The sequence below is a fragment of the Chroicocephalus ridibundus genome, chromosome 1 (assembly GCF_963924245.1).
Source record: "Chroicocephalus ridibundus chromosome 1, bChrRid1.1, whole genome shotgun sequence".
NCBI classification, from domain to species: Eukaryota; Metazoa; Chordata; class Aves; order Charadriiformes; family Laridae; genus Chroicocephalus; species Chroicocephalus ridibundus.
The window spans coordinates 155,962,863-156,107,041 of NC_086284.1; the positions used below are offsets into that span (position 1 = coordinate 155,962,863).

The 144,179-nt window shown below is 41.8% G+C and overlaps 3 protein-coding genes across 6 annotated transcripts; 1 reads left to right on the top strand and 2 right to left on the bottom strand.

Moving 5' to 3' along the window:
• The first annotated feature begins 2,820 nt into the window (after positions 1-2,820).
• STMP1 (short transmembrane mitochondrial protein 1) lies at positions 2,821-9,453 on the top strand. The gene is made up of 3 exons (XM_063319596.1): positions 2,821-2,973; positions 6,576-6,629; positions 8,980-9,453. Exons 1-3 carry the CDS (start codon positions 2,959-2,961, stop codon positions 9,058-9,060), a joined length of 150 nt encoding a protein of 49 aa, XP_063175666.1. The 5' UTR covers positions 2,821-2,958; the 3' UTR covers positions 9,061-9,453.
• A 7,817-nt stretch (positions 9,454-17,270) lies between these two features.
• Positions 17,271-45,083, bottom strand: SLC13A4 (solute carrier family 13 member 4). 3 transcript variants are annotated; one of them, XM_063319609.1, is made up of 16 exons: positions 44,150-45,083; positions 37,976-38,104; positions 35,241-35,377; positions 34,519-34,700; positions 33,710-33,764; positions 32,011-32,050; positions 31,287-31,364; positions 29,611-29,801; positions 28,194-28,313; positions 25,686-25,787; positions 24,442-24,543; positions 23,289-23,386; positions 22,027-22,157; positions 21,043-21,204; positions 19,376-19,513; positions 17,271-18,743 (listed from the first exon to the last, which is right to left on the bottom strand). In XM_063319609.1, exons 1-16 carry the CDS (start codon positions 44,246-44,248, stop codon positions 18,606-18,608), a joined length of 1,902 nt encoding a protein of 633 aa, XP_063175679.1. In that variant the 5' UTR covers positions 44,249-45,083; the 3' UTR covers positions 17,271-18,605. The 3 variants fall into 3 exon arrangements, with proteins under 3 accessions (XP_063175679.1, XP_063175688.1, XP_063175698.1); XM_063319618.1 differs by lacking the exon at positions 28,194-28,313; XM_063319628.1 differs by lacking the exon at positions 19,376-19,513.
• A 1,381-nt stretch (positions 45,084-46,464) lies between these two features.
• FAM180A (family with sequence similarity 180 member A) lies at positions 46,465-87,838 on the bottom strand. 2 transcript variants are annotated; one of them, XM_063323316.1, is made up of 3 exons: positions 87,753-87,838; positions 50,378-50,478; positions 46,465-49,373 (listed from the first exon to the last, which is right to left on the bottom strand). In XM_063323316.1, the coding sequence occupies exons 1-3, from the start codon at positions 87,763-87,765 to the stop codon at positions 49,032-49,034; spliced, it is 456 nt and encodes a 151-aa protein (XP_063179386.1). In that variant the 5' UTR covers positions 87,766-87,838; the 3' UTR covers positions 46,465-49,031. The 2 variants fall into 2 exon arrangements, with proteins under 2 accessions (XP_063179386.1, XP_063179376.1); XM_063323306.1 differs by lacking the exon at positions 87,753-87,838 and adding an exon at positions 76,603-76,853.
• Between the last annotated feature and the right edge of the window lie 56,341 nt (positions 87,839-144,179).

The window sequence follows — 144,179 nt, forward strand, 5'->3', positions numbered from 1 at the left end:
TTCTCCTTTACACTGCAGATATTCGTACTCCTGGATTCAGACCTGTTGTTTTCCCACACGAAAGACTCCGTTTCCCAAAACATGCGTGTGTGATGGCAAGGTGGAAGGAGCTAAAGCAAAGATGCTGTACATCAGTTGTCAGTCTCACTGAGACCAAGTTTTCCTGGGGCAGTCAGCCGAGTGCATACAGCTCAGTACCACACAATGTCAATGCACACCCATTTGGGCTACTGCTCCTCATCCCATCCTTATTCTCCACACACTGTTACCAATCTCTATGGTAACAGCTAGTAGCTACAAGAGAAGAAGCTGCAAGAGCTACCTGAAACAAGACCCAGACAGCCTTGAGCCCCTGGTCTGTGAAGGATTATGACTTGTATCATCCTCTGGCAGGACAAGCAGGGAATGAAAACAGCAAAGCAAAGGAAAAACAGGCCGTGTAACAGACTCATCCCCTAGCAGGCAAAACAAAACTGGTGCCATGTAGCACAAGGGACTCCTTCCACCCCCTGAACATTGCCCAGAGTACCATGAGTGGTGGTGGAGACAGGGAGTCTTGTGTGCCTCTTCCTGGTTCCTTCTCTTCTTCAAGATCAAATAAATGCACTTCAACCGACTTACAGCCAAAACCCAGGCTGGAGTAAGTGCTGCCTGCTTATGAGGCATATCTGGGGGAGCTCAAAAAAAGAATGGTTGTTTCTTTTTTCTTTTTTTTTTTTTTCCCCAGCTATAAAAACACGATTGTTGCATTTGTAGCTGTCATGTATAGCTCTTCTTTCCAATAACAAATGCCATCCACCATACCCACCCTCTACAGTCTCTAACTCAAAATGATTCAGCGTTGGCTGATGTAAATGGAATGGATTTACTTTAAATGAAAAAATTATTTTTGGCTGCCCATTAAATGTCACAGAGGAAATTCATGGCATGTAGGAAAACAACTGCATGCAGTACTGTTGAGTCAAGACTGTCTAACAGATGTTGTACTCATTATAGTCTAAGCATAATAACAACATTTTCAATGAGCAGAAAACAGGAAAAGCCGTATCTCCTTGTGGTGATACTGTGGAGGCATTATTATTACCAAAAGCCTTGTTTCCTCCTTATGATTTCTGATGTGCTCACACTGGAGTCTAATATTATCTCAGTACTCTGATCCTGCACACGTATTGAAGGCCTCAGCATTAGGAAAACACCAGATGTTTTCTTCCTGTTTTCAGAACCAAGCTCATTTCCAAGATTCCTGGGAACGCCAGATGGCAAGGAATGCCAACACTATCTCTAGTGCCACATCCATCCAAACCTTTGCGTGCCATTTCCTCTGGCCCAGGGAGGGAAGCACAATACAGCAGCTTTGGGACAGCCTGAAATTCAGGAGAAAGTTATCTCAAGCCCAGCTCCTCACTACAGCATCACCAGGATCAGAACTGAAGTCACTTAGTATCTTTCTGTGCTTCCCTTCCTAAAACAGGTAAAAGATACTTCCTTACTTCACCAAGGTACCTGCTCCACAAAGGCAGGGAGTTACATGTTTTCTATTAGATGGAGCATCTGATCTTTCTGGGAACAGGGGCTTAGTTTGAGTTAACTTGGTTTCAGGGTAGAGTTGCCTAATAGTTTCACAATAGCCACATGTTTTGTTTTAATCTGAAATGGTATGTGAAAAAGAGATTTGTAATATACTGCAATAAAGTCTCCAATCTCTTACTCATTGTCTGCAGGAGAAATCTCCCCAGCTGATATCTACTGCCCAATTCTCAATTAGTTAAGTGTAGCCATGAAAAGAAACTAAACTCAGTGTTTCACGAATGACAACTACTCTTCATTTTCTAATCATGGTAGTAAAAGAAAAAAAAAGAAAAAAAGAAAAAAGGGAATACAGGTTTTCTGAAAGCTCTTGTGAGACCATAGGATGATTCAGGTGTGAGGGGGACTTAGAAAGTCCCTAGTCCAATCTCCTACTGAGGGCAGGGGCAGCTCTGAGCTTAGAACGGGTTGCTCAGGGTTTAACCCAGCTGGGTCTTGAAAACCTCCAAAGGTGGAGATGGCACACTCTCTGTGAGCAATCTGCGCCAACTGTCTCCCAAAAGTGACAAAACACTCTGCCCTTAAATCCATCCCAGACCTCTCATTTCATCCTCTCCCTGCTGTCTCCCATCCTCTCATCGTGCACAGTTATGAAGAGGCTGGCTCCACCTGACCAGTACCCCCCGGTAGGCCTTGGAGGGTTGCCGGTAGGTCCCCCCGCACGGCTGAACAAGTCTTGCTCCTCCAGCCTCTCCTCCCAGGGAGGTCTGCAGCCCTGATCGGCTCTAGGCCCTCTGCTCAGCTTCCTCCGGTTTACCTAAGTCTTTCCTACGCTGGGGATCCAAACCAGGCCATGGGCACCCTAGATGAGCACTGAGTGGAGAAGGCTGGGAAACAAAAGAAGGAAAACTTTTCCTTCAGCCTTCTCCGATACGGGAGGCTGAGATTTCCCAAGCACTGAGGCAGGGGACACACCCAAATCACACAGGATTTTGCCCACATCTAGGTGTCTGCTTCCCCTGACCCTTCCTTGAAGGCCCCGGCTTGAAGCTACTCCTTCTGTAAAAACCCAAACTCTCATTTAACATTTCGGGAACCCTGCGCAGCCCCTCGGGAGCAGCAGGCTCGACTGCTGTCACCAGACGCCTCGCTATGCGGAGGGAGGGAGGCATTCGGAGATGGCCCGTTGCCCTCTTAGCGCGGTTCCTCATCCCAGAGAGCGGGCGGGAGCGGCCGCCCCAAGCGTGTCCCTCCGGCGGGTTTGGCGGGGCACAGTCCGCGGGGCCGCCCAAGGGGGCGCGGGCGGGCGGTGCTGGGCGCACCCCTCCCCGCGGGGGCGGCAGCGAGGGCGGGCCAGCACCCGGAAGAGGAGCCGCCGCCGCCCGCCTGACTTCCCTGGCGGGCAGGGAAGCAAGGAAGCAGGCGGGCGCCATGCTGCAGTTCTTGGTAAGGCTCCGCGGGGCGCCGGCGGCGCCGCCATTTCGCGGCGGGGTGGGGCGGAGCGAGGCGGGCGGGGACCGCTCCTCGGCGAAGGGCGGAAAGCGGCTGTGTGCCGTCCCCGCCCGCACCCGCGCCCCGCCGGCGGCTCTGGGGGGGCCCGGCGGGCGGGCGGGCGGGCGGCCAGCCTTCCCCTACCTGAGGAGCTGGCGGCGGCCTCCCCCCTCAGCCCCCCGCTGGGTGCCCCCGCCCGGTGGCGTGACTCGCCCTCCCCTGGCCTCGAAGCTGCTTAAACGGGGTGACTGCGCCCAGTTTTGGCTCTCCGGCAGCGCAGCATCCTGGTGGGTGCGGCGCCAGGCCCGCTCCCTTCGTCGGCTTCCCTCAGACCCACCCCGGGCCTTTGAGTCGCTTCGGGGCTTCTCCAGCCCGGTGTGCGGCCGGGTTTGTCCCTGCTCCCCCAGGAGATGGGGCCTTAAAACTGCTCTGAAGTTCCCGCAGGTTTTGTTGTGGGGTTTTTTTTTCTCGTTTTTTTTTTTTTTTTTCTTCCTCCCAAGTCTTGCCCTTAATTTGCCTTGGAGGTTCAGCAGATTTCGCTTGCTCATGGTGATGCCCTCCTGCTGTCCACATTTGTGTTAGCCTATGTACCTCCCTCCTCCTGTGAGAGCAGAGGTCTTCGGTCCTTGCCGGTTTGCTCGCCTTTAGAAACCCCCCATCTGCAGCCATAGATTTTTATATATAGAAGTTAAGGCAAGGGGTCATGTTTCACTACTGCCTTTCGTTATATCCCCTTAACAGCAGCTGAATTAATAGACTAAACGTTTTTGCACCTTTCTCGTTTTAATATTCCTTTCTGCATGTTCCCCGAAACTCTTCTGGGTGTCTGAAGTTAAGCGCCTGGCTACCCTTCATTAAAGGCTTAATGGACGCTGGTATTTTTACTGCCAAGTACAGAAATAAATTGCCTGACCAAAAAAGATGTTAGTTTCGGCTGTAGCAAAGCATAGAAACAGTTGCCCCATTTTTCATTCTAGTGATGTGAAGGCTACTCTAGGGTTTTAGCTGTGTTCAGATATGTCCCTGTAAGTACAAACAGTAAGTGATATTCTTTCATCTTTTATTTAGCTGGCTAATCAGCTTCATACCAAGTGTTGATACAGAGCAAGAAGAGATAGCCTGTTATAAGTTGGGAGAGTCTTGCGTGTTTTTATGAAATGAATAAATGAAGCCTGTTTCTTATCTCAGCTTCAAAATAAAATGCAATAACAAGTATGAAAGCTTCAGTCATTTCTGTAGCTGTCTTTTGTTGTCTCTGTCCACTCCACTGAAAACATTCAGTAAATACTCTTAGCCACTCTCAAAGTTTCTGTGTTTATCAACTCTCCTGCTTGCTGCTAATGTTTTCCATTTCAGTTGCTAAATGAAAACCTCTTATGATTTCTTGATTAGCCCCTGAAAGTTAGAAAAAAGATATGCTAATTCTGGGTTTCTTCCCTTTTTGGGTGTAGTTTGTGTATTTGACTCTTGCGTTCCCTTCTTAGGGCTGTAACAAGGAGATAAAGGGATAATCTTGCAAACCATGTATTTTTGCTATCCAGAGTTAAGCATAAAATAAACACTTGTTTAAAATGCAACTTGAAATGCTGGGTACATATTGGAAGACCCTGAACTCTCATCAGCTCTGTTGTCCTTAGTCAACATGCACATTTTAATTTGCTATATGTTTTGATAGCCACATAATCAAAGTCTAAATAGTGAAATGTTTCCTGCTGCTTTAATTGTCAACCATAAAAGTAAATGTAACTGAGTGGATTGCTATTGAATGTGGTGCTAGACCTTTCAATAAAGGAGTACACTTAAAGGGAGTACTGATGTCAGTACTGTCTGTACCGAATAAGTCTTATCACACAGCAGAATATGATAGTTGTCCCATCTTTGGAAACGTTCTATGATAAAGCCTAGAAAACTGCTAATAAACAAGGACCAGGCTTGTGCTTTCAAGTTAGTTCTCAGACAGTGCGAAAGATACAGGAAATTTTCCTCTGCTAGAACGATGCTCCGCATTAAAAGGAATCACAAGTCTCGTTTACATCCGTGCAATATTTGTTAATATCTCCCAGAGTACTTCTGTAACTGATAGTTGAAACTACAAGAGCAAATGATAACCTGTGCAGTACTCACAAAAAGAACTCTACTTTTTCTTATATTGTTAAAGTTCCTTAAAAAGTAATAATGAACAAAGACTAAGACCAAAAATCTCTTTAAGAAAATACTGAAGTAACTTGCAGTCACGGTTCATTTGACAGTTTTAAACCAGTTTTAGTTTTCTATAACTAGCTTTTCACCAGTGATGCTTAGGGAGTCTGAATCACTGGAAAGATGAGCTGTACTGTATCCTGCTTTGGGCATGGAAAAGATGTCTAGTCAGTGGGATGGCAAAGTTGTTATTGTGGACAGTGGTTTTATTTTTCTTAAAATATTCTTATTTTAACAGCAGTGACCATAAGCAATAACAAATTTCTTAAATAGAACTGGCATCAGCTGTCATATAGAGGGATTGTCTACTGACAATGATTGAAGGCACAATGTTAGTCGTGTCCCCTACCAAAATAGTCAAATCAGCCTTCATAATATAGGTTGTACCTATTATGAAATGTAACAATACAAATAAAATCTCTGATCTTGGGGAGCTGCCGAATTAAAATCTCATCACCTGTCTTTGAAGAGAGGAATTTCCTTCACTCCAGAAATGTTGTTATGCTTGAGGATTTTCCTCAGCTGGCAAACAGGGTCTGGGCCAGGAACTGCGCTTCTGTTTTGCTCTCGCTCCCCTTCTCGGGTGCGTTTTCACAGACACCCTTCAGCAATTACAAGTTTGCACAGTTGTCAAAAGAGGTAGTGCCCTGCTTCCAACCAACAGTGCTTTCCTGCCTTAGAGGAACCCCTAGGTCAGAGTGGATTTGGCTGAAAACTGGTCTCTTGAGGTCAAAGGGGTCTGGAAAGTGCACAGTTGTTAGCTGTTGCGGAAGAGAAGTAGGAGGTTTACATCAGTTTAAGTTGATGGAGGAGCTCTACTCTTAAACCTTTTAAGGTGAGACTGGGATCTTTTTGCAGTCAGAGTCTCTCTTCTGACTTTCAAGCTTGTGAACTTTTTTTTTACTGTATATTACTGTGTTATTTCTTCGTATATCTGCATCCCTCTCCAGCATTGAGCACCGTTTTAGTGGGATGTTGCTTTAGGCTTTCCTGGCTTGGACCAAGAGCTCTGTGATGTGTAGGTCCCTGCTGCTCACTCCCTTGTTTTTATAGGAGTTATTGCCTTTGTGGGTGCGCAAGGAATTTTGCAAAGATGATCATAGACTGATCCAATTAGTCTTGGAGATATGTATTGAAAACACAACTGTGCTGTATTTTGGAAATCATGGTAAGGTTTTTCTGGTAAGGAAGATGGGTAAAATTACACCTGTCTGGAAGAAAGGTGAGAAATTAAGTAGGAATGGAATTGAAACTCTTTAGTCTTCACATGACTGCAAAATTCCTTTTTTTAAATTTTAACCAATCTGCTTTTGATGGAAGAATGTTAACTGTTCTTTTCTCCCTTTCTTCTTCTTTAGCTTGGTTTTACTCTTGGCAATGTGGTTGGGATGTATCTGGCTCAGAACTATGATGTGAGTATTCTTGTATTCTCAGAGTTAAACCTATTCTGAAATGAAAATAAAAGGCTGTTTTCCCTCAATCAGAACTGATTCAGTCTTTATTTTGATGGTTTATTTTATTTAAACAGAATACAGATCATTCTGACTTTAGTGCGGATGAACTAGAATGTAAATGGAACCAAAACATCTAGCTCTTTGACATCTTCTCTCTAATGAGAGTAATGCTTAGAGCCTTAACTGGTGTTGGGGCCCTAGAGCACAGGCATGGTAAACAGGCATCTACATAGATCGAGACAGGAGAAACAGAAAAAGTTTAGCAGCTGCTCACAGATTGTACTGGCGCTAAAACACTGCTTTCCTGACTCTGATAGTCTGCCTGCTTACAGCGTTCTTCATTCAGTACACAAACAGTACACTGTTTGTTACTTAAAAAAACCTTCCGGGCATCTGAAAGGTCTGTCTTCTGTACCAGTAATGAAAATAAGTTTTGCCAGCTTTTTTTTTTGAAAATTCAGCACCTACTACTACTTCAGTCTTCTTTCCTTCTTTTCTGATAGCAAGAAGAGAAAGTGAACTTTCTCTCCTTGTGTCTCGCAGTGAACAGAGATTTCTTTTCACTGTAAGAGTTAAAGTAGAAGAAGATTTAGAGCTGAGTCTTCAATACAAGCTTTTTTAATTTCTGTAGTCAGCAGAATCCTTTGTAAGAGCAGTGCCACTTAGCTGTTTACAGGCTAGAGTCATCAATGAAATTTAACATAATTTTTTTTCCTTTCTTATGCAATCTATATTAGCCTAGTTTAAAAAAAAAAAAAAAGCTGTTGATGCTCAAATCTCTAGTGACATTTATGTTTTGCTTTCCTCTCATCTTCAGTATGGAAGTCATCTTGCTTGAAGAATTCTTATTTTTTGCTCCTTGCTCATGTGCAGACTTTTGTGATGCTTCCTGTCCAGTCACTCCAGTAAGAGTACTAATAAAAGGCAGATTTTTCTTTCCAATATATGTTTTGCCTTGTTATGAAAATGCAGTCAAAAGAACATACTTGGGTGTATCAATATGTATTGTAAGCATGGTGTAGTGTTTGTCTGGCAGCACTAATGAAGTATTGCCACAAGAGGGGGACTTATGCTTTTGATTTGCTGGAAATAGTTCCCTGGGAATGTAATAATACTGCCTTGCAGGATAACATGGTAATTTTATTGCTGGTATCAAAGATGATTTGTTTTAGATGGCACCTAAGAAAAACTTGCTGTAATGAGGTCCTAATTCCACAGCTGTGGAATCTATGTGCTTAGTTATAACTACATGGAGGGTTCTGCTGACAACAGCAGACTTCTCTTGTTTTAGCTTAAATTTCGGGTGCATTACAGGCCGGGCTTTCGATTTTGTTTGCTCAAACAGAGCTTAACTTTGAAAGGGAAGGTAAGAGAGAAACTTATGATATTACCTGTACTATCAGCCTCAAACCATCCAATAAGAGAACTGCAGTCTGTTTGGATTAACTTTCCTTCTGCTCTGTGGTCAGGTTAAATATGAAGTAAAAGCCCATGATTCTTTTCACAACTGATCATGGGAACTTTGCTTTCATTTCATTTTAATCAGTTAGCTTGTAAAATCTTATGTCGTCAATTCCAAGTTTTAGCTGGAGTCATAAGACAATCTATTCCCTGCCCTTAAAAGTTGCTGCTTATTTTTTTTTTTTAAAGAAGTTAAAATTTACTGTTGGATTGCTTTCTCTAAATACTTTTGTTTGCTAGAGAAAGCTGAAGTTCTGAAGTTCACAAGCGGTAAATTGAATTTTCATTCAAGTGTGAAACCGCAAAAGGTTGCCAATTTGCAATGCTGTAGAAGTCCCTTGTTGGGAATTTTGGTTCCCGCAAGATGGGATTTCTTCATAAATTTCTTGAACCTATTTGCTGCTTTGAACATCTTTTTTCTCCGTGTTTGTGACCAGTATAGTGCAATCTAATTTCCACTCCCAAAGTCATTATTAAAGTCTGTGCATCAGTGTTTAAATCGGCTTATTCTTTGTCAGTTTGCCAGACTGGTCTTACTAAATTTCCTGTAAAATGATCTTTTTTCCTCCCTCCTGTTCCCATCACCACTGGCTGACTTAACAATCTAAAATGTTTCCTGAAGCCTCATGTGAGGTGCTTTCATCTGCTGTTTGCTTGATGTTACTTTGATTTTAACCTCTGTGCAAGGTAACAGATCCTGGAAGAACTATCTTTTAGAAATCGGTTTAAACTTCATAGAATTTCTTGCTGTGTTTATGGTATTGTCTTTCCTGCCGAGGCTCATGTAGCTTGGGATTTTTTGTTCATTTATGTGGTTTTTGTTTGTTTTTCGGTTTTGTCTTTAAAGATTCCTAACATTGCAAAGAAGCTCGAAGATTTTAAGAAGGATGTGGAAGCTAAGAAGAAACCTCCCAGCGACAAGTCCTAAGAAAGCAATGTTACCCAGGTCACCTCTGTGCGTGCGTCAAGGATGCAATTTATCTTTGAGGCAACAAAGATCAAGTAGAGGGTTGGCGTGGGAGGTTCCTCCATTTTTAGTCTCCTAGAAATGGAATGTCCTTCTTTTGAAAGAGCAGCCGTGAACTTTCCTGGGACTGATTTTCAAGGATCTAAGGATTTGAATTTGCAGCTGATATGTGACTGGATAAGATTGTTTGTATTTTTCGTTACTGCTTTTCCTAATATTTTGTAACCCATTTTTACCTGATCCAACTGGAGCCCTGTTAGTCCTGTTACTATGCGTACCTCACACTCTGTAATACCCTAGTACTTAGAACGTTACAAAAGACATTAAATGCATCAAGAAGTAACTTTCTTGTCATTTGTTGTGAGCAGCGGTACTTCACTGTCCTTAAGATCTGCATTCCATTATTGGAGGTGGGAAAGTTCATTTGTCAAACTATGAACCTGGGGGGAAGCGGGGAGCTCCTGCTTTTTCCGTTATGTTAAATGATCGCTTCCAGCAGTGCAGAATTTGCACAAATATGGCTGATTTCTAAAAGTGTAAAAGGCCATCAACTTTAACCTACACTTCAAATTCATTTTTTCTTCTATTATTGTCTCTTCCTCTTCTTTCCCTTCTGCTTGGTTGCTTGAGGATGTCTCTGGAGTGATGGGGAGGATGGGAGAGAGAAGAGTTATCTTCCACAAGTAGTAATAGGGGCATATGGAGGTCAGCAGTTACGTTGTGAATCCAAACCATTTGCTTTATCTACTTAATGCTTCAGTTTGTGTAATTGTTCTAAATATGCTTTTTTACTGTCTCTTGGTGTGGAACAAGGACTAGAGCTCAGTATTTCTGTCAAATATGTCTATCAAAGAGCTTGGTTAGCAGGTCAAAGGAGGTTATCCTCCCTCTCTGCCCTTCTGAGGCCGCATCTAAAGTACTGTGTCACAGAATCACACAGAATCACAGAATGGTTCAGGTTGGAAGGGAAGTTACAGATCATCTAGTTCCAACCCCCCTGCCATGGGCAGGGACACCTCCCACTAGACCAGGCTGCTCAAAGCCCCATCCAGCCTGGCCTTGAACACTACCAGGGATGGGGCATTGACAGCTTCCCTGGGCAACCTGTTCCAGTGCCTCACCACCCTTACCGTAAATAATTTCTTCCTGATATCCCATCTAAATCAACCCTCTTTCAGTTTGAGGCTGTTACCCTGTGTCCTATCACGGGGGCCGTTACCCCCATGCCCAGTTCTGGGCTCCCCAGTTAAGGAAAGACAAGGAACTACTGGAGAGGCCAGCGGAGGGCTATGAAGATGATCAAGGGACTGGAGCACCTCTCTTGTGAGAAACCGGGGTCTGTTTAGCCTGGAGAAGAAAAGGCTGAGAGGGGTTCTCACCAATGCTTATAGATACCTAAAGGGTGGGTGTCAAGAGGATGGGGCCAGACTCTTTTCAGTGGTGCCCAGCAACAGGACAAGAAGCAATGGGTACAAACTGGAACACAGGAAATTATATTTGAACATAAGGAAAAACTTGTTTACTTTGAGGGTGGCAGAGCACTGGAACAGGCTGCCCAGAGAGGTGGTAGAGTCTCCTTCTCTGGAGATATTCAAAACCCGCCTGTATGTGTTCCTGTGCAACCTGGTGTAGGTGAACCTTCTTTTGCAGTGGGGTTGGACTAGATGATCTCCAGAGGTCCCTTCCAACCCCTACGGTTCTGTGGTATTCCCAGTAGTTTCTCATTCCTGTGCGTGGTCTTCAGTCCAGTGCCTTTGCATTTGGTTCAGTTGTCTACCATGTATTTTTTTAGGATTAGAACCAGTTGTCTGCTGTCCCTCCTTTTGTTTGTCCAGTAAGTATATTCACCCATTGTTGCCACTAAAAACCCTGGTATATGAGAGAATACACATCATGTTGTAGCACTGTCCACTTCTGTTTGAATGGAAAGCAAATTCTGCATTTAGAAACCATAGTTTTACAAAAGTTCTGTTGTAAATTCTGAAGAAAGTATTGCAGTAATTTGAAGAGATGTAAGTTTTATTAATTCAACAATCTGTCAAATAAAAATTATTTAGATTTTTTCTGTAAAATAGAAGAGTCCTATCAACTCTGTAAGGTGCTTGGTGAAGGGAATTCACAAATAAAGTACAGCCGTGTTTAGTTATTACTGGAGTAATAGTTTGGCTTTCACAGACTTCAAACGAAAGCAACTGTCTTCCAGACAAAATTTTTTCCATAGAGCAAGACAGCACTGCACAGCTGTTTTAATGCTTTCACGAATGTGATGAACTTAGTTTCCCCCAGCTTCCCTTTGTTGTCCCCCTACCCCCCCGTTCTCTTTCCTATTTTTGAGCAGAGTATTGAAAAATACTGGCTCTAACCCATTCATATGTCTTTGCTTGTCATATAAAATTATGCTAGTGTTTAAGTTTGGATTATTTCTTTCCTCAAACATGCTTTATGTTCTTCCCTTTCTTTATACGGAGATGAGAGGGGAAATAATATTCAAAATCTCTGTTGCCAAACAGGCCTGTGTTACTCTAAAACTGTAATTTGGAGCTGACAGTTTCAGCTGAGCATTCCAAGTAGATGTTAGGGTTTTTTTCCTATCAGATTATGAAGTGATCCAGCTACAGCTGTAGTGCTGTAGAAACAATATATGCTCATTAATATGAAAGACATGACTTCTTAAGTGTTTCTCACTGTTTGAAACACTTTCCATTTTAGCTCAAGCTGTCTCTTTTTTTTTTGTCGCAGGTAGTAAACTGGAGGGCTGGATAACATTGTAACACACTTCTTGTCAAATTTGCAACTATTGTGTAACACATTTTACCTAACTGATTCACTCTGAAGCTATCCTAGATGATACTAAAAGTTAACCTTGTATTTCAGAGGGCAGAAAGTACACATAGGTGATGACTGCTTGATGGATGTCTTGCTTTTGAGGTCCCAGGGCGCTGTGGATGCAGTGGTGTCATAGCAGATTGCAAAGGATGGATGCACCTTCAAGATACCTACGAGCAAGTTTCCCCCTTAACATGCATACTGTGAATTTCTGCATGTTCAAAATGCCTATGTGGATAACGGGTTGCCAGATAAAACATGCAGTTTTCCTTCCTTTGGTAAAAGCTCTTAGGATAAATGCAGTTGTATCCATTTTCATGTATTAATTCTTTTGAGACATGTCCTAGGAGCTGAAGGTTCAAGGCAAAAAGGGAGGAAAGGAATTTATGAGCTACTAACAAACTTCTAAAATATTTACTGTGGATGGAGACTGTTATCTTGTGATGGAAAATGCTGCCCTAATGTTCTTGACTACCTTCCATTGAATACAGTAAAGAGTTAATACTGAAAACATATGAAATGCCACATAGGAAAGGTAATTATTAGCTTACTGGGCACCAGAGTTCAAATAAAGACAGTGGATTTAGTCACGGGACTTCACTAACATGAAAGCTCAGCGTTGCCATTTTATGTCAGAGAACTACAGCCCCGTGTCTCATGATATGTGCTCCATCCCTTGATCTTCTTGGCCCTTGAGTAGGACTTGTGCCGGTACGCCCATGTGCTTTTTGTACTGGGCAGCCCAGAACTGGACATGGAATTTCAGATGTGTTTCACTAGGGCTAAGAAGAAAGGAAGGGTCACCTCCTCCTTCAACCTGTGGAGGATGCTCTGCCTAATGCAGCTCATGTTCAGCGTGCTTACCAGGACCCCTGGGTCCTTTTCTACAAGCTGCTTTCCAGCTAGTTGGCTCCAGTTTGTACTAGTGTGTGGGATTATTCCTCCCCAAATACGGGACTTTGCATCTCCCTTTGTTGATATGTTCATGAGATACATGTTGGTCTGTTTCCCTGGCCTGTGAAGGTCCTTCTGAATGACAACAGAGTCATCTTGTGCATCAGCCATTCCTCCCAATTTTGTGTTGTCTACAAACTTGCCAAGGGTGCACTCTGTTCTGTTGTCCAGGCCATTAATAACTACGCCAGCGTTCAATAATTCAGTATTGGCCATGGTGTTTTCCCCTGGGGTGTACCACTCGAGACTGGCCTTCAGGTGGACTTTGTGATGCCAACAACAACTCTTTAAGCCTAGCACTTCACCCAGTTTTTGATCCACCTTACTGTTCACTTACCTAGTCCGTGCTTCCTCAATTTGTCTCTGAGGTTGTTGTGGAAGGCCATGTCAAAAGCCTTGCCAAACAACATGCGTTGCTCTCCCCTCATCCACCAAGCTAGTCATTTTGTTGTACAAGTGTCAGACTGGTCAGGCATCATTTCCCCTTCATTAACTGATGCTTATTAGTCCAAATCATTTTCTTTTCCTTCATATATTTCTTCTATGTCCTTCATAACAGCTCCCAGGAGGGTTTGCTACATCACCTTCCCAAGGATTGATGTGTGACTGACCAGCCTGTAGTTCCCCAAATCTTCCTCCTTGAAGACAGGAGTGACATTTACTTTCTTCCAGTCCTCAGAGGCCTCTCTGGATCACCATAAACTTTCAAAGACCCTAGAGAGTGGCCTCATAATGCCTTTGTCCAGCTCCCTCAGCATTTCTTTGGATTTCCTTTTGTGTCTGGTGTGCCTGTTGAGGCCCTTGGCTCCCAATTTTGTAGCGAGAGGGGCCTCTATAGGCCTCCCAGGTGAGCCTAGCCAGGGTCCTGGCATTGGCTTTCCTAACCCCATCTGAGCCAGTTAAATCACCAGTACCTCCAGCCGCCTTCTGTAAAAATGAGTTATAATGCAGAGGAATTACTCAGTGACAGGGAAAGTTTAATGAAGCCAACTCTTTTTCTTCTTGGTTTTACATTAGGTAGCATCATCTACATCAGAAAAATTTATTATGAATTCAGGTAAAGATACTCCTGTGAATGTAGAGCATCACTCTTCACAGTGACTTCTGGTGAGCAAAGTAACGTAGTGGTGATCTGGCAGCACAGGACATTTCTCAGTGGTGATACTGCAGGGAGTTATAGTATCACTCAAAAATATTATTGCCTTCGTGAAAGCAGAAATTTTCCACTGTGGTTCTCCGTGGTTCTCCTTTGTCCTGTGGTGCTAGCAGCTGTGTGCACTGACAGCTGTTACAACTCCTCTATGTGTGTTTTCTTGGAGAGATTTGTTATACGTGCCGAGCATCTGGATACGTGCTCTGAAGGGCCCAGACTACTGTCAGCCCAAATTACAGATGGCCCTCAGATTACTGGTGAAATTGAAGTGTTGCAAAGGAAGAAATTAGAATTTATGAGTATTTTTATATAAAAACCAATATCCATTGTATGTGATGCAGAATTCTTTTCAATATTAGGAAGTCATGGTAGGTGTTGGAGTGCCTACGTTACTGGTAAACTCCATAGAGAAATTTCCTGGACAGCTCTTTTTATTTTTACCTCAGAGGAATAAAAAAGAGATACTTAGTTCTGTTTGTTATATTTCTCGGTGGTATATGCTAACCTTTACTTTACAAAGTCCTCAGCCAAGGTCATTTTTGTTGAATTTGTACTGAGATAAAATAGCTGTGGAGGTTATTTTCTTTTTCACCTGAAACATACATTAATCACAGATGGTCAAATTTACTCTCTTGAAAAACAAAACAAATTTCATAAATTACCTTCAGAATAGATGTTCCCACCAAAATCGACTCTGACTTTAGTCTTTAATACACCTGGAAAATATCTAAATACTCCATTCCTGTAAACCACAGACTCAAACCATAACTACACAAGTAACTTTCCTACCCTGTGAGCCCAAATGCTGGAGTGGAACATACTGTTGGTTTTCTGTGTGAAAACAGGGATTCTGCAACCTTTTATCACACTGATTAGAGCCCTTCTTTGTCAGCTGCACCTTTGGGTCCAAAGGTGCAACCCAAGTAGTAAGATACTAATCAGTGTATGAAAAAAAATTATTAAGGGCCTGTTTTAAATTATGTTACTCAAATTTTCTGCTTATCAGAGAGAACTGAACAACCCTTGTGTAAGTATTAAGTACATCTATCATGCTCTGTTTTTTTTTCTTGAGAAATAAAACATTACTGTCAGCTACAGAATGAAAAATTGCTCAGTATAAATCACTCAGTTTACTTCAGTGAAATTATTCAGGTTTTATATCACTGTGAAAAGAAATATATGTAGCCTTAGTAGGATTCTAGTATAAGGTAATATAAAACTGTAAGATAAAATAGTATACTGCTACTAGTGAATATGGTTATACTTTTTGGATAGGAATCTTAAATTCTGGTCTGAAAGTAAAACTTTTGGTTTTAGGACTTGATATATGTGCTAAATATTCAAAGCATCTAGAAATCACTTAATTTAAAATCAGGCTTATCTCCCCTCTGAAGAAAAGACTTCAGCTTTGGTTATTGGTAGAGTCAAATCTGAAGTTGAGTGGCAGTAAATTAGCAGTGAAAATTTCACACTTTTCTGTCTCTCTTTGCCATTTATTTTCATTAAAAAAAAAAAAAGAGGAGTAATCAGCACTCATTGTTGTCACCCTGTGAGCCATGCAGCTTCCCAGCCCTAATCCTGTAGTTCATTTGCTGCAATTTTCCTTTGTGATATTCAGATTCTGCTACTACATACTTTTTCATGTACTTTCTTATGACTTCAGTGAAACGAAGGATAACATGTGTGTATTTCTAAGGGCAGAATCTGGCTGCGGTGCATGCACTGTCTGATCTGATATGGAAAAAGGGCCAGTACAGCATGTTGCCTTCCTGAAAATGCCTGGTGGGACAAGGCAGTGACAAGTGCCAGCAGCTGTGTCCTGAGAGCACTGAAGCAGAAAGGAAGGCTGCTGGGGAAGCTCCTTGCCCAAAACTCCAATTTTCTCTGCACTAATCTTGTGTGATATAAACTCTGCCAGAGAAGTACTGATGGAAATGTTCCTGAAGAAATATTGCTTGAGATGTACAACACAGCATCAGGCAATTTCCATTTACCTAGTGCTGTTGGTGGCCACCCTGTTTGATTTGTGAGTAATTCTAGATCTCCTTAAAGTTGATTGGCGTGCCAGCTGCTTGTCTCTCTTGCAAATGAGACTATCCTGGGTTCATATCCCCTGGGAAAGGTGTGGGATAGCAAGGCCTGATGGGAGCTGAGCTGAGAAATAAGTATTAGGAGGGTAGATTTGCTGCTGAGCAGCTAGGCAATTTGAAGGTGGTGATGATGGTGGTGCATGAAGTGTGAAGCAAAAAGGTTTAGAAGATGAGTGCTCAGTAAAAGGCACAGCATGGCTAAAGCCTTGGGAAGAGAGCAAGCCAGAAAGAGAGCTTCTTGGCAGTGGGAGAATGGTTGAAACTAACTTTGAGGGCTGTAAAGAAAGAGATGTCCTGCTTGATGTGCAGGGGGACAGGACCCTTGGTACTGCAGATACCACCACCCACTGAAGTGCTTGTTCCTGGAGAAAGTTGCCCATGGTGGACGGGTGTTGCAGCCCCTCTCTCCTGCTTCAGCGGCTTCGGTGCTGGGTGCAGCTTGCTGGGGGACTGCAGCTCATGCCGGGCAGGAGGCCGGGGCACCTCTGCTTTGAGCACCATGTCAGGATCTGTGCCCAGCAGCAGCCGCTTGCTGGGGAGCAGGAAGAGACCCAGGGAGGGGAGCTGGAGTGGTGTGGAGGATCTGGATCCCAGAGGCAGCTGTGAGGTTTTATGCTGGGGTGCCGCAGAGCAGCAAGCTATGACAGGGGGCACACAGGAACTGGGGAGGTGAGAAAAGTTGAAAAAATGAGGCTGAGGTCGTGTTTCGTGGATTAGGAGGGCATGGGGATGCACTGAGCCATTGGTTCACAGGAACATTTCATTTTTCAAAACCAAATTTACAGGAACAACTATGAATATGAATTGTTTTGCTAAAGGATGCTGCCTTCTGCTTTTGGTACAAGGGCTAAGACATGCTTTTGTGATTTTCCCATTTTGCTCGCCCTCTGCAAACCTATGACCTCTTACTGTATCTGTTTATTTCCAAAACAAGTCTGTGGGATCCCTCTGTTTTGACAGAAGCAGTAAACCGACACCTCCTACTGTCTCAACACTACTTCTCTAAGGGCTTGGTGGGTTATGAGGTGAAATAAATCCTATTTATATTCTCATAGAGCACCAGAATATGCAGTAGTGAATAATTTATTTTATTGACATTTTATTTTTGCAGAATAGACATTCACACTAACAGCTAGGGAGTCTAGATTATAAATGGAAAGCATAAAAATTCATTAAAGTATATATATAAAGAGTGTGATTACATGAGATCCAATCATCCTAATGTACAGCTTAAATGCATTGACGTTAAAGAAATGATTAAAAACAGGACATAATACAAGAGAAGGTTTACTGAGTACCGCAGGGATCCAGTCAGAAAAACAGGGCATTCACTTTGCAGGTGATAAAGAGATTGGCCTTTTGGTTTGGTAGTTATCTGCTGTATGTCACAGTTTCCTAAATTTGAAGTTCCTGTTCTCTGGGCTGCTAGAGAGCAGGTGGGTGTGATGTTCAAGTGAACGCACGTGATGAGGAGATACACCAGCACCACTCCACTTCAGCCCTCTCCCTTCTTACTCATGGAGCAGCACTGAGTGCCATCTTGTACTTTCTCTCTCAGGGGAATCGTAACTGTGTAACTATCTAAACAGCAGCCAAAGAGAGAGGAGAGCAATGGGTCTGTCGACCTGGTAAGGTTTTGCTGGTCACAGCTTCCCCTGTTGAAAAAACTCCCACTGCAGGACAATGATAAGGAAAGAAGGCATTGAACAAAACTTTCTGTCTGTTTCTGAACTTCTTCCTTCCAAAGTAGAGATCGCAAGTATTGCAATACTGGAAATTTTATACTAGTGCTGTGGGGGAAAAAAAATATTCTTCTTCCCAGGAGACTTCTTCCTATCTGTTTGGTGGTTTCTATTATCCCTTTGAAGTGCTGTAGCTGGTAGCTGTATTTCTGTCCAGGCCATATGGGTTAGGTGGGAAAGTGTTTTTTTCCAATACAGTGATGGGTGACCTCAAAAGAGGAATAATAATTTGCCTTTAAAAGTAGTAGGCTTGTAAAGCTCTGGGTTTGGGAATTAGACTCACCCTTCATTCATTCTAGGAGTCAATGCTAGGACTGGATATCCTACTACGGAGTACGCCGGTGTATGTATACTTGTCTTCTGTCACTGGAGTCCTATATCGCCTATTTTACAAGTCTTACATAATTGTTCCAGGGCATGAAAGAGCCATAGGCAGAGAATTTGGAGGAGAGGGTTTTTTTCAGAGTTATGATATCCCAGGAAATGAAACAACAGAGCAAAGCTAATCTCGCCTTTTAACTCATGCTGATTTTCACAACTGAAGAGCTTACATGGAAGACCTCCCTGTGGATTTTCTTCATGGTTTTGCTATGGATCCTGGTTCTATGTATACACAAGTTTTCTCCTTTCTTTCATATGTGCAATGTAAGTTTAATATTTTGTCCCAACTCGCTTTGGTCTTGCACTTTTTTCTTTTTTCTTTTTTTTTCTTTTTTTTCTTTTTTTTTTTTTCATTAGAGATTATGTTTGGCTAGTGATGTTGCCAACTGCTGCCCATTCTGGAAAAGTATTCAGCTGGAAAAGTCTAATTCCCCAAGTGTTGATTGCCACCATGACAACAGCCAGGCCAATCAGGTTTACGCCCAGGCCAGCTTTCACCTACAAAAGCAAAATGCATCAGGGTATGATCCATGACAATTTGATCAAAAACAGTTAACATGGAAAACAGAAGGCAGTAGGATGTAAGTATGTACGTATACTGACATATATAGTGATAAATTATGTATACGGATTTCTAGAGCCAAAAAAAGCACAATGAGTGTTATCTATTAGAGCATACATTGTAGGAGTATTCAGGAGTGATGCAGCTCATTGGAAAACTGCTCAGTTTATCACTTGAACTTCTCAATCATGTAGTCAGATTGGGGTGTTATACCACACATAGCAGGGTGATAACTACATGGCTTAGTGGGGAGCTACGTGATAAATCTAATTTCTCATACTCTCCTGGGCTTGTCTTAACAGGTCAGTGCAAAGGATTGTATACTCCTGTTCTTTGATACCTCTTTAGACCATTGCATTCATAAAAAATAAAGATGAGAAATGTGCGTATCCTACAGCAGATATGTGGATGTTCTTAACCTGACAGCTCGGTTGCTTAACAGCAGTACAGATCAATATGACTTTATATTACACCACCATCATCATTATTATTATTGGCTGCTGGATGTGGGGACAAGGTGTCGAAGTTGCATGAAGCATGGGAGGATATACCCAATCTCAAGACTCACCATATCTTTAATCTGGCAGTGCCCATAGCTGAAGACAATGGCATTCGGAGGATTACCCACTGGTAGCATCACCGCAAATGAGATACACATGGTGACAGGAATCAGGGTGTATAAAGGGTTGATAAGCAGCGTTTCTGACTGGAAGGAGAGAGGTGTTTCACTTAACCAATAAAAGCCACTGCTCACAATTAGGATTAAAAGACCCTGTCTGCTTTATGTGAAATCTCCTTGGTTTCTAAACTTAATTGTGGAAGTGTTTTTTGGTTTTTGGTGTTTTGTTTGTTGTTTTTTTTTTGTTTTGAGTAGTGCTATAATTTGGAGCTGGTCATGCTTGAGGGATTTCTCTTGAGATATTTCACACTGAGGGAGGGTGGAGATTGCTACTATTAGGCCTCCTTTGCTCTTTCTCCCACTTGTTCTCTGTGTCATTCTGTGTTGTGTCTTCTGGATCTTAACACTGACTGCCACTTCAGACTTCATCCAATAGAAGTCACAACAGGTTGACGTGAAGAACTGACTTCTTTCAGTTGCTGAAGCTACTGAGAGCCTTAAATAAAGTCCTCCTGAACAGTGGTTAAGAAAACTAATTGTTCATGGTCCAAACTCGTATGGCGAGAAGACAGTGATGATGGAATATTCTTTACAGTGGTCTAAAGAATTGTTCTTCCACTGCAGCCTTCAGTGGTGGTGAAATTTTGCATTTTCATTTACATTTCTATGGCCTAGTTTTATGTCAGAGGGAAAGGGAAAGGCTACAAGACTAACTTCATTATGGAGAGAGAAGTGTCTACAAGTTACTTTTACAGTCAAAAAAGAGAGACTACCTTAAGATGGCAGTTCAGACTACTAAAAATGGATTACTGCTCTAAATTTCTCTTTAGGAGAGCCTCTCTGCATGGAGCAGAGGTAAATCTGAACTCATAACCATACTAACATAATTAACTTATTCTCATCTGACCATATCTTCATATTACCTCAGAGCTCATCACAAAATGTACTTTGGGACAATCCCATAAAGTTGATATAAGAGGGAAACTCGATTAATGACTTGCATTCTTGGTAAGAAAAGCTTCACATTACATAAAAGAAAAGAAATAAGACAGTTTTCTGTAACTGCTGTTCCAATGTAGAATGAAATTTGTATCTCTTTTCTCTGCCTTTGTCACCAATCTCCTAATTTTTTTCTAGCCATTACAAATATCTCTGCTTTCCATGCTGGATGATAGTATGCTTACCAAATGACCCCCTTGAACACATTTAAATCTGATATAAAATTAACTGCTACAGTCTTTTTTTACAAGTAGTGAGCAGGTGACTACTAACTAATGAACAGCACATGTGAAATAACAATGATAAGAGTATCTCAAGCTTTATGTGGACCTCACCTATCTTGTTGATTGCATCGTTACCTTTTCTTGTCCTTAGACTGTGAGTCCTCCAGTGCAGGAGCAATGTTTTCACTTTGTCTGAGAGGTGCTAAAATATACTTTTAGCTGCCTGAGTTTGTTGTTTTTCCTGAATCCAAGACTGCAGATCTGCTACAGACAGTAGCTTGGGAAACAAGGCTGGGTTTCATGCAGTCAGAGTACCAATACCCTGACATCCTGAAGCATTCCCACGAGCCTGTCAGGAAACAACGGACTGAAAATGTCATTGGTTTTACTCACCATGCTGCATAAAATAGGCAGAAAGATGGTTATGGTTGCTGGATTACTAACAAACTCTGTTACCAGGGACACCAAAATGCAGGCCAGCAGAGTTACAGCCCAGTAGGGAAGGCTGCTCAGGGAGAGCATTTGGCGTCCAATCCATGTAGAGAGGCCAGAGGTCTGGGGAAAGGACAGAAGCACAAGAATAACTAAATGCTTAGTAGGCTTGTAAAGCAGATTCTTCTCTTTGAGGCAGTTTGCGTCAGAGAATCCCACCAGCAAATAAACAAAGTTTAGGTCAATGCTTTCTGCATTTCCTTTTGTTCAGTAAACTGGATTTCACTGCAGTGCCTAATTAATAGCTGTCCATAGTAACAAAGAGATACATTTGGCAGTTAATAACATTTAAAATGCACCAAGGCTGATCCCTCTTTCTTCAGCATGTGAACTAGAGTATTGCAAATTGGTGATGAAGGATTGCACAGTCTGGGTAGAATTCATTCTGAGATTAAAATACACAAATTTAATCTTCTACACGTAGGAGTCTATAGGAGACCTAGATGTGTATTGACGAATTATACTGAGTGTAGATATAGTCAGCAGAGCCTAGAGTATGATTTGTCTAGTCAGCACTAGGAGCTTGACTCAGTTGCCAAAAGAGGAGCATCCAGTGGCAGCTGAGAAGTTCCCCCTCTGTCTGGTTAACTGTTAGTTGAGAAAGTGTGAGGTTTTCCTCTGATCCTGTGTTGTGTCTGCCAGCCTTGAAGGAATATCTAGATATTCTAAAGCATCAGAAATGGCGGATGCTTACACAATTGACTTGAGCCCTAACCATCTTTTTATTCTCTAGAAAGCTCTCAATTGAGTGCAGGGAGCAGGGACTAGCTTATATACAAACTTGAAAGTATCCACATTGTATATCCAAAGTGGGGAGCATACAAAGGGATAAAAGTCCAGGTTTATAATTTTTTTTAAGAAAGGAGGATAAATCTCAATCAGTACCTTGCATCCAGCTGCTAAGGCATAACCTCCTCCAACCAATACTACAATCTCCCAAGGCATGGTCTTCTGGAAGTCCTTCCAGGTAATGATGGGATCCAATGCATTAATGTCTGCTGACTTTTCACCATCTCCTATATCAAAATAAAGCAAATGTGTGACCACTATTATGTTGGCCTTTTTGCAAAAATCTTCACATTTTTCACACTCGTAGGAATAATATAATATCCATGGGAGTTATCTTGAGAAGTATGTGTGAAAGAGGTGAAGAACCTATTTCTCTGGTTAGCTTGGCCTCAGAAAATGCAGCATAATAATTCCAAATGTCCTGACTTCCCCTTGGCTGCTCTGTTGATGTGAATAGTTATAAACCCCTGTGTTTCATTCTGTAGCTTTTTGAGGGACTGTACTCTGTTGCGTATACACGTGTGCAAATCATCTGTAGACTAGAAAGATGGAGTTACGACGTGATTATTTTCTCAAAGAAGGACATTTTCTCTCTCTGGTAGGCCATGAAGCTTCATAAAGTGCATTTATGTCCCTAGTTTTTATCTTAGGACATTATTTTTTTAGATGCCTGAGTATTTTCTTGAAGTAGGAGTTAGAGAGTGTTATTTTTCCTAAATGCTGCATATATGTCAGTAAGAAAAATAAACATATCTATGTACATTTGTAATCTCTAAATATGAAAATCTCTGTTTTCATACGTGACTGCTGAAAGCCTGTCACAGCAAACTAATCAATATCTCTGAGTGCTACCCAAACCAGAATGTGAAATAACAATCATTATTATTATCAAGAAGACCGTGAGAGAAGCATTGCCCAAACTTGGAACTTTGTCTGACATTTACTGACCTCTTTCATGTTTACTCGATCAATGATTTCTGATGTATAAGTGATGACAAAGTTATTTACTAGAGCTTATCTTCAGCCGATTTTGCAAACATCTGCATTATAGTTCTCCATATGGAACTTCATCCCAACCTTTCCTAAAACTCAGTCCTAAATTTTGATAACTCTGTAAACACAGAAGAGATGGTGGCCTCAGGTACAAGGTCTGTTTGTAATCTGCTGGATGAGACAATATGAACTAAAGCAACAAAATCCCAGGGGTTTGGTGTAAAAATGGCTGGTATCAGAGAAGAAACTGAACCCTGACCTTCCACAATGAAAATCTCTTTTGGGAAAGTTTTACAGAGAACAGAAAAGTATCATTAAAGCATTGGAAAATATGCCAGGTCTCTTTCTTCCTACATCCTCCTTACCTTTTTCCCTTTTTCCAAAACATGGCTTTTTTGCTGGAATGAGGAAAAGGAGAAAACCAAGAAATACAGACACAGTGGCATCAGTCCGGTAACCTTTCCTAGGAAAGGAACAGTGGAGTTATTACAAGAACACGTAAACAGAAACATTTCCAAAGAAGCTGCATGGCTCCAGGCACGTTGTTGTAGGTGAAGTTCTATTTCCACATCTGAAACCTTACTAACAATCCACTAGAAAATTATGTCTGCATATCAAGGGTACAGATTTGATTTTTTTTCCCATTTATTAAACTGACTCCAATAGCCAACTTCAATCACTGCTCAGCAATTTTTAACAATACAGTGGAAAAAAAAGAAATTCCTTTTGGTTTACAAATCTATTAACTCAGAAGTACGGAAAAGCAGTGTGTTTATCAGAAGTGAGAAACAGTAAACACATTCTGGGGAAAGTCAAACCCAAGTGATCCTTCAGAAATTAACTGTAGATTGATCTTAAATAAAATGTTTAAAACTCAGACTGAAAAAGTATTTTGAGGAGCGCTGAATTCAAGATCCTCAGGAAATCCCAGTATTAGAAATTGGTTTTCTGTCAAAATCAGGCTGAAAAAAAATTTATGCAGCAGAAACTTCAAGAAAATTTAAGTTTAAATCACTTATTCTTTGATATACATTGTGGTTTATGGTTTCTTTTAATATAATTTGTTTCAAAATTATTAAAAATAAAAGAAAAATTATTTGCTTCAGCCACCATTCTGAGTAGTATTTAATTGAAATGATCATTTTCTTGACAAAATTTATCTTCAAAATAAAATTGAAAATAACCCTTAAGTTTTAATTTGAATTGTAGTTGCCATCTGTTCCAGTGGTAGCTTCTCTATGACTGCACTAAAATGTTTTAATTTCAGAATCTGACCCTCCTATTTTTTACATTTGGAATGTTTATTTTACTTTCTCTAGTTAACTCACTCTGCTTACTGAGAAAGAATACAATTTGCCACCCTGTGAACAGATGTAGTTTTAAAAGCAAAAAATCCTAATTCATTTTTCACCACCTTGTTAAAAGCAGATGATGATGTTTTATGGCCAAAAATTATTGCAGAAAGTCAGAGGATGCAAGGCCATATTCATGTGCAGTTGTTTAGGGAATTTCACTTACTTCTCAAAAAAAGATGACCATCCTGGTACAAAGCCAGGCTCACGAGTAAACCAAAGCAAGGTCATCAGAACGAAGAAAAATCCAGTCACCATCTCAGGATAGCTAGAAATAAAAACAAACAAAAAAGCTAGGAATTCCATCCAACATCGGTCTGAAAACCTGAGAGCAAATGCCAGAAGAAGTAAGAAAGTAGAAACTGGTTTCAACAAAAAGGGTAAAAAACGTATGCAAATTAGAAAAGAAGATTAGTTTGAACTAAAGAATTCTACATTTGGCTCCCAGCTGAGAACCATCTAAACCTACTAAAAAATAAGCTAAAAATCTCAGCCTGTATTTGCAATTCAATCGTTCACGGGCAAGACCTGAATGAAAATATTTATAAATGCTTGTTTTGTATTTGCATTATTATCTGATTAAAAGTGTGGTAACAAGGTAGAGCTTATGTCACTATTCCGCTGTAAACACTTTCTATTGCATGTTTTAAAAGTGTAGAAAGCATAAGAGCAAATGGCAATGTAGATTAGCACAAATATTTTAAGCACGTGAAATAAATATAAGATTAAAAGTGACTTGGGGATACTGAATTTTAATTCAGGATAGATTTAAATTAAGTATAGTTTCATATTTAAACACAGTCTGAACAACAGTCTAGATTCAGAGTTGATCACAGCAAGTTGGTCTGTCAAAATTTCAGTTGAACAGCACAAAAATGTCTTGGGAAGAATGGGTTTTATGAGGTATCATCCCTTTTGAAAATTAAAAATCTTGCAAAATAATCTTTTCAAGAGAGATTTCTTGCCACCATAAATAAAGATTATGGGCAACTGAGAGGGTGGACATCTCACAATGTGGGAGGTTGCTGCAAAGCCGTTGCTAACAGTGAACCTCTATCCACCAAAATAAGTACGTGCCTGAACTGGGAAGGGGGTTGTTTAATGATTTAGTTCAAAGGCAGAGACAAACCTTGACTCAGATGGTGTTTGGACCCTGGTATAAACCTGAACCCTTCCTTTTATTTCCCTTTTCTTTAGAAATAAATAAATGACTAAATAAATGCATGCTTGTAACAAAATCTTTGATTTTAGTTCATTTTTGCATTTAGTTCTATTCCTATTCTGGGAAGGAAGAGAAAGGCTTGACAGTTTAAGCATAATCTTCATAAGCCAAAGGCAATGTGGAGGGCAAGAAGAGAGGATGGTCCTGCCTAGAAAGGCAAATTCCTGAGGAAGGCAGCTCCATTTTACCTAACATTTCCCAGTTTCTTATATTCTTCTTGAATTCTTCTCTCTGACATTTCTTCCCGTTTGGTTTTCTTCTTCTTGCTCACAGAACAGGTCTCTCTAAAACTGAGGTAGATAGCACAGTAAAATTAGACAAGGGTATCAAATATTAAAAAAATAAATAATAAAAAGTAATAGCAATGAGGCAAACTGAAAATAAGAGTTGCCAAAGGCTCCTAGACTTGTGAGAAGATGTGACTGGGGCAAGGCTTCATGGCAGTGGGAAGGGAAATTATTACGTGTGATCTATGCATAGTCTAATTTCCAGATCTTCTGAGAATCAATCCTAGACATAGTAGGAATGTCCTCAGGGTGCTCAGACGAATACTGACTGGTATCACTGAGCCATCCCGAGCTGTGGCTGGGCTCCCTTTGTGTAGGCTTCCTCAAAGAGCTGGTGGCGGCCAGATTTTTCTGGTGCCAGAAACCTCCAAACCTTTCATTTCCACTATGGCTAATTTCTATCATCACATGGAAAGACCGTGACAGAGGCCAGCTATCAATAGGGTTTTTTAATGGGGGAAGTGTATGCTTTCCAGTCAGATTAGGGGTATCCAACACATATGGGGCCCAGTCTGGCTTTTGAGCCCAGGTTTGACCTGAATATTCAGGATTCACTGTAAGTAAAGGGGGAAAGCTGTGCTGAGGATCCCAATACCTTCCATGACTGGTCTGCTTCTACTAATAGTAGCTGTTTCTAAACCAGACGTGATCAGTGTAGCACCAAATCGCCTCTGCCACAGAGGCCAAGGCAATCATCCTAGTGTTTTGTCCTGGTGAAAAATGCCTGTACTTCTGCCAGGGATGTACAAGCACAAGCCCATTTCATAACTGAATATATTTAAACAAGAAGTCTTCAACAGGCTTTTCATTTAACTCGTAAATGGGCATGTATGTGACACTTGTTTTTAGCACACTTAGCACTGCCCTGCACCTATAAGTATTTAAATTTCCTTGCAATCCTTGCTGTTAGACTCCAGTAAAATTCACCAGCAGTAATGCAGCTGCTGGAAAAGAAGAGCTGTATGATTTATAATGGCCAGTTCTATAGGAAGAGTTTTACCCTTAGCTGTGCTTTGCTGGCAAAAATCGTTTGGTGGGTCCGTTATCCTTCCCCTTTGACCTAGTCAAGAGCCTAAAAAGCAAGTCTGACATGTTATTCCAACTGGGCCAAGTAAAACCAGATTGACGACACTATGATTCCTAGGAAAAGAACATGAACGTTATGCGAATTCGGTAAACACTTATGCAGAGGCAGCTGTTTCAACATGTTGTAAGTGTTTCCAGGCTTAGGAAGATGCGAAGGCAGAGTGTTGTAGCAAAGCTCCTAACATAATATGTTCTTTAATGAGCTGCAGTGAATAGGAGTCAGAGATTAAGGAGGCTCAGAATCAACCAGTACTTCTCAAAAAGTCCATAATGCTTCTGTTTCTGGTATTATTTAGAACAACATTAATCAGCATGAGGTCTTGGATGTAATGTGGAATTTCAATTATATTTTATTTAAAAAAAAAAAAAGGTAATTGAGGGTCATGTTGGGGCTTGTTTCCTCTCAAGATTAAAAAGAAAAAAAGGAATTGTTTTAGCCTTTTAATTTGAAACTACAAGGATCAGGAGACTGACTGAGAGAAGGACACCGAGCTGTTCACCTCTAAATTACCTCTTCAAATCTAGTCAAGGTCAACAGCAAGCAGAAGTCATTATCATTTATTCATTGTCTTAGGTAAAATAAATTAGTGATGTCAGTTCATCTTACTTTTAAGAGTAAACTAAATCAAATTAAAGCCACTTTAATTCTGAGTAAATGTGTCTGCACCACAATTTAATGCAGATTAACTAATCCACTCTAAGTGCACACATTTAGTCAATTTGCATTAACTTTGCTGAATGCCTCTGCAAAGAGAATATGTGATACAAATGAACAGGAGACTGAGCCCTGTTCTTATTTTGAGGCTAAGGGACTTACTGGTATCAAAAGGTATTCATCTCTTAGGCTGTGAGTCCTTTCCACTTTAAAAATAAATATATATGGAGTCTGTTTACCTTTAATTTTAGCTGGTCTTACATCATTGAGCTCATTGAGCTGAGGGCAGATCTGAAAAGTGACTTGTTCACTTGCAGCTATTTTTCTACTCATCTTTTAAGCTGTACTTTTCCAAAAGGACTTTTAACAAGATTTTAGATCCACCACTCCTCATGGTCGTGAGAGTCAAAAATCAGTTGAATGCACCATAAGGATTTCCACCAGCAATACCTAGGCACTTCACTCTCAAGCCGCGATACTGTACAGTGCTGTCTATGCAGCACAGCTAAGCAATAAGATTTCCTCTGGTAATTGTTCTGGCAAGAAGAAGGAAGTTGTGCCTTAGTTTTTGTCATTTGCAACTGGAAACGCCTTTATGAGACGTGTTCTAGAGGAGCCACAGTTGCCCTGCTTTCATAATCCATGCACCTTGAACAACCTGCACTCACTTGCAACCCAAGAACAGCCAATGCATCCAGAACCAAGTCAGGACCAACATGATGAGGGAGATGGGGAAACTGAACAAAAACCAGGTTCCAAAATTCACCACTTCAGCATTTGGGTAGTGGCTGCAAAGGAAAGAAAGGATGCAAGGGAAGTTAGTATGGTAAAAGGACAGGCACCTCCAATATGCATAGATGCACACACACATATGTGTATATGTATTTGTCATGGCATGAAAGAAAAATTACATCAGTATGTATTTGCAACAGCTGCTTCGCATGTGCATAGTGAAACCAATTGCCAAAGAATGTCGATCACTGACCACGCCTGACCACCAGATGAGGCATATAGCACTTCACACCATTAAGACCAGATGGTCTGGATTGCCTAGCCAGCTTCAAAAACCCGTAGCGTTACCAGGAGTGAAATTCTGGCCCTACCTGTGTTTTTCTGTTAAAACTCTTTTTAGTGTCAGCAGACTTAAGCATGATTTCACCTGGAGTATCTTTGTATGTCTTATTGTGGACAACGCAAATAATGACTATAGTCTGTTGGGCTCTGACAATGTGTCTGATATGTGCATTTGATGGAACTGTTGTAACAGCAAGATCTTTGGAAATTCTGTAAAATCCAAATCCTTGGGTTAAGGATGGCTTCTGAAATTAGTTTTCTTTGCTACCACCATTCCAGAGAGAGAAATGAAGTATACCATGGCAGCAGATGATCAGAATCAGGTTTGAGCTTGGACGCATATCTGTGCGTGAAAAGTACCACCAGTCTTCTGACAGCAGTAACATTCATGTCTTTGAGAACCCTAGGCATATATGATAAATGAAATTCTTAGCTGATCAGAGAGCTGTTTCCCATCTTCTCTGAAGCAAAGGTGTAAGGCCACACTTCTATATTTATTTATTTTTGCATTATGCGTTGAACAGCCCAAGTACCACTAGTGATGCCTCTAGGTTCACCATAAAAACTCACTTTCTAAGAATCCACAGAACAACTTGAAGCTGATTTTATGACATTTCTTCTTTTGTGAGTATTTCTTTTGTCTTCTTTGCTATATCTTCATGGCTTTAATGTTTACTTTTCCAGGGTGTCTGCTGCCTTCATGATAATCAGTTTGTTAAACCAAAAGAAGTTTCTGAAGAAACTTAGATGTTGCTGAGGAATTTTTATTTTGCATGGGAGAAAGACAGGGATATGTATTAACTTAAGCTCCCCTTTTCAAGCACTAACCATTAGTAATAACATTACAGTCAAGGACGAAACAAAATTGCCTTCAGGGAGACTGTCTTACAAGGTACTTGTAAGTCCTTGTACTGTCCTTGAGGTAGTAAATAACCCATGGGGAAAATGGGGAAAGCCACAGAGATGATAGTGACCCAACAACCACTTTCACACAACTACAATATCACTTACTTGTTGAAGTGCTCTAAGAATATGAGGCTAGTGGAGGTCCCTATGATGGTTGTCAGTCCTCCAATGGTTGCCGCGTAGGAGATACTCAGTGAGAGGCATTTACAGACCATATGGTCATGTCTTGTCTGATACCGATACTTAGTGCTCAAGCCGAGTTCTGAGGGCTTAGGAGGCAGGACCAGTATCTGAGCCTGTGAGGGGATACATTCACCAAAGAAAGCAGGTGATCAGAACAGCAGCCCCGCTTGCTCTAATGCCATGGTGATACTGGTCCCAGAGAAACAACAGGTTTGCATAAGAAAGGGCGGGTTTTTTTCACAGGGATTAACTGGGATCAAAACTTGAAACATGTCCAGTGGCCTGAAATTGCCTGGTCTGTGGCAGAAATGTAGGACAAACAGTAATCGGAATTCTGGCTATGGTTTGGGCCAGCTCCAGTTCTGGCTGGAATCTCAGTGGGACACCAAAAGCCTTTGTGGTCTGCAGGGGTGGCATGCCAGCACTGCAGCAGTAGGAACCCATAATACTTGAGGCTTATGAGCAGACACCAGACAAATGCTTAGTGGACTTTTTGCACTTATACTGGCTCAGGGCCTCTAATTAGGACCTGAGTCCTAGGTGTCTCAGAAATGACATGAAAAAGTCTGGGCAATGGGAATACGGAACAAAAAGTTACAGGAAAATATTGCTGCAAAAGAAACTTTCTTAGCAGGAAAGTCTCCATGTTGGTAAATCAAATTCTTGTACTGGAAAAAAGAGGTACAGTACTTCAAAGCACTTCACATGCAACTCAAGGCTGTAATTTAGGATCAGGAAAAAGGCGGAAAGCAGTTCGGATAGATTTTCAAAATGCATGAATTTGGATTTGGGTTTATGTAGTAAAATCAGTTATGCTATAGGCTCATCATCATCATGAGGATACCCTGGCTAAAATCTCTGTAGTTTAAAAGTGACGTGTGTATATTTGTTATAAAATAACCACGGAATGTGTATGGGAAATGGGTATTAGAAGAAATCAAGTATCAGGAGCAGTGCATTAGCCTTTTTTGAAAACATATGCTCAGATTCTTTTGAACTGTGAATGTGAATTTGTGTTGATTTTAGCCTAATCTTTCCTGGACATCAATTTATGCCATTAAGATACTACATAACTGTAGTCCGAAAAGCAATCACTTCTTGGATCCACTTAAGAGAAGTAGAAATACTGCAATGGACTGATGTAATGGAGATTGTTGAGGTGGATATTTGGCAAGACAAAAAGGAGGTAGATACTAAGACTACCTAATGAACTGGCTGAACAGTTAAAGGGTCCATGCCCACTGCTGATTTAGTTCTGAGTAGGATATTGTGTGTCAGGGATTGTTATTTTTGAGTTGGGCTCTTTTCCAAGGAGGCTTTGCAAAAATAAAGTGGGTAGGACAGCCGAATAAGAAAGGAAACTTGTGATCACAATGTAAAGCTAAGTGTACTAGCCATTGGGAGAGGGTCTTCTGAAAATGCCTGTGCTGGGGTATCTAAATGTGAGTAAGAACTAGCAAAGGGCAATGACTGCTGTAAGATGATGGAGAATGATTCCATGTAACGCAGCTCACAAGGAACAAGTACTAGACAGTGGGAAGCGGGTGATGTTCACGTCTCCCTTTTCATTCATCCCCTGGATCTAACAATCTGCTTACCTGAGGTAGGTGCTGCCCATTGCTCTTAGGATTCATCGTTCCAATAGGGTTGGCTATCATGTGCACACCGTTCATACTCTGTGGGGAAGCAAATGCCTTTGGATTAGCCTTTCTTCTGTTCCTAGGGGGACTTAGATTACAATTAATGATACTTTGTAAAAATCATGGGAAGTGGGCTTTTGAAAAAAAACACCAAAACAACTGACTAAAATTTCAGCTGTAAACTTTACACTGGAAAAAAAAAATTGAAAAAACCCAACAACCTGATTCAAAGTGATCTTAAAAGTCAGATTATAATAAATTTAGGTATTCTCCTTCTGCCATGTAGGAGAATCTAACAGATCCTTTGCTAGAGGCTATGACTTTGTGATATGTGTAGGTTGTTCTAGTAACTGAGGTGTCTCACCTGCAATAAAAACTGCAAATAAAAGATCATATCTGAACTTGCTAGAAACCATATGGAATTGTTAGTTTGCTGACTTCATCTCAGGATCTCCAGTAATAAGTACAACAAACACTACAGAGTTAGTGTTTCCCAACTTGATTTGGTCTAATAGGTTAAATACAAAGCAGGACATTCGGCAATACAACGTTGTCTGCCAACAACCACTACTTGTTTGAAATAAAGGAAACAGCAGTTTGTTGCGGAGCTGTGTGGACTCTGCTCTGATGGTTCCTGCATTAGAAGACAGTGTAGCTCAGAAGATACTACCTATGACAATACCTTCGAGTGCATCAAGGAGCTGAAGTCAGTAGTAGTAGCACTAAAAACAAAGAAAGGAAAATATACTTTAAAAATGCCTTTTTACCCAGCTCCCTCAAAAGGCACACATCATGGGTAGGAGGGGCAACATCTGCAGGAGAACTAGTGCCTACTGAAATGGTGAAGAATACCGTTTATTTGTACCTACTATGTGGTGTCTTGACCAGATATATAAGTCTTCATTATGTTTCACAGCTCTCTCTCTCTAGCTGTATAGCAATGAGGTTCCACCTCCATGAAAGAAAAAATATGTATTCTAGGTAGTATATACCCCATTCTAGGAATGGACTCAATTCACAGTGGAGTGAATCATTGGGCAATACAGTGTTACTGCTATCTTGTTCTACGCAAGTTCTTCCTCCACCAGCCTCTCCAATGCTGTTTCTGAGCACCTACCTGTACCACATTAAAGCCTTCACTAAAATCTGTCCACTATGGTACGTGGACCATGCAAACAATCCACTGAAATTTTGCTTTGACATTGAAAATATATTTAATGCCAGATGTGCTATTTTTCCCATCAAATTTCAAGCTCTTTTTCAAGTAATGCTATTTTAATAATTGTTCTGTTATGAAATATCCCACACATACTCTTCAATAAGGCTTAAAGGGATTAATGGCACAATGCCAGACTGAAAATTTGATTCTATACTGCACAGAAAATATGGCAGGGATAAAAAGAGATAGAGCAGAGGGAATATTGGAGAACCCATTAGTCTCCCAACTAATGAGAAAGCTATTTTGATCTTGCAAGTTAACTTAAAGTCATCAACATGTGCTGTTTGAATGATAATGTTTGTTGTAAAGTAAATTTTTAAAGGTGTAACAAGAACTTGTTTCTCTTTTATTTTGAATAATTGTGAACAAAATAGGAGTTCAAGAAGGGATTATGCAATTTATTCTCACACCTTGTGAAAAGATGCTCCTCAGTATTTAGCCTATAACATAGTTTTAGGACAATGACTTTGCGTATTCTCCTGAGTGTCTTGAAATGATGGTTAATTAGATAATTTGACAAAGGAATTAATCCTTTCCTTGATTTTCCCTTTTCAGTTTACTAGATTTTACCCCAAATAGAAACCTGGTTTAAACTCTTAATGTTTCAGACTTCTGAAGAACTTGGTCTATATTAAAGGAAATACTGTACATTTGGGGGGGTGTGTGTGTGTGTGTTTTATTGGTCTCCCTCCCCCCCTGCCCCTCTCTCCTCTCTCTCGAATGGTCTTGACAGTTCAGGCTTTCCTTAGGAATCCTCTGTAATTTTTTTCCCTCTGGATATCTCCTGTGGGCACTCCATACTGTGCTTGGATCCTCTCTATTACTGTTCTTTCAGAGAACAGAAATAAAAATCTGTGGACAGCACTCTCTTATACAGCACAAACACAGACTTCAAAAGAAGATCTTTCAAACCCTGAGAAATGTTTTCCTTCTCTCTAAAATGGCTATAGTGTTAAAAAATACGTGAATCCTGAGAAGCTTTAATGAGATCCAGTCCATTACATTAACCCCATTTCTCATATAAGCCTTCCTTGTCAGTCATGTCTAAAACATTAACTTGTAAGCTTCTGCTTGCCCTTCCTGTCTCTACTCCTAGGTTCATTTCATTGCAACCTGTGTAGGGCTCAAATCTCCAGTCGTGATGTACAGGGTTCATTCTTACTCCTCATTGATGAAGATAAGCTCCAGTGAAGGCTGGCCATGTTTTTCGCTGAGACCTGCGACAAAGGAAGAGAAAGCAGACCTTGGAGTAAGAACTGACCTGAGCCCCTGGGCCACACCACTGAATGTGGAGGAGCTATTGCAAACAAAAGCTTGTCCAAACCGCCTCAAGTACCCTGTGGCCCTTATGAAGCGTTTTATTGTGTCATATTGTCCTGATCACGTGCCTCTGGCAATTAGAAGACTATCATAACTAAGTATAATAGGAAAGGTTAGATGACATCATTTTCAGCCTGGGAACTGTAAATGGAAACAAAAGAGAGATTCTTTTCTTCCCAAATCCTTTCTTTCTGGGAAGGAATGAACAAAACAAACCTTAGAGGTCTTATAATTATTTTTTTTGTGGCACCTGCTCTGACCTGGGCAGCCTCGAAGGGCAGGGGTAGAATGAGCAAACGTAGGATTGTCAAAGAGCACACTTTTGGGCCTCTTCTATATTTCTTTGACTTTCTTCTCAGATGTTTCCTTACAACCCTGTAAAGTCCTATGATCTAAGAGCTCATCACACACAAACTCCAGTACATGCCCTAATTCAACATAAATAGTTTCCCAACTCCAGCTCTCCCATCACACCTTGTAACTTTCATTTTTCAAAAGAAATATCAGAATACACAAAGAAAGACTACAGATCAGCATCTTTGGCAGTTCAAGTCAGATGGTTCTGACCTCGATAGAATTAGAACCATGTGTATCAACAAGTCTTATCACTGATAAACAAATGAGGAAAGAATGGCCAATATTGACAAATACCTATTGGCTCGTTTTCTTCAACAATTGTGCTGCCTGCAGTACTGATGACCTCGTGCTCCTCCTCAGCATTCACTAGCTCCTGGAGCACTGCCTCCACGATTGGCATCACCATGGCTGTGGTGGATGTGTTGGAAAGCCACATGGAGAGCACAGTGGTGCAACACATAAAGCAGAGAAGCAACCTGGAGTACAACACAGGGAAACCTTCTTGAGGCACTTTCAGAAATATTCAGGGCCTCCTTGCCTGACGTTTTCATTAGTCAACGGATAACTACATGGGGTCTTTTCCTTTTTGTGGGTGCCAAAATACCATGCTGTGCACAGATAAAATGCTGCTTTGTACTGAGAACTGTCATAAGACAATGTACAATTGGAAGTTATTTGCTGCCCCACCTAGAGATCAGCATGTGACATAAGAGCATATCCAGGATTTAAACATCCTTTTGTGTTTGCTAAGCAACAGGCAAAGAAGGAACAGAGAGATGAAAATCAGTATCACTAAAAAAGAGAAAGCAAAGGGACAACAAGCCAAGGAGTAGGAGGTGGCAAAAAGAGGATGGGAAAATTTGTAAGCTTTCAAACTCTGAAACGAAAGGTGGGTAGGAAAAGAGACCCAGACCAAGCTAGCTTTTGTCCCTGGATGGGAAAGTTGGAGTTGTTATTTGCTCTTTCAAGATGCTGCTATCAGCCTCAGACTGCCCTGAAGTCAAAGGTTCACTCACATGCCTGGCTTTGCTCCAGCCATCATGACCATACGCAGGGCGATTCGCTTGTGGAGATTCCACTTTTCTACAGAAGCTGCCACACAGATCACACCCATGAGGAGCAAAGTTGTGTTCTTGAAATACTCAGCAGCCACCTGCATCAAGGGCAACGGGGAAACAGTCAGTTAAAAAAGCAGTAACTACCCTAAACAGAGAGCATGCTGACTGAGAAGACATATGGTACTGTGGACTTTTTCCCCCTAGAGAAAGAATGACAGGGAGCTGGAGAACATGAAGAATTCATAAGTCAAAATGTTCTCTTTAATCTCTTTCATGTTGTATTTACAAATAACAAATCTCTATATGCACTTGTTTGTAAGTTTCCTCAGCTTTGAAGAGATCAAGAGAAATTTTACTTCTTTGAGAAGGATTTTCACTGCCTGCAGTTGATGATGCTCAGCTAAACCCAGACTGAAACTGCCGCAGACAAACCTCTGCACTGAAGGTAGCTAATATATGTGCCTCATCTGCTTTCTGGAGACGTTGTTGTCTGTCTTGTTTGTTTTTCTTATGTCTTGCTCAACTGTTGGGCAAAATGTGGCATCCCTAGAACCTACAGGAAAAGTCCTTTGGGACGTGCTGTCTGCATGCAATAAAGAAAGGTTGGGGTATAGATGTGATGATCCACAAACCCTGTGCCAGAACTTTTCACAATGGAAATCCATCTCCATTGTACCATGAAAATAGGGCAAAGTTTCAGAAAAGTGAACTTTAATTTAAGGGGATGAGCAAAAATCATCAGCTGGCTCAGGAAAAAATTCAGAGACCATGCACGGTCCTCCAAAATGGCATTCTTGAATGTGTGGCTTGCTAAGATATGAGAAGATGTTCTGTGAAGTGACTGCAGAAATAACGAATGAAGCAAACCAAAACATTCTCTCTGTCTCATGTGAAAGTATACAAAATGGGAGAAAAGAGAAGTTATAAACAAATGCTTGAAGTCTAATTAAATTTTTCATTTCAGTCTGATGCAATCCTTCCCAAGCCGTTGCTGGAATATTTTTCCAAAACCATAGTTTCTTCAGTTTAAAGCTATTCCTCTAACCAAATGTAGGCGTCAGCATTTTAAAACAATTAAAATCAGTACAAGCAGTATTTTTTCCATTGTCTTTAGTTATGCTAACGCTCCTCCATAAAAGTGCAAGAATGACACTAATGTTATTTTGTGAAAACTGCAGCAAGTATTTAATTATATTTATTTAACAAATCCCCGTGGTGACCTAAATAGACTTGGCCATCATAGTTGTGTGCCAGAACTTTTAAATATCACTTTTTTTGGCTTTCTTCCACTGCCTTCTTTCTCATTAACTTTCTTTATTTTCCTGCTACCTTGTTAAAAAAAGATCTTGAACTGAATGAAAGAAATCCATCAAGCTAGGAGCACAAATAATCTGTTTTTTTTTCCTTTATTCCTTTCACAGTCATTTTGGAGAAACAAGTGAATACTAATATTCTTATTAATATGCACGTACACATATACCACACGCTGGCTCATGTTCTTAAGCCCCTGTGAGTTATTTGTAGCTTAAACTGCTAGGCAAGAGCCCTGGGTTTCTATGGTGCTCCAGAACAGCAGACTGGAAATACTGCAGCGGTATCAGAGTTGTTTATTTTAAAATGCAGGGGTTTCTTTCTGTTCCTAAAGCAAATAATAAATTCTCTGCAATAGTCCCACTGCCATTTCATTTGATATTGTATTGAATTTCTGTCAGCCTACCCTTAAATTTTCCTTCTTCAATATGCTGCAGAATTTTGTAATGAAAATGAGTAACTACTTTACCTTTATTTTAGGAAAAAAAAAATCCTGAAAATATTTAAATGTATTGGTATGGAAATGGACCTGATTATATTCCACAGTTGTTACACCATTGGGAGAAATAAGGCAGGTCATAAAACTCTTGGTTTGTGCTTCACTCCATCCGTTTATGGGCATGCCCAGTGCCAGATTGTGTCAGAAATTCAACAATTTTATGGTTGTGATATATTCTTCTGTGTTCCTGTATGAATTTCTGGCCCTTATAAATCAAGTGTGATGCCCTCTCACCCCCCGCCCCCCCCAAAAAAATAGAAAAAAATCAAGAAAAAAAGAAGCTGTTGGTGAAATAAAATAAATTCTTGGCATATCATGAAAGAAAGTAACATTCACCAAAACCTCAAGTAAGCAAATTCAGAACTGACCAAAGAGACTTTTTTCTACAGCTACTCCTTTGCCTTAGAACTCATGGCTACAAGGCAGCACTAAGGTTACAGCTTGGAAAAAGGTCTAGACATTCACATGGATAACAAAATTACCCAGCCTTATACAGTATATGGTAATTCTTTTTAGAATGTCTTGCCTCGTGCCTTATACCTCATCTATAATAAATATAATTGGAAGGAAACTTCGCAGTTTATCCTATAACTGCTGTTTACATGCTTTTGGAGGAGGGGAAAGGTGGGATCCTTTAACCCAATAGGTTTTGGAAATTGTTGGTGATGTCATAGCTGACAGGATGGACACCCTTCTTGACTAATATTGCCATTTCTATATGTGTCTTCAGTAAAAGAAAGAGCTGGTCGGCCCAAGTTACACATTACAAGGTGTACGCTTCTTCCTCACACACTTCTTAGTCTTTCTGTTCCACTGAGTTTAGTTTTATTCAAATAATTAACTGAGACTGAGAAGATTAAATGACAAAAAAGTGCATACTGACCTCACTGGACTTCATGACTCCAAATAGCGGGTATAGGAAAGCAGGAACTAAGGCTGCTGCACCAAGAGGTACCGCTTCAGAGACCCAGTATACAGCCGTCACAATCAGCACGTAGGCACATGAGGCTTCCTGTAGGCAGAAAGCATGGAGGTTACACGTTACGGTCACACCATCTGCTGTGGAACGCTTTGTGAACACGTTCATAGGACTTATCAGACTGTGGGTGCCTGGACTTGAAAATCTCAACAAGGACTGCATGAGGACCTCCTAAGGCACAGCTGTTTGGGTCTGAATCTAGGCTACGATCAAAAAGGCCAGTTCCAGAAGATGATGCTAATGAAAGCTTTTGCACATTAGCTAGGGCAAAACAATGGCATAAATGTATTTATCACTAAAATAATGGTTCCAAGTGCATTTACAGTTTTGCTAGAATTTCATAATCCACTATTTACCAAACATTCAACTATGACTCCTCAGATTGGGCCTGTGGAGCTGATATTTCTACACAGCTATCTCTACAGTATTGGACAAGAACAGGAGCTCATAATTTTCAGGATCAGATGAGAATGTTCACTTTTGCTGTAGCATGGACAAAGCCACATAGTGGCTCTTTTGGGAGATATTCTGAAAGATTCGTTTTTTTAAACAGCATGCAAACCTACATTTTTTGTCAGCTGATTTTATTTTCTCAGGTGATTTCTACAGACCCTTGGGAGAAGGCCACAGACCCAAAGGGCTTAGAGGCAATCGATTAACAGAGATAATCAAACACATTTGCTGGTGTCCAAGGTTCTGGTAGAGAAAGCCATGTCAACCCCATGCTCAGCATTCATGGAGAGCAGGTATATGATGGAGAAAGGTGCTATTTGCCAAATATTTTTACAGGAAAACCCAGCGAGTCCACAGAAGTCTTCTGGTTCATTTTTTTTTAGGTAGGTATGTCTTTATTTGTGGCATTCAGTGGAGTTCTCCTTAGGTTTAGTTTGTTATGCTTAGAAACATGGGGATATTTCCTGCAAATAATTGCAGAAATTATCTTCAGGAAAAGGTTTTTCCTTTCCTTCTCTCAAATTTGAAACCAGCTCCTGTTCTGGGTCTAACTGGCAGTTATATCGAAAATATGATTTACACCAGCTATAAATCTACCTGTTCTTCATTATTCACTGGATGTTCTGTACGAATTTATTGAGCCATATGGATTCACAGGTCACAATGGCTATTGTTTAGAAAATTCACTGTTCACAAATGCTATTTGACTTTGTTAAAATATAATTTCATTGGTTTTGTTTCCTCATTGGATGACTCACAGATTAAGCAGCTTTCAAGAAGTCACACAAGGAATTCCCACAGATCCTTGGGCAAATCAACGAGCGTATATTACACTTCAGTTTTGTGAACAAGGTGGTAAAGTGTAATGTAAGACTATATGGGAATGTGGGTTCAATGTAATGAGTCAATAGCTTCTATTTAAATTCATATTCATACGTGTCCTTTTTACATTACCCTAACAAAGAGCCACAATCAGCTGTTCCTCTTTTTTAGTACAGCTTATAGTAATAACAGGCAGAACACAGCCCAGAGAAAAAGTTAAGATAGATCGCTACGTGTCATTTCCATTGCTTGCTTAAAAATTGCAGCCAAGCTTGGGTTTAAATTAACTGCCAGACCTTGCTCTGACTCCTATTTCAGAAAAGCATAACATTAAACAGTTTTGATTCAAGTAAGCAGGGCCACCCAAATACCCGAAATAAGGTTATCAGGAAAAATAATTTTCTTGAATCAGATAAACTCCAATTATTTTAGAGATGATAAAGAGTATCTGAAGTGCTGTCAGAGAAATTTAACATCCTTTATGGATGGACAAGTACTCTGAACCACACAGAAATGTGCGTATTTGTTTCTCTTGCTTAACTATTATAGAAGAGTGGTTTAGGTTTTTAGCTCTCCAGTACAGGTTTCACTGTACTCTGTGATCAGGTCCTTCAGCAAAATATTACAATAGAAGGTTGTATTGCAGTTGTAGCTTCATTGCTGCCAAGAAAAAAAATTATAAGAGAGGCTATAGAAGGTTGGCTTAGAATGGATGAGATCAGAGGTGGAGTTTTAATATTCATGGATTATGATGCAGGCATTGTACATAATGGAATTGCTATGCTGTTTGTAACTCCAAAGACTGGTGTTCAGTTTGAAACAACTTCAAGTGATCACTCAGTAAAAAAATGAAACAAATAATTTTGACTTAAAGATGGAAATAATTTAAAAACTGAGATGACAGACATTAGAGATTTTTAGTAATCTGTATTAGGAAGACAAAACTATTTTAGATGAGAGTCACATTGCTGATGGATTGGCTCATAAACATTAGCCAACTTGCTGCTCAGTCATCTTTAACTACATTATACTTCATGGTTAATATTACACAGAGAGCAGAGCATACGATCATTTTTGTAACCTAGCAACTATTTGAGACATTTATTTTTTTTTTTTAACTTATTAATTTCTTTTAACAAACTACTAGTTTGCATGGGCTCTCTATGATATCCAGCAGTTGTCTGAGGAGAAAAATAAAAATGCCTTTTAATGAAAAAACATTGATTTTTATTTTAAAGCAGTGGATATGTAAGATCCAAGACATATATTTTGCCAAAATTCATAAAATTAATTTCATCTGAACCTGATTCCAAACCACGTTCTCACTCCAAAAACATACTTCTCTGTAATTTCTTTGAGCATCGATCGTTATTTTCTATTGCTCCTCTGTGTGTAGCGATAAAGTAGACTGATAGTGGAAATGGAATAGGGCAAAGGCAAGTTGCATCTCTATCAAAACCTAGCTGGGATGGGCACTGAGCCTTTGTGTTTCCTATACTCTAGGCTGTAATCAGTTTACAAACAAAACTCAAATAAAGTACACTTTTAAATCGTATAAAACTGGGTCACAAGTACTAGGAAAGCCAAGTTTGATAATCTGTACTAAAAACTTAATCAGCTTGTCTAGCAACTTTCTTCATTTTCTCAGTGCTTTAAACAAGCTTGTTTCCGAGACAAACCATATTAATCTCTTCTATTTAATTGAACTGAATTTATATATTTAATTAATGGTTACCAGAGCTACTAAGTACTGTACTGAAGTAGCAGCTGTACTATTTTAACTGTTTCACCCTTCTCACTTCATGTTGTACAGCTGAACATTACTGTTAAGCCCACCTCGGGGCTTGAAGCAGGAACAGGAAAACATGTGAAGGTTGGAGGGACTGACACCTACCTTCAGTCATTCCCTTGGGGAAAAGAAAAAAGGAGCTAAAAGGAAGCTGTGGCTCAAAAATTCCACAGTAAGGGTCATGCATAAAACTTTTGTAACTAAAACATCTGAGGATCTCAGAATGATTAAAAAGAATAAACTGTGTTGGAGATTTTCCCACTTACGGATGTGCATTGTATACCTTGCTTTGCAAGCATGTGGATAAGGTGTGCAAGGAAGAGGTAGTCTGGCCTCTGGACTATCATCTTTGAGCTGGTGGGATCACACTATAATTCCCTCCCTTCAGCTTGTGTAAATAAAACCAAAGGTTAATGGAAGTATGCCATCCGTGGCTATTCAGGGCATGTTCTGTGCTTTAAGGTCCATTCTGCTGACTTGGCGTGTCAACGTGTCAACATCACCTGGCGCTGCAGGTCTCACAGTTTACAGCAACCCTTACTGACTTTTGAGGAGTCATCCCTGTGTCCTTCATTGGGTTCAGTGTGGCCACAGGATCAGCAGTCAAAGGAGACCCTGGCCACAACTGACTGGATTCACGTGGATGCTTTATGGTGTCACTGGTGGCTTTATGGAAAAAGGTGGGGAAAAAAAAAAAAGAGGCAAACTGCTCCCATATCACTGTTAACTATGAGGGAAATAAGGAAAGGAAGAAAAAGATCCACACTTTGTAAAGAACATAATGTTTTTTTCTGTACATGTCATGACCTGAAAGGCACATATGTGTGTCCCAAACTTGCTGTACAAATCATAGTTCAGATATAAACTCCAGAAAGGGAAGAAGAATTCAAGCATATTTTCTCAGGTTTATTTTTTACCCAAACTTTTCTTGTCATAAAATAATAGAAAAGAAGACATGGACATTATTCCCATAAGCTCTATCTACAAAAAATTTCTGAGTCCTTGTGCTCCCTTTCATCACTCTTGCCACTACACATGTAATGCTCCTTTGACATTTCCAGAGTTGTGCCAATATCATCAAAGAAGCTGCAAGCTGATGTTCTGCAGAAATGCAAAAGTAAACCACCTGGTAATTCTGAGCTTTATAAGACAGACAGAAAACTAATATAATTGTCTGATAAATGAAAATATAAGTAAATCAGCAGGTGAAAAATTTAATCTTCAGGTTTAAGAAGTAATCATAGTCAATGGGTTGTAACAAAGTAAATACTACACTAAACCACTTGAATAGTGTACTGTCAACTGAGTTTATTTGGTATAGATGTTTTCCTAATAGCATTATAAACATTAGTCCAACTCAGTCAGATTCACGGCTATACTTTGCCATCTGTGGTCATTCATATATATATAAAGTGGATGTAAAACATCATCTGATGGCTTTTCATATCACTTTGCAGTAAAGCCACACCATGAGGTGCAGAGTAATAGCGCAGAGGAGCTTGTACTGTATAATAGCAATTCTTGCAGCTATACTGACAGTGAACATCTGTTTTAGCACCCATATGATGCTATTACAATTCCCTTGGTTATTAGAGTTTCCTTATTGCATCCTGTGCCTCTGAATCCGGTAGGGAGCAAACATGAGTGACAAATTTTAGTGCAGTGAATCTCATGTTTCCCAGGAGAGTTTCTCAAGGGACATAGAGCATGCTGCAGTTACAGTGCCATAGGGGAATGTCAGGGAGTATCTGTTCTTATGTTGCCCTTCCAGTGACATTGGGGGAGATTAAACCCTTTTTTAAAACAAGCCTCTGTGAAATGGTGAGCCTTGCTGTTCTCTGAAGAAGAGCATAGTTGTCTGTCATTCATTCCCTCCTGAGAGAGATGGAAAACTACTATAAGAGGACAGTCAAGATATACATTGAAGTTCAGAGAAGGAAAACTCATTCAAAGTGCAACATACAGTTCAGTGGTGTAGGAACATTTCCTTTCTATGAACCTGTTTTTCTTTCCAAACAAAAAACTGGAGTTTTATTTTTGGAAACTGCTACACAGTTTCTAATCCTTTGCATTTCTATTTGATAAAGTAGTAGTATTCATAAATCCTCTGGTACTAGAAGGAAGAATTAATCTTAGCAGGGTAGAGGAAGAAATGGAAATTGCTGCACCATTTGGCCAGATTTATGTCTGGTGCTATGGAAGCACCAGCTGCAGAATTTTTGATACATTGCAAATTTTGATAAGGTAAACATCACCATCTCTGTAAGTTAGGAAAATGTTATTTTATGGTTTAAAACTGCAGAGGCATGCATAGAGAAGAGATAATCAGATGGCCAAGGGTACTCAGTAGCTCCAAAACAGCGTCAGGAATCAGCTGCATTCACTCCCATTCCTTGGTCTTCCTGTTAAAGCACCGACTATTCCCTTCCTTTGTATTGTTGTGTATGTCTCTGAGCCATCATTTATTAGCCACTGCCAGAGCTGCAATGTTTCAGTAGAGATGTCTACACCTGCTTTAGAATAGTGGATGCCATATGGGGTCCTACATGTCTGTCACTGAGTCTTAGCTCCTGCCTCACTTGAATTGCTATCCTATAAACCCAGACTAAACTGAAAGTTCCTCCATGCATACTTATTATTAAAACCTAAAGATACTACAAGTATTCCTTTTAAAGGCTTATCTTTAAAGAAAATTTTGTTGGATATGTTTGTTCTGTTCCCCCTTACACACACACATTATTGTAGAAAAAGAAGAGGTAAGTATTTCTGCTTTAAAGTAGTGCTTTACTAGCTTCGCCTGGTACTTCAGCTCTGCTTGTGACAAGACTCAAGGTATCTCTGGTTCTTACTGTGACGACTTCTCAGTGACCTTCCCAGTCCTTCAAATTCGAGTCCTTGATTTTTCTAAGACCAATGCATATTTAGGTCTTAGCACTTCTTTTTGCATACTTATCCAGCATGACTACCTATTGCACACAGAGGCTTTGTTAAATAGAAAATAAAAATGTACTTACACTGCTGGGATATAAAAGTGGTAGAGGAAGCAGCAGAAGCGGAATGAGAACAACGAGCAAGAGGTTTCTGGATCTGAGAATTTCCTTCATCACTGCCATACTCCTTTATTTTCTGGTGGCTTTCTTCTCCTTGGGTTGCTTCTCCAGTTCCTCAGATACTCCGACTTCCACTCCACGTTTTCCTTCACCTGTACTCAGATTTCCCTGAAAGGTGTCTCACTGCCTCATTTCCTATCTTCCCCCCACCCCCAACCCAAGTCACCTGAAATAGCTTTCTTAATTTGTTTATTCTTCAATCTGTTGTTTTGAAAAGAAACCTTAATGATTTTTCAATTAAAAAGACTCTCAGTTTAAGTAGGGCTCACCAGCACATCCAAGTTATTATCACACCATAACACACAGAGGTTTGCAAGTTGGAGCATAGTGATCTTTTGACAATTTTTCTTTTTAATTCAGAATCACAGGTATAGATGTGTTGCATTCTTATCCCCATGTTTTAGAAGGGTTTTTTTCTTCCATCATCCAGCAATGTAATTCCTGTTTTTGTTAACTGGGTGAGATATGTTTCAGGCTGCTTCTTTTCCTCCTGTTTGATGGTCTGAATGTCTCAAATACAAGTTCCTTTTCTGATGGAAAATTATTAAAACCAAAAATCTCTTGTTCAGTGCACAGAAACAAACTTGCAGGTATTCCTTCTTTAAAAAAAAAAAAATTAAACCATCTACAGCTTCTCCAGATATTGTCTCTTTGCTATAGTTTCAGCTTCTACTTTGTATCTACCTTTACCCTACTTTTGCCCTGAGCTTGGAATTCACAAGGCAGCAATTCCAACACAGATTATACTTGGTCTCAAGATAAAAACTTGTTAAAAAGCTCCATGCAACTCTAATTCACCAATGAGGACTGTGGAAGGTAGTAGTTGCTCCACCCATTATCCAAAACCCAGTCAGAACATTTGAGAAAATCAGCAGCCTCCTCTTTCTGACACACACACAAACAGACAAAAAGATCTTTTTTAGTTGCTGAACAGTGTTGTTGTTTCAGGGTCCCAGTACTGATGGTAAACAAATAATCATTGTTTTCTAAACAGTGTCTTTTGTCTTTCATGTTTCTTCCATCCTGATCCATGAACATCACTTATTCATAAGGCATGGGCTGATCTCTGTGCTGATTCATGTGCCTTCAGTAACAGTAGGATTCAGACTGAAATTGAGAATTTTTAGGCTTTCACTCTAGTCTTCTAGGGGAGAAACATTTCTACAACTCTGCCATTATTAATGCTCTTTGTAGGGCAGAAACTTCTGGAGATTTAGGACTGAATCTATTGGTTGCTTGCATGCACGACCTGTAGATAGACATCCATTTGCCCTGTATCTCGTAGGAAGATACACACCTAGGGTTCTCCATGCTCCCAAACCTTGCTTGTCTATCATCTACCCACACTCTGCTGGTCAGACACAAACTGAGCTTCCCAGACTGAACTGGGATGCCTCTGGGACACTGAGTCCTGAAGAACTGGCAAAGGCAGATGTGCAGAGGAAGTTGATGTACAGCATGAATTCTTCCTGAAATTAGTAATTGTATCTAAGACTGTAACATTTCTATACCTTGAAATTTCCATCAAACAACAGCATCTTCTTTAGCAATTAGTTCTGGAAGCAAAAATATAGCTAATGTGAAGATTTTATGTTGGCCAGTACAATCCCAATTCATATCTGTTTTGTCAGTTGTTTCAGAGAAACTAAAAGTATGTCAAAGAAACTAAACCTAACAAAATTAAAATATATTTTCTTCTAAATGAAAAAAAATCTACGTTTTATTTCATCTTTTTATGATCTGTAAAATCAAAGGGTGGATAAAAAGTACTATTTAGAGGCAATGTCTCTTTACACCATGAGAGAACTGTCTATAAACGTGACTCAGTCTGGAGGAATGAGACAGAAACAGAGCTAGGGAGAGCTAACAGTCTTTCCTCTCTCCCTCCTTTAGGAGCAGGCAACCTACGCCTGTGTCTTAAGCAGTACTGAAGGAGGGAAGCTGCCCTAAGCCCAAAGAGATGTCCTGATGCAAAGTGCTCTTTCCCACTTCAACTCTGGAAAAAGGAGGCACACTTGTTCCTGTTTATTACCTCCTCCTCCCTGTTAGAGGGAAGGGCTGTCCCCCCTTCTCTCCTGTACTGTTGTTCCCTTGAAGAGTTTTGCAGAGCAAGATAACCAGTTACCCAGGCTGCAAGTTGCTAAATAGTAAATCTGCTGCTGCTGAAATCAATACACTGCAATTAGTTTTATGTAGAATATTTTTATTATTACATTGACAGTCTCTGTTAAATTAACCTGGGCAGTCCAAGCACATTCCCAAGGAATAAATCTCTTTTCCTACACTACACACAGTAATGGGAGGAGGGGAAGAAACTCAGAAAGACTTTGTGTTCTGTTGGGGAGGTAAAGGTTTCAATTACCAATTTGTAAGGTACAGGAAGGTATGTATGCCATAGGCAATGATTGGATATTCAAAACTATCTGTAATTCTTTTCCACGGGATACTTACTGTTGAGTAAACTCTGACTGCTGGACAGGCCTGTTGTGGGTTGAGAAGAGTGACTGGGAGGTATTTGTCTGGATGGCAACTGCTAGTAATTAATACTTGCTGTGGTGCTCTTTCTTGTTATCTTTGCAAACTTGGAGTCATTGACTGTAAGGGATTTATGAGTTGCCCTGGTTCCAGGCTCTTCCGGCAAGTGGCGCTTCAGGGAGCCAAGAAGAAGCAGAGCTCGAAAGGCAGGAGTGCACTCCTTCGCATTTCCCCTGCATGTGTTTATAAAGTGTAGCGTGGGAAGAACACACAAACGGGTCGTCAGTGTTTATGCTGAAGGCTTCAAGGGTATGTGGTCTGTAGCCAAAGCTGCTTTGTGGACACTGAGCTCTGTGTGCCAGTAGAGGAGAAGGAGATACTTGTGGCTTATAGCTTTGTGGTTGAGGTTTTCAGTTTCCTTGGCCATATGCCAGCCAGGCTTCGAAGATGGCCAACAAAGGTCTTCAGGTATAAAAGTGCACCTACACATACGCGCGTCTAAACACGAACATGCACACTCATGCATACACATACAGAAACTGCTGAGAGAAACAAGACTGACTCTGTCCTTTTTAAGCCCTTTGTCCAGCTGCTTATGGCGTTACCAGCCTGCCCCTAAGGCTGCTGTGGTTCCGCATTCCCACGGGTGATTGCCAAACCCAGCGCGCTCTGTCTGCTTGCAGTATTTGCTGTGTCCTGCAACAAGGTGCTGCTGGATGGATCTTTTCAGCTCCAGTCCTTGGAGTATCCCTGTTAAGGGACACCGAAGAGTTCATTCCTTTTGCTCAAGTGATGCAAAAGCAGTTAAACATGATTCAGAACTGGGGATGGAATCTTGAATTCTCTTTTACAGCCTCAGGGATTTGTGATTTGGGCCTGTCTGCTCAAGATATTATGCAAATAGAGAGATAGGGAGTCCTGGTATGAAAGGATTAAATAAATGTTCATCTCTTTTCCCATGGTCTGGAAGTAGAATCACCTCTAATATTAACAGAGAAACAAAGTTCATATAACTTGTTCACAAAAATTAGGGGATTTGGTTTAGAAGAGTTTGGATTTTTCATTGCTAGTCATCTGTTTGACAAGATATATCTCCTTTTTCTGTCCATGGTATTTTTGCAGTTTATAACGATCAGTTGCACTGTTTCTGAAGAAAAAAAATAAATTGTTGCTGTAAACAAGTACTGCTTTTGCACTGCTCCCGAATTCATAATTCCCACCACTGGATTGGTGAATGGCCTTTTCTGCTAAGTGGTCGGGTGTAATTGTTCCCTGACTGAACAATTTAGGATTCTTCCATGTACTCAGCATCTACGTGCACACACATGCATGAACATATACATACATATACACAAGTGAATATATAATTTACCACCAAAAATGAGGCACACCGCTGAATTCAGCACCAGGTATGTTTTAATGCACCTTCCTCCTTTGCCTCAGGGGGATTCTGAAGCATGGGTTTAGATGACCGATGTTCAAGTGATAGAACCAGGAAAAATGTGTCATTGTTAAATTAAACAGGGCCTTTGTCTTGCCTTTGACTCTGCTGAGGACAAATCCATGTTCCCTTCACAAGAACAAGGAGCAGAAACAGAGTCATGTGCAAATAATGAAAGAATCATTGCAGACTGTTTGGGAGGGTGTCTCTAGGTAAATGGGGAATATGTTCACAGGCATTGTTTGCTGCTAGTGTTCACAATGCCCTTTGTCTTCTGCAAATGTTATTGCAATTAAAATCTGGCTCAGCCAAATGAAGTGAATCAGACAGTGCTTAGTTACAAGAATATTTGGAATGAATAATATTTGGCATAATTTCTGAAGGCTGACAGTTATGAAACCTCTTCCTTTTACAGAAGGCCTTTGCCTCTCTCTATTATTTATATTCTTTTACTGGCCAGCCAAAATATGAACTTGATTCAGCTAGGAAAGCAGCATTCTCCAGCACATACTCATAGGTATGTGAGCATAAGCATAGTATACTTATGTATTGCTTATTGGAAACCCACAGGATGAAACAAGGGCATGTCTGTCTGGGGTGTACATCAGACTCCCTTCTTTGCCTGCCACAGAATGTGCCTCCAAGCCAGCACAAAAATCAAATTCCCAGGACCAAAGATAACATTTTTCCCCATTTAACATGGAACTATAAAGTGGATTCCACAAGAGGGAGCTAGAAAACAAATAATCTCAAATAATCTTTCACGAAGCAGGCTATTAAAATCTTTACAGAAGAAAGTGGAGGACGTGCTACATGTGTCCCTTATCGACCAGAAAAGGTGGCTGAGTTGCCGTTGCATCAAGTCTCCCACTATGATGGCTCTTTGTTGTATGGGAACATCAAGTCGTGCTTCAGGGCTTTGTAAAGACTGACAAAGGATTCAGCCCAAGCGTCTTTTTGGTGCCCCTGGGACTGAGCAGCCCTGTAGGCCGTGTAGACCATGGTCAGCACTGTCCTTTCAAAGTCTTCTTTCTTGAGGACCCTTGGGTAGGAAGACAGCCTGCTACTCAGCCTGCGGATCTCTGTGATGCTCTTGGGGATAATCTCATTGCAGATGGTGTCAAACTCAGCAGCCTTCCTCAGTGAAGCGAGCTCCTCGTCTTTGATGGAGATCCTCTGATGTTTGTCAATGTCAAGCTCAGCTAAAAGAAACTGGTACAAAATCAGAACACAGAAAGCTATTTATCTTCTCCAAGAGACTCTAGGCAGAGTAAATGTGAATTAACAACATGTCCTTAGGTCTTTACTTTAGGTCAAATGGCGACAAAACTCATTGCACTGGCTGGAGTTGAGGCAGACCAGAAAGCCTCTATGTGAACGCTGGACTCCTGTGTTACCTACCTGGGAAAATTAGAGACAGGCTATGGGGAAAGGAGGGAGGCAAAGGAAAAAGCAGGTAGTCTTCTGTTGTCCAAAACAAGTAGGGGTTGCTGCTGGTGCCACATGGGGATTAGAGAGATGGAGGCAGCAGCACATCTGGGAAAGGTCGTTTACCCTGCTAGGGATAGCGGTGGTGGCGTAGCCCTGTGTGAGAGAGCACAGCAGTGGCTTCCCAGCCCATCTCCCCTGTTTGGATATCCAATCCCAGTTTTGGAAGGTGTGGGATAGATAGATTTGACCCACGCACCTTCTTCAGGTGGGACACTTTCCTTTATGACACTGTTCCAGACTGTGCATTACATCTGCAGTCTCCACTGCTGTGAAAGAGAGGACCGGAATCATTTTCAAGTGAAACAGTCATGCCTTTCTCATTACTTTGCAATGACTGATACTTGTGGCCTTAATGATTTGAACAAATAATTTGCAACTGAGACTTAGAACAAAGAATTTAAATGCATTGTGTTGTTAATATATAACTGTTCTGGAAGAAAGTTGCTTTCAGTGGAATGCCATTTGCTCTGCTTTTCACTTTGCCTGTCAATGAGCTAGAACCCACATTTGAGGTACTGCAAGCAACTGCTGCCTGCTTAAGTGCTGAAAGAGCCGAGTTTGTCATATATATATGCCTGTTCCCTCCCTTCTGCTGAGCTTTTACACGGTCAGCAATGGGTTTACTGCTGGGATGAGTAAAAGACACATAATGGTTAGCCCCAGCATGGACAATAACCCCTGTCTTGGTTAGGGCTTAAGGTACCATCTGCTCCCAAATACTGAACCTCATAAAGCAGGACCACATCTTCCAGCGAGTTCTGTAGCACTGGGTTAAGGAAGGCAGCTGAGGACCTCTTGAATCGCTGAGCAGCTGGGAAAAGCATGGCTGGAAAATAATAATGGGAAAAGAGGAGTTCCATAAGGCAGCAGAGAAAAGAGGAAGCACGTTTCAATACTAGATTCAACCAAAGAACTACCTGTTGCAAAGACTTACTGTACAGAGTGACTTCTCACTGTAAATAAAATGGGCAGCATGGACTGCTTTGACCATAATCTACTAGGGATGGAGGTTAGCTGTTTGTCTGTATCTATACAATGTCTAACAGAGAATGCTTTATAATCCAAGCCTGGGACTCTGAGGTGCAGCCACAGTGTAAGGAATAGTAATGATAACTGCAACATCAACATTGCCTGAAATACATGTTCTTCTCCTGTCTGTGCAGGGGGAAATCAATACTGACCCTCAACACAGACTACTTTCTTCAGGCCATTCACCTACTGACACGCGTCTAAGACCCTGCATTTCTCCTGTTTTCAGCAGTCTCTCTGCTTAGTTGGTAGAAACAACTCCTCCAGAGAGTAGATCACCTCAGCTGTCCTGGGCATATATGTCTGGAAGGAGTGACCCACCCTTTGGAGACGCCTATGTGTACTTGTTGAGCCTGTTACCAGCTTAGACAAGACAGCTACATTCAATAAGGTGAATCTGAATTTATTATGACTTTAATACTTCACAGTGTTATAGCTAGAAACAACAAAGTGTGCTATGATCAGGTATTTATTCACCACTGTGAAGTGCACTACAGATATTGTCTCAGGGAAATGAGACAGAAAACATAAGTATAGGCCCTGAACTCAAGACCCCAGTGAGGTAGATCATCTGTGGAATCAATGACCTGTACAGTCCGGAGTATAGAAAACATCTGATGCTACATTACAGACCACCTAAGTGCTTTAAGTTACTAACTAGGTTACTACCCAGATAACTAGGTACTATTAAAAGGTGTAGGTTCCTTTCAGAGCAGAGAGGAAAAACCCTGTTTTGTTTCATGTTAAAGGTATATGATTCAGATGTTGATGTTTAGGGAACCATAGTTTAGCTTTGTTGGATTTTTTCTAATAATCAGGAACAGGAAGTGTTTTTTTAAAGCTGTATTTATGTGACTATTGGTACCTTTCCTCATAAACTTCACTTCTCAACTGTAGCTGTTATTTACCAATAGATAAACTTGGCAAACAGTTTAAGAAAAAGGAAAAAAACACCAGGCATAGACTCTGTAGTCTAAATTCAGTCCTGTTTCCTAGGCCTTTGCCAACTGTTGGCTTTGTTAAAGTTTGACTTGTCAATGATATTTAAGTTCAAGTAATGCAAGGAAAAAGAAACCAGGCCCTCAGACACCATGTTAATTAGGACCTTTACTATCTAGCATGAAGAAAATTAACTGGGATAATACCAGCTATGAAGTAATTAATGCTTGACCCAAAAAAGGATGTTTCGGCCTTGAATTAGCTAGTGAATATAGTATAGGTAAAATATTTTGTTGAATTGCAATAAACATACTGCAGCTGGGTACTACTAATTCCAAATGCATCCTGCAGGGATGGGTTTCAGTATTTTGGTAGGCCACCTACAGAGCTAAGTGTTTCTCCTTGAATCCATGAGAGTTTAGATTAAAACTTGTTTAAATATCCAAGTACTACTTGCAGGTTATGTGACTAAAAGCCTGAAGGATTGAATGCACGAAGTAAAAGAACAGAGGTGTTGAAAATTATTTGGTCTCTGCATTAGCCTTTCCCCAGCATGAAGCCTTTATGACCCGAGCATCTTGCCTGGCCCAGCTGAGGAGGTGGTGAGTTTGGGAAAGACCACAGGCTGCCTGCAGGTTCTGCTCTGTGAGAGTTTGCCTGGCTGACCCCAGGCAACTGGGGCTATACCCATTTTCTCCTGCTGCTCCGTCACTGATGTTCACCCCTCTTGCTCAGAGCTTTGCTGAGACACATTGGAGCTATTCCATCTTTCGCTCTGGCAATTCGAGAATGCAATCAAGTGCATGTGAAGCACTTGAAACTTCAAGCACTAATTGCTGAGTAATTAAAACTTTTATTACCGGGCAATTAAAAGTCTAATTACTAGGCAGCTGGCAGAAATCCAGTCCATAACGATGACCATTCATTTTTATCTCTTTTAGATGCCCTTTCAGTGGAAATGGCCTCAGAGTGCAGAATACCTCTACATATGCAGATGGTTTACATCTCAAATATTCCCTGAGCCATGGAAAAGGTGTCTATGGCATCTTGCTTCAGTGCTGTCACGCTTATTGTCATCACACTGTTCGATTTAGCTTTCAGGCCAAGTGCAGATTCCTACCAAGGAGCTGAGTTAGGAGATTCATCCCATCACCACTCACCCAGAAAAGCCTCAGTGAAGGGCTCACACAAAAATGAATGCCGCATTATTGATTTAGTACTGACCCATTTGTTGAATCACAGGTAACAGCTCAGAAAGCAGCTGGGTTTTTCTACCCAGCTCTTCCCCGGATGACAGGGATTAGATCAGGAGATTCAAAGGGACAAGAACCTGAGCTGCTATATTGTGAGAAAGGACTTTGCCTGCGTATCAGAAGCATGCCATGCTCTTTAGGGACCAGGCTAGCACTGGTTCCCTGATCTCATTATCTTGTTCCCAAAACATATCAAACTTTGTTACAGTTCTTACAGACTCTACTCGTTCAGAGCTCATTTGTCATGGTGATCTGATTTTCCCAATCCACATTTTATTTCGGTCCTTCCCTTTCTCTCTCTTCCTGCACAAGTCAAATCCTTCCACTGTCACTCCCTCCACAGTCCTCTCCATGAGTTCATGAGTTCCTCCGAGATTGTATGAGCATTTAGAGCAAGCATTCTTTGATTTTCATTACCCTGATTTAACACACGTGTAAGTTAGGCACAAAAGCTGAGGTAGAGGGAGATTTACAGCCAGTTTCTGCATTTAGTGATTCCAAATTCCACTTGAAACTTTTCTGCTGACTTTACTTCTTCCTGCATTTACTTCCATTTCTGACATGAGTTAGCTGGGCAGTAGTAAAGAACATCAGAGGAGTATTACTGTGACTTACATCTCATTACTATTTTCTTCCCCAAGGGAGTTCTCTGTAAGGCTATAAAGCAATTATTTCATAGAAAGATGCAGAGCAATGTGCACATTTTTGTGCAATGTGCACGGTGATATTGCAGATAATTCATTTCAATGGTGGTAGCCATAAATGTCTGAGGAGAAAAGATCCATAACCAGTGTTGATGGAGAAAGCCCAATGCAATGATCTCTGAAATCAGTGGAGAGACACCTATTGATTTATTGCTTTTACTTCTCTTACAAATGTGTCAAGACATCTCCAAGGGACATGTGGGTGCTTCTGTCCTAAGGGCTGAACAGTCACATAACAAAAGCTTATGATCCACAGAGGTGAGGTAGGAAAAGTAAGGTTTTGATTATCTTTACTGAAAACACTTTCTATTATATGTCTGTGTACTATCAGACTCATCCTCTTTCAAATCCCTTCTTCAGAGGGGCCTTAGGAATGCTCCCTGATCTGACCTCCCTCTCTGCCCACTGAGGCCTCAGGGCTGGTGGTGGATGGGAGAAGCCTGCCTTAGCCAAGCCACCCACTCCCAGCCCACCTGCCTGACCCTGAACAGCCTCCTCCTGTGCCCTGGAGTGCATTGCTGCTTGTGCCTGAAGATGGCAGGCAGCCAACAAGCCTAGCCCTAAGGGTGGCTAAAAATGCCCATCAAAATGTGCTCAGGAGTTTTCTGCACCGCTCACTGCAGGAGTCCACCCGGTCTCCTACAGCTCTGTAGACTCAACTCTGCTTCTCCTTAAGGACTACTCTGGGTTTTAACCAAAAGATGCAGCAGTGTTTGCTAACTCGTTGGCCTGCTTCTAACTATTTAGCTCATGACAGCTTAGAAATTTCTTTACGGTTGAAACATAACATCACAGCTGAGGCTGACAATAGCTTTATTTTAAAGATGCTTTCATCTTTGTTAAGAACTGTGGCAGAATTTTCTGGAGGACCCCATTAGCCACATGATAAACACTTGTGATCCTCTCACAGGTTTTCCATGCGGATTCACTGGTGAGGGTACAGATGCCTGGTTTTGCTTTCCAGTCCGTGCTCCTGCTCATGATTTCCCAATTGCTGCCTGTGATGTGTTTGCTCAGTAAGTACAGAGCGTAGCTGCAGGAGTGCTCAATTATTTGTGCATCGTCAATACCCTTGTCTTCTCCTACAAAAAGATATGAAGCCAAGAGCATGAATCAGGCCCTGTGCAGGCCATCGCTCCAAAGCACGTACAGGTCCCTGGGGCTCCAGGACATGAACATAATTTAACTGGGGTCATGACTAAGTAGGAATTATTTTGATTGACTTCAGAGGCATGGAAAAGAGCTATCTCATTGTGTCAGTGGGACTTCTTTCATGAAGGACAGGAGGAACAGAGGAACAAGAAGGACTTGGGCCAAAACTCCTGACCCCATGCAAGCAAGGCAAAGCAGAGACACCTATTGTCACAGTGAAAGGCAGTGGCCCAGCTGGAGTTGTCCTATAAGCCAAATTCAGTCAGTAGGCTGCCAGTTGTGTCCTCCTGTCTTAGATTATTAGGGCCTGACTCTAAAGAAACTCATGAAAATCATTTCTTTGGGCACCGCTGGCTTTCTGGGACCAGCCCCCTATTTCTGGGAGTATAATGCAGGGAGCAGTTGCACAGGTAGCAGCAGATCCTGTTCAGTCATGGACCTAGGAAGGAAAACCAATCCCTGGAACTCCTTTATGTGTTCGCCAGCAGTTGTAGCAGGCATTAATAGCGTCTGCAAAACCATATCCTCTCAAACCACCACAACGGCCTTTTTACTGCAAGCTCACAGCCACCCCTTAGTAGTGAGAAACTGCCACAAGATCAGCAGTACATCCAGCTTGATCCCTCACAGCAAAAGTTTCCTTTTCCTGCTCAAACCTTTTGAAGTCAGGACTCCTAGACCTCAATAGAAAGAAGTTAATAGATCCCAAATTATGATGACAGCAATTTCTCCCTATTTGGCTTTATCTTATTGGCAAAGCAGGGAATAAAAGTGTTGTTCAGTTTTTCAGTGTTCTGGGTGCATTTCTGCATGGAAACAAATGTGCATGCTGCCCCCTAAATGAAAGGAAAGGAAAACGAAAATGTAAAACTTTATAGTTTACTGTTTATGAAGGCATGGTTAAAGTATGGAAAGCATTTTTTTATAAATTCATTGGCTATTGTTGTTTTATTCTGTCCTATAACAAGCCCAGAGAAACAGAGCATTTGATTTATACTCCAGTAGTGTGAGTTTTTTCCTAGTCTAAACATCACATGACTAGAAAAGGAAATAAATAAAAAAATCCGTGGCCATGCTCAGCCTTTTTTTTTTTTTTTTTAATTCCAGCTTCTGCAACAGTCAAAAAAGCCATCTCCTGGGCCAGATGCATTACCCTTTTAAGTTGCTGTTAGTCAGCCTGGCGCATATGCTGATTCCACTAGTGAGCTGGAAATTTTCCTTGTGTCATGACATTTTTCTCTAACCTGCCTGGAATTTGCACTAAATGGATCTCAGCACACCCAGAGGCTCCTGTCAAGAGAAAAAAATTGTTGATTACCTGAAAACAGATTTTCTCACTAGCACTGACTTCTCTGAAAGATGAAGATGATTCTTCAAGATGAATTCAAGCATTTTGCAAAGCAAATGAACTCAGCATTGTCCACAAGATGATTGTATAGGCAGATGCAGCAACCATTATAATGCCATGCAAAAATTATAAGTGATCTAGGCTGGCTGAACCTATTTTGTTGCAGAGACTGCTGGGAAGTTCCTAGAAGTCATTGTTGCTTTGGATCTCAGGGCAAATGCCTGAAAAGCTCACAAGAGGATTTTCTTTAATAGTGTACAGGAAGCATCGTTTTGAACTCAGACTCTACACTTCTCCTTGACCATGCACTGCAAAAGAGAAGAGGACATGAGTGTCAAAGTTTGCATATCAAAACCTTGATAAAGGCTTTTTGTTTCATATTCCTCTTTGATCACCTTGCTTGTGAGGGTTTACAACCAGACCAGAAGTATATTTTATACCTAAAGTTTTATTTCTGTCAGGCGAGTCTTTGTTGGGTCGTTCCGCTGAGTTGCTCCACTGCTGGAGTAACAATTCACTATCACCAGTTTACTGCCTCAGGCTAACTGTGAAAGATCTCTCCTTACCATCCTACAGTCAGTCAAAGTCATTAAATATTTTACTGCCCTGAGCAACTACCTGCTTTCTGCCTGCAGCAGATCTTGGCACCAGAAGCATTGCTTCCTCCAGAGTGAAGTGGTGTTGACCTATGAGAGGTGTGTGGTGGGCAGTGAAAGTAGGAACGTAAATCACAAAAGGTGCGGTGTTAATAAGTGATGAACAGGTTTCATGCCCAGTAATGCCATCCTTCTTTACTTCTTGTCCTGCCCTTGCCTTATCCCCAGAAGGATGTGTGTTCACCATCTGCAATGTGTTTATACTGCCCTGGGCCTGCAATTGTGGCCAGGGCAGAACCTGAGCTTTGGCTGGCCAGCCCTGCAACACAGTGTGCTCAGGCATAGCTCCTCTATGCTTCCTGACATTTTGCTTTTCTGTATCAAAACTGCTATATTAGAAATGATTGATCACTTTGCCTAGCACAGGAGAAATGAAAAGAGCAAGAAGCTGGAGAAAGACTAAGACGAATGAAATAAGGGAAACACATACAAAAACATAGAAAGACAAGGAAAAAACACTGCAGTGCTATAGGCTAGCTTCTGAAACTTGTATCTGGAATTGCAGTTACTCACATAAGTAGCTCCCATGACAACAAGAGCAATGCAAAGGCTTGTGCGTTCCAACTTTAATACATTCAAATCTCCATTGTTGGGATATTAAATCCCAATGCCCCTTAGGAGAACACAGCAGTGGGGTGGAGAAGACATTTTAATTACAAACTAACATGAACTAGCACATTTTTAAAAGCAGCTACCAAGAGAATTCACCTCTTTTTACTTTCAGCTCCATATCCTTACTCTCTTAGCTCCTAAGGCTAAAATTAATAGCGGCAATGGTCTCTCTTTATTCCTGCCTGCTGGCTAAAAGTGAAAATAGATATTTGTTTCTTCTTTAGTTATAAAAGGAATAGAATTATAGAATGGTTGGGTTGGAAGGGACCTTAAAGATCATCTTGTTCCAAACCCCTTGCCATGGGCAGGGACACTTTCCACTAGTCAAAGTCCCATCCAATATATTTAATAATATCTAATCTAAATCTCCCCTCTTTCAGTTTAAAACCATTACCCATCATCCTATCACTACACTCCCTGATAAAAAGTCCCTCCCCATCTTTCCTGTAGGCCCCCTTTAGGTACTGGAAGGCCACTATAATGTCTCCCTGGAGCCTTCTCTTCTTCAGGCTGAACAACCACGACTCTCTCAGGGTGTCTTCATAGGAGAGGTGCTCCAGCCCTCTCATCATCTTTGTGGCCCTCCTCTGGACTCATTCCAACAGGTCCATGTCCTTCTTATGTTGGAGGCTTCAGAGCTGGACGCAATACTCCAGGTGCAGTCTCATGAGAGCAGAGCAGAGGGGCAGACTCACTTCCCTGAACCTTCTGGCCATGCTTGTTTTGATGCAGCCCAGGATGCAGTTGGCTTTCTAAGGTGCAAGTGCACATTGCCAGGTCATGTTGAGCTTCTCATCCACCAACACCCCCAAGTCCTTCTCCTCAGGGCTGCTCTCAATCCATTCTCCACCCAGCCTGTATTTGTGCTTAGGATTGCCCTGACCCAGGTACAGGACCTTGCACTCAGCCGTGTTGAACTTTATGAGGTTTGCACGGGCCCGCCTCTCTCAAGCCTGTCCAGGTCCCTCTGGATGGCATCCCTTCCTTCTAGTGTGTCGATCGTGCCACACAGCTTGGTGGCATCAGCAAACTTGCTGAGGGTGCACTCAGTCCCACTGTCCATGTCACTGACAAAGACGTTAAACAGCACCAGTCCTGATACCAAACCCTGAGGAACACCACTTGTCACTGGTCTCCACTTGGACATCAAGTTGTTGACAACAACTCTTTGAGTATGGCCATCCAGCCAATTCCTTCCAGAGTGGCCTATCTGTCAAATCCATGTTGCTCCAATTTAGACACAAGGGTGTCGTGCAGGACAGTGTCAAATGCTTTGCACAAGTCCAGGTAGATGATGTCAGTTGCTCTTGCTTTATCCACCGATGCTGTAACCCTGTCATAGAAGGCCACCAAATTTCTCAGACAGATTTGCCCTTAGTGATGGAATGTTGGCTGTCGCAAATAACCTTATTTTCCATGTGCCTTAGCATAGTTTCCAGGAGGATCTGCTCCATGATCTTGCTGGGCACAGAGGTGAGAATGACTGGTCTGTAGTTCCCTGGGTCTTCCTTTTTGTTGAGCACCTCAGCCTTCTCCATATCCAGGGGGACCAGTTCTCCTGTTTCCTTCTGGAGAGGGCCCACATTTTCCTTAGTTTTCCTTCTATCACTGATGTGCCTGTAGAAGCTTTTCTTATTACCCTTGACATTCCTGTAAAAATTTAATTCTCTCTGGGCTTTAGCTTTCCTAACCTCGTCCCTGGCTGCTCGGACAATTTCTCTGTATTCCTCCCAGGCTACCTGTCCTTGCTTCCACCCTCTGTAGGCTTCCTTTTTCTGTTTGAGTTTGCCCAAGACCTTCTTGTTCATCCTGACTTCCTCTTTGTTGGGATGCATTGCTCCTGAGCTTGGAGGAAGTGATCCTTGAATAATAACCAGCTTTCTTGGGCCCCTCTTCCCTCCAGGGCTTTATCCCACAATACTCTATGAAACAGATCCCTGATGAGGCCAAAGTCTGCTCTCCTGAAGTCCAGGGTAGCGAGCTTACTGTGCACCCTCCTCTCTCCCCCAAGGCTCCTGAATTCCACTATTTCATGGTCACTGCAGCCAAGGCTGCCCTTGAGCTTCGCATTGCCCACCAGCCCCTTCTTGTTGGTGAGAACAGGTTCCAGCACAGCACCTCTCCTCATTGGCTCCTCTATCACTGGAGAAGGAAGTTATCATCTACGCATTCCAGGAATCTCCTGGATTGCTTATGCCCTGCTATGTTGTCCCTCCAACAGATAACGGGGTGTTGAAGCGTCCTATGAGGACCAGGGCTTGTGAACGCGAGGCTGCTCCTATCTGTCTATAGAGGGCCTCATCCACTCAGTCTTCCTGGCCTCGTGGCCTGCAGCAGACCTCCCCTGTAATGTCACCTCTCCCTGCCCTCTTTTTAATGCTGTCCCATAGGCTCTCAGTTGGCTGATTAAAAGAAAAAAGCTCTTTCTTGAAAATCTAAGTTTGTCAATAAGAATGTAGACAGTAGATCTCCCTACAAGAGCTGGCAACAAGCAACATTTTCCTTTGAAAAAAAAATCAGTTGAAACCACTTAGAATTAATAACAGATTGTATTCAATTCCTTAGTTCATCACATAATTAGTTTTTTCAAAGTTACCTTTTACTAATTTATCTCCTTTTTAAGAAACACACATATTCTGAAAGGGTATCTCAGTTCCATAAAGCAGAACACATTCAAATCTTCATAAACGTCCTGAGAGGTGTTAGATTAGATTAATGTGCAACAGAGTTTCTATATAAAAACTAGAGTGGTAATAGCCTTTCTAGCTTCTTGACATGAGTAAGACATGTAAAGGTGTATTAGAAGGACCAAAAAAATCTTCTGTTTACAGAAATGGATATTGCTAGAGAAGGAAATGGTGCATCTGAGCCTGTGTTTGTGAAAGGCAGAGGATATTTTTTTCTTTTATGATTTAAGTGAAATTGTTTCAAAGATATGACTAGCATCAACCAACTGAAATAGTCTGAGAATTTAGTCCCTCAGGTGGAATTTCCATTATGATACATTTTCACATGTTCCCAGACAGAAGCAAGGTATGCTGTGTTATTTTCTCTTCCCTTGGTCATAAGGACGGGGTCCCCACCCGGAATTATTTATGCTCACAAAAAAGATGCAGTCAGCCAAGAGAGGTCTTTTACATGTTGGAGTAAAGATGCGGCAGAAGGTGTGGAGAGAGAAAAAAATGCACACAGAGAAACTGAAGGAAAGAAGAAGAGAAATATATTGTTATCCTTCAGTTTGCTGCCATATTACCAGGAGCTTGGGACAGGCTATGGTGAACACTATATGAGTGAAGGGCAGCAATAAAAGAAGGAAATATCAACCCTGTTCCACAGGTTTAACACAGGGGCAATAAGCCTCACACAGGAAATTTCAGGCAGAGTTGGGAAATGAAACAGTGCTTTATATCCCTGTCTTCATTGCAGGGTCACATTTCCTTCACTATCTGAGTTGCTCACAGCAGCCCTTATACAAGGGGAAGGCACAAAAAAGTCTAAATTAAACACACCTGAAAATGTTTCTTAGAAATGAACAAGTGAAGGGCTATAATGATGATCCAATCTACTTCCATTTCCCCCAGAAGGGAGCAGAGATGGGAAGGAATGAGAGAGGGGAGACATACAGCTGGAGGTTGGTGTTTTGGTGTTGAGCTGTGGGGAAGGACCTTAGGAGCCGAGCGAAGTGGATGACTCTCCTCTTGAACAACGGAGCGACAGGAATGGAAATCAGAGCTCTGCTTCATGGGAGAAGACAGAGCTGCAGCAGTTCCAAGAGCTCTAAGCATCATGCTATTACTGCTCTGAAAGGAAAGCCCTTCGAAACCAAATCTCTCTCTTCGATTCTCTGCCCTTTTTATATTAGCTTCATAGAGCCCAAAGGGGTGGGCTCAAGCCCTGCACCACATCACAGGTATGTATTTATGCAGGGCTGAGACATTGAGCACAGAGGAGACATGTCCAGTAGTTAAGAATGGCCTTTTTATACTCTGTTGTACTTTCTTTTTCTGTTGGGATTCCTTGGTTTCCTGGCAGGCAAAGTCGATTCAGTAGCTAGGGTTTTGCTGAGGCTGACCTAATCACAGCTGCAGCTGCAAGGGGCAGTCCGGCGCGCCTGCCCCACGTCGGCTCTCCCTCCTTCCCTTTGTGCTGACGCCGCTTTGTGCGGCCACACAGTGAGCCAAGCCGGGGATCTGTCTGGTCATGAATGAAGGGAAAAAGCAAATAAAAAAAAGAATAGTAGATTTTATCTGTCTCACTCCCCATCACAGTTGCTATGGCAGCAGCGCTCCTACATGTGAGAAACTCCCATGCAAGTGTGGTCCAGCTGCTCTTAGGATATTTGGTGATGATTCCAGTTTTCAGATGACACAAGGATGGATGTCAGCCCTGGAGAGGAAAAGCAGAAGCCCTTCCTCATGCCTGCACACCCTTGATCAAATCATCAGGCTCATGGTCTCATTTCTGTAGATGGCCACCTCAACTGCTGTAGTCATTGCTCCTGCTAGAGGTGAGGATTCGTTGCAGGACCGCTAGTTGCCAAACACTTCTTTCCCTTCTATTCTTACACCCCCCCTGAACATTTAACAGGGTAAATTCAGTGGCACAAAGAATATCTAAAATTTCTTCCAAGACTGGATGGTGAGAAAGGAATCAAAGGTTCAGTTTGAACCACAGACCTAGCAGAGGCAGTATGAATTTTATTTCACTATCGCAAATGACAGCTCAGATTTTTCAGTCCAGGTATTAACTGTTGTCATTGACTAGTTCTGTAAAAGGTATATTCAGAGATTAGGAACAATATCATGTGCTTTATCTAAACAACCAATACTATGTAGATTTAGGAGCTCTCTTTGAAATTACCTTGCCTTTTTATCTGGGAGAATGGCAATGCCCTACTACATGCTAACAAAGGAATTAGATTTCCATCTTGTGATGTCTTCCAGTTCAAACTGTCTGCCTTTTCAGAAAATATGCATTAATGAAACACAATGCATTGGATCACATGAAATTCTGTGCAAGTGCCAAACTGAAAAAATACGTGGTCATTCTGACTTTAAAATCTATAGCCATATAATCTGCACATTGAGAAAACAGTGACGGTTTCTTGTTATTGCTGATTAATTTTCCTGTGCTAAATTATCCTGTGGGAACTCTTCCACTGAGATCATGGAGCTGTTAGTTGAGGTGAAGAAAAACACCCTAGACCCTGTAATTATTCACTTAAGTCATATGTGAATAGTTTAAACTAGCAAGTAAATGCAAGTGTTTGATGGTGGATCTGGGAATGGCTATTGAACTGATAACAAACTATTTATTATATTATTCATGTATTAATTGCTCACCCACATACAGTAAGACACACATGAAACAACAAGCTATTCCTTAAACTCACTGGGTATCAATATTGCAGCTCAAAACTGGGGAGGAATAAACATTATATTGACCATTTCTTCCCCCTCAGATTAGAAATAACCAGCATTGTCTTCCTCTTTCCTTCAAATTCCTGTCTGAGTTGAAATAAATTGTTCGGAGAATACATAAATCACAGTTTTCTGCTTCCTCTGCTGTGGGATTTCACTTGTTCTTCAAAAACAGGGAAACCCCAGCTGCCTTCCCAGCTGTTCATTGAGCTCCAAATGTTAGTGCACCTGCTGGTTTTCTTAATGACACGAATATGTTCTGGATGGAGAAAGAGTATAAATCAGCCTTGCCCGATAAACAAAAAGCAGGAGGATATTGGTCCTTTTTGTGAGGAAATGAGTTATTTCTGGAGACAATGCCTTTCCAAAACATTGTGTGTTTTCTAGTAGTGATGATAAAGACAAGAAGCCTGAGAAAGTAACTCAGAGCTAAAGATGGATTCAGGTATGTTTCTGAACTGGACTGTCACAGCTGTTTTGCCACCTGAGCAGAACATGAAGGGTGAAAGCTGTGCTGCATCCCTGGCTAAGAGGCGTGGGAACCACATGTCTCTCCTGGAGTGGTGAGTGAGGGTCACCGTGCGAAGGCATCTCTTCGATTAAGTTCACACCTGCACGAATGTCTGGGCCCCATTATGTTAATTTCTGCATCTGCATGAAAATAATATTGAAAAATTAATGGAACTCAAATATAAGTATCCACAAAACCTAATCGGTGGATTTCAGTGTGTGCAGATGCAATGGTGGGCCAAGACAATCTTTGTGATATTGCCAGAAACATAGCAAAGAAATCTGAAGGATGAATGCAAAATGGATTATTTTTAGAACTGCCTTCCCCACCTCACAAACATGCGTATGGGATTTACATTTTACGAAGCTGTCATTTTTTCCCTGTTCCTTGTTATTTCACGCTCTCCTGAAATCTGACTATTCCTAGATCTTTCAGGTTTCACAATCAGCTGAAATAAAGCTGAGACTGATGTACAACTGGATTCACCATTACATACAGAAAGCCCTGCCCAGAACCTTGAGTACTGCAAATTGCTGAAGGCAGCTGGACACTGGGGACAAGGTCCTCAGATGACCTGAGCTGGCACCACCAGCCCTGTGATGCTGCTCTGTGGGCAGCCAGGTCACAGAGAGTCCTGTGCTGTGAAAGGCACACTTGGGATCGGAGGGAAGAGACGAAGGTTAAATTCAGGCTTACAGAAATCTTACAGCCAACAAAATAACCCAAATATCTCGTTTTCTGAGTAGTGGGACCTGAAAGGCACAAAACGCTGACAGTTGCTCCTGAAATTGATGGAAATTCAAAACTCGGCATCTTTCACTGTTGCAGTTCCTGTCCCTACAGATGTCATTTCTCAATGGCTCCCAGCCCAAGAGGACCCTGACAGTTTGTCTCTTGTATTTGATTCAGTGCTATTCTTCCTTTACCATACATTCTTTTCTCCTGCAGTCTTTTGAGCTGAAATTGTAAAATAGATTTTGGCTTACAGGAAAATAGTCTAAGTAAATGTTTAAGGAAAAAATGTTAATGACCTCATGCTCTAAACTTAGGAAGAATAAATGTTGAGAAAGGGAGGAAGACTTGATTTCCAGTAAAATCCTCCAGCATGCTGCTGACTAAAAGCAGCTGGGGGTTTATTCTTTGATTTAACTCCTCTGTGCATGGGGGCTGGTAAAGAAGACATTATTACTGTGGAGAAGCACTGTAGATAAGCGGCTGTGATACATTGTGAACTTCAACCTGTCTTTTCCTGGATTTGGGTTTTCTTCTTACTAATTTGAACACTCTGAAGCTTGCATAAGAAAATTACTTAGAAAAGTTTTTGCCAGCATGTGTACATTCCCTGGGTTGTCATTATAGGCTGCTAATGAAAAATCTTTTGGTCAATCTGACATCTAACGTCTTGTGCCTGGAGAAGCACTCCTTTCGAAAGCTAGACTTCATCGTGTGATAATTCTGCATGACAATTCTTCCTCAGCTTGGTAGTGATGATGATCTCCCAAGTAAGCTTATAGAGGTCATCTGATTATGAACATGTGATTGGCATTCATCTTACATCACCTTCATGTGACTTCCTTTTGTTATATTAGGGGAATTTTATTACTGGTCTTTGGCCTATAGATAAGAGGTAATCATTGTCTGAGATACTGGAGCCTGCTAATACAACAACCTAATCATTTATAGGTGTAGATTGACATTTAGCATGGCCAAACATAAGGCAGGAACTACTTGTCCCCCTATTTGTATTTCTAAAAGCTAGCCCCAGTAATCTTTAAGTTCTGTTTTGATCTCTGAGCAGTGTGCAGGTATTAAGGATGAATCAGAATGCAAACTAGCTTGTTGTGGCTTAGCTCCTCAGACACACTGGATTAGTAGCTGTTACCCATTGCGTTGGCCTGCAGAGAGAGGCTGGCCTGAGTGCTCCGGTTTGTTGTGAAAGGGATACCAAGAAGGCGATTTATAACTTTGTTTAAATAATGCATGCACTACTTTGTCAACAAAAGCACCCATAAGGAAACGCACTGGGTTTTGAAAATAGATAAGTGAACCACAATACGTTCATGTATCTGCTCCCAGCTGCATTGCAGTGAGAAGGACTAGCGCTCTTTTCCATGTCAGCGGGCAGACGTTCATGGGGTGCTGAGGTCCAGCCTCGGGTTGAGCAACATTCATATACAGAGGTGTCAGGGGAGATACATTTGCTACTTTGACAGTTTATGTCTTGCTTAGCGGCATGAATTCAACCAGGAGTGAAAAGCTCCTGAGGGACATCGTAGATGGGTCTGAAAAGCCAGCTGGACATGATACACACTTCCATCTTTGATCACGTAAATAGAAAGGAGGGAGGGGTATAGGGTATTTAAGACATGTGATAAGTTGGTTACATTTACCTCGCTGACAAATTTGTGCAAGTAGAAACTGAGCTCTTTGCCTTGATGGTGATGTTTTGGTTAAGAGTCCCCATATGTTCCTTTGGAGGATATACGTGCACGTGTTGTTCAGCTTTGGAGCTCACCTCAGCTGGACCAGGCTGGCTGGGCGCAGCATGTACGGAGATTAGGGCTGACATAATTGGATACGTGCTGGATTGATGGTCTGTGGCACATGCAGTTAGTCATTCAGGGTTTGAAGGGCATCCAGAAATTCCCAGCAAGTGTCCAACAGCCCACTCCCTAAGCACGATTTCTGGCTAGAAAAGGAGTGTCTTTCTAGGGAAAGACAATTTCCTATGGTATCCCTAACACTTAGCTATTTACCAGACAGACCTCTTCAAAAGCTGGAGCCCACAGCATTTCCCTGCTATGAACATGAGAAATACAGCACCACGGCGAGACAAGCCCCTAATCTGTGTGATTGCCAGCTTGTGACTGCCTCATCTTTCTCAGTCCCGTTGCTAAACATCTAAATCCCCCTCTCAGCTCTCCGCATTCCTGGAGGATTCCCTCCATCCACAGCATGCAGCATTGCCCAGACCTCAGCCAAGTGGCTGCTGTCTTCCCTCTGTGCAGCAGGGCTGGTTTTGGGGAGACATGGGGCACGGTGAGAGACAGGGACCTGGTACAGGAAGGCAGGAAAGTTAGATAAAGCAGCTAAAACCCCTGAGCCTTGGCCAAAAAGCAGATTTTGGCTGTTCTTGATGGTTGACAGAGGAGACCTGGTATCTATAGTCCATTCACAAAAATTGAGATCCTCTGAGCTAAGCTCAGACACTGTGCTGCCTCTTTGTTTCACCCTGGCTTCTCCCAGACATCCCGTGTGGAAGCAGGGCCACATCATCATCTTCCTTCTGCTGGAGAGTCCAGCGTGGCAGTCACACACTGCCCTTTGCCACTTGAGCCTAACTGTATCTGATCTTTATTGGTTGTATCTGATTCCTGTTATGAGACACCTCATTGTGGAAAAATCCTTGGGTACTTTTTCATCCTTGTATCACTGTAAGGACCTAACTGATCTTTAGCTTTGCTAAGCACAAGTCAAGGTAGGCCAGCCCCTTTGAGCTGTTTAGTAAAAACCCTGGTGGTAGAAAGCAACAAAACAAGCAGTATATACATTTTTACCATTAGACTTATTACTTTCCAAAACTTCCTGCCAAACTGGCATGGCAATCCAGAAAACCAGAAGCTGCTGCGACTATGATAAATTAATGGTTTCACTTAACACATGCTGTACTATATTAGGACGTCTACAAGTAGCGTTTAACTGGAAATGGAGTTTGTTCAATGCCAAGCCATGAACAATTGCAGTAAATAAAAATGAGGCATGCCGTAAATGTCTTCCATTTTAGAAGGGGGCTTAAGACACAAACAGTTCCCCCAGACATAAAATCTGTGTTTAATAAATAAATTCAATAAACAATTACTTTGTGTTTCTTCAGCGCCAGTCATAAACAAAAATGTAATGTCATGGCTGTGAGCATTATGAAAATCAGGGAGGAAACTGAGGGCTTGCAGAACTTGATCCATTCCTCCAGGGACTGATAGGGAGAAACAGGGACTTTAACTGTGTCACTGTTAATATGACTGGTGTTAACAGGAAAGCTTGATGGTATTAATGGGAAATGCTGTAGCCCCATAGCCCTGTAAAAGAGCAAATTTCTTGCAGCTTCCATGGAATAAAACAGGCTGTTTCTTGGGCAGTGGGAAGAGAAGAGACTCTTTTCATAGCTACATAGTTTAGAAAGCTGAAAGGGAGGGGAAAAAGAAACCAAACCAATACAGAAATATGCAGATACCTCGACATATTGTTGATTCGGTAGAAGTAACTTTAACTTTTATACTCTGACTGGTGCTGAAATGCCCAGACTACTGTATCTCAGTATCCTGGTGTGCTGAGAGGCTGGTGGGGGCGAGGCAAGCACGAGTCCTGCTTACACGAGAAAAAGGCAGTGCCAGCTCCAGAGAAATGCAACCATCCCATGAGCCTGAGAAGCAGACAGATAAGATGAAGACCAGCTGCGACAGATGGACATCTTCTGAAGGGAGGGTTCAAATGGGGATGCATACCATGCTGACAATGGCGTGAATTCTACCCTAATCTTAAACGTATGTGTGCCTTAGACTTTCCCATAGGCATTTATCACATTTTCTCCACACTTTTCCTTTCTCTTCCTCTTTTCCTCTCATTCATACTACTTCCTTCCATTTGCCAATTTTGCCTCCAGCTTTTTCTCTATTCTTTCTCGGCATCTCTGCTTTTTGCCTTTGTCTCTCTTGTCTCCCTCTCTGTGGTTCAAATAAGCCCTGCCACACTGGAAAGTCTGTACTCTTTCCAAGACAGAGAAAGATTAGAAGCATCAGCTCCATTTGGGGCATGCCGCCACCTGCCAAATAGATGGAGATGATGAAATCCTGATGTTCTAGTTCACAGCAGATATCCACATCCAGTCTGGTGAAGTTTACTCTCTTCACATTTAGGCAAAACCTAGCCACAGTGTTCTGCTTCCGCAGAGCCATGCCGGGGTGGGGGGTGATGCAGGCATCACAGAAGACCTTGTGCGTTTGGATGGGTCTCCAACACAAGACTGCAGCGCAGCATTGCCCTTCCACTGTCTCATTTCCTCCCAAATAACCTCTGAGCTTTGAACGACTTATTTTTCCCTTTCTCAGCGGCTTTTTTTCAGCTACCCACCTGGCTCCTCCTGAGCGGAGAGAGACTCAGTGAGTTTGGAGCCCAGCTTCTGGCTGGTGACTTGTTTCCCTGTGGCTGGGGAGGAATTTCCAGAGGACGACTGGTATGCGTGCCGATCTCAAGGGAACTGGGGAGCTGCCAAATCTAACCAGCAAACTGGGCCAGGAAAGGCCCCACATACGCTTTCACCAGAGGAAAGGAATGTTTGTGGAAACTGGAAATAGTGGAGCTTATTTAACTCTGCTCCTCTCCTCCTCACATTCGTCTTAGTCTCAAGCCCAGCGCTGCGACAGTGAGACAAGAGGATACACATTATTGCTGCAGCCTGGAGCACCTCTGGGGGGATAAAAAGAGTTTACCAGCTAAGAGTTGCTACTGAGTAGGCAAGGGAGCCCTGTGACTTGTGGGGCAGACTCAGGCTAGTTTAATGTCTGTGTATTAGCAAGTATGCTGTGGGAGATATAGCATAAAGCTGCGGCAGCAATAGCCAAATAAAACAGGATTTCAAGGTAATGAGAGACACAGGGACAATGGAAGCATACAGGATCCCTTCCTGTGCTTTCTTTCTTTCCAGTGGGAGAGAAAACCTCATAGATGACTGACCCTTTGGGGGCTTTTGTCTATGTGTCTCTCCACAATTTCCACAAGTTATTTGCAGCTTGTCCTCAAATTGCCTTTTTTTTTTTTTCTTCTTTTTGTGATGCCTTATTATGTTTCCTCCTCTGCTCCCCACCATCAGCTATCCATGTAGCTGACCTGCATGAGCTTCACCCAAGCCGGTGACATTTTGCTGAAAACACTTTAACCAACGAATAATGTGTTTCGGCTGGAAGCTCTTAACACTCAGGTTCACTCCAGGAGACCCAGTTCCACATAGTGAATGAGATTGTGGCCACAACTCCTGAGAGTGGCAAAACTCCCATTGACTTCAGTGGTGCTGGTTTGCAGTGCTTTAAAAGTTAAAGCAAGGAGCCGACTGGTTTGCCCACTTCAAGCCGAGACACGTGCACAGCTCCCTGTTTTGCTGCAGGCGGGTCCACGTACGCAGCTAGCTTCTCTGCATCTTGGATGGACTCATCTCCCTTCAGCAGAGCCACTGGGGAGCAGAGGGAGAGCGGATGATTTTGCAGAGCCCCGGTTCAAGGTGGGTGCAGGCTGTGCGTGCGGGCAAGCACCAGTGTTTGTCTCCAGCATCCTGGGCCGGCCCTATGGGTCCTGCCCTGCCTTGAACCCGAGCACAAGCACTGCGTGCAAAGTTAATTGCTCCACCACTCAGTGCTTTACCTCAGCAATTTACATCTCGCCTGTCACCATGTGAGTAATCAGAGCCTCTGCAGCCTGATGATGTTCATTAAGACCTGCTGACTTTCCTTTCAATGACATTGTACTATTCAATGCTTCTGACAGGATTTCTTTCTGCCTGAGAAGTCATTACGCTCTTGCAGAATTTGGCATGCTCTACCCCAAGAAAACAAGAAAAGAACTTTATGATCCAGAAACAGAATAAATAAAAATATCACTCCTGTTAACAACATACAAGACTACACGCACACAATCATCCTGAAGAGACATGGGGCAAATGATTTAATTACTCTGTGCCTCACAACGAAAAGGGATGCTAACGTTTCCTCTCCTTAATTACACTGGAAGTTCTTTGGAGGAGGAAAGATTTTTTTTTTTTTTAAATTTTATTTTTTTTACTCTGTGTGTTTGCATAATGCCAGGTACCAGCAGTCGAGTATAAGATAATCAGGATGGGACTCAGAGTGCTCTACAGTCTTTGCATGTGTACATGAGTTATTTCATTCGTAACGGAGCTGCTTCACCTATAGAAGGGAACATTGGCTTAACAGCATGCAACAAGATCAGTGAGGCGGAGGTTAAAGGTAAGGTCAAGGGAGCTCTTTCCATGTGACAGTGTAAGGAGGGATTTGAATGGCAGGAGGTTCTTCAGAACTGGACTTTGGTTTGGACATGAGGACCCTTGTGCAAACTGATCTGGGTCCCATGACGGTTCTATACCTGGGACTGAGGCAAATAGATGGGACACTACAGCATGCAGGAAGCTGAAAAAAAAATGACTAAAGTGTCAGCAAATGTCTTACTGACTTGCTAGTCCTCGTTACTGGAATCAGTGAGAAAATCACTGGGATCAGTGAGAAAATTCTACTGGTGTTAATTTTAGCTCATAGTTCTCACTTTGTCTAGTACATACCAAAGAGAAAACAACTTCACCTCATGTGTCTTCCTCTTGTTCCTTACCCAGATTTCCTCAAAATTGCCTAGCTCCTTTCTCTTAACTTTTGATTGTGTCAACCAGTTTACAACTGTATGAGCTGTAAGCTTTAGCCATTTTTTGGCTGCTTCCTGTGGTGAAAAGAACCTCAGAATCACTTAGATCCTTCCTTGCTAACAGCATGACTGTTTTTATAGAGTACAATATCCATCTGTGATCTAAACTAAAATGTGGAAGCTTCTATAATCTATCCTCCTTCTGATCTCATCACATCATTGCCCTAGAAGAGATTATAAACTTTGATTTTTTTAAGCATCCTTTGTACGTCTTTCAGTTTCAAGTACCCACTGTGAATTCTGATTCAGGGATCATCCTCCATGAAGGTTAAATTAATTAAGTCTGCCCCTAAAGGAGCATTTGGGGAATTGGGACATGCTAGAAAGGATTTTGATTACTGTCACAGCCCTACCCTATTGGATATTTATCCTATGCAGGTTAAATCCATTCAGAGACCGTTATATTCTAGCTACCTTTCGCAACACTGCGCAGCTTTCCTGGGTAGTAATAACTAATCCCTTTTCAGCCCCTTCTTCAGTCCTCTCCCTTCTCTTCCTGCAATAGTGCTTTGTTTAATATTTCACACGGTCACCACAGCTGATGTCCAAGGGATCTGCCACAAGGAATGGGATGGCCACATCTGCGCTACACAGCAAAGCACAGGGCGGAGATGTCAGACCCAGCAGCAGTGTGGCCATATCAGTGCGGCACTGGGTCCAACCAGGTGATCCCTGTTGAAAGGCAGAGCTCCTTCCCTTGGGCCCACGCCATGCTAGTGACTACCACCCTGCTGGGACACCAGCTACAGTCCCTGCACTGTCCTGTGGTGTGCAAGGCAGGCAGCTTGCCTCGGACCTGGGTCTGTGAACTCTGCTCCACACACCATTGTGCCATGCAGATATCCTAGTTGCCTCCTTACTTCATTAATTGTCAAATATTTTCCAGACCTGCTTGAAAATCTGTTTTTGTCTTTGCTTTCTTCTAATTCTTAAAAGGCAGAAATTATTCTTCTAATGCTTCTTTCCTACTACCTACAGTGTAGGACAATTTGTTTTTTAAGGATCTATTTTTAGGTCTATGAAGTACATTTATACTCATTTTTTATACAGCTCTTTGCAAAGGAATTCAGAAAGTAAAAACATACATATATAAATTGTCTTCTTCAGGTCATCCAGCTGCAAAGCTAATTCCTCTGAATTTTAATCCCAGACTGCCCTTCAGACAGTGCCTCCCCCTCTTTACGGGTACAGTTGTGATATTTGGTGCGGTAATAATTCGCATCAGGCAAATAAACCCTCAGATCAGGAGACTCCGTCCTACAAACATGCATTCCCAGCAACTGATACAGACTTATGGAACAGACTCGGGGCAAGTGGTAAAAACCTCTGCAGAAGATTGATCAAGCCTTTTGCAGCTCCAGGCAGGTCACTGGAATGGGTCCAGCAAGCAAGTAAGTTAGGACAGTTGAGGCAATTTTCCAAGTGATCAGTTGGGAACCAGAGAAAAGGGAAATATTGCATTTTCTCTGTAAGAAGAAACATTCTTTACACATCCAGGCTTAGACAGACTTGGCTGTGTTTTATAACATTTCATATCTGTCATTGTTTTACGTGGAATATATATTTTAAGAATTGGATAACAATGGCTTTATGGAAATCAGAGGAAGTTGAATAGATGTTGCATTTTAAAAAATTCTTGTGGCTGGTCCATCTGGTGTAACTTCTTTTTACCCTTGGACCAGACCTTTGGAAATCTCAGCATGTCCTAAATAAGACCATAACCTGGTATACTCAAGGCCTGCTGAGCATATCTATGTATATGTGTTGGACCATTTGTGTTCTAATTACATGCTGTGTTCAGGCCACATTCACTTTGCTTGTGCTGTCCAAGTAAAACATGTCAAACAAATGTTGCTGTCAGCGGTGGAATCCCAGAAGTTGCTCAAGAAGGGAGCGCCTGGCTGTAAGGATGCAATATGAGGGGTGGGAGGGAAGAAAGGCAAATAAGGTCAAAAGACATGGGGATGCCCTGATCTCCAAGGCACTCAGCCTTTGCCCACATGGCAAGATCAACAGCAACCTGGTACATAGCAAATGATCACAGAGTACAGAATATGTCAAACACTGCTTCCTTATAAAAGGACTGGCTGGCTTTCTAGCAACAGCCAGTATCTCTTTCTCTTCTACACAGTCCTCCCTCTCCTGGCACTGGAGAGCTGCCAGCCTCCTGCAGCTAAGCCCACAAGCAGAAGCAGCCCGCAAAAGTTGCTCATGTAGCAGCTGCTCCATCAAACTCACCAACTCAGTTGCCACAACACTAGAGCAAATAGTAAAAGTTTGCACTGTTGTGGGAAAATCAAGGGGGACAGGCCTGCTGTTCTCCCAGGTAATTCCTTCTGCAGAAAGCCTCTAAGGAGAACAAACTGTTCCCTTGCTGTTATGGAAAAAACATTTGACTTTCACCAAGCACTACGGACTGAGTGCAAAATAATGCATATGGACCAAATAGACCTGGATGTGACTGTAATACTGCTTTTGAGGCCTAGAAGGCACAGCACAGCCATTCCCCAAATGTGTGAAACCTTGGTGGTGCTAATATAACTAATATATCCTTTTCTCTCCAATGGGTGAAGAGAGTTTTACCTTCTTATTTTGTGTTTTTCAACATCTCCTTTTCCACCCTCCACTAAGGGGCAAACTTACCATTGCATCTGCTTCCCCACTGTCCAAGAAGCCACAACCACAAGAGATCATACTGCATCTTCACTCCCTGAGTGAGCACGTAGCAAGCATGCTACTGTTTGTGTGCTGTTTATTTGAATCAGGAAGGCCTTACAGAAAACAAACTACAGCCAGCTGAGATGAAACGAGATAATAAGGTTTCCTCAGGGAACAGGAAATTCTTATAATGTAGATCTGAAGCTAACTTCTGCTCTCCAATGTATCGGTACTTGTTAGAGCGGTTTGATGAAAACAACTGAGTGTCAAGTGGTGGCACCGTCTCCGGTTACCTCAGCTGCATGTTTGGGTTTTTTTTATCTTTGTTGTGAAAGAACATGATTTGTTCCTTGATTTGTCCAGCAAAAACTTCTCTTAAGATCTGGGATTCTTATTTGGGACCTTCAGAAATTATTACGACCCCATCTCTAACATCACATAGGGAATATCCCTCAGTAAAGACCCAACTACCTTTTCTCCCTAGACAGGTGCTTCGTAAAATCTGAGAGGGTAATACCATACAGTTAAGCCTACAAGAGGCTCAAGGAAACCTGAGGTCATGATGAGTAAATTATTTCATCACCAGTAAGGATCTTTTCTGTGTTATTCTGAACATGTCCATCCTAGGGACCAAGATTTGCCTGTGACTTCTGAACCAATGTCCACAGCTGGATCTAAGCAGGATGAGGAGTGTGTGAGACTTTTAATGCAAATGGCTGAGGAAGTAAAAAAAAAAAAAGAAAACAAACAAAAGACCCAATCAGTTTTCCTGCCAGAACTGCTGCTTTTTTTTTTTTTTTCCTCCCCATTCACTGGTGCTTGTAAAAGCAAAAAAAAAAAAACAAAGGGAAAAGGGAGGTGGCAATCTGGAGTTCCCACTCACCAGTCAGCACAAGTATGTTCATCTTTCCTCACACCTGACTTTTTTCTTGAGCCAAAGCTTAAATACTTGGTTACAAGGGCTGGGCATCCAAGGCTGCCCCAGTGCCCCCGAGGGAAAAAATGGTAAAGCTAGACCTTGTTTTATCCAATGTTGACTGCTCATTTCTATTGCAAACAACAACTGTTGGTAACTAAAACAGGATCCTTTATCCTACTGTTTTGTAAACAGTCTGGTCTACTAGTCAACATGGAGATGATATGCAGATCTGTCTTCCATTTCCATCAGACCAGATGCTGATCTGTCTTTGCTTTTCCGTTGCAAAATTCAGATCAGGAGTTGGATAAGACTTAAGTGACTGAGGTTTAACCCAGACGAGAGTCAGTTGTCGTTTGTGGAGAGAGGGAAGAGCTCTGAGTCTGCAAAAGGGTGTGTCGAGCCTTGGTACTCAAATTTCTTCTTAGGTTTCTAAGCAGTTCAAAAATTAGGACAGTGCTTTGGCCCTCTAGATACTGCAGATCAGGATGGGATTGGTTGGGCTGACACATAGATAGTTTAGGGGACTCGGGGGTCTCTGAAGTAGCTATCATTGAGGGAGTCATGCCTTTAAAACATATTTGGCATTGAATAGTCCCAGCAGCTGCAGAGAAGAAATCTGGTTTCCTCCTCAGCAGCTGTCTGTATACAGTATTTGTGAGAACTGAACTCCTTATCACAACAGGGAATGTATCTTCTCTTCCCTCAGAAGTATCAAAAAAATAGCTCTAGAGCTTCCAGCTTGAAAACAATCTGCTTTCCCAAAAGGCACAATAGAGTTCTGATGTTTTCCTTTAAATATTCATGGTGATTAAAATTGGATGTTAATAGTTGCATGGATTCCTTTTATGGTTGTGGTGGTGTTGTTTAATTAAAATTAGCATGTTAGCAGAAGTGAATAACATCTGTAAATTGCATAGTGATTATTCCTTGGAAATGAACCCCTTTCCTTTTGCTTTTTCCATTTCATAGGTAAGATGATCTCATTCTTCCAAAAGGTAGGGTTGCTTTTCTTTTCATATATGCAGATCTAGTACTGATTTCCTCACTTTTTTATGTGTCATCCCTGGAAAGACAAACACTTATCTACTGAATTAAGGGATTTTGTGATGACAACTGCTGTCATTACCTCTATTATACAGTACGAGAAAAGTAAGGTACAGACAGGTATAATGACTCCATCCAGTATGATCCAAGAGGCTGATGGAAAAGGTGGGGAAAGAACCTGCCATTCTGAGTCCCAGGTCAATGCCCTGTCAGTGAGTCCCCACTAACTTTAAGGAACAGTTGAACATTCATACAGCTTTAACAGAATTGCATAGCTCTTCATTGCTTCATTCAGCCATTGCATCCCCTACAAAATCAAAACTAAACCCAAACAGCACAATAGAAAGAAACCAGCTATAATGAAGAAGACATGGGAGTTTGGGGTGGGGAGGGGAGCATCTGAATGCTTGATTTTTTTAGCAGACTCCGGTTCCTTTAAATATCTGTGAATCTCAATTTCAGAACCAAAGAAATCTTTTGGGAGGTGTTTCCTTTCTCCATTTCCAGCAGCTACTGAACCCGTGCCAAATACCGGAGGAGAGAATAAAACAAAAAAGGGTAAGGACATCATCACTAGCTTTTAAGCAACTATCTCCTATGCAATCCAATAGTCCCAAACCATTTCATATGTTACTGTCACACGCTTGAATACAAATATGTCACAACTATATATTGCCATATTGGCAGCTGAAGCCTGATAACACCTCACGTAGTTTGCGCTATGTTGTATGTACCAGTCTGTCAGGGTAGGGTCTTAGGCACTCCTAGGCACCTCACACACATTCCAGGCATTGTTGTGTTTACTATTACCAGGTATCTGCTTGGTGGAGCAGAAGACTATGCCACCTGTGACTGCAAAGGATTTTGCTTTAAAGTTTCATGACCTGTCATTTTTGTTAATGTGGGAGAAAAAGGAGAAGGAGAGAGAAAGGAAAAAGTGAGAAAAGAATGTAGTTTTGTTTCTTGGGATATTTTTTATATATATATATTTGTATTATAATAGAATAAATATATAATTTTACTTTTATGCATTTATGCATGTGTATTTTTCTATTAGTCTATATAATTATTTAGTTGACCTCTTGTTTAATGCAGAAAAAGAATTCCAGAGTTTGGAGGGAGAAACTGTATATATATGTACATATATGTATAATACAACATAATTTCAGACCAAATCTAACAACTCAAAGTTTTCTCTTAAATAGTTTTTCATGCTTAAATCTTACCTCTGCTCCATCTGTGGGTCACAGTGGCATGAGCACTGTAATAGAACAGCAGCAGCAGCAAAGTCTTCCAAAGCATCCTTCTCTTTAAAATAAGTATGTCTAACTGTATATTAGCTTTTCAATTTCCTACCTGCTTTCTTTTCAGGAATAAATAAATGGCTTTTCCTCTCCCCCTCCCCCTTTGAAGGAGAACCTGTCTGTCCTTCTGGGTACAGCTGAAGTCAGTGTGCGGCTCCTCTCCCAAACCAAGTCTCCTCGGGATCAGGAAACTTACTTTCACAGACAGACTTTGTTTTTATCCACATCTGGAATGACTCATGGTGCATGTGAGTTTGCTGGCAGCTGTGTGAATAAATATCATTACATTTTTGTAGTTGAGTTTCATTTGTTATATGGGCCAATTGGAATTTATTTTTGCCCAATAAACAGCCACAAGTAACTTCATTAAAAGACACACTTGAATCCCAGCTCTGTAGCTACTCCTTTGTAATGCAGTGGGCTATACGCTAACTCATGTCTAAGGCGAAAGCCTCCTCTGGAATGATGTACAGCTGCCCTTGGACGCTTAAGTCAGGGAGTGGGGCATGTGTTCTGCAAGAACATTTTGCTACTGTGATTCATATAATCACTCCTTTATTAAGAACATATAATGCAGCGCTTAGACTTCAGTTCTGCAAGACAAGTCCTGGCCTTTTCCTCCATTTGGCCAATGCAGAGAACAGGAAGGTCCAAATCCTTAACTGGCTCTCTTCAACAGTACTGTGGGGAACGTGAAGTAATCCTAAGGACAATCTACAATAGCCAGGCTGAATGTGGAGCGGCGATGCTAAACAAAAAGGCTACTGATTGGCATCTCCTTGCTGACATTGGAAGCGTTTATCCTAGCATGGAGGAGGCTGCAGGTATGTACTGTCCCTGGCACAGCTTCAACAGCAGTGTCAGGACAGGGCTGGGGACCACTGTGAGGTGCTTTGTGGGAATACAGCACTGGAATAACAGCAGGTTGCTGTGTGTTGGAAAAGAACAATGAAAAATAGGAACACAAGAAGTATTTAGCAGAATCGAGGGATAGGACATAGTCCATTTGGTGCCTAGAAGTCATCTGTCTAATTTTCTTCTTTTATAGCCAGGAACAAACCCACAGACATCCATGAATTTACACTGGTGTAAAACTGGCACATAAGAAAGGAGACTCCAGCTCAGAAGGTATAAATAGAAGAATTAAGGGAAAGGACCAAGAGCTGGAATGACAGAGGGCACTGTGGCTCGGGATTAATGGGCACTGGCAGGAAGGCGTGGAGAAAACCTGTTCAGCTCCTGTCTGCCTCATGCCAAAGTCTGGCCTTAGCCTCAGTCCCTTCATTCTTTTCTGTCCCAGCTTCAAGTAACACCAGCTGTAAAGGAAGGAGGAGGGTCAAATAAGGTTGTCTTGCTTAAGGCAACTCCACTTCTTTTCCTACACGTACAAATTTTCCTATGCTCATACTCCCTCAGGTTACTCCCATATGAACAGCACATGAATGTAAGACAGTATTTTACATGCCAAGGAGATGACAAAAGATATAATTCAAGCAGAGGGTGGCTAACTCGCTCACTATATACTCTTCTTTTTACCATAACATATTAGGGATGGGCCTGGATGCCAGGTTAAAGCTAGGAGTGGGTTCACTCATATGTGTCTGTCTGGAAATTATGGAACTGGAGTAAACCAGTTTTACGTTCCCTAGAGAAGGGGAGAGAGAAAGAGGGGTAACACAAGAGGATGATTATTCCTACCAAGCTCAGATAAGTCACTTAGGACAGGATGAGTTGCTCTCTGGAGGAGGTGGATCCAGTCGTCAGCGTGGACAATTCTGAGACGTTGTGCATCAAGATGATTTGCATCAAGAAGGTGCAAGTTGCACCATATTAAGGGAGTAATGATCTGCCAACCACTAAGGAAAAAACATTGTGGTATGTTTTTTCCTACAAGAGAGATTTCAACCAGTAGGTATGGCTTGAGGAAATACACTTTAATTTAGTAAACCATCTTAGTGAAAACCTTCTAGCAAGCGAACACAGTGGGTATAGATGGCTTCACTAACTTAACTGCATCAGCCTAGCTACCCTGGCATGACAATCTTAATGTCATCAGGGTCTATGAACAAGATGTTTCAATGAGAGGTAGGCAAGGGACACGCAGCACTTAGGATGTGCATCCCAGGCTTGAAAAATGAAAGAAAATTATGAGAAAACTTAAAATCCTGTGGGGTAACAAAGGAATGCATTTTCAGTGGTGGAAGCTCTTCTGAGGTGCTGTATCATTTCATTGTTTACATCTGAAGAAATAGCCGCTGATAAGAGAGGATGAAGGATGCCAGACAGGCTCTGTTTCCCTCTAAACCAGAATTGGAACTATTTTGCAGAAAGATGGCTCTGCCTCCTGGCTGCCAGCAACAGGACACTTCCTCTGCTCGTTCATTGTCACTGCTTTATATATCCAGCCTAGAAATGGAAAGGAGAAGAACGCCAGGAACTTTCTCACAAGTCTAAAGGGCGGGGAAAATGGCCAGTCTGGATGAATAAGGAACTTCTGATGGGACTTAGGAATAAAAGGAGTGTTTACTACCTTTGGAAGAAGGGACAGGCAACTCAGGAGGAGTACAGAGATCTCGTTAGGTTATACAGAGAGAAAATTAGACAGGCAGAAGCCCAACTGGAGCTCAACTTGGCCACTAACATTAAGGACAACAAAAAAAGTTTTTATAAATACATCAACAAAAAGAGCCAGGGAGAATCTCCATCTCTTACTGGATGTGGGGGGGAAAGTTGCAACCAATGACGACGTGAAGGCTGAGATGCTTAATGCCTTCTTTGCCTCCGTCTTCAATAGTCAGACCAGCTATTGCCAGGGTGTTCAGCCTCCTGAGCGGGAAGATAAGGATGGAGAGCAGAACAACCCACCCATAATCCAGGAGGAAGCAGTCAATGATCTGTTTCTGCACCTAGACATACATAAGTCTATGGGGCCGGATGGGATTGATCCAAGAGTACTCAGGGAGCTGGCGGGAGAGCTCACCAAGCCTCTCTCCATCATTTATCAACAATCCTGGTCAACAGGGGAGGTACCAGATGACTGGAGGTTGGCTAATGTGACGCCCATCTACAAGAAGGGTCAGAAGGAGGATCCGGGGAACTACAGGCCTGTCAGCCTGGCCTCAGTACCAGGAAAGATCATGGAGAGGATCATCTTGAGTGAGCTCTCACAGCAAGTGCAGGGCAGCCAAGGGATCAGGGCCAGCCAGTATGGGTTTAGGAAAGGGAGGTCCTGCTTAACCAACCTGATCTCTTTCTATGACCATGTGACCCACCTTCTGGATGCGGGGAAGGCTGTGGTCGTTGTCTATCTGGACTTTAGTAAGGCCTTTGACACTGTCCCCCACAGCATTCTCCTGGAGAAGCTGGCGAATCATGGCATAGACAAGTGTACTCTTCGCTGGGTTAAAAACTGGCTATATGGCCGTGCCCAGAGAGTTGTGATTAATGGGGTGAAATCCTCTTGGCGGCCCGTCACCAGTGGTGTCCCTCAGGGCTCAGTTTTGGGGCCGCTTTTGTTTAATATCTTTATCAATGATCTGGATGAGGGGATTGAGTGCACCCTCAGTAAGTTTGCAGATGACACCAAACTAGGTGGGAGAGTTGATCTGCTTGAGGGTAGGAAAGCTCTACAGAGGGACCTGGTCAGGCTGGATCGACGGGCCAAGGCCAACTGTATGAGGTTTAATAAGGCCAAGTGCCGGGTCCTGCATTTCGGTCACAACAATCCCAAGCAACGCTACAGGCTTGGGGAAGAGTGGCTGGAAAGCTGCCCAGCAGAAAAGGACATGGGGGTGCTGGTGGAAGGCCAGCTTAACATAAGCCAGCAGTGTGCCCAGGTGGCCAAGAAGGCCAACAGCATCCTGGTTTGTATCAGGAATAGCGTGGCCAGCAGGAGCAGGGAAGTGATGGTGCCTCTGTACTCGGCACTGGTGAGGCCTCACCTTGAGTGCTGTGTTCAGTTCTGGGCCCCTCTGTACAAGAGGGACATTGAAGTGCTGGAGCGTGTCCAGAGGAGAGCTACCAAGCTGGTGAGGGGTCTGGAGACCAGGTCATATGAGGAGAGGCTGAGGGAGCTGGGCATGTTTAGCTTGGAGAAGAGGAGGCTGAGTGGAGACCTCATTGCCCTCTACAGCTACCTGAAAGGATGTTGTAGAGAGGTGGGTGTTGGCCTCTTCTCCCAGGTGAATAATGACAGGACCAGAGGAAATGGCCTGAAGTTGTGGCAGGGGAGGTTTAGATTAGATATTAGGAAGAATTACTTTACTGAAAGAGTGGTCAGGCACTGGAACAGCCTGCCCAGGGAGGTGGTTGAGTCACCATCCCTAGAGGTGTTTAAGAAACGTCTAGATTTGGCATTCAGGGCATGCTCTAGTGGCAGAGGTTGTAGGTTGTTTGTTTGGGGTGGTTTGTTTGTTTGTTTTTTCTTTTTTTTCTTTTTTGGTTTTTTTTTTTTTTTTTTGCGTGTGTATGGTTGTACTTGATGATCTCAAAGGTCCTTCCCAACCATGAAGATTCTATGATTCTATGATTCCTTCCCTAATCTTCCTCTCCACCTCCAGCCTCTGGAGCAAGCACCCTGGGAACAGCAGAGGAGTGGCAGCTGAGAGAGACAGAGGAGATTCGTGGTAAGACTGGCACACAAGTCAAAGTGATATGAGGGCATGAAATGATTGCTGATTACTCTTCTTTTCTAAACCTTGGGGATGTTGATGTGAAGCTACATTATATGTGATTTTTTTAATTATTATTTATTTCTCCTTGATCTGAGTCTGGCTACAGAGTCCTCTCTAGCAGCCTTTTCCTTATCTAAGCTCAAATACAAACTCTCCCCATCTGTGGTTCAAGGCCCCACAGCGCAGTCTTCAGATGTTTCAACTTCGGCTGCCTCTCTGTGTGTACTGCAACTGTAGGGCAAATTTGACCTTTAAGACGGTGAATGATGCACTCACATCTGTTTTCTTGCAGGAAATGCAGCTGTAAATATAACAGGTCCATGTAAAATAAATAATGCTTTCCCCGTGGCATCTCCTCAAGAAGTGTAAATGCCCCTTTTCCCCCTTAAAACTGTAGAACTTTTTCTCTCCCATATAGATATATATACACAGAAAGTTATATCCTCCCTATTAAAAAGCCCTCCAGATGAAGCCAGGAAATAAATCTTTCAAACATGCTCAGGGCGCTTCAACTATACAGCTTCTATTCATCTCATGACTATATTTTATTAGATAGTTGCTCAGTTTCAGCTCAAGGCAGTTTCTGCCTATGCTGGAGGTTTGAATCACTGCAACGATAATGAATGCTGAAGCTGGGTAGAAATTCTCTCTATTTATAAATATTAAATGCCCCTAGATTGCTTTGGAAGTATCAAGCAGAAGAGCTTTATGGTGAAGAATTCATCCTGAAGGTGCATCTGGCAGGAGAGGGTACCATGCTGCTGAAGCCAGGAGGCTGAGCGCTGTTCTGATGGCTGGTCGATATTCAGGTCCTAAATCAGTGTAGTGCTAGACACTGTCGCAGTTATGTTTTGCCAGTTCTCATAAATTTAGGTGTTGGAGCTGCAAGTCCTCCAGTGCTCCCAGTATCTGCAAGACCTTTCAGGCACAGGAAAAGTGTGACTGACTGCCGCCTCTGGCAGGCTGTTTGAGGTGAAAATGGACATTTATGCAACTCTCAGTGATGTGACTGGATACTTAGGCAGCAGCTTTTCCACTTGATTCCTCCATCCTGATGCTGTCAGTGAGCATCTGTACACTGCTACTCCCACACGGTCTTTTTAAGAAACCTGGAAATAAGGCAGGGAGGAAAGAAGTAGGTGAAGACCAAACAGGGAAGCTGCCAGCTGCCTTTTTGCAGCCCATGCACAGTGAGAGCAGAGGGCTTGTAGTGGTACTCCAAAGCTGTCCTTCCTTCCCATCACAGATGCTGTCACGGTGAAAGGACAGCTTCAGCAGGCTGGGAGTGTGGAAACCCCGTATTTCCCAAGTGGCGCTCTGGAGTGACCAGTGCTTCAGGTGAGGCGCCTCAATGTCCTCTTTAGTAGCTCATTGTGGGAAATAACTTATAATCTAAAAAGAGAATAGAAGGGCAAACAAGGCAACGGGTGATCCAAGATCAGCACCCTGTGCATCTTTCAAGAAAACTAATTTCTTTTTCACAGGAGAATACCAGCTCAAGATGTCAGTTCAGCTTTGGCTTTGATGAGCTTCTGCCAAATCCAAGGCGGGGTTTCAGTCTGCCCTGATGCCTCAGTCATTGTGAGAGTCCCTTGCAAATCTTCTGTGAAACAGACAGATATTTTTTAGTTTTGCCCTGGTTTAATCTGAAAATAGAGTGTGTGTGTGGAGGAAGTTCCTCTGCACCAGAAACTCTGTTCCGCAGCCAGAGCCCTGCCCTGCTCTGTAGGCCATGCAGCATCTGCCTGCTAGTATGTCAGCACAGTGGAACAATATTGATGCATGACACAGGCTTTGGTCTCCTTCCCACCATAGAGTTGGATAAATGGAGGCATAGACACAAAGTGAATCATTCACTGAATGACTTGATGGTAGACTGTGGCTAGAAATGAAGAGATGATCCATTCCTTTGCCCAAAATATAAGGCCCCGATCTGGCACAACAGCAGCTCATCAACAAAAAGGAGAAAGCAGCTTCCACAAGAGGCCAAGCAATACCCTTATAACTAGGAGCACAAAGAGAGAAGAAAAAAAAAAAAAAGCTGTACACAACCTCCCAGGAGAATAAAAGAAGTTATTTTGAAACTGGACTACTGGCATTTGAACCTCATTATCCATAATGACTCTTGCTGGCCCCTCAGCTGAGGTTGCAGCTTCCTGCAGCTGCAGTTTGGATGGCAGAATCTCACCAAGCCTCAAAGCAACAGCAGGCAGGATGAACCTTACATAGCTATAGTGTAATGGAGTTGTAATTTGAAAGGGACTTTGAGGCATCTTTTAGTTGTCCTTCTGCCTCCGAGCTCTCTTGCTACCTTGACCTAGCTGCCAGAGCTCACATTCACAGGACCACTTAGATGCTGAGCTGATACTTTACAGATCTACATTTAAATAACAAAAATTTAAATTCTGCCCATGCAGCTTTGCAGATATTTGAATTCCTTGTGTGCCTAAATGCTTGTTTCGCTGTGTCTGCCTTGAAAACACTGAGTCACTCACATGCTATTTCATATTTCCAACAAAATATTGAAACTTGCCTTAATTTTTACAAAAGTATATGGCTGCAAATGTCCCTCTTCAGGTCCCATGTTGCACATTTCAGTTTTTTTCCACTTAACCAGGAAGCAGGTGGAGCACACATTTTACTCTGTGACTTGATTTTTTTGAGAAGTCACATGCTTTATCAGGTGTCCTAGCTCAGATCCTTTCTCCCCTGAGGAGATGTGAATACATAACATAAGAGATGACTCTAAGATCTGAATTACAGGATCTTCTGGGATGGAGTTTTTCAACTCTGTTGCTGAATCTGTTACTATCTGCAGGAGGTAATTAAATATTTGTTGTGGCAGAGAGAAGGAATATGAGGATGACTCTTTTGCCATGATCACAGCACTCACACATGAGATGCAGGTATTAATACCTACCCATTTTATTTTTTTTGGAAGCAGAATACATTCCATTGATATTTCATTATTCATCAGACTTACATAGAAGATGAAAGTTCAAGTTGTCTAAGGAAGAAGAGGTATTTGAAGCCAGGTTCTTGGATCCTAGTTGAGTACACTAGTTAGATAAGAAGAGATCCCTCTCCTATTATAGATATAAAAATTCAGGAAAGCATTCATGTTTACAATGAAAACCTGAGCAGAGACAAATTCACTAGCTTTAAGCTCCAAAGAGACAACATTTAATATGCCCCTTTCTCCTTGGTATTTCCTCTTGACTAGCTTAGATAGTCTCTTTGTTTTAGCCTGGATTGTGTGAATCATTCTCAGACATCAGGCTTTCTCCCCAGGCATTGTACAGATGATAGCCTAGATACTGAACCTAGGGCTGTGAATACAGCTCAGGGCGAAGTTAAGCATGTTCATAGTTAAGCCCAGCAATGTTGAGCCAGGGTCTCTCCTAAATCAAGACTTCATAAAACTAATGGGCTAGTAAGGCTGCGTTGGTCAAATGTGTGTCGCACTATATAAGGATACATTAAGGATGCCACTTTTTTTCCCAACTTTTTCAAGAAAATGCACAAGGGGTACTTTGTTCAGTGCCTCAAGTTCCACCAGTCAAGGTGGTGCTACTCACCTCCTGAAGGAGCACTGAGATACAGTAGTCAGCAGAAGCTAGCTTGGAAAGTCACTGATGGGACTCTGAATTCTTTCTCTTGCTGCACCTTATAAAATACGGACTGTTAATTTTCCTTGTGGCTGCTAGGGCAGTTGCTGATGTAAATCACTAAAGCTACACCTACCTTAGAGAATCCGTGCGGATTTATACCAGCTTATAAGCATGTAGTCCTTGCCAGGTAATGCAGCATAAGCCTTTTGGAAAATTAAATTTTTCCAAGATTCCATCAGTTTTGCTTTTGCAACCTGTTGGCCGCCAATGTAAGCTCCAGTGGCATGAAGCCAATGTAAACACCAAGGCCATGACTTGCAGTTAAGGAACAGAAAATGCTGTTAACAGTGCTACTGTAGGATGAGGTCTGAAATGAAGCAGACAAAAATTTTCTGTCACAAATCACTGCTAATATCATAAAGGAAGGTCAGCTATGCGGAGAATTTCCTGCCTTTCAGTCTAGAAAGTCAATAATGACAGCAGTGAACGTTCATAGGGGGAGTTTTATGATAAAATCCTCAGCAGAAAAAAAAATATAGCCATGAAATATTAAATCCAAAACAAAACAAAACCAGAGCTTGACAATACAAAACCAATAACTGATGCCATCTCTGGAGCAGAGAAACACCAAATGACAAACATAAGCTTATATAACAAATTGTTACCAAGAACAGCCAGGCAATAGCTTTCTACAGATTTTATGCTTTAGTTTAGAGCATGACCCTATATTCATCAGTTTGTTGAAATCATGGAAGAAAATTGTCCTGGGGTGAAGAGGGAGGCAAAGGCTCTGGCTAATAATTATAAAACTGAGAGATTAGAGACGTGGTAAAGATGGATTATGTGGTGATAGTATTAGAGGTGGGGTGTAATGCAGTGGCATTACGTAAAGAGTCAGCCGGGAATGGGATGAGGCTGGATCTTACAAAGAGGATGACAGAAGAGGGGAGGGATTAAGAATGAGGACCAGATGCGGATGAGGTTATGGCATCAGCATACAGGCACAAGAACTGAACGGAGCTGGGCTCTTTTTTAAAAGGCATGAGATAAAACTTGAGTCAATGGGAATCACAGCATGGAAGTTAGATCCCACTTGTTCCTGCCCTGAAAACTTCTTCCGCCTATTGCTTCTGCCAGTTATCACACTGACATTCCCACTTGCTTAGTCCAGTGTAGCACTGGTGGGCCTCATCAGGGGAGTGCGGGTGATTTAAAAAAGGAGTGAGATGAGAGGACAACTCAACCCATCCCCTCCAGGTGGAAGGAGAAGAGTAGTCCTGCTCTTCCTTTCTCTTTGGGCAGCCACATGGGCAAAGCAATGAGAGATGAAAGAGGTGACCTGCAAAGCAAAGTCTGAGCCTTAAAATACTCTTGTCTGTAGACTGAACATTCCCCTCTGCAAAATGAGCATTCCTCACCCCATCAAGCATTTTTACATTGAGAATTCACAAAGCAATTGCATTTTTGCTGCAAAATGAAATATTGCTAGTTTCTAGTTGCCTAAATAAGCCCCTTAAACCGGTTTGCAGGTAGGGAGGATGCAGGGAGTCAAAACATCCTCAAAAAGTGGGAGGCCTGATGTGTGCCTGACCCCTCAGATCCACTGAGAATGTGCAGATCTTCACAGATGCAAGAGTTACTTTTCCATGCTACCAGTATGTTTGGCTGTCAGACCTCCAGAGAAGCAATTCATCATTTTCTGAAGCAGTAAAGTTTTCATATATGAAACAAACTTTGTGGCAAAGGTCTTCGAGAGGAATTCAAGAACGCTTCCATTTCTTTCTCTGTGTCATGAAGGCTTCAGGCAAAAAACTGAGTAAACCGTTGACTTTTCTCTGCCTTGATTCCATGTGTGCAGAAAAGGGAAGACAATGCTGCCTTTGTTCCTCTCCTGTTTATCTCTTTAGACTGTAAAATCTTTTGGCCAGAGACTGTCTGTGCCATACCAGGCACACATGAGCCTTCACCTCTGCTGAGAACCTGGTTCAATCAATCCGCCATACTGTGTCTCTGATTGTACTGAGCCCCAAAGACAAGGGAACATAGAAAGGAATTTTCCCTTTTTTTTATTCAAACAGGTCACATCCAGATTCATTCCCAAATGACCTACCCAACAGAGATATTTAGCATACAGATTTGTTTAGCAGCCTTAGGGGACGAAAAAATGACCAGCTTCTCCAAGTTTAAAATCAAGACATCTGTTGCAGTGGTGGGAGGGTGTGAGGACACCCAAGAGCGGCAGCAGATACCAGCTCCTCACTTCTCCAGGCCTTTCCTCAGCTCCCTTTTATGAAACAGCAACTTGGTCATAATGATAAGAGCTGAGACACACAGCTTTACAGACTGCACGGAAAATAACACAGAGGTTGGAGAGGAAAAGGTCAGAACCAATTAAATCTCCTAGGCTGCACAGACTAAAGGAGCACTCAATACTCTGAACACATGAAGTGTTGGATGATTGTTCAAGACAACTTCTCGCACTTGTGAACCAGGATTTTTCTTGATAAACAGCTGTAAAGCGATTAGCATCTTAAAGCCCTAGACTGTATCTTAGGCTTCAGGAGGAGAGACACTTCATTGATTTAACAACTCATGCTTATAGCTAAAATCTGTCCGGGATGGCAGATGCATTCAAGGATAAAGGAGCAAAGGTGACCGTAAACCATGGGTAATGCCCTGGATTCAAAAGAGCGCTCACAGCTGCTTTGAACCATTGCAGCTTTCAAGAGACTTTCTTCCCAGCTGTGATCCCTCTCTCTCTGCTCAAGCTCACAGGGCATCCTCTCACCTTGTGTGTACATACGTGGCAGGGCAGAGGTAGATGCAAACTTCCCAGCTGTCCTGCCAGGCTCGAGGAGCCGCCTGTTGCTGTGGTATGTCCTCATCCCCAGCTGGCTGCGGCCGCCCAGTGCCACGTCGCTTGACAACCTAAAACGCTACAGTGTGGTGATGAAACTGGCCCAGCGCCTTCATAAAACTGTTTTCAATAGTGTCAGTTTCCTAAAAAAAAAACTAAAGAAAACCAAACAATCAGATTGTGAGAGTGAATAACAGGCACACAACAGAGTTCCTTCTCCTCCAGACAAATAATGGATGCATACAGCAGGCTATTCCCTTGCTGGAGTTGTCCACAACCTCTCAAGTTAATGTATATTCCAGCTAATGGGAATTGTAATCATTGGCACCAGGCCCACATTTAGCTCAGTACCAGCCCTAGCACAAGGGAGGCATTCAGAAGCAGCTCACATCCAAGGGCAGAAGAAATGAGCTGCCAGTTGTGTCAGACGTGTTCCCTCAGGGGAAAATCTAGCTTGTGGTGCTGCTGCCTGCTACTTTTCTCTGATCTCTTACAGAAAAGGCTGCCTCTCTTGTGTCTAGCACCCACAAACCACCAAAGTTAATAGCGTAGTGTTCTTATCTGCCAAGACTTCTTGATTGTGTATGGCACAGTGCATGGGTGACAACAGAATGAAATTACCTTTCTCATTGCTGAGAAGGGTGTGGGCTGGTTTCTTTCTGAAGTGGTCTCGCTTTCTTCCTTCCTCAGCTTGGCACAAAAGCTTGAAAGCAAACGTAATGGAAAAACCAGCAAATTCTCACCTTCTTTTTTTTTTTCCTTGAAGAACTATACATACAAGTGTATATGCATGTGTGTGTGTATTCATACGGAGGGAAAGAGTGCACTGCTTAGAGCAGTTCCCTCAGTGAGAGGGAAAGCTGTCTTTCTTACTTGTGAAGCATGGCAGTACGGAATCATTTGCATTGCAGTGACCTTACCTCTCTGATGCTTGCCCTTGTCATTTGTCAGAAGCTGTAGCAGCTGCTCTTTGCATCCTGGGCTGTGCTATCTAGTGCCAAAAGATCCAGAGAAAAGTCTCCTTAGCTCCAAATTTGCACCAAACCCACAGTGAACTAATGGTGACGGCCGCAGCGAGAGAGACCTAGCTTTTATCTGTAAGCTGAACAATTCCCTGTTGCTAAGCTGCTTTAGTTCAGAGGAGTTTGAACCCTTAGCATTGTTTCCAACATTTTGTGTAGCACACAATAGAAAAAAACTGTAATGCAGGCCACACCGACCCCATTTCTTTTACGGCACCTATGGCTAAAACAAGAGACTGTCTCCCTTTTCTAAGCAGTAAAATCAATGATATTCGGGTAATCTAGAGGTGGTAGGGAGCTGTATGATAAGTAAGTTTCTTCTCGGAAAACATCAGTTGAATGAAACTGGAATTTGCTGAGGTATGGGAAAATGTGTGTACCAATTCTGGGAGGAAACAATTCTCAGCCCCAGAGGGAACTCTTGGTCAAACTTGAGAGAGCATTCAGTCCTCAGTGGATGAATGAAATCTTACAGTGCATTGCTACAAGGTATGGAAAACTTGTATTCAAGTCCTTGTAACTCCCACATCTGAGACAAGAGCCTTATCTGTCTATTGACTACATGAGAAGAGAGTCCTTCAGGCTCCTCCATTGTAAGCACTCCATTTCCTTCAAGCAAACCAATATTAACTGAGGCAGGGATCCCAACTCGGCTCCTCCACATCCCATGAGAATGTTGTAACCCTGGTTACAGCCTTCCTCTCTCTTCTTCTTAACAATTAATTACTTACACAACGTGAAAACACTTTAAAAAAAGAAGTGGTGAATTCAAACCTCTGTCTTTCTCTGAAAGGTGCTGGATTTGTCTTAACACAGAAAGACCATTTTTGACAACGGAAAAAACTTTTGCAGGGCAGGAAGCCTGGTTTCCACTCAGTATTAATTGCCTCTGTAATAGGAGATATGATAAGCAGAACTAGGCTTAATAAACCTCATTAAATGAGGTTTGGGTACTAAAATCCAAACCAAGAATGGCTTGGATTTAGTACTTCTTTTAGTTAAGCTCACAAAGCTCAAAAGGATTATGTAAACAGTTGAAGAAATGTTTCCAGTTTGGCTTCTCTTGGAGCCAAATCATTATGTCAGGCTCCACAGAAAGCAGCGGTAGGGTTTTATCTACAGATACAGGTTTTATGAATATCCACTTTGGAGAAACATGCAAATGCCTAATACAAAGCAAGATGCCTATCTATATGTCTCCCTTTCATACATCTGTGTTCACACGGCTGTGACATCCTGTCTTTAAACCAGGCTTCAGATATTAGGTTTCATCAAGCAGAATTTACGTCTCTAATAATGTGGATCTGCCTGGAAGAGTTCAGCATCAAGAGGGTGCATCAGTATTGCTATCTGGAGTGCAGGAAAGACAAGTGCATCTGGCCTACAGGCTGCAAGAAGGTAGGTGCCATCGACAGAGACGGAGGAAGGTATGATGGGAGCTGGGAAAAATCACAGCAGACCCATCCAACTGTTTGTACTAGGTGCCCAGTTGTAGGATCCCACAGTAGGACAGCTGTGCAACTCTACTGGTGTGGTGGGATTAACTGTTGCTGCAGAGGCTGGAAAGCTCTTACAGTGCTCTCATGTAGAAACGAGGTGGTCAGGAGAGCATGCAGAGGTGTAATGGGAGATAAGGAATAACCCCACTGCTGCGGTGCTGCAGGGCAGACAGCAAAAAGAAGAACAGAGCACAGGAGGAGAAGTGTGGAAACAAGAGGAGAAACACGGAAGAGGCAAAATCCTGACAAATGCATGTGCAGTTGTAGCATGGAAGCAAAGGTTTGAGCCAAACTGCAGATCATGGCTGGAGATGAGAAAAAAAAATTACAGAAAATCCTTTTTAGCACATTGATGTTCTGAGGATTTAGTCACAACATGACTCAGGAGCTTTATAACCTCAGGATACTGGGAATTCCCAGCCTGATGTTTCCACTGATTATTACAGGAGCTGATTTACTGAGGAACTTATTGGGCCATGAACATCCCCATCCTTCCTAGACACCAGGAGAAGGCTATGCTGGGGGATGAGGAGAGGTTCCCCTGCTCCCATGCCAAGACAGCATGGCCAGCATGGTTCACTCCTGTAGCCTCCTTACAACTCTGGGCCCCTAACTGGTCTGTCTTCCTGGTCATTTCACTGGTGCAGCTGGGAAGAGCTTGGCCTCGCTGGTCTGGAGCTGGTTCCACTCCAGGGCAGATCTCATGCCTTGTGCTAACAAGGGAATGCAGGGCTGGTTGGATACGGAAAGCAATTGCAATAAATTTTATCTGAAAATGGCTGGGCACAACTACAGAGATAACAACGGTGTTGTGCATGGTGTGTGCCAGCTGGTGGTTTAGGAACCAAACAGCACTTGCAAAAAAAGGGTAGGAAAAAATGTCCAGACACAGTCCTCTTCAGACCAATCCTATGCCCCAGTGAATGTAGAGTCTATATCACTATTAAAGTCGTTATTAGGTAACACCCTTTTGTGATCTGTATGACTTCTTGGCCATTAAACTAAAACAAGAGGACCAGATGCTCAGAGTGTTACAAAATTATGTACAATTCCTTTCTAAAAGGTCCCTCTGTCTCCTCACATAATTCTGGCCATTGCAAGCATAACTGATGGAAAAGTAAAATGTGGCCCTGTACCTTTAAGAGCTGGATCTAAGGGTTATGCCACTTTTTAGTCAAAATGGGAGAATAAGGGAAGGAAACAGATTATGCTGAAGCAGATGCTGGTTAGTATCAAAGTGAGATTAAACGTGAACGTTAGCAAACTGGGGAAGCAGAAAAAAAAGGCATTTAACATAATCCTTTTTGAAATTATAAAATAAAGATGGTTGATCCTTTCTCTTCTCCCCCCCCGCCTCTTTCTGCCACTATCTTCATTTTTTATTTTTATTTTGACAGTAAGCCTTACAGAAACCACCAACAGCTGAGCTAAGTTTCTGAAACATTGGACAGCAAAGGGAAAAGATGAAGGCAGCTCTGCAGATTTTGCAGGTTACTGCCTCTGTGACAATAACCCCTTTTATTCCCTCCACCCCCTCCCTCTGGGGATGTGCATGTCCTGCTGTCTTTACTTGGAAAGCAGAAAGAAACTTAGCAGATAAATGGGTTCAAGCATGTGTCCCAGGGAGATAATAGCTCTGACGTTATTCTAATTTTCTCCTACTAAACTAGGGCTTGGTCCTAAAACACCCTCTTAGGCGAGGGCCCGTACATATGTCAGGAGTCCCATTTTAATCACAGAATATTTGCAACAGAGCTGTTAGGTCATTATGGACAGCTGAATGGGGAGGAACTTTATATTTGGTGTCTGACTGCCAGAAAGGAGACAGGATATGCAGATGCTGAAGCAGAGACAGCTTCCCCCGGTGGGTTGATCCAGTAGCAGCCACAAAGTGGGGAGGATTTATATTCTCTCCAACAGCCACGGTTGCTCTGCCTGTTGTTCTTACCTCTCTCTACCTCCTTGTTCCACAGTCTCCTCTTACAGTGACCCAGTGTCTTGCTTCCTCCTGGTATCAGCCCCTGGGGTAGGGGGAATGGCAGGAGCAGAGGAGAGCTGGGAGCCAAGCGCTACATGCCAAGTTTGTGGCTTTGAACAGTTTACCTGTGGTTGTTTACTCTGCCTCCCTCTTTGTCCAAATGCTCTCATTAGTTTACTCCTAATTATAACATCCACAAGTGCCTACCCTCTGTGGTTCCCTGTGGCTTGCTAAATAGTCTGCTGAGGCATTATTGAATTCCAGGAGAGGAAGAGAAGATGTACATGCCAATGCCTTCCCATTGCTCGCTCTGTCTCCCACGTGCACACACATCACCACAGAGGAAGCTGCTGACCCCATTGGCAGAAAAAGGTAACCAAAATATCCAAGACCCCACCCAAGGCAACTGAAGTAATTAGGAAGACGCCCAATGGGCTCCTTGTCAGGCTCGTGATGTGCACATACTTTTAAAATTAGTGTTCATCAATGTGACAGGGAAAGGAAAAACGTGTTTCATTTAGCTTGTGGCTGTGTCTTAGCCTGAATCTTCTCTGCACAGTTAAACCAGGCTCCCACATGGAGCAGCCTCTGACCTGGATTAGCGGATTTCTATGTCTAGTGGTCACACGCTGGGATCTGCCTGGGCTTGGGCTGGCATCCCTTCTCTTTGCTCTGAGGAAACAGACCAACCTATATGAGTGCAGAAGGACATCTGCAGCCTTTTCCCAGCAGTTCACTTTCCCTATTCCCGTCCCCACAAAGAGCGGAATAGTTTTCCTGCAGTTGGCTGGGAAAGCGCTCTAGACCACCCCCCTGTAAGAGACATGGAGTTAGGACCACGGGCGCTGCTGAGGGGTGCTGACACCTGTAGTAGGCTAACAGAGAATTGCACACCCGGGGGTCAAAACAAACCGCTCAGCATTTGCTGTGTCCTTGTACACCATGGCCCATCTCTGATGGTGCAACTGAGGTATACAAAGGTGGAAGGAGGGGTGTAATCTTCAGTAGCAGAAACAGTCTGTATGGGAGGGAGAGAAGCTCTCTGCAGGAGCTAGCTGTGCACAGGTGCTCTGCAGCGCAGTAATACCTGGAAAGGGAACACATGGCACCTGTTCCCACTGTCACCACAGTCGGTCATCTGGGACACCACAGGAAGAAGTTCCACTGTGGTTTGGAGGCCCCTTTTTAAAATGAGGAAAGTTGTATTTACACAAAGAAAGAAAACACACTTCTTCCTCCCACACAGAAATTAAATTTTCAGGATCTTAAACTTGGCCTGAAAGCTATGAGTCTTATTTAAATGAACTGTTTGTTCTTAATGAGGGAGCATTACATAGATTTTTTTATTTCTGTTAATTGGCGGTTTGTGGTGAGAAAATTAGACCATTGATGTTTGGTGTCTGCGCTAGCTAGGAAGGTATGTTGCTGTTTGATATGAATTGCACTTGGTTTAAATCATCTTGAGAAAAATAATGTCATGTTCTTTAGAGCCTTATTAACATTAGCCTGGGCCTGGATCTATTTCTGTGTAGATGGTTATAAAGCATGTTCAAAGACACGACAAGGAAAACATCTCTGTAATACATTTGGAAGGTCTATTTTTAAGCCAGCTGTTAATTTATTTTTTTTTACATAAACATTTATTCCTGGATTTAAAATGCCTTGTCCCACAATTGCAGGCAAAGAATTCCTGTTTTCTGAAAGAAAAATTTCAACATATGACTGATTGCAAGACTGAAATTCTTCCCACAGGGTGAAAGCCCTTCTGACAGTCTCTGTAAATACATGAGGGCTACAGATAATCAGAAGAAAAAGAAAATATTTGCTGAGTACAGATCAATATTTGGAGAAGCAATCAAAAGGTTAAAAAATAAGAAATCAACACACACTGTGAAAAAATCGTAAAAGCAGATCTCAAATTGTGTTGTTGAAAGAAAATAGTGCAACGCAAGTGTGCAGGCACTGCACTAGGAAAATATTTCCTGAACGCCTCGCTAGGAAGAATGGGTTCTACCAAAAAATGGTGAAATGCTGCTGTTGCTACCTGGGTACCGCCCGCTTCTAAGAGTTCAGGTCTGACCTTGGTCAGTAGAGACCTGAATCTTGTGACACCAGCGGAGGAGGAAACATCACACAGGAACCCACAGCCTTTGCAACTTCTTCCTCTCCCTCCTAGAGCTTGTGCTGTCTGTATCCAAGGAATGATATGGGGCATGGGACTGGACCTTGCCCACAGATGGGCAGACCTTCCAGCTGGCCCTGGGGCCTGCCCAGTGGCCATGGGTCTGTGGCTGCTCCTGTCTCCACCAACCCAGCACAGGGCTGAGGGACATGGGCTGCTGGACAGCTGGGTCTGGTCAACAAAGTCTTTGCAGTGCCAGAAAGAGATCTGCTTTCCAATTACCCAAAAATGGAGAAAAAAAATCATTAATATTTTGTTCACTTTTTTTCTGAAGTTTTCAAAGCCTGATGAAATTGAAGAAAGAGGCTGGACTTCGAATTTAAGTGCAGATGACAAGGCTGAGGTTCACATTTCGTTTGAATGCTGCATTTCCCAGCTTCTGATAGTGACGGACTTTAGGACTTCCTTAAAGTTTGTTTCTAGCTTTTTCTTGAAATAGGAGGAACAAGTTTTGGTTTTCCTATTTCAAAGTTTAAGTAAGCTTTAAGACATCTGTTTGAAGCCACAGGGAAAGAAAAAGAGCAAAGAAGAAAAGCTATTTGAATTATTCTTTGGGACACCACCATAAGCACACTTTCTGAAAACATGAAAAAACTTTACAAATAGTCTTTCTAACAAATATCATAATTAACATGTAAAATGACTTAATCTGAAATACTTTCTCAGTCATGAGATCTGGATATACATTCTGGACATTTGAACCACAAAAAATCTGTTCTGCTAAATTTGCAGATTTGTATGATTTCTTTTATAAACATTTAAAGGAGACAAGAAATTACCCTACATTCCTTGTGGTCACATGAAAACAGAAAAAAAAAAGTGTGGATTTGGCTATAGACAAGACTCGTTAAGGCTTTTGAAGATTTAGTGTGTTCTGAAATAAAAGGAAATAATAAACATCATCTGAAAACTAGCTAAAAAGACAGTCATTACAAAGAAAACTAAACTTTAAATAATACTGAATTGTTTCCATTCTTAATTGACTAGCATTGCATTTCCAGACGGCTCATGACACTTTGCAGTTGGATCAAACATGCCCTTTGCTGCAACGCTAAATATTCTCGGATGCCCTCTATACTGTTGTGCAACCAGGTGTTGGGTGTCTTAGGTATAGCCTGCTGTATGAAATGTCGGTGTGCAAACTTAACACATCCACACAACATTACTGCTGTATTCCTCCTGCTGTATCTCTCCGCAGAGGCTGACAAAACTACTGAGTGGCAGGGGAAGACAGCTTTGGATGAGGATCCGAAATAAAAGTGTTACAACGTCCATCTTTATTCTGGGATTTAATCATTCTAGCAAAACATCAAAAGGAACTGTGGAAGTCATGAAAACTGAGCTATGGAAAAGCACCAGTCACAAATGCGGATCCAGTAATTTCCACGTTTGCTCCGTTGAGCAAAGACGCATTTGACTTACACGTTTGGGAAACAGTCCTATCTTGGTAAAATTATGCAAATTTATGGTGAATTTTCCAAGTCTCTTCTAAATTTGTTCCAAAGTTCATTGTCCTCATTGTTACAGCTGCCCTGTACATTCTCCAGGTAACTAAAAATTCTTGCCAAAATGAAGCATCTCTAGAGATAACAGGAACGTGTCCTCTACCAGAATATCTCTAGCCATATCGAATCTCATACAACCCAAACAGGTGTCACCATGAAAAAGTTTTCAACCTTTCGAAAATGAGGAAAATCACTGCTTAAAAGGAACTTAAATAGGCCTATGGATGTTAATTTGAAACAAAAGTCTGAAGACACCAAGATGCAGAGCATAGTCACATCAGCTAACGGGCACAGGTAAGGTGCTCTTCACAGTAGTGCAGTGGATGGATGAGCTCAATACCACAAAACCTGCTGAGTTCACAGGAATTCATACTCTTGCCTTTGGCTTTGCCACTGCATATGGATAATATCTTACACCAGCTTTGTACTGTTTTTATGGCTGCGCAAAGCAAACCGAGCCTTAACCGCAACTACTGTACTTTCAGATGGTGCAGCTGAGATTAATTGACCTCATAAAACTGTCTCATTATCAAGACTGCGGTGCTTTAATCTGAAGCCACACAGGAAAGAACAAAATGATAAACAATGACTTACTTTTTTGGAAAGACCATTCTCACTTTTGTCCATTATCTTTTAACCCAAGATTGCTGAGGTTTCCTAGAAAGCGGACATCTAAATGAAGACTCCCAGGGCTGTTCCAGTAAGCAACTCTTATGGGGTTTGTCTTAATCACAAGCTCCTGTAGATGTGCAAAAGGTTGAATTCATGTTGGTTTATTGGATGATTTAGCTGTGGAATGTGTAAATGTCTGCTTTGATTGCTGACCCAAATACAGGCAAATTAAAAGTAGAAATGGTTCAGTACAGAAATGTCAGCAAGCATTGCACTTGGTGCTTTTAGCCTTTCCACATACATTGTTTAATTAGTAAATGCTTTATACTTAATCTCTCAAGTTGATTAACTGTTCTTGTAATTAGGTAACATATACACAAAAAGAGCCTGCATTTTGTTTTTACTTATTGCATTGTAATTACTAAGGCAATTTAAGCAGAGAGATAATTTACCATGCATTTCTGGTATACTGGGACTTCTGTGGCAATTATAGTTTGTGTTTTGCAATAAGTAAAAAGTAAAAAGTTTAACTGAAAGGCAAAAAATGTGCTAAGGAAACTTAGTAGCAATCTATCCTCACTGAAGAAGGTGTAGATTTAACACAGATAAACTGTACTGAGGTTACCTATCAAGTTGGGGGAAGAATAGTTATTTTACGGCAATAGAGGTTCTGGACTGGGACCATAGAGATGACATTGCCCTACCTTTAATACATTATTATCCTGGGACTCTTCAGCAAGACAGGATGAATACAGCCACAGGATAGAGCTATGACCACTATGGAAAACCACCCGGCCTGAAGACCTTGACAGCAGATTGAGAGAGGTGATTCTCCCCCTCTACTCTGCTCTCGTGGGACCCTACCTGGAGTACTGCGTCTAGCTCTGGAGACCTCAGCACAAGAAGGACATGGACCTGTTGGAGTGGGTCCAGAGGAGGGCCACAAAGATGATACAAGGGCTGTGGCACCTCTCCTATGAAGACAGGCTGAGAGAGTTGGAGTTGTTCAACCTGGAGAAGAGAAGGCTCTGGGGAGACCTTACAGCGGCCTTCCAGTACCTGAAGGGGGCCTACAGGAAAGCTGCGAGGGGCTGTTTGCAAGGGCATGTAGCGACAGGATGAGGGACAACGGTTTTAAACTAGAGCAGGGTAGGTTTAGATTAGACATTAAGATGAAGTTCTTTGCAGTGAGGGTGGTGGGACACTGGCACAGGTTGCCCAGAGAGGTGGTGGAGACCCCATCCCTGGAGACATTCAAAGCCAGGCTTGATGAGGCTCTGAGCAACCTGATCTAATTAAAGATGTCCCTGCTTACTGCAGGGGGGTTGGACTCCATGACCTTTAAGGGTCCCTTCCAACCCAACACATTCTATGATTCTATGATCTGCAGGTATGCTAGAGCATGGAAAAGGTGGCATACTGGTAGGTAAGAGGAGGACAAGGATTCATCCTTTTGTGCCTCCATTGAACAGATGCTCCAGTATTGATTTACATCATAAGCGTCATTGTGAAACTATATTATTACTGCCTTTGAGGCTCTGAAACACTTTGTAAGTGGCAGTAAAGCTGCCTGTGTAAAAAATGAGATAGTTCACTTCTGAGCTAGGAAAAAGCGACATTATATTGATAAGAAGAGCTTTTGTTATGCTAGGCTGAAGACCAAGCCTCATATTATGCTTTCCATTTGTTAGTTCATTCTTCCTGATGAGTACTGGCACTTTGATGCAGTTCCCAGTAAAGGAAACATCACTTAAGGGCCAAAGAATGGGTGAAAAGAATTTTTAAAGTTAGAGACTCGTTATGTTCTTTGGTTTCCCAGCAAGGGGAAGTTGTGTCAGGATCCAGAGACACAGTCACTCCCACATGGAACAGCTTGACTGGCCAGCATATCAGGGGACAATATTGTTTTGGATCAAATGGCCTTCCCAGTGGCTGAACGACACCTTTCAAACCACATATATAACTTCATTTTCCTTCCAAGGTGCTTTTTGTTTTTCCCTTTTACGAGGTCTACAGCAGCAGGTGTTTCTTGGTGCCAGCTCTGATAGTTATATCTGAGATGTTTAATGCCTTCCCCTAATCCACAAGCTGCCAGGGTCTAATGTTCTCATGAGAATCCAGCATCCCTTACTGCGAAAATAAAACAAAATCAATTCACACCATTTCTGCAGTCTTCATGGCAGTATAAAGAAGCCTGAATTACCAGCCTTCAACACAAATAGGAGATCTCCAATTTAGATGGTATGAAATAAAACACGAGATGCATTGGTCTGCATTAGCAGAAGAGTAGCTAGCAAGTAGAGGGAAGTGGTTATTTCCTTCTCAGTACCAGTGTGGCCACATCTAATGTGTGTCCAATTTCAGGGCATGCCAGTACAAGAGAAACCAGTAAATTGGAGAGAATCCAAAGGAGGGCCAGGGGCCTGAAGGACATGAGATATGAGGGAAGGCTGGTGAAACTGAGCTATTTCCACTTGGTCAAGAGAAACCTAAATGGGGATCTAGAGAAACCTAAATGGCTTCTAAAGCCCCTAGAAGGAAGTTATGGGGAAGACGGAGCCAACCTCTTAGAGATGCTCAGTGAGAGGCCTCAAAGCAGCCACAGACACAAATTGCAGCAAAGGGAGTTCTGGTAGGAAATGAGGAAGAAGGTTTTCCCCCAAGGATTGCACAGTACTGGAAGAGCTGCCCAGAAAAGCCGGGAATCTCCCTTTGTGGTGATATTTAAAACTTAAATAAATGAGCCCTTGGGGTCAGCTTTGAAAGGATCCCTGTTTTTAACAGGAGATTGGACTAGATGATGGCCCAAGGTCCCTTCCAACCTGAATTTTTCCATGATTCTACAACCTCATTTTTTTGGCAAGGGATGTGGAGACACCCAACTTAGAGTGTCTAAACTGTCAGATTACATATCCATTTTTCTGACTTTTTAGCCATTAAGGTACTTGGTAAATCTTTTGATTGTACACACTTTTGTATTATAGGGGAATCACATGAGCACAAAGAAGAGCAAATGACTGCATTTCCTAGTTAAATGCTTCCTGCTTGGGAAATGCCCATTTTATCAAGATACGCCTTGAATAACTCATGATTCACATTATGTTTCTGAGAAGAATCCTTGTGAAACATGGGAAATATGGCTTCTGAAAAATGGGAAATAGCCACAAACACAGGAAACCTCGTGAGATATTTAAAGGCACTCTCATCATGACAGTGCATGACAGCATTCATAAGGCTGATGGTAAGCACAAATGTTTTTAATAATTTTCCACAGGGTAAATCAGTTGCTTTTAATTACAATCATTCCTAGGATAACTGTGCTGCATAGGGCTATTACACGACAGCAAACATTTACTGTCCTTTCCCACCACTCAGCAGATGCTTTTTTTTACGGCACAGACAGGCCTTAGTGTTTTATGTCAGGGATGGCTGCCTTTTAGTGATAGCAGTAATTGCTGAAAACAAAGGGGTGAAGAGCATTGTCAGGGCTCTCAGACTGTAACAGGGGTAGGTTATGACAAAGCATTAAGTGTGGTCCCTCCTAAGGGTTGTCTCAGATGCCACCGAATTGGACAGAAATCCAGGATGTATAGCCAGTTTCAAGTGAGGCCATTTTTTCCCTATAGTCCTTCAGTGTTCCAAGATTATTTTTGTTGCCTACCACATACTGTCATGTTGACAGCCTAACATTTCTTTTACAGTGATGTAAAAGAAACATCATAAACTCAGAAACAAAAAGAGACTGTTCCCAGAATGATACAGTGGGTAGCCTAGGATTAAAGTGATTTATTTCTTTTTAAATCAGAGAGTTTGCTTGTTTTCATATCACCTTGAATCACAGCAGGGATAAGTATTTCCTGCATCACAATCCCGAGCGTAAATTATGCAGTATGAATAGCTGTGTCAGGCCAACAGTTCACTCCAGGCTGAAATGAGGGGAGGGCCGACTCCTGCTACCGCTGCTTCTGAGTGAGTGACTTTGCTGCCCTTCTTCCACCACTTTGGCACCTGCTGGACCCTTTGTTGAGCCAAAGGAGGTCTCTGGTCTTCTGCATCGCCAGCAGGCATGCAGACCTCCCTGGTGTGGCCTGGGGTTGAGACTATGCAGCTGAAACTGGGGGCTGCAGCTTAGGAGGCAGGGGAAGGAAAGGGAGAGCTTCCCACCTCAGTGGTAGGGAGTCATTAGATCAGCTTAAGCTCTAAGTGTAATTTTATCCTCAAAACCACTCTTATTTTAGCCTGTAAACCATTTGTTGAAAAACATCTTATTTCTTCTTGAAGTGATTCAAGTCCCCAGACAATGCTGTCTTAAAAAGCTGTCTTAGTGGGAAAATTTTGCTGACACAAACTCCACAACAAATTTAGAAAAAAACACAGAGGCAGTATGGCAAATAATCTGAAAATGATGTTCCTGTGACAGGGAGGTGGCTATTTGTCTTTCACTATTGTAGTGTCTTCTCCAGTTCTCCCTCCTTTCTGTCATTTAATGGAAAGCAGCTACCACTGCCCCAGGCCTGCCGTTTTCATATTTGATGTGGTAGAATGAAAAAAACGTGATTCAAAACAAAATATATTTTTTTGTTTGCTTGGTCTGTTTTGTAAAATGCTCATTTTTTTCCCCTCTTTTAAGACTCATCTTCATTCCAGGTCTGTTTCTTCTCCCAGATGGTAACTTTCACAGGGGTAGTTTACTGATCACTTCAAAGAGCCTGTTATTAAGTCAAAATATAACAGGAAAAAAAGATCGATATATGAAGAGTGTAAATAAAAGATATATTTTTCCTTATATTTAGGTGCCACCGAAAGGCATAGCGATGGTGAATGTGGTAGTAAATGTTTTCAGGAGGAAAGGTCAATTACAACAATATCAAATTCTCATAAAACTCTTGTTTGAGTAAATGAAGCAATAAAATGAAAGAAGATAAAATATCTGCTATGCGATGTCAAGCATGCATAAGCCTCATTGCAACAATAGCATAGGCCACCCCTTCTTGTGATCCTGAAGTGGCTATCAAAATGTTTACATGTTGTGCCTGTCGTCTTCAATCAGCACTGAAAGCGAAGGCAGTACAAAGCTGGAAATAACTGTGTTCTTTACAGGTCCTTGATTTCAAGTAATTATACAAGCATACACAGAGTCCTACTCTGCAATTACCTTTTGACTTTTACACTGGGAAGTCCAACATGAGCTTTTTGTATGAAACTAGATATTACATCTCCATACCCTGCATGGAAGAACCGAAGCCTAATCTTGGTTGTTACCTTTTAATACTTAGTAATTTATTTTATACATATAGAAGTAATTCACTGTATTAATTGTTACATAAATTGCTATATACGTGTCATCAATGTATTGCAAGTGTTCGTGCTATGCATGAATATACTTAGTCATTTAGTAATTATTTATTAGGTCATAATCAGTGCCTTGTGTGACACAGAGAAATCCACTGAAATTAATGGGCTGGACAAGTTTCTTTGCACTGATGTCTTATGGAAAAGTTGTCTTTGCTGCAGTACAAATTTGCAGTGAACCTCAGGTGGGGACCTGAGCTCTGAGGGGCTTCTTCCTAGGACTTGCTCACCGGCTTGAGGGTATGAGCTGACATACAAGTGCTGCTGATACACATGCTGGTAATTAAGTTACAAAAAGTCATTAAGTAGTGAACCTAGTCATTCTTTTAATTGAAGTACTATTAATAAAAATTGCTGTATTTTCCTGGGTGGTCACTCCAACTCAAACTAATTTCATGGGGAGATAACTACAGAGCACTAACTCCACCTGTTAGAGAGCAAACAAATTCTGAAAGCCCAGTATCTGGAAAAAGAATGCTGGAAAGACTTGAACAAGAACTTAAGAAAATTATTTATTTTGGCTGAGACAATCAATCCAGAAAACATAACCCATAACTGCTTCATATAAAAAGATACAAAACAATAGTATGTACATGTACATTGAGGGAAGAGATGAAGAACAGAATGACTCTTGCAAGATTTGATTTTTTCCATAGAGTTGTAAATGTAACTGAACACATAAATATTCTCATTTTCACATTCTGAAAGGAATACTTCTACGCTTCACATAGAAATGGTTCCTGATGCTCCACATAAGAGTAGCTTCTTGGATAGTATGAGTGACTGAAGCACTTACCTAAGCAGAGCCATCCTGTAAACAGGACAACATTTGTCAACAGTCAACAGACTGATGTGATCTTTTTATAAAAGCAAAAATATCTACTTTTACCGTCACAGACGTGGAGTTGCTATGAAGTAACTCAAGTGTGACAATTTTTAATACTGTACATCAGTTTTGGTTGATAAAGTTATAAAAGACTGAAAGACTTTTGTGTGAATATGCCGTTATGCCTTAATGGAGGGTGAGAAAGACATAAGCTGGAAAAATGTGGTGCTACAGAAACGTTCTCTCTCAGCAATGGTGGAGGGAGTGTGTGTGGATAATTGCAGGATGACAGTCTATTTTCACGTACCAAAACACAGTGTGACATCTGCTCTGCCAGTACTGATATCAGTCATCAAAAAGGCCATGAAGCTGAGGGGTCTTCTGAGAGGGGGAGGCGAGCACAGGATTTGCAGTGGTCTGTTGTGACCCAGAGGTAGCCTGAAGAGGCTGAGTTCTCCAAAAAGCAAGAACGTGTAAGTCCTCAGATGTCATCTAAGCACGTAGACTGACTAGTTTGAAGGGATTCATTCTGAACATTTTGGTCTGGGGAGGCCATTTGCTTACTGAAAATCTCTCTCAGTGCTGTTGGAGGGAGAAGAAATGCATTGCTCAGCCTGTGCTGGACCTGCTAACTGTAGCTGATAATACAAGGACTGCAATGCACAGACCTGTCAGAGAGCACAAGAAAATTGTGGTGCCTCCCCTCCACACATGGTCATTTAAGTGAGGCGACGGCTAGGAAGGGTGAGCTGGGAAGGCCGGAGTTAGCCAGCCCGGTGTCCATGTTACATTGCACTAATCTCTTTAAATCCTGAAACAATGTGCTTGTATTTAAATTGCAAGCTCCTTAGCAGAGGATTATTCTTTGTCACATTTTCCCTTCCTACTGTTGGGTTTTCACGTGATTACACAAGCATCCCTCCCACCTGCAGCATATGATTACTGGTCTAAACTGCAGCAGGACAGGAGAGCTTAGCTCGCTCTGCTCCTCAAGCAGCAGCATTAACAGGATTTAATGTGGCGCCTCCAAGGGCCCCCGTCCCAAGAGTTCCCTGTTCCTGAGCTGCCAAACTCAGTGCCAGTTACTGTGCTGTTGGCCATGCAGGATGGCAGCACCGCCCTGCTTTTCCCGGGAACAAGAGCAACAGTGAGGTTTCATCCAGCAGGGCGATAAGCCAGGCCAGGAGCCTGAAACCTCTCTGCCAGACATGGATTAAGCTGGAAATTAATATTTGAACTTTCCATCTGCTTCCTCTTAAAAACAAACAAAAAGTCCCCAACCCGCACACATTTCTCAGCAGCCTGCCTTGTGAATGCTCACTGATAAAAAGCCCTTGCTCCTTTCTTTATAGCACCTCAACAACAGTTACCGAAAAAAAAAACCAGCTTCCCCTCACTGTTACAACCGCTCATTACTAAGTCTGTGTAAGACTGTAAATAAGGTGAAAGACCTCAGTTCTCCAAGGCAGGTGTTTCTCACTCACTCTCACTACTGAAATGAAGACAATAGGGACTGGATATTAAATGTGGATTGCTAGCCTGGCTGTAGCATAAGAAGCAACAATAAAAAGCAGCCCTTAACATTAATTGGGTATCGTCTTATTAACTGTTACAGTCAGTATTGTTATAAGTAAAGACAGAACGATAAGAAAAGACTTTTAATAAGGTTTTCAACAACAGCAGTTTCTCAGTGACACTAAGCCGTGAGAAAATAAACAACCCCGCTCCCTCAGGAACTGAACAGAAAACCAGTAAATAATTAAACTGCAAACCCAATAAAAATATGCTTGTTAACATTTCCATAAATAAAACCTCAACACGGGGACTGATGATTTATTGCATGCATGTCCAATAGCAACACTTCTGGGAAGAGTCAGCTCCCTTGCATATGAGCTGGGCACTTATTCTGGGCCTGGGTGCAAAGCCCCATTGTGTGCCAGGCATGACAGCCGTCCAGTGATACAGGAAGATGGATGGCATGTGCCCTTCCCCTCACACAGGCAGAAGAGCCTTACCTCGGCTCACTCAGCCAAAAACCGAGGGGTGGGCGTCATGATTTTAATCTGTTAAAAGAAGCAGAAACAATCCTGGGGTTAGGAACTGGAGCCTCATCTCTTCCAGCTGACTGCTTGTACTTTCACACTGATCCTAAGGAAAATTTGATGAGGTAGTTATTCCTTTATAAAGTAGCAAAAAGGATTCAGCATTCACTCTTTTAGGCAGGAAATCTGTTTTTTTCCTCAGTGGGCTCACTTTGCCCCCTTTAACTCAGTGGGGGAATAATGTTTGCTGTCGTTCTCTAGTCCTGGGATAGTTCAGTTGTTCCAAGCAAAATCACACCTTCAACACAAAGAAAAGACTAAATGTATTGTGCAGTGTGTACCTTAGCACCTACTTGTCAGGAAACTCTGTTAGATCTTCTTCAAACAGGTAGCAGCTGATCTGGCCATAAGTTTTGGACTTAGGTACCTAAATTTCACTTTATACGTCAACAGCCTTTTGCGGACTTGAATCTTTAAAAACCCGGGTTCTTGTTCCCAACCAATAGAGGGGCTTTCAAAAATTATCTTTGGTCTTCCTCTGCATGTTTACATATCTGAATAACTTAGTAAGTTCAGCCTGAAGTCATGTAAACAGTTTTGAGCTCTTTGTCATTTGTCACACAACTCATGACTCTCAAGTCTTTGATCCTGCAGATTAAACATCCAGCACATTGGCATTGCAACTGAAATTGGGGAATTACACGTGTGAAAACGTTAAGGAACATTTATAAGATCGCTTGCTTAGGGGTGTCTTAGGGTGAGAAGATATAATGTCATCTCTGTGTGAAAAAAATAATTTTTATTGTCTCATTTTTGGTGAAAGGGACAGTGAGTCAAGTCAATAAGCAACATGGAAATTACTATTATTGTCATCTGTTTCTCATAACTAATGAAGTATCCAGAAGAGCTTAAGCCAGGTAAGCCTCAGAAAGACATTTAAATGTGACCATATTCTTTAAATCATATGTTTTATATATGGCCATGTTAGTTAAATTAAAAATGGTTATGTGAAACTAGTGTTTAGTAACCTATACACTTGGCCTATTCTTTCATCCCACTGAAGTTTGAGCAGGTACCTCATGTACTCAGTGATTCTCCAGAAATTCCTGAAGTCACATAAGTACTGAAGCCTGGAACAGGCTCTCAAATGGCGTAGTCATCATCTTTCAAAATTTATGAATAATACTTAAAGAATGACTAATAGTGTGCTAGAGCCTTCTTGTAACACTAGATTCATAGAATTGCAGAAAAATTAAGTTTGGAGATCCTTGGAGATCACCTAGTTCAACCTGCTCAAAGTGGTGACAGCTACAAGAGCAGGTGACTCAGGGTCTTCTCTAAACAAGGATGGACACTTCTTCCAGTGTCTGTTAGAGATTTGTTAATCAGAATCACATCACTGGTCATTTTGATGAGAGGACATCCCCAAAGCATTTTTTTGCTATCCCATTTCCCAATACCAGGCCTTTCAGTAGGCTGAGAAACGCTTTTTGATGAAGTTGGTTTAAATCTAAAGAGATTGTCTAGCTACAAGTTGAGAAACTGACAAAGCTGTCTTGCATTATTTAAATTGCTTGGGCCAAATTCAGAAGCTCTTCCTTGGGCTAGACTCCCTCTGAAGTAAGTTCCAGTTTAAATGTGTAGCTTATTTGCAGCTTTCTGTCAGATTCATCCCTTACGCCAGCTCCTGATCTGGACTGGCTGTTGACTTTCAATATTTCTGACTCCTGTCATTAGTTAACAGGAGGATTTTTATGACATTTCTCTCCTTCCTATATCTGTGGTACTGAAGGCACAGTTGAATGCATTTATTCTTGTAAGTCAGACTGACCTGAACACTCAGGAAGCATGGGAAGAGTAATGAATGAGGAGCTATAACGCGACTGGCCTGGTTTTAAAGGACAGTTGTCCATCAGTGACTTTGCTAAGTGTCTGGTCACAGAGTTTCCCTGTTTGTGCCCCCACTCCTTAGAGCTTTGCAGCGTGTGCTTCAGAGCAATGCCTTTAGTAGCTTCTTCTTTGTTGGTCCTCCAGCATCTTTCTTTGCTGGCTCCCTCAAAGAGGCTCAGAGCTCAACCATACCTGAGACGCCAACTCCTGGCCAAACCTCAGCCTCTAGCAAAGTTATGGATATGTAAAGGGGAAACTTGAGAGCACCCACATTCACTGGGGTGATGAGACGAAGGGAGACAATGCTCTCCCACTAGCTTTAATCGTCTTGGGGCTTTGTAGGGGAACAGTTGCAGCACTGCTGTACAGCTTTTTTTCTTTCCTCTACTCATCTATAGATGGATATGGCTCAAAGAACCATCATGTGGAAGAAATATGGCTCCATAGGAAAAAGATCTAGACAGAAAGCAAGAAATTTGGCAGCGAGTGTATCTCTTGGTAGGAGAACATAAAGGAAATACTATAATCCATGATCTCGGAGGAGGTCTGGGGCATGGCATAGAACAGCACTTAATAGCGCAAAGGTTTAAGTGTGGACATGTGGCATCATAAAAGTGTCCACACGACATATAAATCCAGCATAGATTTTTGAGCACAAATCCTACATAACATTAGGTCTTTAGAAATGCATGGACCCTGAGTTTGCTTTCTTTACAGAGGGAAATAAGTGCAGTGAAAAATTTCACTGATCATGATAGCAATATCTGGCAAAAAAAAAAATATCTCAAAATCTCAAGACAGTCTGGCAAACTCCAGCCAAAAAAAATACTTGTTAAAAACGATGTGGTTTTAAGGACAGAGACAGAAAACTGCCTGTGTAATTCATCCATAACATAGCCTAGCACCAACTAGATCCAGGTTCAGAAAACAGATGCCGTCATCAGTGCGGAGCAAGGAAAAGCTTTCTTACACAGTGTGCTGTGGCTTGCTAAAACTTTCAGGTGCTGAAATCAGGTCACCTACTTTTTCTTCCTGGAAAATAATAAAAATGATGAAAAATTGCCAGCCAGAGTTTTGGAGTTCTGACCCAAAACCTCCAGGGACTGGTTTTAAACCATACAATAACTTCTTTCTTTCATCTGCTGGTGGTTGCTCTAGGCTCATTCTGGCCCAAGGCGATTAGTAACACACCTTTACTTTCTGGGGCCTTAATTGGCTCCCCTGCACTGTGAGCAAGGCTATGAGGGCCTTATATCCTCCTCTTCCACCTCATCGTGTGGGCGTGCAAGGAGGAAAATACAGTACATCCCATGCAGAACAGCTGCTGCTGTTTTGGGTTTTTTTTTAAGCAACCTGTTATGCAGGCAGAACTTGTCACTAGAAAGGGTAGAGGGGAGATTTCCTAGAGAGATGGGGCAGGGAGGAGAAATGATCTGCCTTAGAAGTAAGCCTGTTAAAAATCAGATGGCTGGAAGTTTCCAAGGCTCCTGAGGAAATTAAGCAATAAATCCAGCTGAAAATCGGAGGAGACAAATATCAGTGGAGTTATATGCCAGTTCTTCTTGGGAGTCTGGGCTAGACTAAAAAACCAAAGAAAAATCATTGAAATAATGTCATATATGGACTTGTCAGCAATATTTTGTATATTCTAGATATTTGAAAGAAATTATTTTGTTATGAGAAGCAACCTTCTAACTACATATGGGATGAAAACCTGATCCCAAGCTTTGAGAAATTAAAATTGGATCCAATTTTGTGGTTTGGAGCCGTCTCAAGTTGAATAGCTTGGACAGGGAAAGGGGCCAGTAGAATGTCTACTGCCAGGAGAAACAAAGAACAAGAGGTACGTGGTGTAGCTGGTGCATATCACCTACTGGCCCATGGCAGCTTCTCTTAATGGAAGGAAGGATGGATTCCCATCCTGCAAACATCCTTTTTCCTCCAAAGAGCTTTCTGTCTGCTCCCCAGCACTGACAGAACTTGTCACAGGCTCCCTAAGTTCAACGAATGATCACAATGTCCTGTTCTAGTCAGGGACTACAGGAATTAAACATGTTCCTTAGTCAAAACTCAGATGGAAGTTATATTTTTAGAAAGGTCAAAAACAACTGGGATGAATTCAGAGTAAATACGCAAGAATGTTATTGCAATTTTTTTTATGACACTCGTCCGGCTATGCATAAAAAAGAAACCAAGAGACCAGGAAACAATTAAACATCTGTGCTGAGTTGACAAAGAGGCCATTCAGCAGTGCGAATATGAAGTTGCTACTGGCCTGATTAGTCCTTTGTTCAAATACAGTCCCCTTTCCTTCACTGGACAAGATGCTGTCATCATAGGAAGCCCCAATTAATATAACTAGAAGCCTGAGCCTTTCTAAGTGACACTCACCAACAGACGAGGCGATCAGCATATGTTTACATAATCCATCTTTACATGCAAAAAAGCCTACAGGAACATGATGCTGGTGTTGACTCCTTACTACTTCTCTCTCTCTCTCTTCCCAATATGAAGGCCAGATCCCACCTTTGTGGCTCACTTTCCCTTCCATCAGCTTTACCAAAGCCCTGCTGCGCTCTGCCGTGAAGGACTTGTTGCCACTAGAGGCCGACCATCAAAAGCAACAGCCTTCACCCTTGCCCTGAGTATTAGGGCTGCAGCTGTGGGTCCCCTTGTTGCCAACACTGGCCCTGCTTTTCCTGCACGGCAACAAGTGTGTAAGCCTGCATGCCACAAGGCAGCATGTTGGACAACTGCTTTGGTTAAGTTAAAGGGACAGTGTAACTGATGTTTGGCATTACCTCCTCTTCCTAGCAATCCCAGGCAAAGGGGAAGCTCCGCAAAAAATATCTTCTGAGCTATCTCTGCATGGGGACAGTAAGCGTCTGCTCAGCACTCTGTCTAGGCTGACTTACTCTGCTGACACACACTAATGTCCACACGAGCAACAGTTTGGCTCAATCAAGGCAGATCAATAGGTTGAAGAATACGCTGCTGGGGGCACTCTTAACTATACTACATGCAGTTTTACTTTGGACCAGGTATAGTCTGGTGTCCTGAACCAAACATCTCTAAAGTGAATATGGCCACAGCAAATTCCTGATTCAACCTGACAATCTTCAGACATTGAACAGAAGTCCTTAATTTCTCTCTCTGGAGTCCCTCTCTTTTGACTTCCAGGGAACAGAACGCAATCAAGCTCCATACTTGGGCCCCTGAGCTTCAAGTTCAGTGGTGTGAATCTTGCCCCACTCCCATTGACCTACACTCACTCAAAATAGGTTCTGCCAACACTCTGGACATATCACATGAACTTGGTGTTTGTTTTGATGCTTGACCTTCTCCTTATTTTGTAACTAACATTCTTGATGTAAAAATAACAAATAACAAATAACCAGACTAAAAATTCTCTCCCCACTACATTGGACACTGTTATATTTGAAGGGACTGTTAATAACAAAGGAAGCTTTACAAGCAGCCAAAGAAAAAATTTTTTTCAGACTTTCTTTTTTGTTGCTTATTAAGACTTCCGACAGTCTTTTTTCTTTTTATTATTAATATCCTTTTTCCTTCCACTGTCTAGCATCTCTCAGTCATTTTTAAATTTAAAGCATGTGTGTCCCAAATATGATTTTATGGCAAGGCATCTTGTCCTAACCTGTGTTTTTGGTTTTTTGTTGTTTTTTTTTTTTTCTTTTGTATGTCACTCAGTAGAATTTTCTAATTTTCTTCCATATTTTGCGTTATTTAAATGGCCATGGGAAAGCAGAGCACCTAATGAGACTCATCTGACACTTCTTCCTGTCAAAGGGTAAGTCCAGCTGTGAAGCTTGAGCAGCTTCGGCTGTAAAAAGCTCATTAACCTCATACTTTAGAAGTTGTGTGCCACAGTTATTGAATAAGCTGTGAACAGGGGGCTAAGAGGTGACTTTGAGGGGGCTGCATCAGAGGAGATAGCACTCACTCCAGCTGCTAGGGAGGGAAAGGATGCAGCACAGCTTTTTTTTCCCCCAAAACTTCTACTACCTAGTCTTTTCTTTGGCAGAGGACAACTTGCCCCATCTTTCTTCTCTGCCACTATGCCCTGACCCCACAGATGCATGTTGCTCTTCTCTCATCTTCTCTGCCTTGTGATACCTCTCGCAGCAGGATGCCTGAGCAACAGCAGCCCAGTAATACTTATGTCCAAATGTCTGTTTGAAAAGCATCGTTTTTCCAAACTATATACATAAGCCAAGGATTAGCTGTAGAGCATTTGATCTTTGACCAAGACATTTGTTGCTATTGTCTAGTTTTCATTTTATATTGCTAATATAACTGGATCCTCTTGGATATGAAGTCTTGCTGACTTGCTCTTTGCCAAGAATCACAGAGACTGAGGCTTTGGTGATACAAGTTTTGTCCTGCAAGTTCTGATTTTCTCCTTTTCCCTTGATTTTCATTTCCATCTCTTCTGATCAACCTGCATATTCTTTCCTTAAAAACATCACAGATTAGGATGGCATGAGTTAGCTGGGCCACGCTGATTTATTTTGGGTAAGAGTTAGCCTGCTGTCAAGTCTGCAGCTGGCTGTGAGAATTTTCCCCTCTGGCATTTTTCAGTAATAAATCTCCTGGCTGAGTGTATCTTCTCAATCTTAGAACTACAAAGCCCACGTAAGTCTTTAGATCAGAAAGTCAAACTTGTCCATTGGAGGTTTTGGATCTTCAGTGTTCTGGCTGGAGACTTACCTTTGGATAGTGACCTCCTGAATATTCCCCTAAACATATGTTCACGGAGGCACCTGCCCTTCATTTTGCATAATGTATGCAAAATATATGTGAAGGCATGGTTTGATATTTTCTGCATTTTCCCACAAGATGGCACACTTTTCTTATGATAACTGTACAGTGCATGATAAAACTCATAGAGTAATGCTTTCTGAGTATGACAGTAATACAGCAAATTAACCTACTTTGAAGCGGTCCATTGTTTTATTTTGCTCATAGTTGATTTACCCTGGCTAGTTGCCTTAGAGAAACTTGCCTTCTCTCCTAAGTTCCTGTTCTCCCATCGCTTCCTTTCCCAGCCCTCAGAGGACCTGTGTCCATGCCATGACAAGGTAGGCTTCCCACAGGCTTGAACTGCACTGTGTGATCCTTGAAGAACACATTTTGCCCTTTAGCTTGGTGACCGCTTCATCTTGTAGGTGAAAAGGATTCCTGGTGTCCAATGAAGCGACTACTTTGACCTCCATGCTGAGCACAGGGAGAAGGGCAGAGACAAGAGAGTTTCTCATGGAAACACGTGTAGAAAACTTGGAGTTAGTTTCTAGGTTTTTTTGGTGTTCAGGTGGGTTTGGTTTGATGCAAAGCATGCCACCAGTTATCTCTTATTTCCCATTTTTGGCAATGCACTTGACTTACTCCAGGCTCACTGACAAACTAGTTACAATCTGCACAGGAAGGTGCTGTCATCCAATATTTTTACAAATGATCTATGCACAGTTTGGTTGACAGCACTGGATTTTATTTTTTTTTTTGGAGGTATGCTCTACTTTAAACAAAAATAGATTTGCAATTTTAGTTTGTGTTATGAAGCATGCATTGGAGTTGTTTCTTTCTGCCTTAATACTCTGAACCAGCCCATGAACAAAATTTAGAATGTATCATCATAGATAAGCTTTTGGACTGTGTGCTAGGCAACTTAGATGTCCCAGGGGTTGTGGCCAAGGAAGGAACTTCACAGTGCAAAATCCCTGGCTCAGCTTAGTTTTAAAAATTTAAAAAATAAGCATTGCGCTAGTGCCACGAAAATCCCTACAGGAACTTTCAGAAACCATTGTCCTCTTTGGAATGGGAGAAAAATAGTCTGAACGTTTCATAGGATAGTGAATATTTGATGCTGTTCTGGACAACTTATTAATCAAAGTCATGCACATTGAGTAGTCCTGTTAAAGCAAATACAGAACACCGCAAGAGTGTCAGTCCTCAAGAGTGTGCTGTTACATCCCCCAACCCCTCCGCTTACATAAACAGTCTATTGCGTTTTTCCCCTCCTCTTCTCCTCTCAAAAACAGTCGATTACGTCGCGTGAGAAAGAACTATCTTAGGTCTTAAAGTCTATCTATCTGAAAATGCTCGGGTGAAGGGTTGGTTTGGTTGCTTTCTTTAGTTTTTTTATGTAACAGAGGTGGCCAACCAGCATGCTTCAACCTTTTTTCCCTGCTTAGCTCTGTCTCTATATTATGTAATTAAACATAATGCAAGGTATGCTTCTACTGCAGACGCTCCTTAAATGCTGGGCATATATCTCTGTTTGTAATATGTGGCAAACAGCACTACAGTTTCATTCGGTTGCACAGAGAAAATAAAGACAGACCTCACTGATACCAATTTAATAGAAATAATCATAAAATAAGCTGCGCTAGCCTACCTTTTTAACGCAGCTGTAATATTTTCTATGATATGCTTGCAGCATCATAAACATACTAATAAATCTATGCCATTCCTACGTAGCATTATAGTAACCAAATCAGGTGGAAGGAGAGAGAGAGAGAGAGAAAGAGGGAGTTAATGCTTCAGCACCCTACCCAGGGCATAGGTACTGTGAATCAATACGTTCAGTAGCTGGAGAAGAAGGACCTGGGAGAAGCAGCCAGCTAATCAGCTACCCTCCTACTGTCTGCAAGTCTTTTTTCCCTCAGAACTGATAACAGACTTTGAAAAGCAGGCTCACCGTCAGTGCTATTTGTAGCATTTTGTAGCATTGTTTTTCTTTTCTTTTCTTTTTTTTTTTTTTTTTTTTCCTTGCACACCATGAACTTGTCTTTTCTTCCTTAAAGTTTGCTACGGATGCCTTTTGGAACAACGCCGACTGGCTGCAGCAAGTTTCACTGTCAGAGACTCAGTACTGCTCCTCCCCGCGTGGGAACATCCCACTCCTTTGCCCCTGTCATGCCAGTGGATCCTGTCTCCCAGACAGAATGACCATAGGGCATAATCACCTATTCAGCAATACGCTCTACTTGAACGCTTCAAATCTGATTATGTCAGAATTCATGTGACTTATTTCTTATGCTCCATTACAGGCCCAGCTCCTTTATCCCACCCTGTATTTCCCCTGGGTCACTGCAGCTTCACCTCAAAGCAAGTGGCAAGCCAGGGACCTGCAGCACTGTTGGCAGAGGTATGTTCACTTTGAATTGACTTCAAATAAAGTTTTGGCTGACTTCAGCAAACCAAACATTCTAATTTGGGAACACCAACGCTATTCATTTCAGTCAAAAATGTTAAAACAAAATATGTCAACTTTCCAAAATATTATTTCGAAAAAAATGATAAAATATCAGCAATTGCTTCGGAATGGTAATTGTGATTCCCAGTCTAGCCTATCTATATGCAAAGGGAATCAGTATATGAATGAGATAGAAAAAGACCTTCTGAGGAAAATCACGGGAAGGAATACTAAAGAGCCCCGCTGTTCAAGCCCTCGACTACTGAGGGTCAAATATGGAAGACAGTATCAAAGCCACCAACTGATTGTGCATAATCCCACATGATAAGATGATGTCAGCAGTCCAGGTTTTAATAGTCTCTGGCATTTATATAGGCATGAGCCACTGCCATACAACACCCTGAATATTTTTTTGAGGTGAATGGTAATTGTTGAGCAGCCTAAGAGAGATGCAACATCCCTCCCTCACTAGTCTGCCAGCCAGGCAGAAGTCAGTGGAAAAGGGAAGTTTTGGCCTTTATTCATTGTTCCATAGAACTGTCTAATCCTTGATCTTGCCAAATTGTCATCTTCTGACTCACTGCTTGCGTTTTCTTGGGATTTTATAGATATAGATTTTCTTGTTGATGTTTTTGTCTTAAGTCTTTGGGTGGCTATAAATGACTGAATAATTCCATGTCTGTCTCTGTTACAGCCGTTCTTCTGTTGCATGGCTTTGGCTTACGCATTTACTTCCAGACCAATCATGACTTTTTTCTTCAGGAGAGCTGAGACAACTTCACAGACAAAAGACCCTCACCAAACTAGGCCCTGTCTCTCCCACTCCATTGGCAAGGAAAACCACAGCCCCTAAAGCAACACTGGACTGGCTTATGCCCAAGCTCTTGAAGAGTAGGAGTTCATGGCTTCTAGAGCACACTGGCTATGTGCATGCTGCCTAAGCTTTGGCCTACATTGTCCCTCTGTTTGTTTGCCCGTGTTGGCCTTGTATGCATGTAAGCTCTCAGTCCTGTGTCCAAAGTGATTAAAAGGTGGTGATGCACCCAACGGGTTCTCTTCACAGCATGCTAAAGGTGCGTTGTGTATCTTGATGTATGGCAGGGCACTTGTGAGGTCACACATATCTACAGGAGGGTGCTGGAAGATGAAACCAAACTTGTTCTGGCTCACACTCATCTTTCTAACAGGAAAGGACCTGAAGAAAATGATCCTGCCAATTGCACCCTACTTTTCTTCTGAAGGAAACAAATTGACTCAGTCTGTCAACCAGGGGGTGAACAAGCTTGTACGCAGTATGGAAAAACAGAGAACGAGGATCCTCTGATGAAACACTGTGGACATATCCCTAGAGACTCTTATTCAGAGCCAGGTATTCAAAACAGATCTGAGGTCATAGACCTCAGACTACTTCTTCCTTTTTCCAGTCTTCATTGACAAGATGAGAGAGGTGGGGATGAGAGAAGGTCCATTTAAAACTTTTGGCTACCAGTTAAAAAAAAAAAGGACATTCAGAAGATGGTTTTGAATCTTGCACATATCATTTCAGGAATACTTTCATCCCTCACCTACTGTTTCTATCTCACTTGCTTTCTAGACCCAGGAGAAAGAAGCATATCAATAAACAGTGACGTGTCATGGAAACCAGAGAAAAGAGCATGTGAAGTTATGGACACCTATTTTTTCCTCTGAGTAATGAAATGGAAATAAATAGTGGGATAAAACTTTTAATACAGGCATCAGTGAAACAGTTTATGACCTCCTGCTTTGAACCTGCGTCAAGGTCATGTGGATCAGTAGGTACCTTCCTGCTACCACATGATTTTTGCCAGCAAGCTCTGGAGAAGAATGGTGGCTATGGAGAGAATAAGATGCCATTTTAAACTTTTCTTCACAGTACCTGAATTTAAGAGAGGTTGTTGGGGTTTTTTTTAAGTCACCTGAAACAGTCTTTCCTTCCTGCTCTTCTTCATTCTAATCACTTGGGATTTAAATGTATTCAAGTCATGGAGAGATAAAAGAATGAATGTGATTGTAATATTGTGTCTCCTGTCTCTCAAGCACAAGCAGCGAGCTTCCTCCTCAGCAAGGTTATTATTTTCAGGGTGGGGAAAGATAGATAGGGAGAGATTTCATTTTCTTGCACGGGGGACCTGTCAGACACACTGAAAGCTCCTGTGTTCCCATCACCCTTGGACTCCAGCTCTGCACACACCGCTAGTCCCTGTCATTTCCCCATGCTGGGGCACTGCATTCTCCTTTCCGATTTTCTTCTGTACCTACCCAAGCCCAAGGAAAGAAAGACTGTGTAGGACACAGGTGATACAACAGGAAGGCCAGCAGCAAGACTGGCCTTTGCAGTAGGCAGCACTCGCTCGTGTGAAGAAACACACTTTTCCATAGCACCTTTTCCCTGGTTACCAACCTGCCTTTCCAGTGGACCTTTAGCCATCAAAGGTGACTGCAAGAGGCAGCCCCTCAACTCCACCTGAGAGGTTGCATCAGCTCACAGGGCTGCTTCACACCAGGGCCAGGGAAGAAGAGCTGGGCCGTTCAACCAACACGGTGGGTAGCAGGGGCTTCAATTCTTGCAGACATCAATTGTATCTATGACATTGGACCCGGTAATTTCCCTGTAGCTGGAGGAAGCCAACCTCCAGACTACCTTGCTGCTTTTAATAACATAAGAAGGAAATCTCTTTGTGACAAGATTTTAGAGACAAAATGCTTATACACAAAGAGTGCTTGGATCTTTGACCTCAGGCCAGTTTACAGAGTGGAGAGTTTGGTCCATGCTGAGATCTAGTTTTGACCACTGAAAGACACTTAATGAAGCAACTAGACTCTATCAAGCTGAGGAAATAAGGCACTCCTGAGTGAAGCTCATGGAGCATGAATGATCCATTGGCATTGTCAGCTTTGTAGAGCATCCAGAATACTAAATTAAATACTAACTTCTGAGTCAGAAAGGAGTATGAAACCTGATTTCAGAGAGTGCAAAACATCATCTAATGCGGTGACTAAATTAATGACAGCAGTTTACAAGTCCACTGGATAACCTCATTTTATCTGAGTTTTCAAGTGCAGACACCATTCACTCAGACAAATTATTTGTAGGCACATTTGGGCAATGCTGTACCAAAAGCTGAATGGATGTAGCATATGGGTAGCTGCTTGGCAGCACAGGAACTCCTGTCGCAAGGGAAGAGGTCCAGACCCACACTGTCAGGGCAGCACCTCAGAGGCAAACCAAAAGTCGTTGGAGCACTGAAATGTTGATCCACATTTAGAGTACTATGTTACATCACTGATTGTTGACAGCTATTATTAATGCTATGTTTATCTGGAAGGAAGATGTGTTAATATGTACCTTCAAGAAATTTTTGCAAAAGCCAGTTGTGCTGAGTTGAGTTGTGTAAAGTTGACATTATATGAAGTTTATTATTTGGCATTTGGAAGCTGAGTGAAACAGACCACACCCAAGTGCAATCCCGATTTTCCCAGTGGGACTCCGGCTTTGAGAGGAAGATGATTAAAATTGTGACAAATAATAAATGTCATCACTTTTTGACATTGTCGTGAACATTAGTGGATAAACAACATTGTATCGGGCATAAAAAACAGAACTTCCTGGCTTGCAGAGAGAATGGATTGCCTAGAGATGGTAATTTAGTAAGATAAATTTGGATCTCTACTAAAGGGCACTGGAATAATGTGAATGCTAATACTTCTCTCTGCGGATTTTACCTTTAAAGAGTACACATTTCTGATTTCTCTTCCCCTCTGTAGGATGAGGAATATGCATTGCCATAGAGCTTCTTACTGTTCCCATCGGATGCTCAGTCTAAGAGCTGCTCTAACTAGGATAATAGTGAAGTTAAATTTTTACATTTGAGAATATATTCCACCTGGGTTTTTTTCAAGTTGTCTTTCCAGAATCAAGACAACCAAAGAGAAAAAGAAAAAAGGTTTTAATGTAGTAGCAAATACTTTCCGTTGTAACATCCTTATGTGGAATCTAGACCACAGCCCAAATGCTAACCCAGTCTTTTACTGTCCCAGTGGGGAAAATTTAGCAATATTACAGAAATCATGGTGGGAATCTTATGAAAGGGAGAATATCTCATGTGCTGAAGAAAGTAAAGCTGCTTTGAGATTTGAAATTGTTGCTGGTTTAGCTTTTTATATAAGAAATATCCAGGATAATTCAGCAATTTATCTCTTCCCGCTGCTGTAAGGTGAGATATCAAAATATATCAATGTCCTGCCTGCAACTTTCTCATTCCTGAAACTCAGATCAATTTTGTGTCTGAGAATAAACCAGCAATGAACACCTTTGCATTTCATGACTCACAATGGTAAAAAACGTCATCTTTCTGTTCCATAGCAATTTTAAAATTTTGAGCATACAAAGTTACATATCAAAATGGAATACATTGTGAAGTTTCCTATGGAAAAGGAAACTTCTTCTAAATTCCAGAGAAATAATAAATGGTTTTGCTTTGAAATGGAATTGAAGTCAAGCTCTGTGCTCTCTTGCAGAACACACACTGGAGCAGCAAGACTAGCTACTGCAGTTTGCCTTTGACACCCTTCTTGAATAGTCAAGGTTGGACGCCCAGGGTTGTATTTTTCCTGTTCTGTTTCCTTGATGATAGTTTGTACCGCTTGCTTTCCTCTGCCAATATGGTCAAAGATTAATAATGATGCTGTTAGCAAGAGACGATTAGCAGTGTCTGGGTGGTTTTTGGTATGTCTTGGTGAGGGTTTTTGCTTCCAATTGTTTTAAATTTGATAATCAGGCATTTTCTCACACACTTAAAGAGAATAAGAAGAGAGCCTGAAGTGTTTTCATTTTTAAATTAATGTGTAGCCCTAGACACTGTCACTTAAAATCAGTATACTGGAAAAAGGAAGAGTGCAGAAAAAGAAATAATGAAATAATCCAGAAAGAGAGATGGATGGCAAGGCATAGTGAAGGCCTTACGTTATAAAGTCACATTTATTTTGGGCAGTTATGACTAACCCTCTGCTGAGTAATAGGATAGGAGGGAAAACAGGACTTCTCCTGGCTCTGCGGTGTTGACAGGCAGCAGTTCCACTTCTTGGAGATATATAATATGGAACTGAAAGGTAGAATTTTCAAGGATATACTTAAAACTGAGCAATTAGTCCCAAGGCAAATTCCTGACTACTCATTGCCTATTATATATTTGTTCAGCTCCCACCTTTTCTTGTGCAAAATCAGAAATTTGATTCTTTATTATAATTGCAATAGACCCTTGACTTAATCATCAACCACATGGATTACACAAAAACAATGACAGTCTCAAAGTTGTTGAGTATTCTGGCTTCAATCTGTCAAAATCATCAAGCGGAATCATTACTTCCAGCATGGACATGGTTTCCTGAAGTAAGAACACTGCTGCGCATAAGATGTTTGCTGTTTTGGAGTCAGCAACCTTGAGGAAAGAGTACCAGGCAGGCAAAAACAAGGGGGAGAGAGAGGGAAGCAGGCACGCTGACTGGGAGCACAGCATAACGCAGCAGTCAATGTGGTTTCAGGAATCAGGGAGGCCATCTACCACCAACCAATGACTTGATCACTCTCTAGCATATACAACTTGCTATATGATTTTGGAAAGCATGGAATTTTTTTTTGGCAGTTCCTGGCATGCTTCACAGAAAGCTTACTGCAAATCTGGACACTGGGACTAGACATATGCTCTTGATGCTCTAGGGTATTGGAGACATCCTCCCACAGGTGGCAGATATGTCATGGGAGCACAAACAAACCTATGCCCTTATGGAGAGGTCACTGGAAGCAAAGTGAAGGTTCCTATGGAGCCTCAAATGGCAATAGACACCTATGTGTAGGCAATTGAATTACACCCCTTATTGTCACAGCAGATAACGAAAGCCCACCACATTCTGCTAGGTACTCCTGGATGGTCAGTCAGTGTATACAGTTACTCATTAATGCTAATTTAGGTAACAAAACCGGCATTTGAAGAATTCCGTATTCACCTTCTTCACAGTATAGGCTAATAGGACACTTTGCTGAATGCCAGCAGATTACACTAAGATCTTTTCAAAGGAGGAGATGCCTGCTTTGGTACACTTTGGGCAAATCTGGTGGACAGTCTAGAAGAAATCAAGAAGAATAACCTCTAACTTTGCTGTTGACCTACTGCATGGCCTCAGACAACTCTAGAATGAGAATACAAGGTCTTGTTTTCAGGAGGAAAGAGAAGAAAACAAAACTTAAACAACCTTCTTATCTGGACTGTGGGAAGTAACATGAGATAAAAGCTGAGGTGAAGACAAGTCAATATATAATTGCCACAGAAATTAATAGGCTGGTTTAAACTACATCTTCCCCTACCAAGCGTGAATATTCATCTACTAACTCAAATGGCACCTGCAGACAGAACTGTATTTACAAAAATTTTATTTTACATCAGTTACCATGTTAAGTATCTTATAGGAAAAATATCTCTTTTTGTCCCTGATGAAAAATACGTAGAAATGCATAAAATGCATTGAGACTAGAAATATTCCTACAGGAAAAATTACTAGGTAGACTACTTGCAGAAAGCAAGCACTAAAAAAGTCAGACATGATTTGAAATTATTTTTCATCACTTGACATGATTTGAAATTATTTAAGAGTGCTGTGAAATGATTACTCAAAGCTCTTCAGCCTGGCCTGACTGTAAAACACAGCTCTGTACTGGTGGAGACAAACTAGTGAACCACCAATGAACTACAAGCATAGGCAGCAGCATGGCTAAGGACCTGAAGCAAACTAACAGTGGGAAAATCAAATGTGAGTTGTTTGAGGTATTATTATTCACAAAGATAAGGATTTCTGACTCTCTGAGGGTGATGTCTCCCTGCAAAGCCACAAATGAGAATAAATACCTTCAGTGAGGTCTCAGACGGTGTAGCAGAAGAGGTTACCATGCCACAGAGCTGAGATTTTGCGGGTATCTACTTAGGTTGTGCATCTGCTGGAAAGAGAGAAAAAATCACACAACTAGGGCTACAAAGGCAAAGGAAGACTTTTTCTGTCTGTTTCTAGAGTGTTTCGCTGTATAACCTTCATGCATACACTTCCAAAAGGAGATAGGATCCAATCCGTCTCTGTCAGTGAGCATTAAAAATAATTTGATTCTAACCTTTGCTACTGTCTTGCCTAAAAAATGAGTGACAGACTGACAGAAGAGAAAAAGTGCATAGGACTACGAACTGCGGCAATCACTACTGCACCAACATTAACTGAAGATGAAACTAGCAACACTGAGAAACACAAAGAAAGTTGTGAATAGGCTGATGTAGGCATGAATTGCGCCGCAGATCTAGTGAGCCTCCTAATAAAGTTACACACAGCTGAGCCACAGACAAATGCACAGTTATTTAAAGGCAGTAGAATTGAAAACAATTAGCAGACACAGCCCAGCGTACCCAAGTCACTACCATAATTTCAAAAAATGGGCTTAAATTAAAAGGGAAGGATACACAGTCACCACTCTTTCTTTCTGTCTTGTTTTGGGAGGGCAAAAGAGTACTGCCTTATTGCACTTGCCATTTTCAAGCCTAGCTAAGGAAACTCCCTCTTCTACAAAGGGTGAAGGCCACGAGTGTATTTTCACACCAGAGTGATAGCTCACTGTTAGGTACAATGCCTGCTCCTTGAAGAAGTGTAGTCAGGGAATGCTACAGAAGCTAATTCATATCTCAGCCACACATCTTCACTCCAGCAGTCTGCCCACTCACTCTGCCCTGAAGTAAACAAAACCAGAGCCTGCCGGAGTGAGCAGCTGCAGAGAAATCCATAGGTAGCCCTGTGAGTGCAGCGATACTCCCCGCTGCAGCCTGTGCTGCACTGCTCTGGGTTGTTTTGCTGGGACGCAGCTCGAGTGGATTTCTGCAGAATTTGTCTTGTGAGATAGTTAAATGATGGGAGGCCTTTGCATGTCAAACTGTTTTAAGGAGGAGTTCAAAACTCTATTATTTTAATGCTTCTTTCATCATTTTTCCTTATCACCTCAAGTTCATAACAGGGCACAGCATTCAACAAGATGCACGTCAAAGGAGTGAGACAGCAGAAAGGCAAGGAAAACCTATCCTACAGACACTGGCAGAGGGGAATCCAGAGGCAGACAGCCTCCTGACAGAGTTTACCTTTAAAGAGACTGGAAGTGTTTGATTAGGGGGCTGGATGACTGGATATGGTAAAGTCAGCAAGCAGGCACATCAGATGTAAAGGGAGAGCAGCTCAAGATGCATCCTAAGCACTGGAGAGCAGGAAGGTGAGAAGCTCCAAGAGACTTCCAGCTTGCTTTTGCCTTTACTAACTCATCTCCACCCTGAAAGTACCCAACTTCCCAGAAGCAAAATGCTTATGTCGGGCCCATGGGAAGAGGAAACAAGTGGGGAGAGCTAGATTCAATGTTGCTGGACTGTCAAGGTGAGGAATTTAGGGACAGAAAGCAGGATGAGAGCGTGTTTGCACTCACAGAAGTGCAGGTTACTGGGGCTGGGGACACAGCAGTTTGGAGGAAGCTGAGAAAAATAGGGTATAGTGGTCCAGAGTGCTACACAGAAGATGTGGGAGAGAGACCAAATGAATCTGAGAACCTCAGCCATCTTTGTTAAGACACAGGAGTTCCAGTTGCTCTCCTGAGCCAACTGCAAGCCAGCACCATGCAAACCAGGGCTGCTGGTCAGCCATCAATTGTTGGAGCAGCAGCAGTTGACTTTAAAGCCATGTATGGGTATCAGCACATATTTCTTAAGAAGACCTTGGGTGTAGTTGGGATTTTTGTCTCAGTCTCAGGAGGCTGCTTATACCTGTCTCTGTTGCTTTCGTCCATTTTAAGGGCCAGAGAAAGGCACATTTTGCAACTATTTTCTTCTGCCAGTAACGGGGTCTATATGAGCTTTGCTTCATAGCAGTGTTACGTTAACACTTGAGGGTGCCAATTCTTAGCAATCTGACCTTCCAAGTAAAGCAGTGTTTAATATTGTGGTTACTGGTGTCTCTCAGTCTTCATTGTAGAGCACAGCACTGATTTTGATTAAAGATTAATATTGCTGCTGGGTACTGAGAAATTATTAGATCTTGCAAGCAGCTTTAAATCTTTTAATCAAGGTCCATAAAATTAAACAGAAGAATTTCCAGGTGATAGGCGCCCACTCCAGGTGTTAAGGCATCCTGATGACTTATCATCTTCAGATGTGTCCTGCCCTGTCCTCAGTTCTTGCAGAGGCTGAAGGTAAGACTAAAACAAAGTATTTAGTAGTGAATCAGCTGCTGATATGTTGATAAATTGAGATTTCTCCTCAACAAAACTTCATTGTGCCTCTACAGGGCATTACTTTTTCATATGGTGGTCTTTGAGACTATGTGAGTGCACCTGTACTCATGTCTCTTCTCGGTCTTCAAGGGAAGAGCAGGTGGAACAGAACTAGGGAGGAACTAAGAAAAAAGTGTCAGAGGAGCATTACCTTCTTTTTGATGCATGTATCTCTTAGGCCAGGACAGAAAGAGCTCATAAAGCACCTTTAATCGCTCCAAGCTAGGCACAGCGGAGACTTGTTCTCTCCAAAGTTGCCCATGCTGTGTTGTTCTTTTTTCCCCTAACAGAAAGAAAGTGTTGTTCATTGTCAGTGTTGTTCATTGTTACTGGTACAAAAGCTCATCTCAGAGCTCTGGTAGCTTTTGCAACGTTATCAGAAATTTCCACGTAATTGGTATTTGGTTGCATAAGGTAGAACTGTCGGAGCTGTAGTAGTAACAGTGAAGCTTTTAAAGCACAGAGTTCTGGGGGATATGGGCTCTTATGACCTCCTTTATACAGAGTAGTCTCACCTAATGGAGTGTGTTTTGGGTCTAGACAGAATGGTTTCAGACATTACCAGGCTGGAGATTATGAGGTGCTGTGAAGGATCACGCAAGGACTCCTATTCCATTTCAGAGTAATAGCAAGTAGATTACCAGCAAGGGTAAGTCGTAACCCAGGTGACTTTGCAGTGAATTAGATTGGAGATATGTGCAGACCTTCTTTGTGAAGGAGGAGGGAACTTCGTGTTGAGAAGCTAAGGAGCACAGATGGGGTCACCACTTACACCTCTGCAGCTACTCCTGAAATGACTGTGTCATCACACGCCACCGCATACCCTACTTGGACAGTAAAGCAACTGCAAATTACACAGCAGCTCCGCCACTGGCTGCCTCGTGCTCCCCACATGAGGGGATACCGCTGGGAGCTCACCTTCGCTGACTGCCATGTACCAGTGACTTTGCCCTACCCAGGGGTTTCTTTTCTTAGAAGGGAGTTCAAAAGAAGATTTAGAAATTAACATAACTATCAGCAAATCCTTGGAAATACTGACAGGTGTCTGTCATACCTAAGACGTAAAATGCGTTTTTCCAGGCTTTTTGAAGTGTTCAAATATGAACATTTTATATTTTAAAAAAGTAAAGGAAGAACATTTCATTTAGAAGTGAATGTGTGGACTGGTACCCTAAAGCTGAGAAATAAATCATTGTACTGTTGTTGTAGTTCTCCTCAGACCCAGGAGATTTAGAGTGTAAGCTGTATTTAAAAAGTTAACTGATTTTCAAGTAGAAATATAAGGTAAGACACTTAAACAAGTTTAACTCAAACAGCTGTATAGAAGTATTATTCAAAGCATTATTCAGGGAAAATGCATCATTCTTCCAGAAATAGTTTCTCGGAAAATATTTTTGCCTCCTCTGGAAGCACAAATATTGAACCTCTTTGATCACGAACAATCACCTTAAATTCTGAATGAGCCAGTTCTTGTGTCTGTTTCTCATATCAGTCTGACAATTAAACCTGCAGAGTGATGGAAACGTGGCATTGCACAGTTATTGTCTCTAAAGCAATCCCTATTTATCCAGGGATATAAAATTTAAATCGTGTCCTTTCTGACGTATACAACCTCACCCATAACAAGAGACTCTGCAATCACCAGAGCGTAAACAAATCTGGTCATGATGGTTAAGCAGAGAAACCAAGCTTCCAGCTTCAGCTTTGTGGCTCATCTTCGTTTCCCAAAACCATTCTAAATACAGAAAAAGGTGTCAGGTTACCAACATGCTGAAAAAAGAAGTCCTCAAACCCCCAAGGCAGAAGAAGCTACAAGCTAATTCAAGGAGCCTTGTGACTGCTCTTCCAGCCCAGCCCAACCCATTAATGGTTGGGTTTCCTAATAGTGCAGGTTTTGCGACTACACTGGGACAACAGCGTAAGAGAGACACAAGTTATCATAACAGAGCAGTGTGCAGTAATGGGAGACAACTTCATTTTTTTAATAATGTACTTAATAGGGCCAGTCAAGTGATGGAATTATAGTGGGCACAAGCAGTTTCTTGCAAGCATTTACTTTGACAAGTCGCGTGTTTTCATGAAGACAAATTGTGTCAAGCAGCATGTTCAGCCCACATACTTGTCTGTTGCCTGAGGATATGAGGGCTGGCCTTGATATCCAAATGAGGTCAAGGGAAAAATTCCGTCTCTTTTCACTATCTTGCTGCCTTCAAAAAAAAAAAAAAAAAAGAAAAGAAAAAGAGGAACACAGCAGACAGTCCCAACAACTGGAGCTTGTGTGGCTTTGACTTGGGCCAGTGAAGGTCAGATGTGTGGGCCCGAAGAGTCCTTTGTGTGCGGCCTGGGATTTCTGGTTAGTGGTGCTGGAGCTAATTTGCCAGTTTAACTAGCAACCTCCCTGCCAGCCGAGGAACTCACAGAGTGAAATCAAAGATTGCCAGAACAGACTCAGAGCTTTCAGCAGTAACGTGAGATTGCCAAGGACATAGCTCTGGATGACATACCTAGGGTTATTTTAGCAAATGAGTGTTTCTAATGCAATGTAGACGTACACACAAAGACACAGCAGCCTCAAGAAAAATAGCGTGCCTCATCTATAGCGTTGTGCGTGGGGTAGGTACCATTGCAATTGCGCTCTGCATAGCTGTATAAGACGCAATGCAAACCAGCATAGATTGCTTATAAAATAGCTTAAGCTTCATAATCAATGAGAAATGCTTCTCCTATCCTTATTCTAACATAATTTGCATCATAATGGAGCAGCGAGGCCTCAATCAGGAAAGTGATCCCACTGTACCAAGCGCTAAACAATCCAGGGATAATAGCTCTTTCTTGAACTCAATTTTATGTGCAGTGAATCCCATAATTAGGACATAGAATATATCAAATAAACCTATGTTTAGAGAAAACAGTCTAAACGCATTTTCATCAAATGTACAGGAAGCAAGAGTCTGCTTTTAAAACTTGCCTCATGAAAGGTAGGCACCAGCTAAACGAATCTATTGTCTGTGTAATGAAGCTGTCCAACACATTCTTTGGGATAATAAACTAGCACTCCCCAGTGCAAATCATAACACATTCTTATGTATGTGCAATAACACAGGGACAGCTGCACTAAAAAATGGCTCAGGCACTGAAATATTGGCCCTTCCCAGCCTCTTCCCTTATTCTGGAAAACAGATTAGAGACTGCTTGATCCTCCTGGGCTCCAGGCAGGTTATAGGCAGAGAGCTTTCCCATTGTTGGTTTTTTGTTTGTTTTTTTAATTACCTCGTTTTGTTGCCTTTCCTTCCTCTTTCTTCAGCACTTCCAGTGCTGCTTGGGCAGAGGGAGGGAAATGCCCTGAGACATTTCTTAACAAGGAGGGGCCACACGCTGGAATTTGGTTTGCATGGGCGCATGCAGAAGTTGCTCCTCTGTGTGTGGGCTGTTTTTTAATTTCTTTCTGATAGCCAGACCACTTTAATCTTTTCAATGGTAATGATGTGTGCAAGGAATGATTTTGTTGTTTATTGAAGCAGTTAAACCATAATTGCAAAGAGACGGTAAATGAAATGGCTTTTTCATATAGTTCTTCATATCATTTCTATGCTAATAATACTCAGATTGCTATGTTTGAGAAAGGACATATATATATATGTTTATATGGGAGAAAAACACATTACCAGGGCAGGAAAGCTGGCTAGCGAAAGTGACAAAAGCAAAATGCCTGTCTTAGGCCAAGAGGGTGAGAACAGGTAAGACAAAACAAACTGCAGGCCTGACCGATTTCTTCCCTGTATACCTGATATGAGAAGAAGAGATGGCTAAAACCCAATTTATAGGACCACTTCATAGTTTGAACCCAAGCCAAAAAACCGTGTTGGGTTTCTGTGCTTCATTTGGCTTGCTGCCACAAACAAAGAGTATAGCAGCCAGCAAACATCCAGAAACCGTTGACTTCCTCCTCTGCAGCAGCGGTAACCTGTTTCATGGCTACATCAGCAGATGGGGGCTTTTTGGCATAAATGCGGAGAGGTACTTGAACTATGGAATAATATTTTCACTGTTTTGCCACACAATCATATTTGGGGGCATATGGGGGACAGGATCTGATTATTCCTATGTCTGTGATCTATTAACTTACGCAGCACCTGCTGAAAAGAAGGGTGGGATAAATTTTGTATAGGTCTAGATGCCTGCCAGGTAGTCACACTGGACTCTTTTTGTACTTGCTGGACAGAAACTGACATTTTTAGTGGGCAAACAGTCTTGATCTGCTTAAATGTTCCCTTGAGTTCAAGTGAATTAGTCAGTGTCTTTTTCTCTCTCTCGACCTCACAGGGAGGTTAGATAAAGAGCCCAGACGTAGGTGTCTATGCTGTAAGCAACTTCAATGAAATCCCACAGAAGATGTCTGGACCTGACAGAAACATGATGCATCAATAAGGCTTGCTCCTATAGCTATTGGTAGCCTTGTCTCCGTGCTCCTGGGTGGAAGGGTTACAAGTAGTACGTGTCAGGAAGACTTTTTCATGGGGTAGCAACAACAGCTACCAAAACAAGTTGGAGTTTAATGGGCAGTGCTTTCTAATTGTTGGGATCAAAAAAACCTGTCTTGGCTGGCTATGGTTCTCAATTTATTTTTTAATTTCTTTTGCCTGCAACAAGTCTTTATTTAGATTTGCTGTCACTATGAAGCCAGAATCTCAATGCTCTTGTTTACAAAGCTGAAGATACATTTAAAGGAGGAAAAAAAAAAAACCACTAAAACTCATAGTCAGGATATAGCTTAATTTCCTGATTCAGCTTGCTTTTATATCTTTTAGGGAGGGGGAGCAGGGGGAGAGCAGTTATGCTGGACTCGCGTACAACAGCCACGCAAAAATACTATTTCTCTAGGTTATTGCCTTAAAGAGTGAGATCTTATCCTGATCTATCCTATCTTCATTTCCATCTTTGAGGGGCATTTTACCTCCTCTTGAATGCAAATGTATTTCAAAGCGCGTTTCAGCCTCCCTCCCCCCTTGTTCCTTTCCTAATTATGAGGTCTTGTGGTATTTTAGGTAGCTGCCAGGCATCCAAGAGAAGAGTAATGAAATATCTTTACATTTAGCCGAGAGTGAATCTCTTATGAATAAAGGGGGACCACAGGTTTCATATGCTGTTCTAATTAATTTTTTTCAGACAGTCAGACTAATTCCAATTATAAGCTTACATTCTAATATTTTGCAAACCGTGTGTCACAAGTTTTCTTCTGTCACCAGCAGTTCCTGGTTACAAGTCAGCAGGGCTTTATATTGCTAACATGTGACATGTTAGTGTACGCTGCTCTTCTGGAATCATCACATCACACATGACCAGGCCACATTCTGTATTAGGTCATTCGTAAAAATGCACACATTCCATTTAGACTTGAAAAAGTGCCTAAGAAAATAAAGTTCCCTATTGTCCAGAATATAATTTCAGTCTGTATTCATCCGCAAAGTTGTTTTTTTTTCCCCCCTTTCCCTGACGTACAGGGAAGGATCTGCACAAGTGTAATGATCACTTTGTTTCTGCTCCAGCGTTTCGATTGCTGGTTTTTCTCCACCTCACAAATGGTTTCAATGGGCTCACCTGTATTTGATCATAACAGGGAATGCATGTCCTTAATCTGCATCCTACACTTTACTGTAAGTACAGGCCTCCTCGTCAGGCTGGAAGGGATGAATTCAGTAAGACCGTCCTTTTCCTGATGTCAAAGAAAGAGAGGTCAGTATCAGCAATTGCTGACTACGTTTAGCAAAGTGAGGAAAGGAGATTAGCAAGATTGAGCTTTCTCACCTCTCGCTTTTTGGTTCAAGTCTTCAGTGAATGAAAAATCATCTATGCCTGGTTAGAATTCATGTCTGTCAGAAGGTGTTTCAGAGAGATAGTAACTTCTGCCTGGCTGAGGCTGAGGTAAGTGTTGAAAATCCACATCTCCTTACAGCCAGTTCAGCAAAGACAAATGAACATTGATGAGATTGGAAGCTTATTTGTCCAGAGAAAGCCGTGGAGAAACTTTTCCCTGGGATTTAATAACAGTCAAGGATTCTTAAGGATGCTGTGGTTTTTGTCTACCACTTCTCTACTACCTTCCATGAATAGCACATGCAAATGGTACAGAGAAAGCAATCTTTCCTTGAGGATGGCCAGAAGTCCAGGTTTTGTTCTATTTAATTTTATTTTGCCATTACCAGGGACAGAAGCCCTGGTTATTTCATTCAGGAAAGTGCCAGACATTTTTTGAGGAGCGTGAAAAGTCAAGCAGATCCCATAAAGAAATAAGGTTTATAAAGAGGGGGGACAAAAATACCACTGATATTAAGTATGTAAAAGTCAAGCTCACATTGCATTTCTCATTATCAGTGGTGTAGCAGTATAACTCAGAACGTTTCTAGGGCAAATGTGTTACATGGGAAGAGGGGGAACACAAGCCAGCCTATCTATCTGAGATGTTCTGCAGGGTATTCTCAAGGGATTACATAGTAAATGGCACAGCACAAGGGACTGTTTCTGTCATATTGCTGTACCTTACATTTGTTAGGTATTGACTGATTGCAGAGTCAGTTCATTGTCCCAGAAAAACAGAGGAATTGGAAATAAAAGGCAGCATTCTGCTTTTCTTGAAAGAGAACTAATTTTCTGTCTGTAGGTTCCAGAAATGTGAACAAGCAAAGAAAAAAGAGAAACTTGAAAGGAGAAAGACAACCTCTTAGTTCAAGCTACTGTTGTAAACTGTTAGTTATTTGTACATTTTTACTTACAGCCATTGCAAAGTAGTCAAACCAAACCTCAGAGAATAAACTCTAAAGTATTTCTTACGGACCTCTTAACCAGACTTAGAAGCAGTGCTGCAATATCTCACAAGCCGTTTGATATATGTAAATACCATGTACAAAACATAAGTAAGAAACAGATATTTCAGTGATCTGAGCTAGACTCTTCTTCCAAATAAGCCTATAGCTCTGGTGACACCACGGTGGGTACTTCAGTGTACCCACCATATTTCTCAACTTAGAAGAGCTGCTGATGTGATTCCCTCTCATTAGGAGAGAGAAAAGTATTTGCGTTCTCTAGGGCTGAAGAGGCAGTGGTGAAGGAAGGAAAGACATTAAGTGCTATTGACATTCATGAACTGCTGGTTCCCGTAAAAGCCACCCGGAAGGTTTGTGCTGGGACTATGTTATTGTTGTCTTATTTCCAATTTTAGCCTGGAGCATTTCCCTGGGCTCCTTGTAACCTGCAAACAGAGCAGAGGTAGGAGCACCTGGATGCTTCTGCTGACAGTCAAAGCCTGTTTGACCAGCTCTAGGGACAAGTGACTTGACCCACTCAGGGATCACAGAACAACCTCTGAGAAGTTTTGAAACCAGATTCTGACAAAAGATTCTGGGAACTAAAACCCTGGAGAAACTATTCCTTTTGTTTTGCCAATTTCTTTCTCCTGCTTACCTGCCTGTGGCTGTACTGTTGTACTTCATATCAGTTCCTCTTCTCTCTGTGAATTATATTTCAAATGTTCACAGATACATAACAGCTAGAATGATTCACTATTTAGCGTTTGCCATGTCCAAATAGCTGAATCCATCCATTGTTAATCAACAGCTACGTAACAGGAGAGCTGCATGAACATTACCGTAAGTAAACACATCTCCATAAACTTTAAAATGAGATTTTTATAAATTTTTTTTTTGTCAACACAAAAAAGGAAGAACCTCATGCTGCATTGTAGAAACTTGTGCCTTTGGAAGCTCAGGAGGTCAAAGGTATATGCAGAGTAGAGAAACAATGAGGCAAATTCACAGAATACTCTATCAGTCTCTTCCTGTCCCTTCTCTCTACTCTCCACCCTGGCAAGAACCTTAGCCTTCACTCTGAGAAGTCAAAAAGACTTCCTTTCAGAGAACAAGAGAAAAAGAGCAAGCAATTCTTATCCTGAATGGCTCTCTACACTCAGACGTCTGTGAAAGGATGCACAACCCTTTAGTTGGTTGCAATTACATTACCTTAGAATTTCTACTTTGAATTAGATGTAGTACATTTAAATCTGAACGCAAATCTTTGAAAGTAATGAAAAAAACTTTAGTAGTGTGACAGCCCATGCCCTTTAGTGCAGTTTTGTAATTCTTTGGGGTCTGTTGTTCCCAAATGACCTATTTATCTGCTTTGAGCCAGGAATGTGCACAAGATGTGGCAGGGTGGTGGCCTGATGGGAATGTTGATCTCCTACAGCAGAACTTTTTTTTTTTTCCTTTTACTTCGAGCTAACAAGGGCATTTGTATCTGCCTGTCTCCATGACTCATGCAGTGATCATAAGTTATTTCCCTCTGGGAGCCAGAGGCTACCAGCTCATCTGTTTTACTGCATGCAGTAACTCACTTGCACACTCTGGAAACCTTTCTTACATAAATAGCTCTGCTGAGAAAGGTCCCATTTCAGAATTTTACTTTGGTTTCAATGGGATATTTCATATTTAAAGTTCAATATTTGTTAAAGTACTTAGTAAAAAAGAGAGAAAGACTGTCCTCTCCATTGTAATTTTGTTGTTGACTCCGCTGTTCCCCTTGTCCTCACGCCCCTAGAGATGCTATCTCAGCAATCTTATCAATATACTTCCCAGCCTTCTTTTGTGGGTGGTATGAACTCTCCTACACAGAGCTCCATGTGCAGTTAGCAGAATGGCAAAGTGAGAGGGAAGCAGAACAGACAGAGACTTCAAAGCTCAATCATTTCCTCATTTTTCTATTCTAGCCAATGACTGGTTCAGCAACTGTTTCTATAAGGCAGAAAAGGGGTCAGCATAGAAAGCTGTGGTTGTTGCATGGTTCATCTACATCAGCAGGGAACACAAGCACGTCAGGCAATGTACCTCACTATCCTTTTTCTGTCAGAGTCTGGTAGCAGACATTTAGAGTAAAACCAAGACAAATACAGAGGAAACTTTTGTCTCTAAAGTCTTCCTGCTCTTGAAAATAGGCCCATTGGGACTGGAAGTTATACTTGCCTTTTTAGTAAACATTAGGTGTTTTCTCCTGAAATCAGTTTCTTGGAGATATTTTGACCAATCCAAACTCGACATACCCTGATTTACCTTACTATTACATAGAATATCCTATGAAAACCTGATTTACCACTTTAACTATTTAAAGGATTTATTTTTTTCCGTCAAATGGTTTTACACTCCACAGACTATGGAGTGTTTAAATAGGAAACGAACAAATTTTCTTGGACCTTCTGGCAACACCCTGAAAGTGAATTCAAAACAGAAGTTAAATGTCTGAACGCTTCTGTGTTGCCAGCCAGATGAATAAGTAGTGCAACAGGATGCAACACCCACAAATGTATTCCCTCAAGTTTGTGGTTCTCCTCCACAGAAGAAACATATAGCAAAATTGCTGCTACAGGGGTCCCACAAAACACTTGCCTTCCAAGCTCTCTTGCCTGTTGAGGAGTTGTCAGGAGTTTCCTCTCCACACCACAGCCCAAGCTCAGCCTGTTGGTGGGGGCAGTATTACACTGGTTTTGTCTGTGTAAAAGTACTATCAGCTGCTACAACAAGGCAGAAACAGTATTCACCTCCCTACTGTCCCACTTGTTATGCGGGCACACAACAAGGCTTCAGACATAGAGATCGGCACCATTCATAACATGGGTGACAAACGCAGGAGCCTCTTTCCTCCGGATGGTGTGGAATGATAGAAAATTAGGGCTGGAAGGGACGTCAGTCTAAATAACTAGTTTATTCATCTTCCCCTAGGCAGGATCTACTGCACTACTACGTCATTGACAGATGGTTATCTAATTAATGTATTATTAAAAGCCACTGGTAATGGGCACACCACAACAACCAGACAAATTATTCCTTTTTTTTGTTATACTTTTAGCAACATTTTTTTAACAATACATTTTGCCGGAAGCTTTATCACCATCTCTCTCAATACAATTAAAGTTTAAACAGTCTTGTTAAGAAATCCCACTCATTCTCAGAAAACATAATTTCATTTCCCTTTTATCACTTCCGGAAAATTTTAATTTTACTTCAGCAGAGTATGGAGATACCAGGAGACTCTGCTGGGTTCCTCAATGGCCCTTTTTTCTTGTTTGGGAAGGAATTTGCTTTACAAAATGCCAGAAGAGGGTGGCTGCCACTCTGAGTTATTAGTTTCAGTTATTTACTGATACAGGTAGTGCTTTTTATTTTTAAGGTTTCCTTTGCAAAATATCTCAACTGTTGTCTAAATAAAAGATGGAAGACAGTAAGCAATATAAAACAGACAATTCCAGGGGATACCATGATCTCACCCTCTGACTGTGACGCTTTCTAGAGGCAATTGGTGGAGCAACGCCTTCCTTTAGGCTGTAATTCAAAATGAAGTATCGAAGCATGTCTGAGAGCAGTGCACTTTGTTTACCTTCAAACCTCCCTTTGCAATTAAATACATTTTTATTTTAAGCATTCACCTCTTGCTTTGGGAAAGTTGTTAATTCCCACTGCAGGGACAAGGAGAAACATAGAGAAGAGATGGGAAATCAAGCAAAAATGTTATCTGCTAGGAACTGTGGTGGCCAACAAAGTTATTAACAGCACAGCTGTTAGCAACCAGTTGTAACTACATTGCAGTGACCCCTGCAATCAGAAGCATAGGCAAGGAATGCAGGAAAGGGAGAAAAAACCAGAGGTTTTCAGCTGTCAGTGGAAAATAAATTGGTTGGTTCTACCCCTTTACGCTAAGCTGTTGGAGTAGGCATATCTTATGCTCCCCAGCCAGCTGTGCAGGCTGCAGGAAAACAATGATTTAGGGACTTCCCATTTTCCCTCATGAAAATCTTAATCTTCAGCATAACACATTTGCTGCAAAAGCCACAAGAAGGGAACAGAGAAAACAGCTGGTTAGATGCCCAGGCTGTCAGAAACCACCTGTATGAAAACGTGCATACACACACACTTCCTCATTTTTTATTCAGTACGTGAAAAAACCTTCACTGTCACTGGAAGTATAGTGTGATATGTCTTTAGATTAGTCGCCTGGGATGGAAGGTTAAGGGAGGCCGCACATTCTTTAACACTGAACCTATTGATTAAATCTTGCATTCTGACCAGACAAACTTGGTTGAAACAATAACATTTTAGGGATGTAACCTTAATTAGAGTCAATCAAATGACACTGACCAGTGAAAACCACAACTCTTTAGAGACTCCTGGTAGGAGCTTTGCTTGGCCTAGGATCAAGCTAAGATGTCAGGGGTAAGTTTTCTATGCTGCGTGCTGCCTTCCAGGAGCTGCCGTACCAGTGGAAGGCAAGGAGCTGACCGCTGTAAACATAACATTAGTGGAAAAGGAAACATTTAACAGTATCAAAACACTCATAGAATAAGTATAGAAGCGGTATCCTGTTCATTAAAGTAAACCCTCATAAAGATCGCTTTTCAGTGTTAAAGCAAAGCTTTCCATGGAACAGCAATGATTGAGCGGGTTTGGAGACATCAAAGGTAAGGGTGCTAACCTGTTGTGATAGCTGGCAGTGGGACATGGATATGTGCATTTTACTAGGAACTGAACTGAAACTAGCACTTCCTTTAGTGAATCGCTGAACTAGCCAGAGGTTCAAAGTAATGACACAGAGGTAAAATTGACTGAGTAGGTTAAAAGTCCCAGAGCTGTTACTTGGACTTCAGCATCCCTGCCCACAACTGAAAGAGACTTGAAGAGGAAGAAAACTCTTATAGCAAAGATGTTCAGTCTGCTGGATGACGTTATTTCCACCTTAGGGTTCATACTAATTTTGTTTGCTTTGCTACCCTTTCTACCAACTCTGCTAGACAGAAAAAATAACCAATAAATAAAAATCCAGTCCTTTCCACTGTGGACTTAGGCATACAACAGTTATCTCCAGAGATAGCTATGAGAGGTGGGATATCTGAGCTCGGCACCTGCTTAGGGAGAGGGAGAATAATACGTATCTGTCCTTATCGGTAACAAATAGGAGGTGAAAGAAGAGAGGGGGCTGACTGTGACTTGAAAGTTGTGGATTTTTTCTGCCCTCCAGAAATAAAAGCCCAAAACTTTTGTTTACTTATTCTTTTACTATGCTAGTGAAGAAGATGATAAAAATGGAAACTGGTAAATAATTCAGAAGGAAAAGATTTCCAGTCCAAGAAATAAAATTCATAGACTTTTTAAGACCAAAAGAGAAAACTGGGGTAATATAATCTGATCCCTACCATTACTCCTGTAGCATTTTTTGTTGAGGCTAAAGCAAATACATCCTTACAAAAATCTCTGCAACCTTGATTTGAATATTTTTAGTTTGCAGGATATCCACTCCAATCAGCAGATAATTTGTTTCAATGACCAATCGTTCTCACCATTAAAATCAGCATGTTATCACTAGCCTGAACTTGCCCAGATTTAAATCTCAGATATTGATTCTTATTACACCTCAATCCATAAAATGGAAGAATGCTATTCTTATCAAATTCTGATTTCCACAGTGAAATCTTAATGTATGGCTGGGCATCAAGTTTGGAGATATCTGTAATACTGTTACAATGATGTTGGTTGCTATTCATTATGTTTCTGATTGGAAGAAAACTAAGAGATAAACGAGTGAGTAGGTAGTTTCTGTAGGTCAGTAGGAACCAAACTCACTAAACGTTCCAAGAAAAAAAAAAAGCAAAATACTGGTAATTAACTAACAAATCAAAGCAGCATTCCAGTTCAGCTTTATCAGAACAAAACAACTAATGCTCTGAGGCTGCCTATGACTCTGGGTACTCACCATTAATCTAAGAAGAAAGTCAGCCTCAGGAGCAACACCTCAAAGTGAAGACTTCTGGGGACAAGACTCCTTGCCCTGAAGCTGTCTGTCTAGAGAATGTGACCTACCTTCACTGGCATGCTGAATAGCTGGATAGCTGAGCACTGCCAGCACCTGACTTAGGTTAGAGGTAGTGATGAAATAGTTCCTGTCCTGCTTTCGGGACGGGGTAAAACAAGAGGTTGCCCGTCTGCTAAAGTACAAGAAAAGGGCTTTGAGCTCAGAAAAAAAGGCTGAAAGGCAACAGAAGCCGGTAAGTGTTCATCACTTCAATGTCATGCAGCCCCATTGTATATCTAAATAAGCATTTGGGGTGCAAAGTTCAGAGGCACTTTTAAAAAAAAATATTATTAAGTAGGTAATCTAATGGGCAGCAATTGAAAGAGATCGTGAACGATCTCTTATAAACATTCCGCAAAGTGAAATCTCAATAAAAACCCAGATCACTATATTAAACTTCTGTCTATATTGTATCAGATGTTTCAGGTTGGGAAAAAGCAATACCGTTTTTCTAAAGATTAGTTTTGCAGTAGAATAAACATAAGTTTCACTTACAAGTTGAGAGTTAATCGCCCAGAATAAAATAGAATGAATTTAAAATTAAGATCAATTAAAGGTACTCTTACCCCAGGAAATCACTTTCAGCTTAAATAATAATAGCGACAGATCTGAGTGCATATATAGCTGTATTCTTTGTCCAGTATTGACAGTTCTTCAACTTTTATAGCAAGATGAATAACAATGAAGCTTTTCATTTATTCTCCAGTTACGGGAATCAGGTAAACAAGGGTACATAGAGCCTTGCCCCAAAATAATAGTAGATTTCTTACATTACTAATTGAGAAGCAACAGTTGAAAACATGATGAAAGTGCATTTCAAGACTTAAAAAATAAAGGATAAAACGAAGCCCCAATTTACTGTTGTAGAACAACTGAAGAAAAGATTTAGACAGGCCTGACTCATGCCTGTCTTGTGTGAGATGGAGAAAACAACCCATAGTGGATCTGGATACTGGTTTCTGTTTAAGAACCAATGAGATTGCATCTTTTACCCTATCTGATTATTTCACATGCTCGATTGCTTTCCCACCAGGACTATCTTCCCTAGGTCTTCACTTCCCTCCCCAGATGGAAGATGCCTGGGAAGGTCAGGCTGCAAGTCAGGCTGCTTCCTGCTGTGCGGCTGCTTGCAGTTGTCATTCTCCCGTGTAACCAGCCAAGGTTCCTGGGTATCCCCTGGCATTTGCCTCTATCGGTCTCCTCCATTTCCAAGATCTTCCTCCAGCTGGGATGTTCAGACATTCACCCACCACACACAGAGACACACAATTATCTGCTGCCTGTTAGCATTCACAGGGCTGGGGGTTTTTTTTTGCCTACTACAGTGACTGTTTACTTAATGTTTGTGATTGGACATATAGCTAAGCTACAAAAGAACCTCAGAGATTTTCAGAAGCATCTAATGGCCCTAAAATGTCCATGAATTTCCTACAGCAGAGATATTCTTCACCAGAAAGAACTGCCTCAACGTAACAAATCAATACTGGATGCCTTGGAAGAAACTGAGAAACCGAATGGTGAAAAACTACCTAGAACAGATGATATTTATTTAAGAGTTTAAAGCACCTCAGCTATGGAAGTGCCATGACATGTGATCTATAGCTTAGTCTGGATGAAATTCTAGAGGAATGAAAGGTGGCAGTATGGCACCATTATTTAACAGGGGCTCCCTGCCTCTGGTGAAAATCACAGAAAATTCCTAATGTCCATAAGAGACGGTGGCAGAAACAAAGAAGAGAATGAATAGTAAATATGACATATATATATATATCTCAACATGACTTTTGTTCAGGGAAGTCATCCATCATATGGACAGAATCAATGCCCAAGTGGTCCGTTTGTCACCTTCCAAAAAAGGTGGCAACAGTGCTCCTAAAGGAAAGCCTTTCAGTCCTCTTGGTTTGGAAGGAAAGATTCCCTCAAGGACTGAGAACTCCTTAAATAGTAGGAAAGAGAGCACTGAACTATATACAGTCAGTTTTCACAGTGGAAAGGCAGTTGTTGTCATGATCGTCCTGCGTTCAGTGCTGGAATCTGTACTCTTTGACATATAAAAAACTAAAATGAAAAAGGCTAAAAAGCATCATGACAAAGTTTTAAGATGATACAACAATTTCTGGATATTAAGATCTAGTGCAGCCTACATTGCATTATGTTGAATGACTGAACAATAAAATGATCAATGAAACTCAAGGACAGTGGGTTTAAAGCAATGACATGTGAAAAAAAAAACAACACAAAAAACCAAAAACCCCACAACTCTGTACAGACTTGTTGATAAATTATAAATCAGTTATTTCCATTCAGGAAAGAGCTCTTCTACGCACTGTAAGTGTTTCTCTGGGAAGATCAGCTGGATTTTCCAGTAGGTGTCAAAAAGGCAAAAATAGATGGTTTAGCCAAATAAATGTCTCACTGCGGACACAAATGGGAGGCCTCACTTCCTCCTACCCTTCTTTCTTAGTTCTTGCCTTCATTCCTCCTCCTATTTAGCCTTCCCTGCTCTTTCCTTCTACATCCACTGATCCTAAGTGCGTGACCCCTCCATCTGACTCTGCGACGTGACTGATCATAAGGCAAGCCAGCTCAACTCACCAAAGACAAAAGCACTTTATTATTATTATTATTATTGAAGTGAGTTTTCTGCCATTTCAGTGAATTGGCTTACTGTGTGTCTGGACAAGCAGCAGAAACGCACAGGCAAGCTGGGGTTTATGAATCCAGGAGCTGGGGCGAGGGGGGCAGAAGCTGAAAGAAAGAGCAGGACCTTTCCCTCTTGGCGGCAGTGAGCTGTTATCTTGGCTCAAGCTGTATTATGAAACCATAAGCTGGTGCTCATTTCTAAGCATCTGCTACTGGCCCTGGACAGAAAATTACCTCAATTAATCTTTATTCTGATGCTGCACTGACATTCTTATATTTGATGAATCAGACTTTAAAAGCAGTATGGATAGTTACCTCCAAGCAGTGCAGATAATTCTGTGAACATGGTCCCAGAACTTCAGTAGTCTTCTCCCATTAAGCAATCATTAAGGTAATAGATCTTCCAGCTCTTCTCTCGGTTTAACAAATCATGAAGAAATTTAACTACAGAAGTCTATTATAAACTTAATATATATGCACAGATATTCTTGGATCTCACAGTTCTTCCTTTGCTTTAAAGTAGAATACATCCACCTTTATTGGATATGTTTTTCCTGAGCACAAAATAAACATGTTGCTATAAGCCCCAGCAGAAATGTTACAGCTGAACTCGTTCTGCCATTTTGGAAATAAAATTATTTCACCATTATTGCGAAGTCCCATTTGTTGCAAAACTTGTCAAAGGATGAAATGCTTTAGGGATTAATTACATGCTCTGAGTCATACTTTTATAAAGCTACCACAAAATGGCATCCAAGGAGTACTCAGGGATGAATAAATTTTAACTTTTGAAATCTTACAGCCTGAAAACAGATGACTCTCCCTGGAGACAGTCTTGATGTGGGCTGAGCCTCTGTCCTAACTTAATGCATCAAATCCAAACGTGGAAATATGGTGACCAATCAGTTAAAAAGCTCTTCAACTTGGGATGAAAACAAGGTCATCGAAAGGTCGCTCACAGATATTACCTTCTTTTTCTTCAGGACATACAACTGCACCAAAAAAAGCACAAACTTCAATGTTTAAACTGAAGAAAGCCCAAGAAATAAAGAGTCTACTCACACAAATTAGTGTTGTTAAGAATAAGCCATCCTGCATTACTGTTACCGTGATAGACTGTAAAACTCACAGGGTCCACACGCAGGACGTAACGAAACAGAAGAAATGTGAACATATCCAACACTGAGATTTTTGATTGTTTACTTTCTAAAGAAGAAAAGAAACCTTTAACAGATGTGCTAGCTTGTCCGTTGTTAATTTAAAGTCAATCAAATTTGGCCCACGTTACAAATACTGGCTTTGGTAACTTTGTGCATGTGTGTGATTTTTGTACCATTTCTTTGCTCTGGAATTGCTATAACCATACTGATCAAAACATCAGGAAGATATATATATATTTATATGCTTAATGATACAGCTTGGCATAGCACTGGCCAAAAACATTTTTTAAGCTGTGTCACACTGCTCTTCCAGCAGCATAGCTGTATCTAGGTTAAGTGCAAATATAGCAAGGCCTATATACATCGATTGATTTTTGTGCGAAGAGGAGGCCAGTGAAGTCAGAATGCCAGCCTGTCTTAGATGGGAGGCCACTGGTATTTAAATTAACATTTCAATTCACTGTGGTAATCCTTAGAGAAAAATAACAGCTATAGTCAGCTAACAGATTTGTTAAACATTCTTCGTCTTCCTGGTCTAAGGGGAACTATGGAAGTGCATTAATATAAATATTTGCATGTAACACATTACGTCATCCTGGAGAAATTGTCATGAATAAATACAAACCCAAGGACAAACTACTCTTACAAATTATAGCGAGAAAAACACACAACGCTGTATTGTCCTTTTCAAATATCCTCACCCTGCAGAAGCACAGGCAGCCAGCTCGTGACACCACGGGAAATCACAGTGAGCAAACACGAGGGAGGGAGGGAGGGGGAGAGGCAGCTCACTACCAGCACCTGGAGCTGAGACGGGGCAGCTCTGCCCTGGCTCCCACCTTCTCTTTGACCTCTGGCCTTTCCCCAGCCTCTGTTTTCTCTCTTCTCTTCTGTTTCTCTTCAGTATGTAAGGTTTACCATCAAAGTTGCAGAAGTTAAGCACAAAGATTCCTCTGAAAGTCCATTTGGACATTTAGTTCCATGTAAGCGAAAAGTGAATTTTGTGTCACGGATTCGCAGACTCCCAACCAGGCACTGCCCAGGGTAAACCCAGCCTTAAAACGGCTTGTCAAAGTTCTAGAAAACAGTTTGCATAGCAGCTTAGCATTGCTTAAGACAGGTAAGTGATTTAATTCTCAGTTTGCATTTAATTCTTGATTTAATGAGACTTTGCAAATTAGAATTTTTTAAAAGGGCATCCGTGTAATCTGGCAGTTCAGCATATGGATGCCGGGGGAAGGAAAGCTATTTTATATGGCTATAGAAGCTGATACGAGAAGTTGGTAGTTATGAAACGTGTGTCTGAATTGTTGGTCTAAATAGAGCAGAAGCTGTTGGTCTGATGGTGGGTTGCGTGGGGGCCGTACCCAGAAGCGAGTGGGAGGATTCAGTGCACAACTTCGTCACTGAACTATCACAACTGCTGGGAAGCAGGAGGGACTGGAGCGATTAAAGGACAACACCGGGCAACAGCTGGAGAGAAAGTGCTGCCCACTGCCGTAGAAAACATTGCTTCTTCCCTCCCAACATCTTAAGGGACTTACAATAATAATTTTTCTGGCCCATGGAAGCCTGGGGGGAAAGAATGATCCTCTTGAGTGTTTTTTAATAACACTGGTGGTGTAGCTGTGATGGCCAGAGAAAGTGAGGCTTGGAGCAGAGCTAACATCATTCACCAGAGCAGATATAAAATATTTTGAGGCACAGAGTCACCTGCAGGGTCTCAGACAGCTGACAGCTCATCTGATTTTTCCAAATACATCAGCAAGGCTAGTAAAAGACGTTGCCTCTCCCTACCGGTCTTGCTTTATGGAAATACTGTTCTATACTTACCTACCATAAGGAATTACAATTAAATTATTGAAAGAGTGAGGCCTGGGGAAGCTCCTGTACCCCTAGTGAGCAACACAAGAGAAAGATAATAACTGCTGATGGACACACTAAATTTCCCCGTCTTAGCAGCATTTAAGGAACACATCTTTTGTAGTTTCACTCCCTCATTTACCACTGGATTCAGTGAATGTGACCCAAGTTTGACAGAAAGCATAACTTTACTTAGTATAAAGCAGATGTAAATGTCAGAAGGAAGATAAATGTGTTCTTAAATGAAATAAGAGACCCCAGGCAGTGCTAAGCTAAGCAACCCTTCTCTTTGGATGTCGCTAGAGTTATGGCAGTTTGTCACATGAATATGATTCTCCTTTCTCCAGACAGTGCCTTACAAAACTAATTCAATCATACAGTGATTAATACTAACAGTAGTCATTATAATTCTCCTGTGAAAGCAGCCACACAGCATTTACCACATTGGCTGAACGAAATTACTTCCCACATCAGGGACACTGATGACTGAGGTGAGGAGGTAAAGCTAGGACACCAGCAAGCCAACAAGGGAAACAAAAAATGCGAAGAAAAAAAGTTAAAAAGTGAATAATTAGTGTAAGCACAATCAAAGTTGATTTTCCTGTATTATTGCCTGCTGATCCCATTTCTTTCCAACCAGTGCAAGATGCGGCAGGCTACGCCAGTGCAGATGTATTGCACTCAAGAGTGTGTTTATTCCCTTGATCACAGACATTTCTTGTTGTTAAAATGCATGCTGTGAAGTTGTCTCTGAAAAAGCCCTCCCTAAACAAGCACAATGTGATAAGAAACCACATTCGGTTCTCCTTTATGACTGATTTTCTTTCAACCTCTATTATCTTTGAAGGAGATATCGGAGTAGCTAAAGTTACTTGCTAATTTCAAGCACCTTCTGAAAGTAGACTCTATAATTTGTCTTTCCAAAACGGTCCTAATCTCTGAAAATTGCTATCAAAAACTGCAGTAAAACAGCCATCCATCCATTCTCAGCTCTTGTCACAGTAACTCCCGTGCTGACGTGTTGAAAGCAGGCCAGATTTCAAAGAAGGCCATCTGCATGCAAAACTTGCACTGTTTTCATTGTCTGAAATAATATCAATTTCTGTTTTCTTAATTGTTTGTGTGTGTGCCTATGTGTGACCTGTAATAGCACTTGCTTGAAATGGGCGTAGAAGAAAAGATCTCAAGCATAAGGCTGGAATAATGCCACTAAGTATACCCACCCCTTTTGCTCCAAAAGGAAAACTTCTTGAAAATGTGGTCATTGCCAGGAAAGTGTTGTATTTTAGGACTTGGCATTTTTCGCACATTGAAATAAAGAGAAAGAAATATAAGCTTTTATATCCTGATTTCATCCAGTTTCTGTTCCCTCTCTCCTGCTTCTATTTTGTCTGCTCTTCTTATGCCTCCACCTCCTCTTCCTTTTAGTTCCATACAAGATTACTTTTTCCTGAGTATTTTCTCTGGATCTCTTGAAGTGAATCTGCTTCTAAAATATTCTTAAAATAATTTAGTCTGAAAATAATTTATTTAAAATTTTGAATTCTATCCTTGAATCTAGTTCTTGATGCTGGCGCAGAAGATCTCCAAATTCCTGTTTTAAAGAAATAGGGATAGGTGGAAGAGTTATCAAAAATAATGGCAAAACAACGCCACTGTTCTCTGTCAGGAAGGGGGCTGCTGCAGAGCAGCAGTCCCTTAAAATGACAATATAAAGGAACAGCTCACATTCTATTTTTCAGAAGAAAAGAAACCAGAACTGTCATAGTATGACCGCACTAACTTCAAAGCAAGCCAAAAGCTGAATTATTATAATTTAGTCCCACGAAAAATGCATTTGAGATCACCCTCATTGTGCACGATCGAGATGTCCTGTGTCCCTTCCCTGAAAAAAAATACAAGTGCTCTATTATTAGTAAAGGGTGGCAGTGGCAGCCTCTAACAGAGCTGGGAGAGGAGCTCTGGCAGGGCTAGAAAGGTAGTGTCTGCAGCTGAACACGTTTGCTGGCTCATCAGTGAGCCTGGCCAGGACTTGCACAGCTTTGTGGACTAGCTGCTGCCTTAAGGGACAAGCTGCATAAAGTTGCAACAACAAAGCTCTTCTGTGCTTATTTAAGCAAAACTCTTCCTCTGAGGCTGAGAGTCTGGGAGCTCCCCATGGAAAACTTATTTACATAATTGAGTGATACATCACTCAGTTATGTGAACATTTCTCAGGACTGTAAAGCTGGTAGCTAGTCTAAATCTGTGATCCCACTGTGGTTTCGTAGCTTCTTCCCTGTTATGGGTGGAGAAAAATTTAAATGGATAAACCCTATTAAAAGG

Bases quoted from the DNA above. Each gene is read 5' to 3' on its own strand.
- STMP1 (XM_063319596.1), top strand. The intron at 6,630-8,979 runs GTGAGTATTCTT...TTGTCTTTAAAG, and splicing joins ATCTGGCTCAGAACTATGAT to ATTCCTAACATTGCAAAGAA.
- SLC13A4 (XM_063319609.1), bottom strand. From the start codon at position 44,248: ATGGCAGTGATGAAGGAAATTCTCAGATCCAGAAACCTCTTGCTCGTT. The intron at 29,802-31,286 runs GTAAGCAGATTG...ATCCCCTCACAG, and splicing joins ATGGGCAGCACCTACCTCAG to GCTCAGATACTGGTCCTGCC. The intron at 19,514-21,042 runs GTGAGTAAAACC...CTCTCCTTCCAG, and splicing joins TGCCTATTTTATGCAGCATG to TCAGAAACGCTGCTTATCAA.
- FAM180A (XM_063323306.1), bottom strand. From the start codon at position 76,678: ATGCTTTGGAAGACTTTGCTGCTGCTGCTGTTCTATTACAGTGCTCAT. The intron at 50,479-76,602 runs GTAAGATTTAAG...ATTATTTTCCAG, and splicing joins GACCCACAGATGGAGCAGAG to CCATGCTTTTCCCAGCTGCT. The intron at 49,374-50,377 runs GTTCAGTATTTG...ATTTTGTACCAG, and splicing joins ATGTGGTCCTGCTTTATGAG to TTTCTTTTAGCTGAGCTTGA.